Source organism: Lepus europaeus, chromosome 10 (genome assembly GCF_033115175.1).
Source record: "Lepus europaeus isolate LE1 chromosome 10, mLepTim1.pri, whole genome shotgun sequence".
NCBI classification, from domain to species: Eukaryota; Metazoa; Chordata; class Mammalia; order Lagomorpha; family Leporidae; genus Lepus; species Lepus europaeus.
The window spans coordinates 95,309,865-95,453,650 of record NC_084836.1 but is presented as its reverse complement, the minus strand read 5'-3'; the positions used below and the strand labels follow the sequence as shown (position 1 = coordinate 95,453,650).

Sequence of the window (143,786 nt, the reverse complement as noted above, 5' to 3'; positions counted from 1 at the left end):
TTATTTGAAAGAGATACACAGAGGAGAGGCAGAGAGAGAGAAGAGAGGTCTTCCATCCGCCAGTTCACTCCCCAATTGGCTGTTCACTCCCCAATTGGCCGCAATGGCCAGAACTGTGCTGATCTGAAGCCAGGAGCTTCTTCCAGGTCTCCCACGCAGGTGCAGGGGCCCAAGGACTTGGGCCATCTTCTACTGCTTTCCCAGGCCATAGCAGAGAGCTGGATCGGAAGTGGCACAGCCGGGACTCGAACCAGTGCCCATATGGGATGCTGGCTCTTCAGGCCAGGGCATTAACGCGCTGTGCCACAGCGCCGGCCCCTGAAGAACTTCTTGAAGGATGTCAAATAGTGATCGTTCCTTCACTGACTTGCTTTCCTTCTGACAGCGACACTGAACACAAACCCCACAGAATCCCAAACTGCACAAGACGATTTTCTAAACGGAAACAGGGGGTTCGCTTCTCTTGGGCCCCCTCCATGCCACTCTGGCTGGAGGTCTCTGACTCCAATACATCTTGCTTTAAAAAAAAAAAAAAAAAAAAAGGAAACAAAGTATGGTGGAGATTTATGGTATAAATCACAGCAGTGAGAAAGCCAAACGGGGGCACTTCCAGCCCCCGACAGGTGCGAGAGATTCATTAGACGCATTCATGCTTCATAAAAAGCCTTCCTGTTGGTTTCCTGGGCTGACGAGTGCTTTTCCTGAAAACACAGATGATTCAAGGTAAAGGAAGGGCGCTCTTGAAAAACAGCTCCTCGCTTCTCACCCGGGTACGAGGCAGCGCGGACGCAGACGGAAGCTGCCGCCGCGGTGTACAGGGGTCTCTGAGGTGGTTGCATGGAGAGACAGTTTAGCAGAGGTTGTAGGCTGCACAGACATCCAGGAGCTGCGATTTGCAAACACGCCAAGCGTACAACGCAGCAGCTGGAAGCTTCCCATCAGAGGCCTCCGACGCCAGCCTCCGGCTTAGCCCAGAGAAAGTCTGCCTGCTCCGGCAGTCTTCACTGCGTTCACTCGACGCTACCTGAAAAGTGAGCTTAGCTCGGGGTGACTGTGACGCTGAAATAAATAAATAAGTCTTTTAAAAATGTGTTCATGGAAAAATGGAGTTAAAATAAGTTTATTTTGGGCAAAATAAAATGAAAAGTGACGCTTAGCTTGGGGCCTGCTCTCTGTTCTGTCACGGTTGTCTCTGTTGCTCTCTGAGCTCCCAAGAGCCCACAGAAAATAGAATATTCCTTCATCGAAGGAATGTGACCACCTGGGCCAATTGTTTTGAGATAGGCTGAAGGAATGGCATCTTATTAAAAGACGTAGGAAAGCTAAAATCTTCAACTCAACTCAGAGAGCACTCTGCATTTGACTGTCTGTCTGTCTAGCGTAGCTTCCTAGAAGGCCTGAACCACTCTGAGCCACTCTATCCTGAGTGCCTGTTTCTATATCTCAGCAACATGTTAGAAATGAAGTCACAGCGTGCCTGGTACCCATGAAGTTCTGAGCCAGGGGCTGGAGTGTGAAGAAGACACAGGACCTGCCTTCCAGGAGGCTGAAGGAAAGAGAGGCAGGTGCATCGATGACTGCCCAAGGCTCTCAGCCCCAAGAGTGGGTAAACAGAAATTATAATTTTGTTTTTTGTAAAGATGTATTTATTTATTTGAAAGTCAGAGTTACACAGAGAGAGGAGAGGCAGAAAGAGAGGTCTTCCATCCGATGGTTCACCCCCCAATTGGCTGCAATGGCCGGAGCTGCGCTGATCCGAAGCCAGGAGCCAGGAGCTTCTTCTCGGTCTCCCATGTGGGTTCAGGGGCCCAAGGACTTGGGCCATCTTCTACTGCTTTCCCAGGCCATAGCAGAGAGCTGGATTGGAAGTGGAGCAGCCAGGTCTCAAACCGGTGCCCATGTGGGATGCTGGCATTTCAGGCCAGGGCGTTAACCCACTGTGCCACAGCGCCGGCCCCTAATTTGTTTATAATAATTAATCCTCCCCTCCTCCCCTTGATAACCAAAGAGCTCTGAGGGTCGAAGGACATGGAGGTTTTCTGGACCCACTTCCTGGTTCTGGAAGACTGGCAGAGGATCGCAGAGCAGCTTCAGGGATGGAAAGCCCTTCCCTCATGGTGCCAGAGCCCCCCTGCCCACCCTAAACACTTCAGAATCACTCATCAAAGCTGTTGTGCAGGGTGGAAGCAGAGAGCTCCTAGCTGGCAGTGTGTGTAACTCTTAACAAAGGCTCAGAGAAATCAGATATTCCAGATGGCAGCACTCAAAGCAGTGTGCCAGGGTGAGCGTGCAGTGTCAGGAGGAAGACCCTTTGTGGGTGCCCGCTGGGTGGAAAGCAGCGGATGTTGGAATTGGGGTTGAAGCAGAAAAGTACAGGGGATGCTAGAAATGATGTCAAATTGAGGCTTTGGGTTTGCATGGGCCCATATTAGCTTCTTGGGAAAGATATGCCAGGTGGTATCTGAAATTCAGGCTATCAAAATGCTGAGAGTCAGGGAGAAATTGAACTTGACCTCATCCACTAGGGCAGATGGGTAGGGGAAGAGCCAGGCAGTGTGTGAGCCAGCAGGCTGGGCCTTGCTGTCTAACTTCCTTGGAAAGGCAGAGCAATTGAAAGAAGAGAGGTCTCCTGTGCACTTGTTCACTCCCCAGATGGCCACAACAACTAGGTCTGGATCAGGCCAAAGCCAGGAGCCTGGAACTCCAGTCGAGTCTCCCTTGGAGACTGATCCAAGGGAGTCTTCTCTGGGAAGATGGTCCAAGGCCTAAGCATTTGAGCCATCTTGCATTCCCCTCCCAGGAACATTAGCAGGGAACTGGCAGTCCCGGCTGCTCCACTTCTGATCCAGTTCTCTACTATGGCCTGGGAAAGCAGCAGAAGATGTCCTGAGTCCTTGGCCCCCTGCACCCATGTAGGAGACCCAGAGGAAGCTCCTGGTTCCTGGCTTCATATTGGCCCAACTCTGGCTATTGTGGCCATTTAGGGAGTGAACCAGCAGATGGAAGACCCCCACCCCCCACCTCTGCCTCTGCCTCTGTAACTCTGCTTTTCAAATAAATAAATAAATAAATCCTTAAAAATATTACCATCATCTTTTCCCCCATTGGGTAGAGCTGTTCCGAGCCTCCTCTCTGGCTGGAGAAACTCCTCACCTTCACTCTTGGGTTGTGGAGTGTCCAGGTCTCACCCAGCCTGGGACATTCAGAGAAGGGTGCCTTGATCTTCTCGACAGTTTTGTCCCCTTCACAGGCTGGTGTAGGAGGGAAGCAGGCAGTCCTGTCACTGAGGCTGGAGACAGGGTGTTTGAGAGAAGTGGGAATTTGGCTCTCCCATATGAGGTCCAGCTACCCTCTGGAAGACAGCAAGGAGAAGGGTCTGAGCTCAGCCACTCCTAGGGCTGAGCCCAGGTCTTGAGAAGCAATGGAAGGTTCTTCCCTCTTTCTCAAGGTCCATTTGCCCCTCTCCCAATGTTTGGTGTCTCCCATGTGTTCCATTTGTCTATCACAAAAGCCCTAGGCGACAGATGTCTTCTCGGTGGCAAATTCTGCTTTGCACTGCGTGTCACTCTGTCTCGGGTGTGGGCTGGATGTGGTATTTGCCAGATTATCTGTTGAAAAACCCTGAGGCCAAGGATGATGTCACCTTGCTCTCAAGAGGGTTTCTCTTTAGAAGGTACCTTGGGGAACCAGCCCTCCAAGATCATGGGCGTCCAGTACAAGGCTCTTTACTAAACACTATAAAAATAAGTAAAGATTTCAACAATCATGTAACTGTATGTGTCTCCCAAGTGAATATCAATCTTGAATGCCCCCCAAAACTAAGAAATGTTAAGTTCTGCAGCTGATGTTGTGGCACAGTGGTTTAAGTTGCCTCCTGCAGCACTGGCATCCCATGTGGGTAATGGTTTGAGTCCCGGCTGCTCCACTTCCGATCCAGCTGCTGTGACCTGGGAAATCAGTGGAAGATGGCCCAAGGTCTTGGGCCCCTGCACCTACCTGGGAGACTCAGCAGAAGCTCCTGGTTCCTGGCTTCAGCCTGGCCCAGCCCCCACCTTTGCTGCCATTTTGGAAGTGAACCAGCAGATGGAAAAATCTCTCTCCCTCTCTCTCTGTAATTGTGCTTTTTAAATAAATAAATAAATCTTTTTTTAAAAAATTCCATTTACTGGAGACTATGAGAAACAATGACTTGATCAGCCCTTGTCCTGACTGTCGAGGAACAACTTACTATTTTATTCATTTTAGCATTTTTTTGTTCTACTTAATACCATTGGTTAAACTCTTTAATTAACACACAATTATTCTTAGTCATTTAAATTTAACTGAAAAATGATCTCTGTTAAATATAAGAGTGGAAATAAGAGAGGGAGGAGATGTACAGTTCGGCACATGCTCACTCAGACTTACCCCTAATGGTAGAGCTAGAAACGTGCCAGGGAATTCCAATTCAGTCCCATCAAGGTGGCATCTTACTAATCAAAGTGATTAGTTTAAGTTCATAATTGATCATGATGATAGGATTAAGTGTCAAAGGGATCACATAAACAAGACTAGTGTCTGCTAATAATAACTGATAGAATTAAAAAGGAGATCCAACATGGGAAGCAGGATACACAGCAGACTCATAGAATGGCAGATGTCCTAAACAGCACTCTGGCCTCAAAATCAGCCCTTAAGGCATTCGGATCTGGCTAAAAAGTCCATGAGAGTTTCTTAGGCATGGAAAGCCAAGACATTGTGGCCAAAAAAAAAATGACCTAAATGAAAGATCTCTGTGAGTGAGATCCCAGCAGAAAGAAGGGGCCATCAAAGAAGGAGGTACCTTTCTCTGAAGGGAGGAGAGAACTTCCACTTTGACTATGGCCTTGTCTAAATAAGATTGGAGATTGTGAACTCAAGAGGCTTCCATAGCCTTGGCAGCTCATGACAAGAGCCTTGGGTGATTACTGATGTCATAAGTAAGAGTGTCAATTATCAAATCAACAACAGGAGTCACTGTGCACTTACTCCTCATGTAGGATCTCTGTCCTTAATGTGTTGTACTATGTGAATTAACGGTAAAACTACTACTCAAATAGTACTCTATACTTTGTGCATCTGTGCGGGTGCAGTCTGTTGAAATCTTTACTTAGTATATACTAAGTAGATCTTTTGTATATAAAGATAATTGAAAATGAATCTTGATGAAGAATGGGATGGGAGAGAGAGTGGGAGATGGGTTGGTTGTGGGTGGGAGGGAGGTTATGGGGGGAAAGCCGCTATAATCCAAAAGTTGTACTTTAGAAATTTATATTTATTAAATAAAAGTTGAAAAAAATTCCATTTACAATGGCATCAAGAAGAACAATGTACTTGCAAATAAGAAACAAAAAAAAAAAAAAGAAAAAGAAACATTAAGTTCTTGTCAATATGGCTGGTATCACATCTCACTCACCAATTTGGGGTTGAAAGCAGCAGCGATCATTGTGTGTCATCCTTTTGGTAAGTCAGGAACGCAGAAGCTGGGTGGTTCGAATACGGGGTCTCTTGTGACACTGCAGTCAGCTGGAGACTCCACGTGCAAGGGTGGCCGTGGTGCTGGGTGCCAGCAGAGGCCCCAGCTCCCTCCCACGGGGTCTCCCCACACAGCGTTCCCCAAGGAGAAGTGAGCCACGTGGCCCAGATGGAAACGGCCTAGCCTGAGGCCTCATATTCTGCTGGCCATCCAGGACCTCCCTCAATCCCACGTGCGAGCGAGCTATTGAGGGTACCAACACCAGAAGCCAGGGGTCATTGTCGGCCATCCCGGATCCCGCTGCCCCAAGTGGAAATTGGGACTCACAGCCAGGTCTGTCTACCGGCAAGCCTGCGTGCAAGGGCACGCCAAAAAATTCTTGGGAATGGCATGAAAAGATTCATTTATTTTGGTCCAAAACTTTTTTAGAAATCCATGCATAGTTTTTTTTCATAATGTGCATTTTCCATGAACTTGAAGCTCTCTCATATGCGTGGATTTCGAAACCTTCACACCACAATAAACCTTTTAGTTCTGTTTGTCATGAACTTTTAGAAGTGCACTTGTACCTCACAGTCCTGCCCTCCCCAAGCAGCCTATTGGAATTCTGGGGTCCTTCTGAAACGGACATTAAAAACCTGCAGTCCGTCTGTAACAGCGCGGGGTGGTACATTGACCATAGGAGGCATGTGCTGAGGTAGAGATGCCCTGGGCACGCTAGGAGCTGGAGGGGAAGGTGGCACCAAGCCAGGGGCAGGCCCAGGGGGAGGGGCTCACTTAACCACCACTCACTATGCATTTAGTTTCCTGCTGTCGCTGGCATCAGCCATCGGAAAGTCTCTGGCGGACATCTGAGCACTTTTTAAAATTGTTTTTAAAATCTATTTATTTTCATTATTTTTCAAAAGGCAGAGAGACAGACACAGAAAGAGAGAATTTCCACCTGCTGGTTCACTCCAGGGCTGGGCCAGGTCTCCTATGTGGGCGGCAGAGGCCCAAACACTTTTGAGCCATTGTCTGCTTCCTCCTGGGGTGCACCTTCGCAGGAAGCTGGACAAGAAGGACGTGGGACAAGAACCAGGCTCGCCAATGTGAGCTGCAGGCATCCTGAGCAGCATCTTAACTGCTCTGCCAAATGCCCACCCCTGAACATTCTTTTATGCCATCAGCAACCTTCCTGCAAAACTTCCGTTTGATGGATTGACATTTTCCTGGGAGCGCTGTGCCTTGTCCTTGTCCCAGAAAATTCGCAACCCACTGCGTTGAACCTGAGCCTCCAGTAACCCCCAGTGCACGCCTGTCCCGCAGGGTTTGTAGCACAGAGTCTCGGCGGGCAACGCGGCAGTGCGCCTTCTTCCAGCCGATTCCACATTGATATTTAATAAATGTTTCTTTGGTAGCATCTCTGTGTTGATGATTTAGACTCTGAAATTCAAGTCCTGTGGCTTCCACGAAGCGTTGACTCACCAGGGGAAGCCATGTGACTATGGAGTTACATTCTAATGACGATGACCAGTGGGATCTCTTGTTTTCATGCGGTATAACTGGCAGCGGCTCGGAAGATAGCTTTCTAGCCGGGACCCAGCCGCAGCGACTGTCTCCTCCACTCTGCGGCAGGCTCTCCACCTTTGTTCCTCCTTCCCTCTGCACGACGTCACTTCTCCCTCGGTGGTTGTCGCCGCTGCTAATAAAGGAGACCCAGGACGCGCAGCTCTGGCAATGAACTCCCTTTTATGTGCTTGCATCTCTCTGCTATTCCCCGGTTGCTCCCTCAAAGCCCATCTCCCCTGCTCCAGTGCAGCGAAGTAGCTAGGTCGGCCCCCACCCCCGTCCACACAGCAGGAAGACGAAGCCCCGTGGATTTGAGAGCGTGTGTGGCTGCTGACACACTTGCCTCTCCACGCTTCTCCTGCCCCGTCCTGGGCCCAGGGAGCCTCGGGCTACCCTGTGCACGCTTGTCTTCCTCTACGGAGAACTCCGCCAGGTCAAGAAGCTGCCCACACCAAGGCTTAGCCTGAGAGGCCCATGAGCAATCTGTTCATTTTAAAAATAACTTCAGACAAATGTTTTCTTCTTAATTAAAAAATGGCTCAAACACAGAAAGGATGACAGGAAGCCATTGAAGAGCAAGCCAGATTTATCAGACATCTGGTCGACATGCTGCCATGGATGCTTGAATACTGTCTACCTCTCCCTTAGGAAATAAGATGCTACAGCCGCTGGTGTGCTGCCTCCTCACCCTTGCTGTCTCCCTCCCGAGACTGCCCCCAACCTGAGCGATGTGTCATTCCATTGCGTGTTGCTCTGCTGTTATACACAAGAATGACTCATCAATTACATGCTATGGTCCTGTGTTTTGTAAGAGTGCATGGGGGCCGGTGCTGTGGCGTAGCAGGCTAAACCTCTGCCTGCAGCGTCGGCATCCCATATGGATGCTGGTTCGTGTCCTGGCTGCTGCACTTCCGATCCAGCTCTCTGCTATGGCCTGGGACAGCAGTGGAGGATGGCCCAGGTGCTTGGGCCCCTGCACCCATGTGGGAGACCTAGAAGAAGCTTCTGACTCCTGGCTTTGAGTCAGCCCAACTCCAGCTGTTGAGACCATTTGGGGAGTGAACCAGCAGATGGAAGACCTTTCTCAGTGGCTATCCCTCTCTCTGTAACTCTGCCTCTCAAATAAATAAATAAATCTTTAAAAAAAAAAAGGGGGGGGGGTGTTTCATGAACAGCATCCTACTGTGTTCTCACCTCTCAGGAGTCCCTGGGTGTCTTTGCTTTCCCGGATCTCTCTCTTCTGGTTGTGCATGTGGCTGGGGGGGGGGGGGGGGGGGAGGTGGGCAGGACCTCAGCAGCAGCTCCTACTGCAGCAAGTGCTGGGGTCCATGTCTACAGTTCCCGACAAGAGGAAACAGAGTGGGCACCGAGGTCCCACTGTGGAGGAGGCTGCTGGCCACCGCCCAGGTGGGGCGTCCGGGCTGAGGACATCCCAGGGCAGCCTGGAGCTGACACGCAGTGTCTAGAGAGGGAGACCAGGCCCAGAGGAGAGAATGATTCTCTCACTGATACACCTCTAGAAACTGGTCAGGCCAGGACCAGCTCAGGGCTCAAGACACAGGAATCACCTTTGCACAAGTCACGTTGCCTTTTCCAGTTACTCTGCATCCAGCAAGCTGCAGACCACTGAGGCCTCTACTCAGAAATGCGAGCGAACGGTAAACACCCACACCCTGAGATCCCGGCAAGCTGCAGCGGATCTGGGAGGCCCCGTCCCCGGGAGACAGCAAGGATTCCAGAGTTTGCGGGGGAAGGGGAAGTCCAGGCTGAAGGGCAGGAGCCTCGGAATCTGTTTACCTGGAGCGCCCTCTAGTGGCCGAACGGATAACAACCATTCGAATTCACCATTTAGGAAGTGCCGAGTGGCCCTGGCCAAAGCGTTCTTTGATTCCTTGTCCCTCTTGGGGCTCGCTCTTCCCTCATTAATGCACCCCAGTGCCCGCTACGACAGGACGCATCACGCATTACTTTGAACTGCGTCCCTGAAGTGACTGACTCCCAGCCACTCCCGTTTCTGTGTGTCACTCTCAGTAACTAGAGCTGTGCGAACGCATCATCAGAATGCATTGCTGGGGGGAGGGGGGAAGGGGGGGGAGGGCGCCAAGGAATTTGCAATTCAGTGGGTGAGATGGGCACAAAAGCAACCTCGGAGTCAGAGTGGCCAAGACTGGACGGAGGGAGAACAAGAGGCTCGGGAGTGGGGGCGATTGGTGTCAGCCAGAGACCCCTCGTCCTGTGTCCCCTTCTCCAGGCTCGCTCTTCCTCTTTCTTTAATTCATCCCACACAGCCATCCCAATCCCGACTGCTCAGAGCGTCCACTTTCCAGAAGGGGTCCGGCAGCCGTCCTGGCCTCTTCCAACAGACCTCCCCCCCACCCCGTGCCCCCTCCTCAACCTGCTCGCTCTCCCCCTGCCGCTGCGCCTTGTGCGGCTGGGGTCCTAACACCTGCATTGACCTGTGTCCAACTCAGGGACCAGCAGGTGACTGGAAAACTGATGGCAGCATGACGGGACCCAAGGGACCGAGGGGGACGGGCTGGGTATTCTGCTTCAGAGTCAGAATTCACACGGGGGTGTGAGGAGCGCTGTCTGGGGCCACGGTGTGGGGTAAATGCTGGGAAACCGAGGCCATGCAGTTGCAATGGCAGTGGCCGTAGGATCTGAGCAGGCAGGGAGAAGCTGGGGACAGAGGCAGGGCGGCTTGGGACTGTGGAAAGGACAGCACTGGGCTGATTTGCTCTAGGTCGCGGGGCTGAAGTATATCTGTCTCCTATTTATTTATTTATTTATTTAGAGGCCTGAAGAAGGTTTTTCCTCTGGCACACAGGAGCCATTGAGGGTTAGGAAGCAGGAGAGTGGCATGACGAAAGCTCACCTTTCCTCCCCGCTGTGGACAGGGCCCGGTTCTGATGCCCTGGGTGCTGGCACCGCCCACCAGGCAGGAGTGGCCCCTCCCACGTTCAGCGCTGCCCCCCTGGCACAGATGGGGAAACCTGCCATGAGCCTCCCTCAGAGGGCGGGCACTAGGGTTCGGCTGGGCACTCCATGGAGGGAAGAGACCCTCCATGGGCCACGGTGGGTACCCCAGGACCCTGCACTCTGTCTGAGAGCCGTTCTGCCCGCCCCCTGCCCAGAGCAGCCTGGTGTCTGCAGGTTTCCGGGTGTGAAGGCAAAGACTCACGGAGTCTTCGCTCCACTAGGCTCCTAACAAACGCCATGTTAATCCTTACAGTAAACCTATGATGTAGGCATTGCAATGCCCATTTCACAGATGGGAAAGCTGATACTCACAAGAGTTAAACGACTTGCCCCAGAAAGCCCCTCTGATTCCAGGACCCAAACTCACAACCCCTGTGGCAGGGACTCTAAAGGGTCACCCACCCTGAGAGTACAGGTTCCCAGGGGATCCCCCTAGACTGAATCAGGCTGTGCAGGGGCGGGGCCTAGGAACTTGCCCCTCTCATATCTCCCCCATCACCCCCCCCCCGGGGGGGACTGGCTGCACAGCTGGGGGTGGATAGGATTTTCCCAAGATGGCCATATCCACATATGGGTGCTCGGCACCACAGAGTCTGCAGCACAAACTGGGAGAGCAAGGTGCAGGCGGCAGGAACTGTGGCTACAACCCCACGTGGGTCTCAGCGCGTGGCAGCCATGATTATACCAGGGCCCTGACCTTAAATCTCAGGCCAGAGCCCCAAGGGAGCAGCTCCTCCCATGGGTTCTGGTAGCCAGTGTAGGAAAGACTCACATGTGGGTGCTCCTGCCCAGCGGCCTGGTGAGGTTCCCCAAGGGGTGCGTGGTTTGTGCACCTGCCTCCTGGCATGTGCACGCACATGGAGCTTCGGGGAAGGAGGGTGGTGCCCGTCTGTGGCTCCACCCCCGCGTTCTTGATGATAAAACAGAGTCACCAGAGACCTGGGCACCCTGGGATGCTGTGGGAAATAAGCCCACGTGAGACCACTTACCCACCAGAGGATGGAGTCGGACATGAAGGGAGCGGGAAGCGAGGCTTTGCTTACCATCTCGCAAGGTGGGTGTCTGGTGGCAAGCACACACAAGACAGGTTCCAAGCAACCTTTTATTTGCTAGTGTCCCGGTCTCTTCCTCCAGTTCCTCACTGGCTGAGTCACAGTCCACCCTAAGCCAGGGCAGGTAATTGGGTGCCCACACCAGTTGCTGGGCGAACAGGTGGGAGAAAGGGATTGGCTGGGACTGCGGCAGAGGGCTTGTGGGGGAAGATGTGTTACAGGTGCTCGCTCAGAACTATACCAAGAACAGGAGCCTTGAGGTTACAGATTGCCTTATAGGCTACACAAATAGAGAGTGCAAAACGTGTCTTAGCAGGCTTAGTTGCTGAAGTTTTTCCCCGCTTTGTTTTCAACTACAGTGCGTGCAGCTGAAGGTCTACGCAGGACTGTGGCTGGTCACACTCTTTGAACAGAAGACGTAAAGCACCTTCTTGCAGAAGTGAACGCTGTTCTGCATGGGGACGTCCAGACTCCGCTTCCCGGCACTCAGGCGGCCGGACAAGTGATGCTCGGGCCACACCAGGGCTTGCCGCTTCTTCCTGCTCCAAAACGGCAGGTGAATGGGGGGCGGCAGGTCTGCGCCTAGGGGGAACCTCCATAGTCCTGGGTGCCCCAGGGAAGGGAGACATCCTGCCCCCTCACAGCAGGGCCCCCCAACACTGAGACTACCCAGGAGGGATGGCTGGACTCGACTCAGAGCCCCTGCACCCTGACACCCTTGCCCCCAGCCCGGGGCCCGGCATACGGGGCCTCTGTGCTACTCTGGACTTCTGGGAGCAGAAAAGGATGGGATTGGGTAAGGCTTATGCTGGCACTTCCCAGAGCTCCCCGGGGCTTCCTTGGGGGGACTGGCTGCTCACACCTTTGGGGTCTAAGACATTTTTGAGAGCTGGATAGGCGCTCTGCCTCCCAAACACACAACGGATGAAGGTTCAGGGACTTAGTGTTCTCTGTGAAGCTCTCGGTGCACCCACATCAGGAACTTCCGGAGACAGCTGTGACGGAAGACTGCACTGCCTCGCAAAGGAGGCTGGGTGGTCCCTGGTCCCAGAGGGAAGACTCTGAGGGTGAAGCCACCACCATGCAGTCAGTCTCCCCACTCTTCTGCCTCTGGCGTCCCCAGCTCTGCCCGTTGGGCAGGCAACTGGTGACTGGCTAACCGGTCATTCGGTTGGTCAGCTGGCCAGGCTGCTCAGCCAATCAGAACCACTGGCAGTTGGTCTCATGGAGACAGAATCAGTTAAACTGACAAAGCCCCCAGCAGACAGGGCAGGGTCTCCGTGAGTCAGGTCTGTCTGTAGGTCCAGGGTCAGCAGGACCCTCACTGATATGTTAAGATTGGTCAGTCGGGGGGCAGTTGGTGGTGGCAGGGAGTGAGCAATGGTCAGCAGGGTCAGGCTACCAGGGACAAAGTGTGAGCCTGCCCAGGGTCCTGGAGGTGGACAGACACGTTCGAGGCTGCTCGCGGGACGACAGAGGAACCTCCGTGGATAGGGACAGGCCCCATCACAGGCTGCACGGTAGGCTCCAGGCAGGATGGGCACTCCACAGCAGGCTGTGTCCGGGGCTGGGCCTCCTGAGTGTGACTTCCCCCTGTGGGGCAGACTGGGGCGGGACAGGGATGAGAAGAGGCAAGGAGAGGCGCTCTGGACACAGGGCACAGGGCCCAGGGCCCAGGGCCCAGGGCGGCTCCTGGGATCAGAGCTGTCAAGAGGGGAGGGGGCCATGAGGTGTAGCCCACCAAGGCTGATGGCAGGGATCGCGGTCTGAACCCTGACTTTGGGTTCCTTCTGGTGGTGCGGGTGATGGTGCCTCGGGGGCCCTCTCCCTGCTGTCCCCCAGGACGGGCCCTGGGCAGAGTGGGCTGCAGGGACGACAGCACACACAGGGCACATCAAGCTCTCCCTTAGCACAAGGCCACCCCGGGCAGGGGAGCCCACCTCTGCTGCCTCTGTTTCCTCACCTTAAACCCCAGGACTGGCCCCGCCCACCTGGGGCTCACAGGGACGCAGGGACAGCCCCTTTCTGAGCAGCCCAGTGACATCCTCCTGATGGGGCAGCTCCCGGGGGGAGTGGAAACGCCCCCTCCTCCTGAGTCAGGGTTTCCTGGACGTGCGCTGGACACCCAGAGAGCCCTGATGCTTCCTGACAGCCTGAGCCCCGTGGCCTCCGGAATCAGGGACCACTGATGTGCAGGCTACACCTGGGCGGCTTCTTGTCCCCCATCTGGGCTGTCAGGGAGACTCTTCTCTGTTTGGAAGAGACCAGAGACATGTAATAGGGAAAACTGAGTTCTGTTGTTCCTTTCGAGTGGAAGCAAACCTGACCCAATGGGTGTTTTTGGTGGGAAACTCCTCCCTTAGCGTCAGCGCCCTGGGATCAAGGAGAATGCTGGGTTAAGCATAGATGCCCGTGGATGGGGAAGGAAGAGAAGTGGCCACTCCAGCCTCGCTGTGCAAGCTCAGCCTGTTGGCAAGTTCCACCTACCTCACAGCCGTGCAATTGATCCATGGTTAAGATGGGACCTGGAGGATCTCGCCCTGCCCTGGAGACGGCTCCACGTGGAGGGCAAGGCCACGTGGCATTGGGAAATTGGCTCTGTTTGACACCAGTTTCCCAGTGCATCAGCTCGGGGACCTTGGGCACTTAGGTCACTTCTCTGTGTTCCCCTATCCCGGAAGTCTTTGAAACAGGGCCGATGGGCAAGCAGCACCTGCCGCCTGGGAAAAGATGGAGAATTTAGAATTGCTCATACATGGGCACGCCTGGTGTGCAGGGAGCTCCCAAAACTGAGGGCAGGTGACAGGAGGAACCCAAGCCAGCAACATCCACTTAGCATGGCGGATGCATGCCGGTCAGGGCTGACCTGGGAGCCATCCCTGGACATGGAGATGCTGGGCCCTGCCCTGTGGGCAGGGAGGTCCCACGTGACAGCATGGGACAGCTGGGAGCCCGGGGACAGACAGTCTTCCTGGCAGGACGCACCACAGGCACAGCGGGCACAGAACACGTGGGCCTGCAGAGGTGTTCCAATTACTATTGAACCAGGAGAGAAAAAATGAACTTACCCGGGAAAGAAGATGATTCCAAATAGAACATGGATAGACTCATCTTACACCAATCACATGCTAACTATTGTTTGTGGATGAAGGGCCACACCCGGGCAAGTGTGCCCTGACCCAGGGGTCCACCTGCAGCCCTGGTGCTGGCACCCGTGTCTGGGATCAGCCACTGCGGACAGGTCGGTGGGCTCTGCTGCGGGGTCCTCGGCTGCAGCTCAGCACCCCGGGGTAGATGCCCAGAAGGTCACGGCCGCTTCCTCTGGCGGTGAGGGCCACAATGCTGCAAGTTCCGCGTGCACAGAGACACACCAGGAAGTCCTGCACAGACGCTGGTCTCCCAGAAGGAACCCGGTGCTGGTTTGCTCCCCATCAATGCCCTCTCAGAGACCCGCAGGGGGCAGAGGAGCCAGCAGTGATGGGAGGGGCATGGGAGAGGGTGGGAAGAGCCCAAGAATCATCCCAGAGAAGACCAGGCCCCCAGGAGCGCACACAGGGACAGGAGAGACCCGGGAGAGGCAGCACAGGGACGCCCCTGTGGAAAGGGGACCCACACCCACTGCCGTCAGACACTGGGTGCGTCTTAGACCAGAGAGGCCGCCCAGCACCAAGCCTGGGGCTGGCCGAGCTGAGCCCCTGGCAGGGTCCCCTGCTCTTGTGCGTGCTTCCCGGCAGGTGACGCCCTGTTCCTCTTCTCCTGCAGCCATCGGCCACAGCCGCCCTGCTTTGCCCACGTGCTCAGCTGCCACCTCCTCCAGCCGGGCTGGCACCCTCTCCAACACCTCTCCACCCAGCAGGACTGGGACACAGCTCCAGATGTGCAACGGCCAAAGAGGGGCTGGGGCACGGGCAAAGCCACACGCAGCCCAGCGGCACCTGAGCTGAGAGTCAGCAGAGGTGACAGGATGGAGGACACCTCGCTCCATCAGGGCCTGGACAGCCTCCCCACGGATGAGCCTTTCTCCAGTGAAAACACCCGGCTTGGCAATCCCAGGTGGCCCAGGACAGGCAGCTTCCCTCCCAGCCCACTGGGGCTCGTCATGCAGTGCAGACACCAGGAATGATGTCCTTGACTTTCTGTTCCCAGGGGACCACAGTCACACACACACACACACACACACACAATAATACTTTTGTTAGCCTGTTGGTTGCCTTTTCCGTTCTATTTTTTTTTTTAGGTTTATTTATTTATTTGAAAGGCAGAATGACACGAGATTTTAACTCAGCTGGTCCACGCAACATATGGCCCCAAAGGCCAGGCTGGGTCAGGCCGAAGCCAGGAGCCGGGACTCCATCTGGATCTCCAGCATGGGTGTCAGGGACCTGACAGCCCGGGTCATGTTCTGCTGCCTTTCTGGGTATTAGCAGGGAGCTGGAAGGACACGGAGGGGCCGGGACTCTAACCAGCACTCATATGGGATGCTGGGATCACAGGCGGAGGCTTAACCTGCTGCACCACAGGGCTGTCCACCGTCACTGGAGTTTTTAAAAGAATCCTCATCTGTGTGTAAAATACAAGTCTAAGAAAAAAGTCCTTGTGCTCCTGCGACCACATGACCCCCGAGTCAAAGCCTGATCTGGGAGGGGACCCTGCCCTTGGGGCTGATTCTGTGCCCCTTCCCTGCCCCTGGCGCTCAGCGGTTCTGCAGCCATCGGGTGGCCAGACCCACAGAGGGACTGTCAGAGACACCCATCCAAGTGACTGGACCACAGGTGACTTTGCCTGGGACACTGGCAATGGCCTCGGAGCCTGCAGAGAGGAGGAGATGCAGTGCTGGCCATGGCACCTGCACACGCCTGCTGCCTGCCCTGCCCGTCCTTAGCCTCTCCTTGGAATTGAAAATGAGGCAGAGAAGACCAAGAAAATGGAAAAGGGGCCTGGACCCGGGCACCGGGAAGTCAGGGGGGCCTGCCCTCCTCCTGTGGATTCTCAGGTGTGGAGATGCTGGTAGGGCTCAGGGAGCCGGGGAGGGGTCTGCACAGCCCCTGTGGGCCACGCCCTCTTCCCAGGCTGCTTCTGTGTTCTTGTATGTCAGGTCAGTCTCTGCCCTGAGGGAGGCTTGGAATCCTCTCACCTGGAGCTGCCTCTCACACAGCACTGCCTCTCTCACCTGTGCTGCCTCCCATCTGTTCTGCCTCCCACCTGTTCTTCCTCCCACCTGTGCTGCCTCCCACCTGTGCTGCCTCCCACACAGCGCTGCCTCTCTGCACCTAAGCCACTTTTCTGCCTGGCCTCGGGGCCTGGCCACCAAGACTTCTGTGCTCTCTCGGGCACTGCCTGGCCGACAGCCGGCCCCTGCTCTGATTGGATCAGGGAGACCTTTGCACTCATCCCTCCCTTTGTGACTCACAATGGACCTCTCCCCGAGCTGCTGCACAAACATCTGGAATGGTCTCAGACTTTTCCTCCCTCTAATCTGCCTCTCTCCATCCGCCTGCCTGTTTTTCTCTACAGACAAGGAAATGCCCCACACTCCAGAGCTTACAAAAAAAAAAAAAAATGGAATTGGACTCCACGAGGGTGGTCATCTGAAGACCACTGAGGGGGGAGGAAGCCCTTGGACCCGGGGCTCGGCCACACAGCTGCCTCCCGGGGGCTCCCTGGTGTCCAAGGCTCCCCGTGAGCCGTGCCTGGAAGGCGCCCGAGCAGAGCTGTCAGAGCCACCACTTCCAAGGTGCTGCCCCGGGCTCCCGGCCTGAGGTTTCCATGGTGATGGTAACTAAGCAGGCGCCCCTGCGGCCTGTCTCCTCTCAACCCGTTCCGTGCTAGATGTCCAAATGCGACAGACAGAACCCAGGGCAAGTGGGGCCCGAAGGTGAGGGCTCTGGACTCTTAGAGAGGAGGCACAGGAGTCACACAGGGCCCGGGCCTCTGGGGCCTTGCCATCAGGGGTCCACCCCTGGGAGCTGGCTCAGTGCCTGGGAAAGGGGTGCAAGTCCACACTGGGGAACAGGAGTGCAGTGTGATCTGGAGAATGCTGGTGTTCATGCGGCCCCCGGGGGGAGATAGGGTGCTGGAAGCTTCTCTGTGAACAAGGCAGACACCCAGATGACCACGGGCTCTCCCCGGCACTGGGGGTGTTTGAGCAGAGGCCCAGCCCTGCTGCAGGAACGGTGCCCAGGGTACCTAAGCACCAGGAAGGTTTAGGATAAGGTGGGCTTTGTGAGTTGTTAAAAAACACCACTGTGCATTCTCGCAGGGCTCAGAGCGAGGGATTTTATTCTCTTCCTGTCTGTCCGCAGACAAAAGCGGTGTCAGTGATTTGCGGCTTTCATAATCTGCTGCTCTCTTGGTCTCTCACTGTTGACCCCTGATATTTCTCACCCAGTCATTCGTAATGTACTTCTGCTTCCTGCTTTTAGAAGTGACTGCTCACTAAGTTTTTGTTAACAGCTAATTGAAAAGATTTGCTCATAGTTTTCATAGGCCTTGTTTTGGAGTGGTTTTCTTTTCAAATGGGTGGATTTTAGCCACTTGATTTTATTTTTCCTTTTCCTGTGCTCTTTCTGGGTGCATCTTTGATTGGGTCGGGGGCTCAGCTTTTCTCGGTGACTGATCATTTGAGGGAGTTTAGTTTACCTGTATTAAGTTTTTGCGGGAGATGTGTCCCAGGCCCTTAATATACTTTATTGTATGTCAAGAATTTGGGTGTGGCTTTTTTTACCCATCTGAAAAGAAATGAGATGTACAGTACACATGCGACATTCTGCATATATATATTCGCTATAATGAATCCTAGTAAAACAAAGAGCAGTATGTCCACATCCCAGCACTGACTGTCCTTGAGGGCTTCTGTGTGTGTGTGTGTGCGTCCCCAAACATTCCCTCCGGCTTAGGATTACCGTTACCTGAACCTTGTGCTACTGGGCACCTGCTTTTCTTCATAGCTTTACCACATTTCGTGGTGCACGTCCACAATCCAGTAATCTTGCCTGTCCTTGAGCCACTGCGTCCTAGGATCCATAGCTGTCACTCAGCAGTGCTGCATAGAAAGCCATCTTAGGAGGAGGTGCCACAGTCTGTGTTTGTCGCCTGGCTGGATCCTGAGCCCAGGATCCAGGCTGTGTCCGAATCAGGTTCTGTGTCTCTGACCTGTGACTCCAGAGGCTTCTCAGAAGCACAAGAGAACAAGACCAAACGCGCAAGCACACGCTGGCCACCGTGTGGTGTCCACTAATCCCGGCAACCGACAGAAGCCATGTGACCAAGCCGAAGTCGTTGTCACCGAGCCGCCTCATGAGGATGCTCCACACTGGAATGCGTCGCTGTGGTCTACTTCAGTATTTGACTGCAAGGGCCGCTCCTAGCAAACACTTGAGCGGTTCCTAGATTTTGCTAAGGACAACAGTGCTGTTTTGAAGAATCCTGCAAATGTGTCCTTGGGAAAGAACTGCTGGAGATTGTGTAACTCGCATAGTTACAATTTTGAAGTCAAGTAGATGATCTGTGTCGGCTTTAAATATTCTAAGAAAAATAAAATATTCTGAATACTCTTTAAAAGGCCATTTTTTTCTAGATTTATTCATTTATTTGAAAGGCAGAGTTACCGGGAGAGGGGGAGAGACATCCGGGTCTCCCACTGGGGTGGCAGGGGCCCAAGCACTTGAGAACAAGACGAAACGTGCAAGCACATCTTGGCCACCTTGTGGTGTCTGCTATCCCCAGTGACCTGAGCAGGTCATGTGACCCAGCCAAAGTCACTGTCACAAAACTGCGCTGTGGGGCTGCTCTGTGTTGGAATGCATCAGCACGGGCTACTGTGACAGGCACAGTCACAGCTAATGTTCCGGGTGGCCTAGGGGACTGAGGGATGGAAGAGGCTTTTGATCCCCTCGTGTCCCTTCTGCCTCTGGAACCCCCCAGACCACTCAGTGCACACCACCCCCTCTCCTTGCCCAAGGCCTTTGAGAGCCCTCTCGAGTTAGTTCATCCGTTTGTTCCACGCAGATGGATAACTTTCATGTAAATGGGAGGGTGGGTGTCGTGGTGCGGCAGGTTAAGCCACATGGGAGCGCCTGAGTTCAAGTCCCACCTCCTCCTGCAGACCTAGCTTCCCGCCAATGCTCACCCTGGGAGGCAGTGGGTGATGGCCAAGAACTTGCCTCCCAGCCACCCACATGGGAGACCTGGATTGAATTTCTGGCTCCTGGATTTTGGCCCAGCCCTGGCTGTGGTGGGTTTTGGGGGGAATAACCAGCAAATGGACCACCTCTCAAATTCATAAAAATGAATTTTTAACAAATGGAAAACATCTTTCTTGCCCCTTACCCAGCGCCTGAACCCCGCATCCAGGAGGCTCAGGCCCCACTCACCCGGTCCCTTTGGGACATCCCCTCCAGCCAGGTCTCCTCGGGCTTTCTGTGTGTTCCTGGTGCCGGTGCTGGGGTGGTCCCTGGGGGCCTTTCTCAGCCACGGCTCCTGGCCCCGGTGCCTCTCGGCAGCCCCGCGGGGGACCCGGGCATCCAGGGCGGACGGCTCCCCGCGCCTTGCTCAGCCTCCCCCTGTCTTCCCGTCACACAGGAGTGTCCCCGCGCAGTTCCGTCAGCTGGGGAGGAGGGGCTCACCGGAAGGAGTGAAGGTGGGGTTCAGTGATGTCACGAAGATTCCATTGTGACCCCACCTCCCCAGCCGAGCGGACTTGAGGGAGACCTGAGCCCAGCCAAGAGAGACTGGCCCAACTCCGCTCCCACCACCATCGCCTTCCTTCTCATCTCTCTTGTGACCAGGACTCAGACCTCTCTTCTCGGCTTGGCCTCCTCCATCCTGCTCAACGCGGCCGCCCGCGGTTCCCGGGTTCCACTCGCCTACCATACTATCTGTGCTCGCCTTGGGGCGAGGGCAAGGGGGACCAGCTCAGACTGGGACCCCATGATCCCGGCCAGGCCCCCCGCGAAGGCTCAGCAGCCGCTCCTCTCCAGCTAGGGCCTCGTGCTGTCCACCTTCCTGCCTCCCCCATCTCGTCTGTCCTCCTCTTTTTGGATTTCTGTAAAACTTCTCCTGTCTTCCTTGATGGGTTCCTACATGTCCCTAGCTGCCTGGGATCACCAGTGTGACCCAAATAAAATCCCCAAGGCAGGCACTGTTGGTGAAGCCGAGTGCCTGAGAAACAGTGGTACCTCTGCTCCAGACCCAGCCACGTGCTGATGCGCACCCTGGGAGGCAGCAGGTGAGCGCTCAAGTGCTTGGGCCCCTGCCACTCCCGTGAGAGACCCCTATGGAGTTCTGGGCTCCTGGCTTGGTCCTGGCCGAGCCCTGGCTGTTGCAGGCATTTGGGGAACGAATCTCAAATACTTTTCCTCGCTCTCCTTCTACCACGGTGCTTTTAAAATAAAATAGACAAACATTTTCTTTAATAAAAAAAAAAAAAAAGACACAGAACGGATCCATACAGCAACTTCAACAGGATGCTTCACCTCCAGACGGAGGGACATCTGCACCAGCCAGCCAGAAAGTAGGAAAATAACTTGATCAGCCCTGGGCTTGCCAGCTCCGGCGTGGGTACAGAGAACGGCAGGAGGTGATGCAAGGCACCCCCTTGTGGTCAGTTACCCAGCTTGTCACATGTCACAAGGTAACACTCTCCCCTTCGTGGAGAGAAACCCGGCAGTGCAGAAGGGACCCGAGTCCCCACCAAACGACGAGGGAGTGGTCCGATATAGGCTGTCTCCTGGGCTCAAGTCCTCACCCTGATGCCGGACGAACACTGCCTATCTTCATCTTCAGCCAGATGTGGTTATTAAGGTAACACCAGGCTGCTTTCCAATTGAGGTGATCGTGGTGGGGATGGGGCTTCCCGGACCCCAGTGCAGGTGAGATCGTGACCTGTCGCAGTGAAAATGGATAGTCGCATAGCAGGGTTAACATTGAGGGAGGGGCTCAGGCGACACGTCACCGAGAGTAGACTCCAGAGCCCCATGATGGTTGTGCTCTGCAAATCCTTGCTGGGAGGTGGCACTAGGTTGGAGGAGAGACCTCAGAGCCGTGTGACCCTGTCCGCCGACACTGCTTACCCTGGGGATGCTCCCTCACCCCAGGTCCGGTACAGCCTTCAAGCATTGCACTGGCAGGGGCTGGGGCTGTGGGCTAAGCAGGCTAAGCCTCTGCTTCAGATGTCCACGTTCTGTATGAGTGCCTGACTTGAGGCCCAGCTACTCTGTGCTTCTGCGAATGTGCCAGGGACCAGAGGACGGTGGCTCGAGTTCTTGGGTCCCTGTCATCCACATGGGAGACCAGGATGGAGTTCCTGGCCTCTGGCTTCAGTCTGGCCCAGGCCCATCTTTTGTAGGCGTTGGGGGACTGGAACAGCACATGGAAGCACGCACTCTCTCTCAGTTGCCTCTATCTCTATCTCTCATTTTGCCATTATCTTGACAGTAAATAAATACATCTTTTTAAAAAAAGGTTTGGGGCTGGCATTGTGGCATAGTAGGTCAAACCATCGCCTGAGATACCTGCATCCCATGTGGGCACCAGTTCATGTCTTGGCTGCTCCACTTCTGATGCAGCTCCCTGCTAATGTGCCTAGGAAAAGCAGCAGAAGATGGCCCAAGTATTTGGGCCCCTGCTACCCATGTGGGAGACCTGGATGAAGCTCTTGGCTCCTGACTTCAGCCTGCCCCCCTGCCCCAGCCCCTGCCATTGAGACCATCTGGGGAGTGAACCAGCAGATGGAATATCTCTCTGTCTCTCCTCTCTATGTAACTCTGACTTTCAAAGTCAATAAATTAAAAAAAAAAAAGTACAAATTTTAAACAGACTTGCATCATTAGACCTCACACCAGGAAGTGGCACTAACACCCTAGACGGGGTTGGGGGTTCGTGGTCTGCAGCTGCCTGGGGAGCTTCACCTTCCATAGTGCTGCCCACACCGGGAATCCCCAAGAACTCCTTGCCAGAAGTACAGCTGGAAGCCTCCCCAGCAAAGCCGTTCTGTCCCCTGCGATACCTCTGAAATCATTCGCCAACCCAACATCTGGAAATCCTCCTGTGGGCGGACACTGAGGAGGAGAGACAAAGGTCAGCGTCTGTTCCTCCTCTTAGGGAGCTCACAGTTCCTGGGGTGACAGAGAGGGAAGCACCTGGCTCTGGCAGGAGACAGCATGTGGCAAAGCTGGGGCCGAGGGGTGAACACAGAGGCCATTTTAGAGAAGAGGGACCATTACTGTGAGCGCAGCCTTCCTGGGGAGGCTTGTCTGAGCTGAGCTGTGGAGGGAAGGTGAGCTTTCTAAAGGGTGGGAGAAGAGCACTCCAGAGAGGCCTTGTGTGACCGGTGCCTGTCTCCATGTCCCTCTGCCATGTGACCGGTGCCTGTCTCCGTGTCCCTCTGCCCTGTGACCGGCACCTGTCTCCGCGTCCCTCTGCCGTGTGACCAATGCCTGTCTCCGTGTCCCTCTGCCGTGTGACCGGTGCCTGTCTCCGTGTCCCTCTGCCCTGTGACCGGCGCCTGTCTCCGCGTCCCTCTGCCGTGTGACCGGCGCCTGTCTCCATGTCCCTCTGCCGTGTGACCGGCACCTGTCTCCGCGTCCCTCTGCCGTGTGACCAATGCCTGTCTCCGTGTCCCTCTGCCGTGTGACCGGCGCCTGTCTCCGCGTCCCTCTGCCGTGTGACCGGCGCCTGTCTCCGTGTTGCTCTTCCTCCCTGATCTTCTTCCTCCCTGCTGGGTCAGCACTGCAGCTTTCCAAATCGTGGTGCTCAAAATGCCTGCGTCTAAGAAGAGCTTCTTGGTGGATGCCGGTGCCTCTTCTGACTTGAACTCCCTTCTCTGCCCACTTCCACCACTCATGTAGTTCTTCCCACTTACCCAAGCCCCACACCCACGAGACGGCAGATAAGAAGTTGCATTTTTAGAAAGATTTTTATTTATTTTAAAGTCAGAGTTACAGGGAGAAAGAGGGATCTTTCCTTCACTGGTTCACTCCTCCAAATAGCCACCAATGGCCAGGGCTGGGCCAGGCTAAAGCCAGGAGCCAGCAGCTTCCTCTGGGTCTCTCACATGAGTGCAGGGGCCCAAGCATTTGGGCCATCTTCTGCTGCTTTCCCAGGCCATTATTAGGGAGTTGGATTGGAAGTGGAGCAGCCAGGACATGAACCGGCCTCCATATAGTTTGCTGACGTTGCAGGCTGGGTAGCTTAACCCACTACACCCCAGAAATTTCATTCTTGAATCCCCATTTGCTTGTGTATGATTCATGCTGTGGAGAGGTGTAGGCAGCCCACAGACAAATCATAGACAGGTCAAGGTCAATCTTGGCTTGTGGAATTCCTGGGATGAGAAAGTCACCAACTCCCATGTTGAAGGAGGATGCACTCTTAAAATGAATTATTATGACTGTGTTGCAGAAAGCCCGGTAAGTTGCTTGCCTGTATTGTTAACTTCTGTGTTGCCTTGAGCTGCAGCTGGTTATGTATAAATATCTCTGAGACGCTGCAATAAATGAGCCTCGATCAGACTTTTGTCTTGGCTCCATTCTCTGCGCCCTTGTCCCTCTTTTCATTCCCACGCCCCCTTCAGGTTTCGTTCAACGGGTGCGTCTGGCCAGCCCAGAGAGGCTCCATAGTCAACTGTTTGCCACAAAGTACCATTTGACTTGCCGGGTAAGATGGACCAAGTGACAGAGCAGCTTGTACTAGAACCTGGATTTCCTGAAGACTCTTCTTTTTCTCTGGTTTTATTTGGAACTAGCTGCCTGTGAGTGTGTCTATGGATTCCCAAATGTGATATATGTTACCTCCAAAATGCAAACAGGCCAAACAAGAGCTGTGCCTCTGTATTTGTGGCAAGCAGTGCAAGATTTAGGAACTTGTCGAGCCTTGGAGGAGATATCACTGTATGCCCCAGCTGCTGAACATTCAGATACTTTACTCAGGTAACAAGACGCTGGAATTTTTTTTTTTTTAAAGATTTTGCTTATTTAAGAGGTAGAGTTATAGACAGAGAGAGGGAGAAACAGAAGAGAATGGTCTTCCATCCACTGGTTCACTCCCCAAGTGGCCACAATGGCCGAAGCTATGCCGATCTGAAGCCAGGAGCCAGCAGCTTCTTCTGGGTCTCCCACATGGATGCAGGGGCACAACCATTTGGGCCATCTCCTACTGCTTTCCCATGTGCATTAGCAGGGAGTTGGATTGGAAGAGAAGCAGTCGGGACTCGATCCAGCAACCATATAGGATGCTGGTGCCACAGGAGGAGGCTTAGCCTACTATGCCATAGCTCGAGCCCCTAGACCCTGGATTTTTGTAGGGTGTATCTCCCACATTGTCTTATTAAGACATATCTAAGGTATCTAAAATGCTTGTTACTTCCTGCTTATCAAATCCAGTTAGTATAAGGTCATCAAAATACAGAAGAATGTTTTTTTTTTTTTTTTTTTTTTTTTTTTTTTTTTTTTTTTTTTACAGGCAGAGTGGACAGTGAGAGAGAGAGACAGAGAGAAAGGTCTTCCTTTGCCGTTGGTTCACCCTCCAATGGCCGCCGCGGTAGCGCACTGCGGCCGGCGCACCGCGCTGTTCCGATGGCAGGAGCCAGGTGCTTCTCCTGGTCTCCCATGGGGTGCAGAGCCCAAGCACTTGGGCCATCCTCCACTGCACTCCCTGGCCACAGCAGAGAGCTGGCCTGGAAGAGGGGCAACCGGGACAGGATCGGTGCCCCGACCGGGACTAGAACCCGGTGTGCCGGCGCCGCAAGGCGCAGGATTAGCCTGTTGAGCCACGGCGCCGGCCGAATGTTATGTTTTGTGCAATGCCAAGACAGTCTATAAACTTTATTTTGACAAAGAATAGAAGGGAGCTATCCCAAAACAATGCTATGAAAGTATACTGTTAGCACCGCCAGGTAGAAGCAAATTCTTCTGGTGGTCCTTGCAAATGGCTATGAAGAGAAAGGCGTTATCTGGTCAGTAGTTATATACCACATCCCAGGAGGGCCATGTTGATTTGCTCCAGTAAAGGTTTTATATCCAGCCTTGCTATTGCAATTAGAGTCCATACCTAAGTTAATGATGGAGCACAGCCACTTGGCAACATTCCTCTGTCGCACATGCTGAACTGGTAAGTGAAAGGGGGTCATGATAGGTGTTACTGCCCCTGCTTTCATCTTTGATTGTGACATCATTATAAATGGTTTCCTGAGAAATGTCATTTTGCTTCTGGTTTGCTGTTGATACAGAGGGGAAGTGGCACAGACTTGCACTTCCTCAAGCTTACACCAAAAAAGGGCAAAGCACGACTGAACTGATCAGAAGGGGCACAAAGCCACATTTAGATTCAGACAGTTCATTACGTCCATAGACTGCAAACAGCAGAATGGCCGAAGGGGTGATAGTTCCCTGTGGTCCTTGTCCCCCACTCCCTGCACACTTGATACTGAAATGGAAGGGGCAGGATGACTGTGACATAAGTTTGTCTGTGGTTGTGGCCATCCAGCAGAGGGAAGCAGATTTTATCTCCCGGTGGTGCAGAAGGAGGAAAGAGCTACTCTGCCCCTGGAAATGGAACATCACTGAGACCAGGATCCAAAGCTCACTCGCCTTTGGAGTCCAGGAGCTGTCCTACAAATGTTTGTTGACTTGCATGGATAGAGATAGAGCAGAACGGAAAAAACAGATGAAAACGGATGGGCTAGAACAGAACTAAATGTTCAAGAAGCAGAAGGGCCGTCTACATAGGGCTTGGGGAAGGCGTGGAGGGGGTGTGGCTTGGGATGTGTTCTTTGGGTGGTTTCCGAATAGAGAGGACGGAAGTGAACCAGATTTCCCTTAAGGGCTGTACACCCAGGCCACCAGTGTGGCTCTCTGTGCTACTTTGTCACTCCCTGTACCACTAGATATCAACCTGCCAACCCTCTCCAGGGGCCCTATAGTCACCGCCCTCCCTGGTGTCCCTCATGTGAATCCCCCACCTCCTCTTCCTAGAGGGGAGCCACTTTCAGTCTTGGGCCCCAGTTTCCCCCTCTGTGTTGAATTCATTTTTTTTTTTAAAGATTTATTCATTTATTTGAAAGTCAGAGTTACACAGAAAGAGGAGAAGCAGAGAGAGAGACAGAGAGAGACAGAGAGAGACAGAGAGAGAGAGAAAGAGAGGTCTTCCATCCAATGGTTCACTCCCCAATTTGCTGCAACGACCGGAACTGCACCAATCCAAAGCCAGGAGCTTCTTCCAGGACTTGCAAGATAGTATGTAATGAAGAAAAGAGGACTGAGAGGAACAGATCTCCAGCTGGCTAGAGAATAAGTGAGGGTACAAAAGGAAAGGCACTAAGAATGTTGAAGTACGACAAGGGTTTGTAATCACGGGAGCTCTCTCGCTCCATCACTTTGGAATAGAGTTTGATCTTGTAAATAAACCTAGCCAGGTCCCAGGGACATCCTCAGACTGCTGAAAACAGGATTCTTATACACAGGCTGAGATGATGTCAAAGTTGTATTTAATCCCTCAATAAGGAAGCAGAACAATGACACCATTTAAGGAGACTCAGAAATTGAGATTTACTTAATAAAAAATTAATAATACAAAATGTTCTTGTGGTACAGGGCAATTAGACCACCTTTGGGGGTTATTCTCTTTATCAAATACAAAAAGTTGTCACAATTTATCATTTTCTACAAATCCACTTCTCTGCTGAGTTAGAAGACTTTGTAGAGCTTAATTTTAGTCATTAAGTCGACAAAGTTATATCCTTGAGAGAGGTGATTCTCAGAAGGTTTAATGAAGGTGCTCTTTAAATGCCACTTAAAGACTTCATGGTGAACTTTTCGCTTTGTTTCCAAGTTTTGGATAATTTTTCTCTACATAACTTAATCTTGAGCAATTCTCACACAGCCGCTGCAGGTGACACATGCAAGTTTGTTCAAAGCAGCATTAGCAAAACTCCATTATCCATGGAAAGAAGTATGGGAAAATAAATTCCAGTCATTACAATGGAATACGATGCACGAATTCAAATGAACAAAACACATTTAGAAGGAATCATTTAACAGGTTACTTCGTGACATTGTGGTAGACTGAAGTACAACCCCCATTTGTGACCCACCTGTGTGGTTCCACATCCACACCTTTCTCAAATCCTCGTGGCAGGCAGAGGGGAAATCTCTACCTTGCAATTCCAAGCCACGGGGGTGCTGGTGGGCCTGGCACAAGCCAACGCTTAGAATACACTTGGTGGCTGGGCCTGCTCTCATGTGCTCCTTGCTTTTGCCTTGTGAAGAGACTACCTCAGGAGACCACTGGTCCTAGGAGAATGGGTACTACCTAGAGCAGGCTTGGATCCCAACCACCAACCAGGTGACCCAGGCTGACCCAACCAAATCAACTATAAGCACATGAATGAGGAGGAGCTGTTTCCTGTTCTATATTACTGAGCTTTGGAGAGAGTTAGAGGACGACACTGGCCAGTATCTGACTACAAAGTATATTTACAGGTACTAGGCTCAAGGACATGTAAAACTGATAAATGGATTTTTTTTTTTTTTGCCCACAAAATTTTCACAAAGCTATAAAGACAAGGCAGCAAGTGATAACATTATTTTTAGGATAGTAGCTACCCAAGGGGTAAGGGGAGGGATGTGAACACCAGGGGACACACAAAAGACCTCAAGTAAACTGTAGTGCTATCTTTCTGAAGCTACCAAGTACGTGCATGGGGATTTAACAGTACCCTCTGTACATTGTTATATACATCTCATTAAGAAATGTTTCATTGCACTTAATTACATAATAATTACATGTAATTACATAATAAGATACACAGTACTGGCACCTACCCATGTGAATCTCTTAAAAGAGAGATATTAACTGTAAAAGAAGAAAACAAAATTTATTAAAAATTCCTAAGTCCCCCTGCAGCAGGGCTGGGCCTCTGCTCAAACACCCCCAGTGCCGGGGAGAGCCCGTGGTCATCTGGGTGTCTGCCTTGTTCACAGAGAAGCTTCCAGCACCCTATCTCCCCCCGGGGGCCGCATGAACACCAGCATTCTCCAGATCACACTGCACTCCTGTTCCCCAGTGTGGACTTGCACCCCTTTCCCAGGCACTGAGCCAGCTCCCAGGGGTGGACCCCTGATGGCAAGGCCCCAGAGGCCCGGGCCCTGTGTGACTCCTGTGCCTCCTCTCTAAGAGTCCAGAGCCCTCACCTTCGGGCCCCACTTGCCCTGGGTTCTGTCTGTCGCATTTGGACATCTAGCACGGAACGGGTTGAGAGGAGACAGGCCGCAGGGGCGCCTGCTTAGTTACCATCACCATGGAAACCTCAGGCCGGGAGCCCGGGGCAGCACCTTGGAAGTGGTGGCTCTGACAGCTCTGCTCGGGCGCCTTCCAGGCACGGCTCACGGGGAGCCTTGGACACCAGGGAGCCCCCGGGAGGCAGCTGTGTGGCCGAGCCCCGGGTTCAAGGGCTTCCTCCCCCCTCAGTGGTCTTCAGATGACCACCCTCGTGGAGTCCAATTCCATTTTTTTTTTTTTTTTTGTAAGCTCTGGAGTGTGGGGCATTTCCTTGTCTGTAGAGAAAAACAGGCAGGCGGATGGAGAGAGGCAGATTAGAGGGAGGAAAAGTCTGAGACCATTCCAGATGTTTGTGCAGCAGCTCGGGGAGAGGTCCATTGTGAGTCACAAAGGGAGGGATGAGTGCAAAGGTCTCCCTGATCCAATCAGAGCAGGGGCCGGCTGTCGGCCAGGCAGTGCCCGAGAGAGCACAGAAGTCTTGGTGGCCAGGCCCCGAGGCCAGGCAGAAAAGTGGCTTAGGTGCAGAGAGGCAGCTCTGCAGAATGTATGTGAAGTCTTGCAACTATCGCTGGGTGACCAGGGTCTGGAGGAGTGACTACTTCAAGAGGATGAAAACCCACGGGGAAGAGGAGGTTGGCAGGACAGTGCCCCTGTGGAAAGCTGCGTAAGGCAGGACGATCAACAGGAAGAGGATGAGGTCCCCGGGTCGCTCTGTGGAGCTGTGCTGACGGTCACTCAGCGATTGAAGACACCAAGAAGGAAGGAATGGAAGTAAGTCATTGAGGCGCTCTGAGTCCAGGCCATGACCAGGGCAGGAAGGCTGTCTTCAGATGGCAGAGCCCGAGAGCGCTTCCGCTCGGGTGACCCCATGGGACCTAAAGAGTAGGAAGGCTTCCCCCTAAGTCTAGAAACGACAGGCAGGACCAAGTTGGACTGGGGTGGCCACGCTGCCTGAGGACTGGAGGTTCCCCAGGACTGGCAGTTTAAAGGGAGCCTCAAACGACACAAGTGTTTACTATTGGTTCAAAAAATCATTGGCAAGGGGACAACATCAAGGCAGTCAAGAATGAATGGAGTGAAGTTCAAAAACATCACTGCAAAAAATCCAAGAATGTGTGGGAATATTCTAGGACACTTTTTAGGAAGTAACCCAGCAAGAGACTTTTGGGAAACACTGGTCCGACTCATCCAAAGAAGCAGGGTCCTGAACAGGAGGACAGGCCGAGAGCAGCCGGGGCCGCCAGGGCAGGCGCGACCCTGGGAGGCAGCAACGGAGCCCAAAAAGACAACTGGAATTAAAGAGGACTGGCCTCAGAGGCACTGCCCAGCACAGGAAATATGACAAAGACCCAAGCCTGTGATACCATTTCCAGCATAGTCTGGTCCCCAAAACCTTCCAGAGAGTGAGCCTCAAACCCAAATTCAGTGGCTTGAACCACTCATTGGGAATGAAAATACCATGACTGCCCTCGTCCCGCTGTCACCACCATAAACATTTCCTTTGTAATGGGACAGGCTCAGCGCTGAACTTGGGTTCGGAGATGAGTCTTCATCTCCCCAAATCACATCTGTTCATTTTTGCTGCCTATATCGAAATCACAACCGAGAAACCACACCAATAACTTCAGCAAGCGGTTCCCACTTGGGCGATGGAACCGCCCGGTGTTTCCAATCGACTCTGGTTTGCAGAGTCCGGAGGAAGTTAAATTATGCCCATTTGTGTGGCTGTAGAAGCAAGCGCCTGACCTTGACTTCAGCTGACCCTCGTGAGGTGGCCAAGGACAGCCCAGGCTCTGAGTGGTGATGACGGCAGCTCTCACTCCCAGCCGGAGCACCTGCCCGGTTCTACAGCACAGGTTCTGTGGCACAGGGCTCCGTGGGCGCCCCCCAGCCCACCCATGGAGCAGGTGCCCCCACGCTCACCATCAAGCAGAGAGAACGAAGGCACAGAGACCTCCAGGATCCTGCCCGAGATCTCACAGCAGGCAGGCGGCCCGACTGGCTTGTGCACACAGGCACAGCGCTCCCCTCGCTGGGGACTCCTGGCTCCTGTGACTTCTTCTCAAAGCCCCTGCCTGTTCTCACCTTGGCTCACCTCCCCACTCAGGGAGGGAGGCTCCCAGGTGAGAGCGCTAAGGACTGCAGGGACCATGTCCACTCCCCGTTCTCCCAGGGTCAGGATGAGGGCAATAAGAGCAGGCTGCCGCAGTGGGGAGCAGCGCTGGGCAGAAGCTTCCGTAGAAATCTGGAGGGCGCCAGTTCCGTCCAGGCGTCTGCCATGTCCTGTCCTGCCCAGGTGAGAGGCAGTGCCGATAAAAGGGGAAGCTCCAAGTGAGGGGCAGTCCAGGGTGAGAGGCAGCTTGGGATGGGAATCAGCTCTGGATGAGAGGTAGCTCAAAGTGGGAGGCAGCTCCAGGTGAGAGGCAGCACAGGTGGGAGGCAGCTCCAGGCGAGAGGCAGCACAGGCGAGAGGCAGCACAGGTGGGAGGCAGCACAGGTGGGAGGAAGAACAGGTGGGAGGCAGAACAGATGGGAGGCAGCACAGGTGAGAGAGGCAGTGCTGTGTGAGAGGCAGCTCCAGGTGAGAGGATTCCAAGCCTCCCTCAGGGCAGAGACTGACCTGACATACAAGAACACAGAAGCAGCCTGGGAAGAGGGCGTGGCCCACAGGGGCTGTGCAGACCCCTCCCCGGCTCCCTGAGCCCTACCAGCATCTCCACACCTGAGAATCCACAGGAGGAGGGCAGGCCCCCCTGACTTCCCGGTGCCCGGGTCCAGGCCCCTTTTCCATTTTCTTGGTCTTCTCTGCCTCATTTTCAATTCCAAGGAGAGGCTAAGGACGGGCAGGGCAGGCAGCAGGCGTGTGCAGGTGCCATGGCCAGCACTGCATCTCCTCCTCTCTGCAGGCTCCGAGGCCATTGCCAGTGTCCCAGGCAAAGTCACCTGTGGTCCAGTCACTTGGATGGGTGTCTCTGACAGTCCCTCTGTGGGTCTGGCCACCCGATGGCTGCAGAACCGCTGAGCGCCAGGGGCAGGGAAGGGGCACAGAATCAGCCCCAAGGGCAGGGTCCCCTCCCAGATCAGGCTTTGACTCGGGGGTCATGTGGTCGCAGGAGCACAAGGACTTTTTTCTTAGACTTGTATTTTACACACAGATGAGGATTCTTTTAAAAACTCCAGTGACGGTGGACAGCCCTGTGGTGCAGCAGGTTAAGCCTCCGCCTGTGATCCCAGCATCCCATATGAGTGCTGGTTAGAGTCCCGGCCCCTCCGTGTCCTTCCAGCTCCCTGCTAATACCCAGAAAGGCAGCAGAACATGACCCGGGCTGTCAGGTCCCTGACACCCATGCTGGAGATCCAGATGGAGTCCCGGCTCCTGGCTTCGGCCTGACCCAGCCTGGCCTTTGGGGCCATATGTTGCGTGGACCAGCTGAGTTAAAATCTCGTGTCATTCTGCCTTTCAAATAAATAAATAAACCTAAAAAAAAAAATAGAACGGAAAAGGCAACCAACAGGCTAACAAAAGTATTATTGTGTGTGTGTGTGTGTGTGTGTGTGTGTGTGACTGTGGTCCCCTGGGAACAGAAAGTCAAGGACATCATTCCTGGTGTCTGCACTGCATGACGAGCCCCAGTGGGCTGGGAGGGAAGCTGCCTGTCCTGGGCCACCTGGGATTGCCAAGCCGGGTGTTTTCACTGGAGAAAGGCTCATCCGTGGGGAGGCTGTCCAGGCCGTGATGGAGCGAGGTGTCCTCCATCCTGTCACCTCTGCTGACTCTCAGCTCAGGTGCTGCTGGGCTGCGTGTGGCTTTGCCCGTGCCCCAGCCCCTCTTTGGCCGTTGCACATCTGGAGCTGTGTCCCAGTCCTGCTGGGTGGAGAGGTGTTGGAGAGGGTGCCAGCCCGGCTGGAGGAGGTGGCAGCTGAGCACGTGGGCAAAGCAGGGCGGCTGTGGCCGATGGCTGCGGGAGAAGAGGAACAGGGCGTCACCTGCTGGGAAGCACGCACAGGAGCAGGGGACCCTGCCAGAGGCTCAGCTCGGCCGGCCCCAGGCTTGGTGCTGGGCGGCCTCTCTGGTCTAAGACGCACCCAGTGTCTGACGGCAGTGGGTGTGGGTCCCCTTTCCACAGGGGCGTCCCTGTGCTGCCTCTCCCGGGTCTCTCCTGTCCCTGTGTGCGCTCCTGGGGGCCTGGTCTTCTCTGGGATGATTCTTGGGCTCTTCCCACCCTCTCCCGTGCCCCTCCCGTCACTGCTGGCTCCTCTGCCCCCTGCGGGTCTCTGAGAGGGCATTGATGGGGAGCACACCAGCACGGGGTCCCTTCTGGGAGACCAGCGTCTGTGCAGGACTTCCTGGTGTGTCTCTGTGCATGCGGAACTTGCAGCATTGTGGCCCTCACCGCCAGAGGAAGCGGCCGTGACCTTCTGGGCATCTACCCCGGGGTGCTGAGCTGCAGCCGAGGACCCCGCAGCAGAGCCCACCGACCTGTCCGCAGTGGCTGATCCCAGACACGGGTGCCAGCACCAGGGCTGCAGGTGGACCCCTGGGTCAGGGCACACTTGCCTGGGTGTGGCCCTTCATCCAAAAATAATAGTTAGCATGTGATTGGTGTAAGATGAGTCTATCCATGTTCTATTTGGAATCATCTTCTTTCCCGGGTAAGTTCATTTTTTCTCTCCTGGTTCAATAGTAATTGGAACACCTCTGCAGGCCCACATGTTCTGTGCCCGCTGTGCCTGTGGTGCGTCCTGCCAGGAAGACTGTCTGTCCCCGGGCTCCCAGCTGTCCCATGCTGTCACATGGGACCTCCCTGCCCACAGGGCAGGGCCCAGCATCTCCATGTCCAGGGATGGCTCCCAGGTCAGCCCTGACCGGCATGCATCCGCCATGCTAAGTGGATGTTGCTGGCTTGGGTTCCTCCTGTCACCTGCCCTCAGTTTTGGGAGCTCCCTGCACACCAGGCGTGCCCATGTACCAGCAATTCTAAATTCTCCATCTTTTCCCAGGCGGCAGGTGCTGCTTGCCCATCGGCCCTGTTTCAAAGACTTCCGGGATAGGGGAACACAGAGAAGTGATCTAAGTGCCCAAGGTCCCCGAGCTGATGCACTGGGAAACTGGTGTCAAACAGAGCCAATTTCCCAATGCCACATGGCCTTGCCCTCCGCGTGGAGCCGTCTCCAGGGCAGGGCGAGATCCTCCAGGTCCCATCTTAACCATGGATCAATTGCACGGCTGTGAGGTAGGTGGAACTTGCCAACAGGCTGAGCTTGCACAGCGAGGCTGGAGTGGCCACTTCTCTTCCTTCCCCATCCACGGGCATCTATGCTTAACCCAGCGTTCTCCTTGATCCCAGGGCACTGACGCTAAGGGAGGAGTTTCCCACCAAAAACACCCATTGGGTCAGGTTTGCTTCCACTCGAAAGGAACAACAGAACTCGGTTTTCCCTATTACATGTCTCTGGTCTCTTCCAAACAGAGATGAGTCTCCCTGACAGCCCAGATGGGGGACAAGAAGCCACCCAGGTGTAGCCTGCACATCAGTGGTCCCTGATTCCGGAGGCCACGGGGCTCAGGCTGTCAGGAAGCATCAGGGCCCTCTGGGCGTCCAGCGCACGTCCAGGAAACCCTGACTCAGGAGGAGGGGGCGTTTCCGCTCCCCCCGGGAGCTGCCCCATCAGGAGGATGTCACTGGGCTGCTCAGAAAGGGGCTGTCCCTGCGTCCCTGTGAGCCCCGGGTGGGCGGGGCCGGCCCTGGGGTTTAAGGTGAGGAAGCAGAGGCAGCAGAGGTGTGCTCCCCTGCCCGGGGTGGCCTTGTGCTAAGGGAGAGCTTGATGTGCCCCGTTTGTGCTGTCGTCCCTGCAGCCCACTCTGCCCAGGGCCTGTCCTGGGGGACAGCAGGGAGAGGGCCCCCGAGGCACCATCACCCGCACCACCGGAAGGAATCAGGCCCAACCAAAGTCAGGGTTCAGACCACGATCCCCACCATCAGCCTCGGTGGCGACACCCTTATGGTCCCCTCCCCTCCTGACAGCTCTGATCCCAGGAGCCGCTCTGCGCCCTGTGCCCTGTGTCCAGAGCGCCTCTCCCTGTCTCTTCTCATCCCTGTCCCACCCCAGTCTGCCCCACAGGGGGAAGTCACACTCAGGAGGCCCAGCCCCGGACACAGCCTGCTGTGGAGTGCCCATCCTGCCTGGAGCCTACCGTGCAGCCTGTGATGGGGCCTGTCCCTATCCACGGAGGTTCCTCTGTCGTCCCGCGAGCAGCCTCGAACGTGTCTGTCCACCTCCAGGACCCTGGGCAGGCTCACACTTTGTCCCTGGTAGCCTGACCCTGCTGACCATTGCTCACTCCCTGCCACCACCAACTGCCCCCCGACTGACCAATCTTAACATATCAGTGAGGGTCCTGCTGACCCTGGACCTACAGACAGACCTGACTCACGGAGACCCTGCCCTGTCTGCTGGGGGCTTTGTCAGTTTAACTGATTCTGTCTCCATGAGACCAACTGCCAGTGGTTCTGATTGGCTGAGCAGCCTGGCCAGCTGACCAACTGAATGACCGGTTAGCCAGTCACCAGTTGCCTGCCCAACGGACAGAGCTGGGGATGCCAGAGACAGAAGAGAGACTGACGGTAGACACTTGGAAGCTTTGTTGCACTTTTCTTCTTTTAAAAAATGTTTAGCAGTTTCATTGGGATTTAATTTACATACCTTACAATATACCCATTTAAAATGCATGCTTAGGGCTGGTGCAGTGGCACTCTGGGTAAGTGGCATCCCATACTGGAGCACCGGTTCAAGTCCCTGGTGCTCCGCTTCCAATCCAGCTCCCTCTGATGCACCTGGGAAAGCAGCAGAAGACGGTCCAAGTACCACAGCTGCTGCCACCCACGTGGAAGACCTGGATATAGTTCCTGGCTCTTGGCTCTAGTGTTATGGCCATTTAGAAAGTAAACCAGTGGATGGAAGATCTCTCTGTCCCCTCACTCTGACACTCTGCCTTTTAAATAAATAAATCTTTTTTTTAAAAGAATGCTCTTAATATACTCTTGCATCGTACAATCACCCCCACAATTTAATGTTAGACTCACCCCACCTCAGGAGGGATAGTCTTCTGTGACCATTTCAGCTCACTTAGTAGGCTTTCAAACTTTGTCCTTGCAGAATCAGGTATCATAACTCCCTACATGCTGAAAAAGATATCCCTGTGTGTGCATACCACTATTATTTGTCCATCAGTTGATGTACCATTGAGTGTGATTTTGGGGACAAGATGCGACTCTATTATTCACCTTTTGAGGAACAGCCAAACCATTTTTGTAAAGTGCTTGCACCAGCATGTAGGGTGGTTGTATTTGTGCCCATCTTCAGCAACACTTGGTGTTGTGTGTCCTTTTTTTCTGTTATATATATTTGTACTTTTTTATATTTTTAGAAATATAGTAGATATAAAGTGCTTCATTGTGCTGTTAATTTCCTTTTCCTAATGACTGATGATGCTGAGCATCTCATGGACTTATTGGCCACTTGTTGTATCATCTTCGGAGGAATGTTCATGCAAATCCTGTGCTCATTGTTTAGGGGGGTTATTTGTCTTTTTATGGAGTTGTAACAATATTTTATGTACTCTAGATACAAATCTCTCTTTTTTAAAATTTTTTGACAGGCAGAGTGGACAGTGAGAGAGAGAGACAGAGAGAAAGGTCTTTTCCAATCCAGCTCCCTGCTAATGCACCTGGGAAAGCAGTGGAAGGTGGCCCAAGCACTCAGGCCCCTGCACCCACATGGGAGACCCAGAAGAAATTTCAGGTTCCTGACTGAAGCCTGGCCCAGCCCTGGCCATTGCAGCCATTTTGGCTGGAGGAGCTCTCTCTGTCTCTGTCTCTTTCTCTGTATTTCTGCCTTTCAAACAAATCTTTAAAACAAAACAAAGTGACCAAGAGTTTAGAAAAGGACACACTAGCAATCTACCACTAGCTTTTGTTTGTTTTCTTCTCCTTCTCCTTCTTCTTTTTTACAGTTAAATTATTCAGGCAACACTGGCCCTAGAATCCTTCATTTTCTGGACCCCTTTCTTTTTTTCTTTCTTTCTTTCTTTTTTTTTTTTTTTACAGGCAGAGTGGATAGTGAGAGAGAGAGACAGAGAGAAAGGTCTTCCTTTTTGCCGTTGGTTCACCCTCCAATGGCCGCCGCAGCCGGTGCGCTGCGGCTGGCGCACCGTGCTGATCCGAAGGCAGGAGCCAGGTGCTTCTCCTGGTCTCCCCTGGGGTGCAGGGCCCAAGCACTTGGGCCATCCTCCACTGCACTCCCGGGCCACAGCAGAGAGCTGACCTGGAAGAGGGGCAACTGGGACAGAATCCGGCACCCCGACCGGGACTAGAACCTGGTGTGCTGGCGCCGCAGGTGGAGGATTAGCCTATTGAGCCGCAGTGCCGGCCAAGATACAAATCTCTTACCAGAAAAATAATTTACAAGTATTTCCCTATTCTGCAGGTAGTGCCTTTTGAAGCCATTTTTGAAATTTTTTAAAAATCGTTTTAAAGATTATTTTATTCGAAAGCCAGAGTTAGAGAGAGAGAAGGAGAGACAGAGATCTTCCATCCACTGGTTCACTCCCAAATGGCTGCTACAGCTGGGACTGGACTGGGTCAAAGCCAGGAGCCAGGAACCCCATCCAGTTTGCCCACATGGGTGGCAGGAACCCAAGCGCTTGGGCCATCTGCTGCTGCTTTCCCAGGCACATTAGCAGGGAGCTGGGTTGGAAGTGGAGCCCCCGGGACTTGAACCACTGCTCATATAGGATATTGGCATCACAAGCAGTTGCTGAACTCACCACGACACAACGCCAGCTCCTGAAGCCAACAGTTTTATTTTTTTTCTATTTCATTTTTTCTTGAAAATGTTTAAACTTTGATGAGGTCCAATTTATTTTTGCTTCATTCACTTTTACATTTAATGTCATATCTGGAAAGTCATTGTCATAAGGACGTGTGGTTATATTTTGTATTTTCTTCAAATTTAATTCCAGCATTTAAATATCTGCTTTATTTTGAGTTAATTTTTGTAAAATGGTGGATGTAGGGGACCTAACATTCTTTTGCATGCAGCTGTACGGTTGAGAACCATTGGCTGAAAAGATGATCACTTCCCCATTCAATTGTTTTGCCACCTTCCTCCCAAAGCAATTCGACGTAAACATGAGAGTTTACTTCTGTACTCCTGACTCGATTCCATTGATTGACACACTCATCCTAATGCCTGGAGCACACTACTTTGACCACTGCAGCTTTGATGTGTTTTCAAGTCAAAGAGCAAGCGTCCTCCACGGCTTTGTTCTCTCGCCCGAGATGGTTTTGGCTGTTCTGGGTCCCTTGACCTTCTTGGATAGGGGGATCAGCTTGCCAACTTTGTAATGAAACAGGCTGGAGCCTTGCTATAGGTACTGAGTGGCACCTGCAGCTCAATGTGGGGACCTGCACGTGTCAGGATTCCCCAGAGAAACAGAACTAGTGTGTATAGACAGAGAGTTAGGGTAGGGAATCGGTTCACCTGATTCTGGAGGCTGGGGAGTCCAACACCTGCAGTGTGGGGTGGCAGGTCTCGAGACCCAGGAAAGCTGACCTTCCTCTTCCGGTCCACACTCCGCTGGTAGAGACCCATAGGAGGCGGCAGGTGAGGTGTGAGGCTGCCTTCTGGGAAACGCCCCTGTGCTCAGGGAAGCTGGTTTCTGTTCTACTCAGGCCTTCACCCGCTTGGAAGAGGACCATCCACACCACGGGAAGAAATCTGCTCTACATGAGACACGAGGCTTGAAATGTGTATCTTGGGCCAGCGCTGTGGCTCAGCAAGTTAACACCCTAGCCTGAAGCGCTGGCATCCCATATGGGTGCCGGTTCTAGTCCTGGCTGCTCTTCTTACCATCCAGCTCTCTGCTGTGGCCTAGGAAAGCAGTACAAGATGGCCCAAGTCCTTGGACCCCTGCACCTGTGTGGGAGACCCGGAAGAAGCTCCTGGCTCCTGGCCTCGGATCGGCACAGCTCCAGCCATTGTGGCCATCTGGGGACTGAACCATAGGATGGAAGACCTCTCTCTCTCTCTCTCTCTCTCTGTGTGTGTGTGTGTGTGTGTAACTCTGACTTTTGAATAAATAAATAAATCTTTAAAAAGAAATGTGTATCTCCTCCTGAAACACTCACCCCAAGTAAGCATCACAGCAGCGTAGGTACCTTAGCATTGAGTCTTCTGACCCATGAACATGGGATAGCTTTCCACATAGAGTTTCTTTAACCAAGTGACATAACATTCCATTCTTTCATTTCAGCGTTGTTTTTTAACATTCAGAGTACAAGTCTTGCATTTAAGATTATTTCCACTACTTCATTCTCTGATGTTGTTAGCTTTCCTCATTCTTGTTTTATTCATTGCTACTACAAAGAAGTATGATTGACTTTTGTATGTGGATCTTGTATTCTGCAACCTAGCTTATCTGGTTTTCATAGTTTTTTTGTGAATTTCTTAGAATTTTCTAGATCTAAAATCATGTGATCTGTAAGTAGAAATCTTCCTTCTTCCTTTTCATTCTGGATGCCTTTTTTTTTTTTTTTCTTATGTAATTCCTGGCTAGAACTTCCAGAGTGTTGAATAGAGTGATGAGAGCAGACATCCTTTTGTTGTTCATTCTGTCTCTCACCATTGAGTGTGACGCTGGCTGTGGACTGTCCATAAATGTCCTTTAAAAGGTTAAGGTACTTCCTTTCTAGTTCTAACGTAATTGGTTACTTTTATTATAAAGGTCCGTTGGATTTCATGAAGTGCATTTTCTGTATCTACTGAATGATTGTGTGACCTTTGTATTTATCCTGGTGCTACAATGGACTATATTAATCGATTAGATTTATTTATTTATTTCAAAGTCAGAGTTACAGAGAGAGAGGAAGAGACAAAGAGGTCTTCCATCCATTGGTGCCCTCCCCAGATGGCTACAATGATCTGCATTGGGCCAGGCTGATGTCAGCCACCAGGAGCTTCTTCTGGGTTTCCCACGTGGGTGCAGGGACCCCAGGACTTGGGCCATCTCCTACTGCTGTCCAGGTCATAGCAGAGAGCTGGATTGGAAATGGAGCAGCTGGTACTCGAACCGGCGTCCACATGGGGTGCCGGCACTGCAGGTGGCGGCTTTACTCGCTGCAACACAGCGCCGGCCCCTGGAGTAGTTTTTAACATTTGTTCCACATGTCAACCAGCTTACAGCGGTTCCTTTTCACCGATAGAAAAACAAATTACAGTTCAGATACAAAAGCAAGAATACTAAAGCAAAAGTTTGTTGAAATATGCCTTCCACGCGTGATCTCATTAAGCTTTATTGCAGCCATCTTGTGAAGTGATTATTACCTTCTGCAGGTGGGGAAAGTAATGACAAGACCAGAACTCAGCAGTAGGACAGGTGCGCTCGCTTAGGGGCCGACTCCCACCACTCCCGCAGTACACCACGGCCCCACTAGGTGGTGCTCCTGCCTGCTGCTTTCCTGCTTTTCATGGGCCAGGGCGAAGGGCTCAGGTTCTCAACAGAGGGGGACTTCTGTTCATCAGGAATATTTTGCCACTAATACGACCATCACACGTTCATTCTGGCACCTCTGAGAACAGCCCTGGGCTTGGAATTCGTAACAGGAATCAGAGCTTTGCTTTCCAGGAAAAGGCTCCTAGGATTCATGATGCGCCCCCAGCCGGCCCCCCTTCAACTGTGGGACAAGGTTTACACCGGGAATGCCCTGCCTTGACCGACCCGCGCAGGGAGAGGTGACAGGTGAGCGCACGCAGCGGGCCTTCTCACGGAGGCTTCCAGCCACGTGGTTAGTTTGCAGTTGGCCAAGACTCAGGGGACATGGTGGGGGAAAAAAAAAAAAACTCTTCCCAGTTCCTGGCAGGTGGGTGTGGGGTGAGGCAGCACTAAAATGAAGAACGAAGAACAGCTGAGAAGTCAGGCGGGCTAAAGGCAGGGAGGGTAAATAAAGTCTGAGCTGCACACTGACCCATCCCCACACACAGCTCCCGGGCACTCCCACCCACACTGCACTCTCCCTGCCTGGCTCAGGCACCCACCAGGTGGGGGAGGAGAAGCCAGGTTCAGTTTGGGATAAACTAAGTAGGAAACCAGAGAACCCCACCACCTTCTTCTTCTTCTTCTTCCTTTTTTTTTTTTTTAACATGCCAAGTTCCATCAGCGAGTATGTGGCTGGTAGGTTGTCACTAAAAATAGCATGTCTGATTTTTGGACATGCGCACTTGGCATTATTTCTCTTACAAATTCAGGAAATGAAATCTCATACAACTTTGCTAAGTGATCCATCTAGAAAAAAAAAAAAAACTTGGCTAAGGCTATAAGGCCTTTTGTATTCTTCCAAGGGCACAGTAGAATGTCATCTGGGAGCTTGGGAGGGTGCACGGACAGGGAACTGTCACAGATCTCAGGCCAGCCCTGCACACCGGCTGAGGTTACTTAGTGGCCCGTCAGAAGGGCTCCTGGCGCTCTCAGCCATGTTCAACCGTATGGGCATGGAGTGGGACCTGGACAGGAGATGAAATAATCAGGGGGAGGTGATGAAGACTTCAGGGCAAGAGTATGACTCCAACCCCCAACCATGTGACCAGAGCTGGGGGAGGCGGGAAGTGGGAGTTGGAGAGGCGGTGGTGGCGTCGATGCCTTGATGGGAAGCGGCTAGATTTCTCTTGGGAGGTGGAGCTGATGCCAGACAGGCCAGGCTTGGGTTATGACCAGGGCAATGGGCACCACAAGAGACAGTACGATCATGGGCAGGAAACAGATAGGTGTAGGATATCACCAAGCACCGGAGGCTGGTGCAGAACGCGACAGTGAGGCGGTGAGTGAAACCTTCAGGGAATCCATCCCCAGGCTTTGGCACATGTCTGTAACAACAGAGGTGGTGGGAGAAGCAGGGAGAATGTTCCAGGAAAGCTGCCCCGAGCCGTGAGGTCGACGGACACGGGAGTGTTCAGGAAGTGCCGGAGTTAAACCAGTGCCCATATGGGATGCTGGCCGTGCAGCTGCAGCTTAACCTGCTGCACCATAGCGCCGGCCCCAGATTTATCTTTCATCTTATTAATTTGAAAGTCAGAGACACAGAGATCTCCCACCAGCTGGTTCACTCCCCAAATGCCCGCAACAGCCAGGCTAAAGTCAGGAACTGGGAACTGTGCAGGTGTCTACATGAGTGACAGGGACACAAATACTTGGGCTATCACCTGCTGCCTCGTAGGGTGTGTATCACTAGGGAGCTGGAATCGGGAACAGAGCTGGGTCTCAAAACCAGTTATTGGGAACCACTTTTTTTTTTTTAATGAGTTTTGCTTTGTTTTGTTTTTAGGATTTACTTATTATTTGAGAGATAGAGTTACAGACAGGGAGGGAGGGACAGAGAGAGAAGTCTTCCAACTGCTGGTTCATTCCCTGAATGGCCACAGTGATCAGAGCTGAGCTGATCTGAAGCCAGGAGCCAGGAGCTTCCTCCAGGTCTTCCATGTGGGTGCAGGGGCCAAAGGACTTGGGCCATCTTCCACTGCTTTCCCAGGCCATAGCAGAGAGCTGGATGGGAAGAGGAGCAGCCAGTACTTGAACTGGTTCCCATATGGATGCTAGTGCCTCAGGTGGAGGCTTAGCCCACTGCACCACAGTGCTTAAGAGCCACTTTTAAGTTATGTCCAGGATGAGGGGCAGCCATAGTATAGATTGTGTCAGAGGTGTGGGGGTTCCAGAGAGAAGCAGGATGTAGAACCAACCCTGGGTTAAATGGTAGCAGTCGAGTTTATTTCCATCTTCCTGACTAACCAAGGAACTACAAAAGGGAAGAAAGATTCATCTGATGCAATTTCTGTTTGTTTGGCTTGCAGTGCATGCCATTGGCTAAGCATTTGTGCCGAGGTCTGTGCTGAGGGTCTGGGCAGGAGCGTTGCCTGCTCACCAGTTACCCCAATTCAGGGAGAATGGCTTTCTTCACTGTGGTTCAGCTCCAAGGACTTTTACCCAACATTCATTGTAAACAATTCCAGGTTCTGTGGGAAGCTGTTGCAACAAGGCCAGAGCAACTGGAGAGCAAGGCAGGGCAAGCAGAAGGTAGAAAGTTCTAGATGTGCAGCTATACTCTCTATACTATGGGATGTACACACACCCTCCTGGCTTCTGGTTGGTTCCTTGTCTCCCCATCAGCTGGTCTGTTGTGTTTCCAGGGTATACACATTCATTGTAATGTTAGATAGAGCAAGATGTTATTAGGAATACATACCTGGGGGGGGGGGGGAGGAAGAAAAGACACCCTTTTTATGCCTATATTTCATGTCTTATTTTCTTTTTTAAAATGTATTTTATTTATTTACTTCTTTTTTTTTAATCTTTTTTCTTTTATTTGGAAGACAGGAAAGACTAAGATCTTCAACCTGCTGGTTCACTCCCCAAATGCCCGTAACAGCCATGGCTGGGCCAGGCCCAAGCCAGGAGCCAGAACTCTATCCAGGCCTCCCATGTGGGTGGCAGGGACCTAAGCCCTTGAGCCTTCACCTGTTGCCTGCCAGGGTGTGCTGTGCGTTAGCAAGAAGCTGGAGCGGAAGCTGAGGAGCCAGGACTCCACAGCGCTCTCTGCTGTGGGAACAGGCGCCCAAGCTGTGACAAACAGCCGCCCTTGTTCTAATGCGGCTGCTTTATGACCAGAGAGGCAGGAACAGGGAAGGCGGAACAGAATGTCCTTGGAGGAATCCAGTCTTTCTTTCTTTTTTTTTTTTTTTTTTTTTACAGGCAGAGTGGACAGTGAGAGAGAGAGAAAGGTCTTCCTTTTCCGTTGGTTCACCCTCCAATGGTTGCTGCGGCCAGCGCACCACGCTGATCTGAAGCCAGGAGCCAGGTGCTTCCCCTGGTCTCCCATGCGGGTGCAGGGCCCAAGGATTTGGGCCATCCTCCACTGCACTCCCGGGCCACAGCAGAGAGCTGACCTGGAAGAGGGGCAACCAGGACAGAATCCGGCGCCCCGACCGGGACTAGAACTCGGGGTGCCAGTGCCGCAGGCGGAGGATTAGCCTATTGAGCTGCGGCACCGGCCTAGGAATCCAGTCTTAACTCAGGCACTGCTTGGCCCAGAGGGGCCAGCTCAGCTGAGGCAGGTTCTGGAACGGGCACTTGGACATCTAACATCTGACAGGCAGAGAATAAATTCCCACCTGCCGTTAGCCATGCCCAAATCTTTCCCGGTCACTTTGGGGGCAGGTGAGAGTGAGGGCCAGGAGCAGCAGTGGGAGCGGGTGAGACTGGGGGCCAGGAGCAGCAGTGGGAACGTGAGAGGGAAAGAGAAGAGGCTTAGCGATGCCATGTGGTCCTGAGGGTGAGGCTCAGGGATGTGCAGGGGCCAGGCAGGACAGGGTGGAGAATGGAGAAGAGGAAGCAGGATGGGAGGAGGAAGGCTCAGGTTAGGGGGAAATGACTTGCTGTCCATGGACCACTGAAAGTCCCCTTGAGCAAGAGAGAGGCCTCACTGGTTTGTTTTCTTAGCATGAGGAAGTGGTTGTGAAACCATCTTGTTCTGAGATTGCCCAGGGTTTGTTTGCATAGCAAAATATCCACATGGGGCTGGCGCTGTGGCGTGGTAGGCTAAGCCTCCACCTGCGGTGCCGGCATCCCATATGGGCGTTGGCTCAACTCCTCTTCCGATCCAGCTCCTTGCTAATGGCCTGGGAAAGCAGTGGAGGATGGCCCAAAGTGCTTGGACCTCTGCACCCATGTGGGAGACCTGGCTCCTGATCGGCTCAGCTCTGGCTGTTGCAGCCATTTGGGGAATGAGCCAGCAGAAGAAAGACTTCTCTCTGTGACTCTCCCTCTCTCTCTATCTCTGCGTCTCAAATAAGTCTTAAAAAAAAAAAAGTCCACATCTTCAGATGTCATCAGACCTGTGCATTGGAGGGGGCTACGGCTTGTCCACTGCTGGGGGGACTCCAGGCCTGGCTTGGTGGGGAGGGGCAGGGAGAGGGCATGGGGCGTGGGGGCTGTGTCGCACTCCTGTGGTGACTCATTTCAGCAGTGGGTCATTGCTGAGACTCAAGGTGGGGACATGGCTGATGCCATCAGATCATCTAGAAAGCAACAGAAACCCACCTGGTAAGCTCCTTTCTCACCCCCTCCTACTGAGTCCCAAGAGCCCCCTCCTCCCTGCTTTGCAGGGAAGCCCAGAATTTGTGACACCTTTGGTGAGGTTGGCAGGGCTGGGGGTGGGGGCGGGGTCCAAGCAGGCTATTAGCACTTGCAGCCAACGCTCATTGAATCTCATTATAAGCGTTCAAGGTCACTTAGTCCAAAAGGCAGTTGATGAGAGTCACCCATCCCGTGACGAAGGATGGGGCTCTCACTACCCCCTGGGCAGCTCGGCTCTAACGTGTTCTGCACCATCAGGAGTGCGTTCCTTTTTATTGCTGAATAATTTCCACGGTGTAGCTGTATCACAGTTTGTTGAACCATTCAACCATTGACAAACATTTGTGTTATTTTTCAGTTTGGGGCCATTGCAGATAAAGCTGCTATGAACTGTCCTGTGCAGTTTTGTGTGGATGTAAGTTTTTGTTTCTCTGAGATAAACACCCAGGGGTGTGAGGGCTGGGTCATAGGCTGCATTAGTCAGGGTTCTCTAAAGATACAGAACCGACAGGCTATCTATGCAGGTATGTAAGGGGGATTTATTAGGGTCAATGGCTCCTGCAGTCATGGCAGCTGTCCCAAGACAGGTGATCTGCAGGTTGGAGACCCTGGGCTGCTGGTAGCAGGGCTCAGTTGAAGTTCAAGGGCCTCAGAACCAGGGAAGCCAAGGGGCTCACTTTCACTGTGAGGCTGCCTGAGCGCCAGCCAGGGGCCGCCGCCGTGGGACCTGGAGCCCAAGCGCAGACACTGATGTCCATGGCAGGAGACGAATGTGGCCCAGCTCTCACCTCCTGTGTCCATTCTGCCTGGACCCCCACTTGCTGGGTGGTGCCCACACACTGCGGCCAGGACTTCCCACCCAGCCCAGCCAGGCTCAAGACACACCCAAAAGATGCCAAGTGTTCGTTAACCCAGTTAGCGCTATAAAATCAGCCATCACACGTGGTGGTATTTAGCTTTTAAAAGCAACCATGTTATTTTTTATAAAGATTTATTTGAAAGGCAGAGAGAAAAAGAGAGACAAACGCACAGAATTTTCACTCCTAAAACTGCTGCAGTAGCCAGGTCTGGGCCAGCCTGGAGCAGGAGCTTCATCCGGATCTCCCACATGGTGGCAGGGTCCCCAGGACTTGAGCCATCGTCTGCTGCCTTCCCAGGCACAGAGCAGGGAGCTGAGTTGGAAGCAGAGCAGCCGGGACTTGAATGGCTGCTCCAGTACCGAATGCAGCGTCACAAGGGGCGGCTTACTCCTTGCCGCACAATGCCGGCCCCTTGGAATCCTCTCAGCTTCACCCTCTTCTTCCGGGACTCTGATGACATGGATGTTGAGGTTTCACTTCTGTCTCACATGCTCCTGAGGCTGTATTGCTCACTTTTCCTTCAGTCTACATTCTCTGTTCAGATTGGGTTATTTTTGTTCTGTCTTTAAGTTCTCCAGTTCTTGCCTGTGTTGTCTCCATTCTGCTGTTGAGTCAAATCATGGAGTACATTAATTGCAAACTTTTGTTCTGAAAAATTTTCAAATTTTGGTTCATTATCTATTAGCACTTGCTAATTATCTCTGTTTCTTTGCTGTTTCTTTTTTTTTTTTTTTGGACAGGCAGAGTGGACAGTAGAGGGAGACAGAGAGAAAGGTCTTCCTTTTTGCCGTTGGTTCACCCTCCAATGGCCGCCGCGGTAGGCGCGCTGCGGCCGGCGCACCGCGCTGTTCCAATGGCAGGAGCCAGGTGCTTCTCCTGGTCTCCCATGGGGTGCAGGGCCCAAGCACTTGGGCCATCCTCCACTGCACTCCCTGGCCACAGCAGAGAGCTGGCCTGGAAGAGGGGCAACCGGGACAGGATCGGTGCCCCGACCGGGACTAGAACCCGGTGTGCCGGCGCCGCAAGATGGAGGATTAGCCTACTGAGCCGCGGCGCCGGCTTGTTTCATTTGTTTTAAGCACGTCTGTAATTGTCAAAGCACATCTATGATGCTTTTTCTTTTTTAAGATTTATTTTATTTATTTGAAAGAGTTAGAGAGAGAGGTAGGGACAGAGAGAGGTTTTCCATCCACTGGTTCACTCCCCAGGCGGCTGCAATGGCTGGATCTGCACCAATCCAAAGCCAGGAACCAGGAGCTTCTTCGGGGTCTCCCACACGGATGCAGGGGCCCAAGGACTTGGGCCATCTTCCACTGCTATCCCAGGCCATAGCAGAGAGCTGGTATGATGCTGTTTTAAATCTATCTTTATTGAAGTCCAATTTTACTTATATACCAAGCCATGAAAATGAAAAAAATTCCACAATTTTGTTGAAAATAAAACATACTATATGCATAGGAAAGACTGGAAATATATACAGGTGGTGCCTAACTTATGACAGCTCAGCTGATGACTTTCCAACTTTAGGGTGATGTGAGAGTCAGTAGAAGCTGTGCTTTGAATGTTGGTCTTCTCCCGCCCTAAGGATGGATACTCGATGGACGTTCTCTTTTGATGTGGGCATCGGCAGTGAGCCACACCTCCCAGCCCAAGACTGATGACTTTGTCCACTATAATGTTCACCTCAGCATCAATTCAATGTGATTTCAGTGCTGTGCATTAATGGTAAGAACCCATAAGCATTCTATTTTCACTTTCAAAATAGTATCCAATAAATCACATGAGACATTCAACACTTTATGAAATGGCTTTGTGCTGGATGATTTTGCTCAACTATAAGTTAACGTTTGTGTTCAGCATATTTAAGGTAAGCTAGGTTAAGCTATGGTGCTCAATGGGTGAGGTGAATTAAATAATCTTTTTCTGAGAGGGAGAGGATGTGCTTACAGCCAGTGGGTCACTCACCAAACGTTCAGGAACTGGGAATTCAGTCCCTGTCTCCCATGTGGGCAGCGGGGACCCAACCACCCAAGCCATCACCTTCTGCCTCCCAGGTGCACGTTAGCAGGATGCTAGAATCAGGGAAGGAAGTGGCACCCAAACCCAGACCCTCAGATACGAGATGCAGACATCCCAAGCAGGGCCCTAACTGCTCTGCCAAATACTCTTCTCTTAAATGAATTTGTTTAAAAAAAATTTAGGGGTGGCACAGCGGGTTAAAGTCCTGGCCTGCAGCACCGGCGTCTCATATGGGCACTGGTTCATGTCCCAGCGGCTCCACTTCTGATTCAGCTCCCTGCTAATGGTGCCTGGGAAAGCAGTGGAAGATGGCCCAAGTGCTTGGGGCCCTGTACCTAAGAGGGGAGACCTGGAAGAAACTCCTGGCTCCTGGCTTTGAATCAGCTGAGCTCTGGCCATTGCAGCCATTTGGGGAGTAAACCAGCAGATGGAAGACTCTCTGTCTCTACCTCTCTCTGTAACTCTTGTTTATTTCAAATAAATAAAATAAATCTTAAAAAAAAATTTAGTCATTCAAAGAGGAGACAGAGAGAAAGAATGAACGAGAATCTCACATGCTGGTTAATCCCCAAATGGTCACAATGGCTGGCTGTGGGCCAGGCCAAAGCCAGGAGCCCAGGAGCTCCTTCCTGGTCTCCCACATGGGTGGCAGGGGCTCAGGTATTTGGGCCATCCTCTGCTGCTTTCCTAGGTGCATTAGCAGGGAGCGGGATTGGAAGTGGAGTAACTGGGACTTGAACCAGCATTCCAATGTGGGATTCTGGCATTGCAAGTGACAGCTTAGCTTGCTGAACCACAATGCTGACCCCAAAATGCATTTAAAAACTTTTTTTTTTAAAGGCAATGAGAGAGAAAGGGAGAGACACACAGAGAAAAATCTTCCATCTTCTAGTTCATCGCCCAAATGCCTACCACAGTCTGGGCTGGGCCCAGGAGCCAGCAATTCCTTCTGAATCTCTCAGGTGGGTGGCAGGGACTCAAGGACTTGCGCCATCAGCTGCTGCCTTCCAGATGCGTTAGCAGGAAGCTGGACTGGAAGGCAGAGCAGGACTTGATGCTAGTCACTCCTATATGGGAGGCAGGTGTCCCAAGCCCAGGCTTAACCTGCCGTGCCACAGTTAATTGCATTTGTGATTTATAGCACTGTCAACTTATGAGTTTATTGGGTTATAACCACCCTGTAAGTCAAGGAGCATCTGTCTATATGTAGTACGCCAAGTTATAATCATATATTTGGGTTTTTAACTTCCAAGGGCCAGTGCTTTACAGCCAGTCATGTCCTGCACCTGTTTCCCAGGAAACCTCTGGGCTGTCTGTGCCCAACAGAATCAATAAAGCCAGATGGGAGAAAAGCTGGTGTCCTGGAGAAGGGCCCAGATCTTCCAGTTACCGCCCTCAACAAATGAGTCTGGTAGGGAGGCGAGGCAACCCTCACCCCAACACACACACGCACACACACACACAGAGGCCCACCTCCCCTGCAGACACCTCCACACTCCACAGCTCCAGGTTTTGCTGCTCTGGGGCTCAGCCCTTGTGGACTTTCTTGTAAAATCTGGCTTATTTCCAAACAGGTCTGGTCTGTCCCTAACTCTATGGGACTGGGATATAGAAAACAAACCTTAAACTCACAAGCACTCTCAGTCAAGCAAATGTGTGTGTACGTGTTATGTATGCATGTGCCCACACACCTCTGAAACGGACCTGATTGGTGGTAGGCTCTACTCCTTATGTTCATTGTGTGACCCGTTACCTCCCACCCAACAGCTTCGCTGAAACCGAATTCACGTACAATCAGCAGCAATAGTGTGTGAGTCTTGACATACTGGTGTCCCACAAAGCCAGCCCGCTTAAGACAGAGCACACCCCTCAGTGCCCACAATGTCCTCCTGCCTCTGTGACCCCTTCCTCTGCAGCCTCTGACCTGCGTTCTGCACCTGTGGGTTATGTTCATGTCCCAGTCTGCAGAAATACAAGGTGTGAACTCCTGCTTTTGTCTTGCTTCTTAGACTCAGTAGAATTTATTGCTGTGTCCTACTGCCTGTGTGAGCCGTCACTGTTGTGTCCACTCGATGTCAGTGGACATCTAGGTTGTTTTCAGGGGGCTGTTAAATGTACGGGTGGAACACTCACATGGCATCTTTCTGTGGACAGAGGCTTTCGTTTCTTGCGGGCAACAGCTAGAAAGAAAATGGGCTGTCATATGGTAGGTGTCTATTTAACCCGTAAAGAAACTGTGAAAGCACTCCATACCCGGGATCAGAAGACAATCAAGTCTCTGTTCACTCTTGTTTACAGGTCATATGGGATTTTAATCCATTTCAGTCCAGAACAGCTCACTATTGGGGGGGGGGGGGGACTGCTACCGCCTCGTGTTTAATGACTTACAAGGGTAAACACTTGCTTATTGTCAACATAAACCCTACTCAAGATCTTTGTACTTCTTCTTTGCAAGTCATTTACCACTCTTTCAGAATATTAGTAACTCTTCTCTTGCCACAAACTTAATGCTTTTGAGCCAGTTCATTGTCTATGGGCATCGGCTGAGTGACATTATTCTAAAACTATCTCACTTGTTATAAAATGACTAAGTATTTGAATATCAGCACAATACTATGCTGCTGGCCACTTGTGAAGTCTATCTTCAAGAGACTATGGCCAGGGGAATTGATGTGGGCACTGATTTTGACTTTTATATCTGAAAAAATTAATCTGGAACCTTGCCTGGCCCACATTGTGGTGTGGCGGCATTTGGGGAGTGAAGCAGCAAATGGAAGAGTTCTCATTCTCTCTCTCATTCTCTCTCTCCTTTTCCCGTGCCACTCTGCCTTTCAAATAAATATTTTTTAAAAAAGGAGGTGAGATAACACAAAGGATGGGGTTTTGGATTTTGTACAATAAAAATAGAATTCAGCATATGGCTAGGGAAGGACATGGTGTATAATTGTAGAATACTGTTCTAAATTATTCAGGCCTACACTTTCCATTGTTGGAGCCCTCCATTGTGTGGCCACACAGTGTGGCTTACTTACAGGAGCCAGTGTGTCCCCCTCTCCCAAGATAGTTGGTCAGCTGTGGACTCCGTGACCTTTGTCTAACCTGTGTTGTAAGATCTCGGGACCTTCTCCCCCTTGCTCTCTATCTCTTTCTCTCCCCCACCACCTTTCCTTCTTAGTCTATTTTTCAGTCTCTTTGAATCTCTCAGTCTGTCTCTCTCAGTCTCATTTTTGAAAATGCTCTTTCAGAACGGGCACGGCTCAGACCCTGCTGTGGGTGGGGCCTGCTGTCTCTGTCGCGTCTGCTGTGAAGCACAGGATGCTCTATGTATTACAGAAAGTGACTTTATTTGCTTTCTAGAATTGTTTTTAACAGATGGTATAAGAGAGGTAATAAAGAGAAAAATCTATGCCTGTAAAGAATGCAAGAGTGAATTTTACCTACTATAGTAAGTCTGAAACGTATTTTCTGAGAACTAAATGTTCTAATGGGAAGATTATATATGGCTTTACTTTATTATGCTTTAATGAATTATAAAACAAGGAAATTCAGTTCAATCAGACTAGCTAGAAAGTTAAAGATACAAGTAACGCAGGCATGTCTCAGACATTGTGGGTGCTGCCCCACAATTACAGGAATAAATATTGCAACAGTCACCTTGTTTCCCAGTGGATACAAAAGCTGTTTATCACGTACTCTATTAAGTGAGCAATATAGTGTTATGCCTAAAAGCACTCAACATACAGAAAAAACTTTCTTGTTAAAAAAAAATGCTAAGCTTTACCTGAGCCTTCAGCAAGTCCTAATCCTTTTGCTAGCAGAGCGTCTCGCTGGGACGCTGACAGGGTCTGGCTGATCAGTGTGGTGGCCGTGCGGCTGTGGCAGTTACACTTCGCATCTTCAAGACAACGAGTCTTCCTTTCGCAGAAGGTCTCTGCCCTGCGATGCCATGTAATGCTGTTTCACCCACAGAATTTCTTCCAGAATTGGAGCCACTCCTCCCAAACCCTGCTGCTACTTTATCAACTAAATTCATCTGACACTCTAAATCCCTTGTTGCCATTTCAACGATGTTTGCAGCATCTTCATCAGGAGCAATTCTGCAAAATACTTTCTTGGCTTATACACAAGAAGCAACTTTTCTCATCCATTAAAATTTTACCACGAGGGCTGGTGGTGTGGTACAGCAAGTTAAGCTACCACCTGTGATGCCAGCATCCCTTATCAGAGTGCAGGTTCAAGTCCCTGCTCCGCTTCTGACAGCAGGAAAGACAATCCCACTGCCTATCTGCAGCAGAACTCTTGGGTGGCCAGGCAGAAACATTTCTTGCTCTGTCTCAACAGTGAGTACCTAAAATTCAGTAAAGCGCACTGCAACAGCTCTGCTATCATCCAGGCTTTGTTGTTCGTTTCCAGGGCACAGGGAGATTGGATTGAGTTTAACTCCTAAGGGCGGGGCCGGCACTATGGTGAATCGGATAAGGCTGCCACCTGCAGTGCTGGCATCCCAATCTAGCTCTCTGTTAGCGCCTGGGAAAGCAGTGGAAGATGGCCCAACTCCTTGGGCCCCTGCACCCATGTGGGAGACCCAGAAGCTCCTGGCTCAGATAGGCCCAGCTCTGGCCATTGCAGCCATCTGGGGAGTGAAAAGCGGAATAGAAGACTCTCTACCTCTGCCTCTGCCTTTCAAATAAATAAACCCTTAAAAAAAAATTCCTAAGGGCTTCAGAGTTTTCAGACTGGCAAATGAACACAGCTTCAACTGTCATCACCAGCTGCATTAGCCCTACCTAACAAGGAGTCAGCCAGTCCACAAAGCCAGGCAATGATTTCTCTGTAGCTACGGAAGTCCAGATGGAGTCTTCTTTCAATGTGAGGCTGTCTTGTCTACCTTGAAATCTGTTAGTGTAGTCACTTTCATCAGTTATCTTAGCTCAGTCTTCTACAACGTGCTGCTTCACCTTGCATTTCTGTTATGGACATGACTTCTTAAATCTCACCAATCTTCTTCTGCTAGCTTCAAAAGAAATCTGCATTTTCCACTCTTCTCTCTGCCTTCATACATTTAAAGAGTGTTATTAGACCTTTGCTCTGGTTTGAGTTTTGGCTTAAAGGAATGTTGTAATTGATTTGCTCTTCTATCCAAACAACTAAAACATTCTCTGTATCCGCACTAAGGCTATTTCCCTCTCATACCATTTGTGTGTTAACTGGAAAAGCACTTCTAACTTCCTCCACAACCTGCATCCACAGCCTGGCTGTTTGCTATAGAAGTCCTGGCTTTCAGCCTGTCTCAGTTTTCAGTATGCCTTCCTTACTAAGCTTAATCATTCTATTTTTTTATTTAAAGTGAGCAATGTCTCACTCTTCCTTTGATTTGAACATTTCAGAGGTCACTGTTTTCGCCTATTCCAATATGGCTGTCTCTTATGGACTAGGTAGACTGAGAGCCCGGGAAATCAGCGTCCAGTTGGTAGAGCAGTCAGAACACACACATTATCTCTTGTTGGCCACCTTACATGAGCATGTTTTGGAGCACCACAAAACAATTATAATCGTAACATCAGAAGTCACTGATTATCCCAACAGATATAATGAAAAAGTCTGAAATATTTCAAGGATTATCAAAATATGAGAGATGTAAGGTGAGCACATGCTATTGGAAAAATAGTACCAATAGATTTCCTCTATGCAGGGTTGCCACAAGCCTTCAACTTGTAAAAAATCTAACACCTAAAAACACCAATCAGGGGCTGGCACCATGGATCAGTAGGTTAATCCTCCGCCTGCGGCGCCAGCATCCCACATCGGCACCGGTTCTAGTCCCGGCTGCTCTTCTTCCCATCCAGCTCTCTGCTATGACCTGAGAAGGCCTGGGAAAGCAGTAAAAGATGGCCCAAGTCCTTGGGCCCCTGCTGGGCCCTTGCACCCACATGGGAGTCAGGAAGAAGCACCTGGCTCCTGGCTTCGGATCAGTGCAGCTCCAGCTGTTGTGGCCATTTGGGGAATGAACCAACAGAAGGAAGACCTCTCTGTCTCTCCCTCTGTAACTCTCTCAAATAAATAAATCTTAAAAAACAAAAAACAAAACAAAACAAACAAACAAAAAAACCCACCAATCAAGCACAACAAAATAAAGTGCTTCATATAGTGCCCAGCCCTGTTAGTGTAAAGCCACCAGTTCCAGGAAGTATAGATTCTTTTATTCTTAAAAGTTCTTCTCCTTCTATTAAGATTTATTTTTTATTTTTATTTTTAAATGATGAAGCTGTGATTCAGAACCACAGTTTTTTGTGTTTTTTTTTTTTTTTTTTTTTTTTTTTTAAAAACACAGGAGAGAGAGAGAGAGATCATCCATCCACTGGCTCACTCCCTAAATGGCAACAGCTAGAGCTGTGCTAGGCGGAAGCCAGGAGCCTGGAGCTACTTCTGGTCTCCCGTGTGGTACAGGGGCCCAAACACTTGGGCCATCTTTGGCTGCTTTCCCAAGCAAGTTAGCAGGGAGCTGGACTGGAAGTGGAGCAGCCAGGTCTCAAACTGGGGCCCATATGGGATGCCAGCATCACAGGTAGCAGCTTAACCGACTATGGCACAGCACCAGACCCTAAAATTGTATTTTTCAGAGGCCAGCATTATTATTCTATTGGACCAGAATTGTATTTTGTGTTGAGATGACCTCAAGAAGAAAAAGAACAAAATAAATCCAAATTAAGCAGAATTCTGAAAACTTAATGAATGATAGTAAAAACACTGTTCAATAATGCTAAAGCCTAGTTTAGTAAAGAGATATATGAGGGTACTTCAAAAAGCTCCTGTCAAATGGAATTAGAAGTAAGTTTAGGGGCCAGCGCTGCGGCTCAACAGGCTAATCCCCCGCCTGCAGCGCTGGCACCCCGGGTTCTAGTCCCGGTTGGGGCGCCGGATTCTGTCCTGGTTGCTCCTCTTCCAGGCCAGTTCTCTGCTGTGGCCCGGGAAGGTAGTGGAGGATGGCCCAAGTGCTTGGGCCCTGCACCCGCATGGGAGGCCAGGAGGAAGCACCTGGCTCCTGGCTTTGGATCAGGGCGGTGCGCCGGCCGTGGCAGCCACTGTGGGGTGAACCAACGGCAAAGGAAGACCTTTCTCTCTGCCTCTCTCTCTCACTGTCCACTCTGTAAAATATAAAGATAGCGAGTGTGTGCTAAGTTTTTTTGGTGCCAAAAATATGGGATCTTCAATAAGTTAATGAAAAAACTATGCATTGGATTTGTTTTTTTGCACCAAAATAAACTTAACTTTTAATTCCATCTCTCCATATATCTTTCAAAGTAACTTATGTATTTTTATGTATATATCATTATTAAACACAACACACAGCTTTATATTCAATACATTCAAATTTAGAAAAACTGGGTGATTTTCCATGAAAATTATAAACTTGCAAAAAAAAAAGAAAAGTAGAGAATATACACAGGATAGTAACTGAAGAAGCTGTAATGGGAAAAAAAAAAAAAAACAACCACCAAACTTGAAAGCTACTCAATTTACAAGGCTATCTCAAACAGTCTCCAAAACCAGCTGAAGAAAAGTCCAAGTCAATCTCATTTGCTAAGTGCGGACAATGAATCCTAAACAAGTTTGCAAATTAATGTTGAATGATCTTTCATGAACAGAGATTTTACATCAGTTATTGAAGAGTAGTTCAGCATTAAAAAAAGTATTAGCTTCATTCACTCTACTTAATTACAGATGAACAAAAAGTATCCCTTTGGTGATTTATTAGCAAACTAAGAATTTTCTTAACTTGATTAATGTGATCTACTACAAAACCTCAGCAGCCAACATTCTTATGTTCCCATGACAATCAGGAAAGAAAGATGCCTATAATTACTACTTGTCAATGAAATGAAACAAGATAGTCACTTAAAATTAGAAAAATGCATTTGCTGATACTATAATTCATTATCTATACAACCCCAGAGGCTTAAATAATAAATGTTTTAATTGAATTCAGCAAGGTACCTAGAGATAATATCAATAAACAAAAATTAACTTATTATTAAAGCAGAAAAGTACTTGAGAAAGTGAACTAGGAATTTCGTAAAAGCCTATTCATTTCCATTTAGAAAATGAAAACTCAGTTTATGAAAACAGGTAAAGCTGCCGTCTGCAGTGCCAGCATCCCATATGGGCGCCGGTTCGAGTCCCAGCTGCTCCTCTTCCACTCCAGCTCTCTGCTATGGCCTGGGAAAGCAGATGGCCCAGGTCCTTGTACCCCTGCACCTGCATGAGAAACTGGGAAGAAGCTCCTAGCTTCAGGTTGGCACAGCTCTGGCGGTTGCAGCCACCTGGGGAGTGAACCAGTAGATGGAAGACCTCTCTCTCTCTCTCTCTGCCATTCTGTAACTCTGCCTTTCAAATAAATAAACAAATGTTTTAAAAAAAAGTCAATTCGTCCCCACTGTTTTTAATATAGCAATCAGTCTGACACTGATCAAAATCCCACAAAGACTTTCCTGACAGTTGATAAGGTCATTTTCTAATGTTGAACAATGTGGAAGAATTTTTAAAAAGTAAAAGAATCAGCTGGGCAATGGCCCTATCCTGTATCATATTATAAAGGTATACGAATCCATGGATTCAGCAAGAGAAAAGTTTTGCAAGAGTCCTGGGTGCCACTTACTGAGGCAGAGAAAACTTCAGGGATGGGAGGAGGTTGGGGGAAGGAGGGAAGAGCGTGGGCGAGGTGCAGCAGTGTGGATGCCTGCTCGCCCTCTAGATGCACAGTCCAATCTGGACCTTCTGCAGTTCAGTTTTGCACATTTCAGTTCAGCCACCTGACCTACATTTCAATTTCTTGTGTAAGGAAACAAGTGGAGGTATGCTTGGCAGACTAACCACAGTATTCCTCATTACTGTACTACTTGTAGCTTCCTCTATTTTAGAACACTGCATACTTGCCTTAAACAGGCAGTGACCCAAACTGGTTGCACAGCCATCCTGCCATCACCCCTACTCCGTGAAGGCCCGAGAGCCCCACAGGGTTCTTGACCGTTGATCATGCCGTAATCTCTCCTCCTGACCTCCAGAACACATGGCACACACTTAACCGTGTACTCTTGCACCTTAAACACCTCATATCAAGTTCTCAAATTACAGAAGCCCACTAGGGTTACATTTGAATCAATTTCTAATCATGAATGCTAAGATAAAGCAGCATTTCGACAAAATGCATTATTTCTAATATGAATACTTTGCTTTCAACTCCAAAAGTACATAATCCAAGCCTAAAATGCAGAGGAGTAAGTCAATGTATCCAAATCTAAGTTTGCAGGACTCCATTATCAACCTAGAGTTCCAAACCAGCACTAAGGTGAGAGACAGAACTCAGTAATCATGGCCATGGAGATAAAGAGCCAAGGCAGAAGGGGCGACCTGGACTGACAGCACAGCAGCACCTTACTCACTGCCAGCCCGCCCGCCACCCGCTTTAGGTAAATTGCTCCAGGGAAGGGCAATTGGGTCTGAGGGGAGAAAGTACCTTTTTGCTCAAATCACTGCAATAACCATCACTATTATATTTCTCCTAATTCAGCATGGAGTAGAAAATTGGTTTACAGTAACCCATCAAATATATGATTCCAAGCAACTGGGGTGGAGTGAGAATTCCAGGTGTGAACATGCAAACTCACACACACACACATGCCCATGTGAGCACACTCCTGATAAATGGCCAAGCATGCCATACAGAACTGTATGTTAATCATGAAACAGTCTGAGTGAGGAAACTAGGATTGTTGCCACTGCCATTTATTTAGCTGGTTCATAATGAAGGAGAGAACACTAGAGTGGTGCTAAAAACACAAAGAAGTCCTTGCCCTTAAGGGGCTTACAATCTTATCAGGGAAATATAACAGATACATAAGAAATTGACTCTAAGAACGCTTATGCTAACAAATGCCACAAGACTTCAGAAGGCCGTGTAGCTTAGGAACACAAAGATTAGGAGTTGGGAAACCCAGATTCTAACACCAACCTGACAGATCAGCAAACCCTTGGGTTTATTAGCCTAGCTGCAAACTGCAGTAGTGAGACTTTGAGGCTATCTGCACTGTTTCTGTCATGACTGAGATCCAAAGCGGAGGCAAGTTTCAAAGAGGTGGCACCTGAGTGGGACATGGAAGGTAGGCAGAGAAGGCATTTCAGACAAGGAGAGCGGTGCTGAGGCAGGCAAAAGCGTGGGGCCCCCAGGGGAGAAGAGCTGGGTGCTACAGGGAATAATGGAATGAGGTAAGTGGGTGGCAGAAAGCCAGCCGTGGGTACCCTCAGGCACTGCTCGCCCAGGAGGGAGCTGTGTGCCTCCCGTCCATGTCCAGTCAGTTACAGTACATCATTCCAGAGAGGAGAAAATACAGAGGACAGTGGCAGCATGCTATCAAACACTTCACTCGATTTCTAGAAAGCAAAAAATAATTTAATATTACACTTCTACATCACAAAATTGACATTAATATATTGTCCCCATTGTCAAAATGTAAACTAATTCAAAGTTAACATTTTTAGTAAACAAAACTAAATCTCTCAATCCAAAAGGACATATGATACAAATTATATTTTCCCCCCTAATTCCAACATTGGTTTTCTACTGTGTTCCACATACTGTGGAAATAAAAATGGCTAAGGACAAGGGCCCTGCCCTTGCAAAGCACAAGCCTGGTAGGTGAGGCCCTCAACTGTGCTCACCTGGAATGAACCAAGAGGCATGGTGTGATGAAGGTGTGAGCAGGGCGGAGGTGTGAGCACAATGAGGCACAAGCAGGATGCTTGAGGACAGTTTCTTGTCTTCTGAAGGACTTTCAGTCTGGGCTTGGAGGAGAGAGGCAGATGGCTCCAGGAGAAATGAGTGTGGCAGGGAGAAAGTGACTATGGGGAGGAGACAGCTCCTAGGCAGCGGGCACATGGGCCCATGTAGTACAGTAGCCTCTCACAGGTAGAGTGGCTGGAGAAGAGGTTAAAGGGCAACAGCTAGGAACATGAGACCTGCATGTATTAAAACGCGGAGCGTCTGCTTGTGACGTTTTAGTCATCGCCTAGCACTGGCTTCTAAGGTTTGGAAGAGGTAGGTTTGAGAAGGAGTGGGAAGGCTCTATCTGTATCGTAAGCAGTTGCAATATGCTCTCCTCAGCAAATCAAACTGCTCAGAGACACAGCCCCTACCAGCTCCTTTCCTCACTCTCCTCTGTCCCCACCCTGGCTTATGAACAGCTTCCCCACTGCCCTAGAGTCTTCTTCAGAGATCTGGAACTGGAAAGGCACAGGGGAGGAGCAAAGAAATGGGACTAAAACTGCACACATATGGCTAATCAAGTTACCAGAAGGTATTGGTAACTGTATTGTACAAAAGTCTGCAGATGAAAAAACATTCTTTCCCAGGAGTTTTCTAAAAATTCCCAATTCCTAAACTATTTTCCATCAAATATCAGTGTTACAAATACAATACCATAGGATTTCAGATCTCATCTTCACATAATTAAAATCTTACCAAAATTGCATTGCTTAGCTTTAAAAAAAATCAAAAGATATATGTAAGTTCAAGTCTTAGGTTCTCAGCTACTGCCATACACGAATGTCCATACTTGAATAAACGGCCTGGGGAAGAACGTGCAGTGAGAGATGGAGGCAAAGAAGCTTTAGGGTAGACACTAAGTTCCAACTGCTCAGAATAATATAAAACCATCCTACAAAAAAAGTAACACCTTCTTGAAATTTCATTTTATAATGGAGAAAATAAATCTGTCATTTTATTTAACATTCATTTTTAAGTTACAGTTATGCCAACATAATCTACTTCTAATGAAATAAATCTTAGTATAATCCTAAAAACATGCATAAACGCTTGGTAAGATTTTCTATATTTCTAAATAAATTACATGCATGATATGCATTTCCAATAAAGAATACCAATATAAGATTCAGGACATTTATTTTTCTGCACGAAGATTTAACTACTGTATCACACACACACACACACACACTCACACATACCCAACAAACCCACAAAGCAATGGTGTGTAGTAGGTAGTGAGATACCCTTAAAATAAGCATGTTTAATATGCCCACAAACAGGCTTTTTTTTTTTTTAGGCAACAAAATATTTTCAGTCCTTGACATCTTCTTACACTCACCTAGCACCACAGATGCAAGGACTTATCAGTAAACGTGTACAATCCCATGCTTGAAACCTAAAGCATGCACTGAATTGAATATATACATTGTGATCTACTCTACTAGGTATGCACTACATACTTCTAATATTTTATACATTAAATTACCCTGCAGCCTTTTGAAATTTTAACATTTATGCAAAACAACTTCTGAAAGACTTAGGAAACAAATTCCAAGGTTCACCTCCAGGCTGGTTTGGTTAAGTGGAAAAATGGCAGCAGCCTCAAGGTTCATCCTGAATGAAAATGATATATGTGCATGTCAACCCATGTAAAAAACGCCTATATACACAGATGGCACAAAGAATTGTGCAGTTGGAATCACCAGTGCAAATGCATGCATTTGAGGTACTTATTCTTTTCCATGGTCAGGTATAATTATGCACAGTCATTTCCTCAAGTGCTAAAGATTTCAGACCTGATCAAATAAGCTGTTAAGAAGTATAAATATGAGATATTTATATAGTTAATTTCGAAGTGCTATGCTGTTAAGGACATTTATTGAACATTATATGTTTATATATTTAGTTCAAAATATTTACCAACCAATAAATTTTCTTATTGTAAAGAGAATGACTGGCAATTATACCTGGCCAAGTGATTAAATAGCATACTTGAAATTCTTGCAAGAACTGTAGTGAAAGAGTAAAATACTTCATTATTGCTTCATTGGACTAAGAAACCCAAAAGGCATAGATGCTCAGTGATGAAAAGTGAATACCCAAATGGTCTCCGCGACAGCAACTATGCATTCTCCATGTTGTCAATGCCATTGGCATCCACGTGGATATCAGGCTCCCCGCACAAAGACGAGGGGACAAAGCGGCTCACAGTGGGGCACAAACAGCTCTTCAGCTCTGGCAGTTCTTGCTTCAGGCGTTCCAACTGCTCCACTTGGAATATATTTGGCTGTTCAGGCATCCAATCATATATCCTATGATGAAACAAATGCAAAACACATAAAAAAAGGTGTAATTTCATGCTTCAGACCTACCTACCTGATTTACCCTTCCTGACAATTTGTTTTCAAAATGCCTAGAATATCCATATTGCAGAGTTTTTGTTTGAAAGATGAAAGCATCAGTTCTAAAGACTTCTCTTTTCAGGGTAGGCATGTAGCATAGCAGGTTTAAGATACTTCTCGGGACCCCCAAATTCCACACTGGAGTGCTGATTCCAGTGTTGGCTACTCTGCTTTTTGTTTTTTGTTTGACAGGCAGAGTTAGACAGTGAGAGAGAGAGAGACAGAGAGAAAGGTCTTCCTTCCACTGGTTCATCCCCCAAATGGAAGCTACGGCCAGCGCTGTGCCTATCCGAAGCCAGGAGCTTCTTCCTGGTCTCCCACGTGGGTGCAGGGCCCAAGCACTTGGGCCATCCACCACTGCCTTCCCGGGCCACAGCAGAGAGCTGGCCTGGAAGAGGAGCAACAAGGACTAGAACTTGGGATACCGGCACCGCAGGCGCAGGATTAGCCAAGTGAGCCGTGGCATTGGCCGGCTACTCTGCTTCTAATCCAGCTCCCTACTAATGCCCTTGGGGAGGTAGCGGATGATGACCCAAGTGAGTCCCTGTCACCCTTATGGAGACCAGGATGGAGTTCTAGGCTCTTAGCCTTGGCATGGCCCAGCTTCAGCAGTTGATGTCACTGGAAGAGTGAACCACTGGATGGAAGATCTCTCTTTTACCTTTCAAAAGAACAAATAAATATATATATATATATATATATATATATATATATATTTTGACAGGCAGAGTGGACAGTGAGAGAGAGAGAGACAGAGAGAAAGGTCTTCCTTTTCCATTGGTTTACCCCCCAATGGCCTCTGTGGCCGGCGCACCGCGCTGATCTGAAGCCAGGAGCCAGGTGCTTCTCCTGGTCTCCCATGCGGGTGCAGGGCCCAAGCACTTGGGCCATCCTCCACTGCACTCCCGGGCCACAGCAGAGAGCTGGCCTGGAAGAGGGGCAACCGTGACAGAATCCAGCGCCCCGACTGGGACTAGAACCCGGTGTGCTGGCGCCGCAAGGCAGAGGATTAGCCTGTTGAGCCACAGCACCGGCTAAATAAATAAATCTTTTTAAATTATTTATTTGAAAGTCAGAGTTACAAAGACAGAATCTTCCATCTAATGGTTCACTCCCCATATGGCCACATCAGCTGGGGCTAGGCCAGGCTGAAGCCAGGAACCAGGAGCTTCCTACAGCTCTCCCATGTGGCTGGTCTGCTAATTTCTCAGACCAATCAATGGCAGGGAGCTGGATGGGAAGTGGAGCAGCAGACACACAAACAGGCACCCATTTGGGATGTCAGCATTTAAGGTGGCACCTTTACCACTTTGCCACAATGCTAGCACCATAAATCAATCTTTTAAAAAATATTTTGTCCTGTCTAATGATGCATGGTATCTTCTGTATCTCTGATGCAAAAACGGATTAAAGCAAATGAGAAAATGAAATCTATAGCTTGCCAGAGATTCCTAAAGTACTTGCCTTCCACATTAATCAACCAGCAATGTCTTATTTCACAAGTGGAAAGATACTGACAAGTTTCTGAGTTCAAATTCACTAAAGAACAAGATGAGGACTGCTCATCAGTATGAAAATCAGCGTAAGCTTTGTAGTACAGGAAGATAAACTCAGGGTCAAGAGCCCAGAATGAGCACTGGCACTCCTACTGGCAAAGAAGGGCTTCTCACACTGCAATGTGAATTCCAGGCAACTACACAGCCTTTCACAAGAGAGCCTAATGACATCAAACTAGGGAAGAAGTTTTGGAACAAGATTCAAATATATATTGGTTCTATTAAAACAAAGGCTTTCTGTAAAAGAATAAAAAGTGACTTCTGGATCAAAGCCATTAGATGAACAGAGCATCTTAACTTCACTCTTTCCCCTACATCCTCTTAAAAGGGGGACTGGCCTTATGACATAGTGGGTTATGCCACTGCCTGCGATGCTGCTATGCCATATGGGTGCCAGTTTGAGTCTTAGATGTTTCACTTCTGATCCAGCTCCCTGCTGATGCTCCTGAGACAGCAGAGGAGATGGCTCAAGTGCTTGGGCCCCTGCACCCATGTGTGAGATCTGGATGAAGCTCCTGGCTGCTGGCTTCTGCCATTTGGAGAGTGAATGAGCAGATGAAAGATCTCTGTCTCTCCCTCTCTGTAACTCTGCCTTTCAAATAAATAAATATTTTTTAAAATAAAATGGATTTAAAAAAATAAAAACAATCTGTGAGTATGAAAAAACCCAAGAAACAAAGCAAAAGAGTTTTGGAAGCTGGGAAACATATGGATAAAGAACTAAAAAGGCCAAATCAGAAGTCAGTAATAACAAAAAGTCCAAGCTTAAAAATAGCACTGAATTCCTGAATGAAGAGACAGGGTTAAAATGGGGAGGCTGAGGTGAAGGCTTTGAGCCAACAATATTTCCCCTTTTATTTTCTGCTGCCAAATGGAGCCCACAGGTATATATGCAGATTCTTCTGTGAGGAATCTGACTAGCCAGGCAAGTTCTAATCTACTGACATCAGAGGTATCACCAAATAGGCCACCTGATTATCCAAAGTGAAGCCCAACTCAACTCCATTTACAAGAAGATGGCATGGTGCAAGCAGCTTGAGCAGCTGTGTGGGTGACTCATACGCCACAATGGAGTACCATTCTGGTCCCAGCTGCTCATCATTGGAAGCACCCAATCCAGTTTCCTGCTAATGTGCCTGGGAAGGCAGCAGATGATGGCCCAAGTTCATGGGTCCCTGCCACCCACATGGAGACCCCAATAAATGGAGTTCCTGGCCCCTAGCTTCAGCCTGGCCCACCACTGGCTGCTGCAGTTAGGGAGCGAGCCAGTAGATGGAAGAGTGAACTCATTCTCTTTCTCCTCTCTGTCACTCTACCTTTCAAATTCATTATCATTAAAAAAAAAAAAGGGCAACTGCTTCACATACTCTATTTCCAACAAGCTCTGTAGATTGAAATTCCTTATCGTGGTAGGCAAGGATTCCCAAACATTTGAGAGATTCTTTTAAATGAAAGATAGTGGCTGGCGCCGCGGCTCAATAGGCTAATCCTCCGCCTGCGGCGCCGGCACTCCAGGTTCTAGTCCGGGTCGGGTCGCTGGATTCTGTCCTGGTTGCTCCTCTTCCAAGCCAGCTCTCTGCTGTGGCCTGGGAGTGCAGTGGAGGATGGCCCAAGTGCTTGGGCCCTGCACCCCATGGGAGACCAGAAGCACCTGGCTCCTGGCTTCAGATCAGCGCGGCGCGCCGGCCACAGAGGCCATTGGGGGGTAAACCAATGGAAAAGGAAGACCTTTCTCTCTGTTTCTCTCTCTCTCTCACTGTCCACTCTGCCGTCAAAAAACAAACAAACAAAAAAAGATAGTAAAGAAAACTCCAAAAAGCTAATGACAACAAAAATGCTTAATGACTTCAGAGAAATACAAGAGATCTTCAAAGCATTCCTGGAAAATGGAATTAAAAGACATTTATTTGGGTGCAAAAAATTTTAAATCCATGCAGTTTTTTTCACAATATGCATTTTCAATGAACTTCTTAAATATCTTGAATTGTTTTGATCAAATTCAAATAGTGTTACACAGAAAAAAGCACAGATAAAAAAGATAGTCCTTGGGAATTAAAATCATAGTAACAAATGTGATAATACAAGAGAATGGATGGAAGACAAAGCTGAGGATATCTTCTGTGGTAGAGCTAACACTATAAACAGGAGAAAATAAGTAGAAGTCTGGTACAGGAGGTGGATATGCAAGTAAGAGGATTTCTATAAAGAAAATACATCCAGAAAAATGAAAGAGACAAGAACCATGGAAGTCAGTCAAAGGGGCTGGCATTGTGGCATAACTGGTTAAAACACAGCCTTCTATGCCGGAATCCCATACAGGCACCAGTTCATGTCCTGGTTGCTTCACTTCTGATCCAGCTCCCTGCTAATGTGCCTGGGAAAGCAGCGGAAGATGGTTTAAGTGCTTGAGCCCCTGCACTCATGTGGAAGATCTGGAAGAAGCTCCTGAACCTTAGGTTCAGTCTGGCCAAGCCTTAGCTGCTATGGCCGCTGGGGAGTCAATCAGTGGATAAAAGATCTCCTCTCTGTGTCTCTTTCTAACTCTGCCTCTCAAATAAATAAAATATTAAAAAAAATTTATAAAACATTCCCCATCTTTAAGGATATTTACTGACAGACTAAAAGAGCTATGGAGTCCCCAGCACAATGGCAAAACCAGACTCACAACTAGAATCATCTCCATGGAGCTCTAGAACACTAATGACAAAGACTCTCCTAGCTTCTGGAGGGGAACCAAGAAATTACATGCCAGAGAGCAGGGGTGAATGAGGCCTCACACTCATCAACATTAACACTGGAATTGCAAAGATGATGGAGAAATGCTTCAAATTATAAAGGAAAATGATTTTCCAAGGAGAATTCTATGCCCAGCCATGACATTCAAGACCTAAAAGACCTACAAATACTTTCTATCTTCCTTTCTCAAGATGTGTTCATAAAAATGACAATGAACCAAGAAAAAAAAAAGGTATGAGATACAGGAAATGTGATACAACATGGGGAATGCCAGGGAGCAGCTCTCGGGATGGTGGTTCTGTCAAGAGAGGCCAACCAAATAGTACTGGAAGGTTCCAGGTAGAAAGGAAGGTATATTAACGTTGTCATTCCACGGGGTGGATGTTTATCCTAGCAGTTGAAATACCCATCAAGATACCATCAGAGTACTGAGTCTAACTCCCAGTTCTGGCTTCTCACTCCAGCTTCCTGCTATGGCTCAGCTACCAGGGTTTTGGCCACTCACACTGGCACCATGGATTGTGTTCCCACTTCCCAACTTTGGCCCAGTTGAACCATGCTCATTGCAGGCATCTGGGGAGTGAACTAGCAGATGACAGTGCGTTCAGGTTCTCAACATCTTTCTAAAAGATTAATTTGAAAGGCAGAGATATCAACTAAATAATTTTTGAATTCTGAATTGTATAAAAATTAAAGGCTCTCACTCCAAGAGGATCACTGACATTCTTGCAGCCTTGCAATCTAAGGACAGTGTGCCCAGTGAGCCTATGCCCAAGTGTTACTTAAATACGATTTCTTACCCATGTACTGATGAAGACTGTGCACCACCTGACAGGTGGTCAGCCTACTCCTGAAATTGTGGCAGGCTACAAGCACAGAACCAGGAAACAGAACGGCCCACTCCACGTGACGGACCTAGTTCTGTTGTGCTTCCGATGCCTGACAGTGCTGAGCAGGAGACTGAGTGGGTCACAAAATCATTTCAGAAAGCTAGGATTAGCATATCAAGTAACACATGAACAGGAACTATCCAAGGGGCATTGTGTTTTTAACGTCGTTGAGGTACACATTAATAGATTTTTAAAATGCTTTAAGAGAATAACTTGATAATTATGTATGAGAGAGAAGACAGGAGAACAGGATTAGGGAGAGGCACGCAGGGACTTCAGAATGATAATGCTCTTACTTTAAACATGGTGTTTGTTCAGTTGTTACTGCTTTATTTGTTTTTATCTAGAAGGCAGAGAGATAGGGACACAGACATAGAAATCTTCCATCAGCTTGTTCATGTCCCCAAATGTCCTCAATAGCCATGGCTGGGCTAGCCAGGCCCAAGCCAGGAACTCAGAACTCAAATTGGGTCTCCCAGGTAGGTGACACTGACTCAAGCATTTGGGCCATTACCTACTGCCACTCTGGGTATCAATATGCAGGAAGCTGGAATGGGAAGCAGAACCAGGATGCAAACCCAGGCACTCTGATAAGCGATACTGGTATATCAAGAGATATCTTAAATGCTGAGCCAAACACCCACCCTTGGGCTACAATTTTAAAACCAGACTGATAAAACAGGAGAAAAAGCTTTATTACAAAAGTGGTGTTACTTTGTAGGACAAACAATACAACATGAACTAAATCCAAGGAATATATTTTTAAGGCAAGTTTGGTGAGAATTTTATCACTCACTCTTTCTATGATGCTGCTCAAATATTAGAAAGACCACTAATTCAACAAATTTCTCTGTACTAAAGTGACTCTCACCAATTAGTGACTATCATATTTACATCATAAACACCCAGAGAGCTGATTTTTAAAATTTTTATTATTTTTAAAGATTTGTTTATTTATTTGAAAGGCAGCATGAAGGAGAAGGAGAGAAAGAGAAAAAGAGAGGTATCTTCCATCCACTGGTTCACTCCCCAAATGCCCACAATAGCCAGGGTTGGGATGAAGCCAAGAGCCAGGAAATCCAAACGGTTTCTCATATGGGTAGTAGGAATCCAAGTATTCAGCCATTATCTATCTGCTGACCTCCAAGGTGCAACAGCAGGAAGTCGGATTGGAAGTGGAGGTGGGACTCCAGCCAGCACTCCAATATGGAATGTGGGTGACCAAGCAGTAGCTTAACCCACTCCACCATAATGTCCACCCTAAGCTGATTTAATATATACGTTCAAGAAACAGTTGAGTTCCTACTGTGTATTAGCTATTTGTCTAACTTCTGGAGATATATCAGTGAACAAACAAGCAAAAAGCCTTGTTCTCATGTAGCTTATGGGTAAGAGGAAAGCAGATGGGGGAAGAAGAGCCAGGGAGAAAAACAATGTATATGCAGGGTGTCAAATGGTGACAGCTGAGATGGAGTCAGGACGTGCATTGTGAATACAGGTTATTTAAAATAGGTTATTCAAGGGAGGCCTCCCTGGTGACAGACATTTCAATCTTCACATAAGTCTTTCTCTGTGAGAGAAAAGGTCAAAGAAGGAAAGAGGACTGAGAGGCAGTGGGGGGGGGGTGGGGTGGGGAAGGACAGGGACAAGGGCATACAGGGTCTTATAACATCTTTGGCTTTTCCTTTATGTGACACAGAAACCCGTGGAAGAGTTGTAAGGGAGCCACGATCCAAGAAAGGTTTTAAAAGGCTCCCTCTGCTGCTGCGCTGAGAAGAGACAGTGTGGGAGCAGGGGGGCAGTCATCACGGCACAGGTACTTCAGTGATCCACATGAGACAGGAGGTGGCTTAGCTGAGAGTGACAACAGTAAACACGGTGAGCAGACAGATTCAAGACACAGTTTGAAGAAAGCATAAAGGAGGTTTCATCTGACTGGATTTGGGGTATGATATAAAGGACAGAGTCATGGAAAACTCCAAGAATTTGGCCTCAGAAACTGGAAAGATGGAGTTATCAATTATAATGAATTCTGGAAAGCTACAGAAGCACCTGGATCTACAAGAAGACAAGGGAATTGGTCTGTTAGAGATACTTAATTTGGGTCTACATAAAGCAAGGGTGGGAAGTGTCTGGCCTGTGGACTACATCAGGCTACAAAATCGTATAGTTTGGCCCTGCCAAAGCAAACCACAGGCAGGACTCGAAATTTAGTAAATCTACAACAGCCTAGTTTTGATAATTTTGTATGGACTGCAAATGATGTTATAAATATCCAAATAGATCTTGGCAGAAAAAAAGCTTTCCCCATTTCAGATACAAAGGTATGAAATGCCACAGAACTGGACGGGCTCATGAACAGCTTTGGGGAAGACAGCCATCCTTCAAGGTGACTTAGTATACCTCAGTTAGGGACCAGTCATCTGATTTTATAAAAAGCTTCCCAGATGATTCTGGTGTATTTCAAAGTTTGAAAAAAAAAAAAACCACTGACAAAGGTCAAGATAAACCTCAGGCCAAACTAAAGAATTTTAACTGCAGTTAAAGTTTGATTTTATTTACAGTTTTCTAAGATGAATGCTATACTTTTCCTAACATTCCAAGGGAATTTTTTAGGAAAGATAGATACCTATCATAAATCAGACCATTGACTCCAAATTCCTTTAATTTCCTTCTGTTTTCTGGATCGTTGGTATCATCACCCCAGCAGAATATGACCAGTCCCTTAGCTCTCGCCTCCTGAATATAGGATGGGTTTCTGAGCAGGTCTTCAGTGTGTGCATTTATCCCCTAAGAGAAGAAAAATCAGTTGTTCATGAAAAAGCAATGTATAACTGCAAACCCTAAATGCTCATACTTTCTAGATCATTGCTATTTAGAGTGGAGCATGCATGAAAGAAAATGTTAGACACAGTTCTTATAATTTACCTTATTCTTCTCACTAAACATTTCAAAGACATATATTCAGAATAAACGAGTATTACTTACTATGTGTAATTTATAAACATACAGATATTGAATGTGTGATCAAAAAATTTACTCTATTAGATGCACTATCAAAACAAGGTTATCTGCACTCAATTCACAATAGCTAATATATGGAATCAACTCAGATGTCCATCAACTGAAGACTGAATAAAGAAATTATGGTATATGTACCCCATGGAATACTACATAGCAGTAAAAAAAAAAAAAAAAAAAAAAATCCTGTCATTTGGAACAAAATGGATACAACTGGAAATCATCATACTTAGTGAAATAAGCCAGTTCCCAAAAGACAAATAACATATGTTCTCCCTGATCTGTGGTAACTAATAGAGCACCTAAAAGGTAATCTATAGAAGTGATACTGACACTTTGATATGTGAGGATTTTGACAGCTTTCATCTTGACTATGAGGAACAGGTTTTTTTTTTTCCATACTATTTGTTGAACTCTTGGTATAGGGTAATCTTCTGAGTACAAAGTTAGTTGAAAATAGATCTTGTATAAAATAAGAATGGGAATAGGAGAAGGAAGAGGAGGAAGGTGGGAACGAAGGTGGCAGGGAGTGTAGGGTGGGAAGAATCATTATGTTCCTAAACTTGTATATATGAAACGCATCAAGTTTGTATACCTTAAATAAAAGGTTTCTACGTAAAAATAAAAATTAAAAAAAAAGGTTATCATTTTAGATGATTCAGAAAATCCACTCAGAAAACTAAACTAAAACTCAGTGTAGGCCTGCAAGATAACTCATTTCTCTTCAATTTAATTTCTTTTCATTCTGAAATCTAACATCCCCAATTTAAAGTACGTATTTGCTTATCACACATCACTCAAACCTTTAACCATTAGTTGTGTAAAGTAATATGAAACTTACTACTGCTCTAAAACATCAAATAATATAAAATTAAAAATAAAAATTCAGGCTGGCGCCGCGGCTCACTAGGCTAATCCTCTGCCTGCGGCGCCGGCACCCCGGGTTCTAGTCCCAGTTGAGGCACTGGATTCTGTCCCAGTCGCTCCTCTTCCAGTCTAGCTCTCTGCTGTGGCCCGGAAAGGCAGTGGAGGAGGGCCCAAGTTGGGCCCTGCACCCGCATGGGAGATCAGGAGGAAGCACCTGGCTCCTGGCTTCAGGTCGGCACGGTACACCAGCCGCAGCACGCCGGCCCTAGCGGCCATTTGGGGGGTGAACCAACAGAAAAGGAAGACCTTTCTCTCTGTCTCTCTCTCTCTCTCTCTGCCTAACTCTGCCTGTAAAAAATAAATAAAAAAATAAAATAAAAATAAAAATTCAAACTTACCAGAAGATTTTCAAACTGTGCAAAGCTCATTGCAATGGGAGTTGTCCGAGACCTGAGGTCCATTAGCTCAGGGTAAATATCGGATTTTCCTTGAGTCAAAAATAATATGGGATATTTGTTCTGTTTTTGTCGAACCCTAAAAAAGGTAATTTAAAAAATTACTTTTCAAAGCCAGCACTGTGGCTCAGCAGGTTAAGCTGCGACCTGCAGTGCCAGCACCCAATCTTTACAAAAACAAACAAAAAATTACTTTTCATTGGGGAGATCACTATAATATTACTTGTAAATTTCAGAAACTACTAAAAATGTAAAGAAAACAAAAAAGATATAATCCCATTATTCAGATAAAACATTAACATGTGCTTAGTCAAAAAAGAAATTTAAAATTTTTCTCATAAGAAATACAACAGAAATAGGCAGTCAGAAGGCCCTTGAGAGCTTACAGTCTGGGGAAGAAGACATGAGCTGCAGTACAGTGCAGCACAGGTTTGAGGCTCTAGGATCCAGCAGGCAGGGACTTGGCAGGAGTGGAAGGCACCCCAGCAAGCCAACATAAAGAGATAATGACAATAAATACAACTTGACTGAGAGGAAAAAATCAAGGCTGAAATATGGATAACTCTCCTACCTTAGGTATACCTCCATGTATACCTCAAGTCCTAGCTATACTATAGGAGCATAGGAGAAAAAACAAACATGACTCACATTGTGCAGATATCTGCATCAAATGAAGAAAACACTATTCTCCTCTTCCCAGAGTTTTCTAAAACAGTTTTTAAAATTATATCCAAAAACAGATTCATGTCAAAATATGTTGATAAGTTGCCATCCCACATTCCATCCTGTATGAAAGGGAAATGAAAGACATTACATGCTGCAGAAGCACAAGGTTGGGGAAAAAAATCTTATCCAACTCATTTTTCAATCTATAGAAACTGTTATATTTATGTGTATATTCAAAGTACACAACAATATGTTACAGGATAAATATGGTAACAAGGATACTAAATTGAGGCATCATCTCACAGTTCCCCTTTTTTGCTTCTGCGGCAGAAGTAGCTAAGGGGCGGTGTTGTGGCATAGTGGGTAAATGGCCTCCTGCAATGCCAGCATCACATATGTGCACTGGTTTGATTCCCAGCTGCTTCACTTCCAATCCAGCTCCCTGCTCATGCACCTAGGAAAAGCAGCAGAGGATGGCCCAAGTCCTTGGGCCCTGCACCCACATGAGCGACCTGGAGGAAGCTCCTGGCTCCTGCCTGGCTCACCCTTGGCTGTTGTAGCCATCTGGAGTGTGAACTAGCAGATTGAAGATCTCTCTCTCTCTCTCTTTCTCTGTCTCTTCTGCTAACTCTTTCAAATAAATCATTAAATCTTTAAACCAAAGATTGGCTAAAACCTATTCATTAGAATCTCGTAATAGAATACAATTTTAACACATATAGTCTTCATGTTGTACTTTAGATTTCTGGACCATTCATTCTACTTATCTATTTTTGTATCCTTTGACCTACATCTCCTCACCATGCAAAACCATTGCTTTGTCACATTCCACCTATAAGCAAGATCATTCAAAACCTTTCCTGCTATGTCTCATTTATTTGACTTAGCATAAAGTCCTCCAGGCTCATCTGTTGCAGCAAATGTCAAGATGTTCTTTTTTAGAACCAAATAAGGGGCTGGCGCTGTAGCGCAGCAGGTTAATGCCCTGGCCTGAAGTGCCAGTATCCCACATGGGCGCCGGTTAGAGACCTGGCTGTGCCACTTCCGATCCAGCTCTCTGCTATGGCCTGGGAAAGCAGTAGAAGGTGGCCCAAGTCTTTGGGCCCCTGCACCCATGTGGGAGACCTGGAAGAAGCTCCTGCCCCTGGCTTCAGATCGGCACAGCTCCGGCCACTGCGGCCAACTGGGGAGTGAACCACTGGATGGAAGGTATCTCTCTCTCTCTCTGCCTCTACTTTCTCTTTGTAACTCTTTCAAATAAATAAATAAATCTTAAAAAAAAATGACTAATTATTCCATTGTGTGTGTGTGTATCTCACAGTTGCTTTATCCCTTTCTCGCTGATGAATACTTTGGTTGTCCCCCTACCTCCTCTATTGTGAATACTGTTGCAATTATCTTTTACAAGGCAGTGATTTCACTTCCTTTTTCTACATGTTCAGAAGAGAGATGGCTATATTATATGATTGCCCTAGTTTTTTATTATTTATTATTAGGTTTATATTATTATTACAATTATTATAAATTGTTAGATTATATTTTTATTGGAAACTTCAATACTGTTTCCCAAAACATTTTTATCATTTAAACTCCCAACAACAGCGTACAAGAACTGCCTTTTCTACAAACGCTAACATTTACCTTTTGACTTTTTGATGATTGTCATACTAACAAATTTGAGTTGGTAGCTCATAGTTGTTTTGACCAATTATTATTTTGCAGATGAGGAAACCAAAGGCCTGGAAAGATTAAGTGACTTGCCAAGACCACACAGCTACTTAGTGATGGTACAGCAGGTGTAAAAACTAAATCTGAAGTCCGATATGACTTTAAAATATCTTTATGGGGGCCAGCACTGTAGCACAGAAGGTTAAACCTCTGCCTTTCCATCTCATATGGGCATCAGTTCAAGTCCAGGCTGCTTCACTTCCGATCCAGCTCCCTGTTAACGTGCCTGGCAAAGCAGCAATGGATGGCCAAAGTACTTGGGCCCCTGCACTCATCTGGGAGACCCGGAAGCAGCTCTTGGCTCCAGCCTGGCCCAGCCCCGATCACTGTGGCCATCTGGGGAGTGTGCAGATGGAAGATCTGTCTTTCTCCTTCTCTCTATTTCTGCCTTTCAAAGAAAAAAACCTTTATAAAGCCTTCATAAATGATAAGATACTTAACTGGCTGAGACCCTATTAATTATGAACTTACCAGCTACCAAAAAGCTCAAATACTCCTATTATTTATAAAAACATTATTCACTATGAATTACCAGTTAAAAATCTCATTATTTGAGTCTTAATCATATCAAGTATACCCAGACAATTAAAATAATGGAGTTATGATACAAAGAGCTTTATTTACATTCAAATATTAAATGTCTTAAATATTAATCATGAAAATAATTCTAGATGCTCAGAAAACCGAATCATATTTGAAATATCTCAGTTGGCAATGCCTTTACCATGTTAGCCAGAATCAGCTTGTCATAAATAGAATGATTTGAAGGCAGTTACATATTACTGTAACCAAAACAAACTCCAGGATATCAATCCGAATAACTGATCACAATACCTGATTTAACTACTTCCAAACTTCTGACCAAGCACCCCATCCATTTATACATATATCCTCCTCCAGGATATATTTAATATGTACTTTAGGGGCCACTACTGTGATGCAGCAGGTTAAGCTACTGCTTGCAACAGTGGCACCCATATCAGAGTGCCAGTTTGAGTCCCAGTTAACTCCACTTCTGATCCAGCTTCCTGCTAACGTGCCTGGGAAGACAGTGAAAGGATGGCACAAGCACTTGGGACACTGCCATCATGTTAAAAACCAGAATGGAGTTCCTGGCTCGACTTCAGCCTGGCCTATACCTTACTGTGGTAGCCAGAAGTGGAGTGAACCAGCAGATGGAAGATGGCCTGCTCTCTGTCACTCTGCCTTTCAAATAAACCAACAAACACACATATTTTTAAAGTTACTTTAATTGCTGTTTCCCCCAACGAGAACATATGTTCTACGAAAGCTGGGCCTTGTTTGTTTTGTTCACTGCTTAATCCAAGCACTCAGAACAAACTTAGCCAGCAGCTGCTTTTCAATAAATATTTGTTGAACAAGGAAAGATTAAATCCAAGAGTGATTTAAAACACAGCTGCAGAAATTTCTTTTCCTGGGAAACTACTATTACCCAATAGAAAACTACTCAGGAAATTGTTTAAAACATATGTTTACATAAGAAATAAGTAAAGAAAAAAACAGAATCTGTCCATTTTTTAAGTATTCCCAGAAACCATCTGTATTAATGTGTTCACAAGACACATGTACAAGAAATGTCTGCAATAAATTTCAAGTACTGACATATTAATGTAAGTGTGATAATGCTTTACTACTACAAAGGTCCAAAAAGCACTGTGCTTGCTGGAAGAAGCCACAACAAAATTTAAGTATTACTTATTCTATTAAAATAAAGACAGACAAGAATGAAGGAATTTTTTTAAATGTGAGTAGGGAAGAATGAAAAACATCTGTTGCATACAGAATTACTTACCCTTTGTTGACAGATCCATTTTATTTCTATGTTAAATCCTACATCTTCCGGCAAAGAATCTAAAACCTAAAGTTTTGTTTGTTGGTGGCCAATTGTTTTGTTTTTGGTGAAACAGTGGTAGAAAAAGAAGAAAAGTAAAAGAATTATTACAAAAAGGCAATCACTAAGAATATATTACTAGTAAGAATAAAATGCTTTGCGCTTTCAGCATAAACCACGATCTTCTCATACTCAAGCTGACAAACCCGGTTGATGCTTTTTTACATTAAGATCAAAAGGAACAGCAAATTCACTAGCCTCAGGCAACATCTATGATAAGCAATCAACACCCCACCATGAAAATCCTTAATCTAAAATCTTTTTCATCATTGTTACTGAACACTGAATGTCATGAATTTCAGGCATGGGTCATGTTTCCTGAATTGTCTTCAGGCAGTTCAATCTACTTTACTAAGATATGATTATGGTGCTGGCGCTGTGGCATAGTGCTGGTTCAAGTTCTGGCTGCTCCACTTCCAATCCAGCTCTCTGCTATGGCCTAGGAAAGCAGCAGAAGATGGCCCAAGTCATTGAGCCCCTGCAACCATGTGGGAGACCCGGAGGAAGCTCCTGGCTCCTGGCTTTGATTTGGTGCAATTCTGGCTATCGAGGCCAACTGGGGAGTGAACCAGCAGACAGAAGACCTCTCTCTCTTTCTCTGTCTCTGTCTTTGTCTCTTCTTCGCTCTCTGACTTTCAAATAATAAATAAATAAATCTTTAAATAATAATAAATAATATAAATATTTCTTTAAAAAAAGACATGATTACATGAAAAAAAAAAAAAAAAACCACCATGAGTTTTAGCTTGTTTTGAAAGTGATAATGCCAATAAGCCCTTGAAACAATGTTGTTCACAAGTTAAAGATTTTGCTGGGGTTCAGAAAGCAAAGGTTATAAAGAGCAAGGAGGGCCAGCGTTGTGGCGTAGCAGATTAAGCCTCCACCTATGATGCCGGCATCCCTTCTGGGAGCTGGTTCAAGACCTGGGTGCTCCACTTCTGATCCAGATCCCTGCTAATGTGTCTGAGAAAGCAGCAGAAGATGCTCTAAGTCCTTGAGCCCCCGCACCCACATGGGAGACCCACAAGAAGTTCCAGGCTCCTAGCTTCAGCCTGGCCCAGCCCTAGCTATTGTAGCTGTTTGGGGAGTGAACAAGCGGATGAAGATATCTCTCTCTCTTCCTCTCTATGTAACTCTTTCAAATAAATTATTTTAAAAAGGTGATATAGGACATCTATTTTACACAGCAAATGAAAGTATATTAACATAACTTAGAAGTGAGACCTGGACTCTACACTAACCAGCTATGGACAAAGTACAGTATGTAAGAGTTTATACTCGGCTGGTGCCGTGGCTCAATAGGCTAATCCTCTGCCTGCAGCACCGGCACACTGGGTTCGAGTCCCGGTCGGGGCGCCGGATTCTGTCCCGGTTGCCATTCTTCCAGGCCAGCTCTCTGCTGTGGCCTGGGAGTGCAGTGGAGGATGGCCCAAGTCCTTGGGCCCTGCACCACATGGGAGACCAGGAGAAGCACCTGCCTCCTGCCTTTGGATCAGTCTAGTGCGCCAGCCGCGGCGGCCATTGAAGGGTGAACCAACTGAAAAGGAAGACCTTTCTCTCTGTCTCTCTCTCTCTCTCTCTCTGTCCACTCTGCCTGTCAAAAAAAAAAAAAAAAGAGTTTATACTCAAAATTTATATGGGGCTCCTTGATTTTCTTCTCCTATACCTAAAAGCCTTATTTATTGAATGTAGCCGTAATACTTTTACCAGACTAATGCCAAATTTTAAAACGAGGATAACAGCATGATTTAGGATTGCAACTGTTAAACATCAGATGTGTGGCCGGCACCGCGGCTCACTAGGCTAATCCTCCGTCTTGCGGCGCCAGCACACTGGGTTCTAGTCCCGGTTGCCCCTCTTCCAGGCCAGTTCTCTGCTGTGGCCAGGGAGTGCAGTGGAGGATGGCCCAAATGCTTGGGCCCTGCACCCCATGGGAGACCAGGAGAAGCACCTGGCTCCTGGCTTCGGATCAGCGTGGTGCGCCGGCCGCAGTACGCTAGCCGCGGCAGCCATTGGAGAGTGAACCAACAGCAAAGGAAGACCTTTCTCTCTGTCTCTCTCTCTCACTATCCACTCTGCCTGTAAAAAAAAAAAAAATCAGATGTGTAAGAAGACTGTCTTTAAACTGCTAATGGTATATTTGGCATTTGTTTTTAAATTTCTCATTAATCAAATGACAGTAATGGCAAAGTGAGTTGGTTTTTATGTGTGTAACTACTTGGCTACATAAAAATTGTCAAATACTTCACATATAATTTAAAAAATATGATTCAAAAGTATGGGCATTATGAGCTTTCTGAAACCCAAATGAGTTTAGACTTTTGAAGCAGATGGAGTGATCTCACTTTGCTGGGCTTCATAAATATATAAGAACTATAGATGCCATGAGGGCTACATTAGGGGCTCTCTTGTGGCATCCTTTCAGCACAGTGAACAATCAGTACTTAATTTACTTTTAACCACTTGAGCTACCTTTAATGACTTAGATTCCCTGATGAATTCCTTCTCAGGTGAATACATACCTAAATATCTTAAGTTAGGCAATGGAGTCAGTGGGAGCAAAAGCAGAGAGTGAGGGCAGAAAGCCAAAGTCTCTGTCGTCTGCAGAGGCTCTTTCCTGGTGCTGCCAAAGCAGCTTTTGTAGGAACTTTTGCCAGGTTTTTACAGTTTTCATGCCTGCTTCTGCTTCTTGGTGAATTCTTGAAATTTCTATCTCATTTTAAGTAATGAGGGCACTTATTTTCTTTGCTTGGAGAATCTCATTTCTCTCCAAAAGCTATGGAACACTATTAAACATGGCAAAAATGCCATCATCTTCCATCCCCCTTCCTGTTTATACACAGAAATATGTGAATGTACTCTTCTTACCAAATTAACCCACTGAGATCGGAATTTTTTTTAAGCAGATGTTACTCCTTTAAAAAAAAAAAAGTAGCACAGTACAACCATGCAGGGGGATGTCTCTTCTGAAGATCAATGACAATAAAATTTATTTTAAAGTTGTCTGATATAGCCTTTTTAGTGCCTATTTAAGACATCAAAATAAATCATTCAGATGATAACAGAATTAATGAGAGTCTTGCCCTGGTTTCCTCAAGGAACTTACCATTTTAAGAGAAGGAAATGGCTGATTTTCAGAAAAGGAATTTTCTTCTTCAACCACAGATTCTGGAATTTCAAATGATAAAAACTCAATAAATAAAATGCTACTATATAACTAAGATCCTTAGTGGGTAGCTCAAGTAATTATGGGATTCTTTCACATAATGGTATTTTGAAGACTCTTATATTTGTTGCTTTTGATCATTAAAAATCTAGTTGTCTAAAGTATCTTTCATGTAGACTAGCTTGCAACAAACACTTAAAGACCATAGTCTGGGTTGTAAGAATATATTATTTCCATATAAAAATCATAACACATAAGATCTTCAAAATGTGCAAAATTGATGTCAGGAAAAGCCACAGAGGTGGGCTTTTGGTGTAGCAGTTGAGACACTATTCAGGACGTCCAAATCCCATGCCTGGGTTTGACTCCCAGACTGCTCCTGATTCCAACTTCCTGCTAATGTCTATCCTGGAAGGCAGCAGGTGACAGACTGCCACCTTCATGGGAGATAGCTCTTGACTTCAGCTTGGTTCAGTCCCACCCGATTTGCAGAGTTCACCTATATTTGGAGAGTGAATCAGTGAATGAGAGATCATTGTCTCTCTGCTTTTCAAATAAATTAAAAGTTTAAAAAATAAAAACCCATGAGCTTCCAAATTTTTCTGAACCAAAATAAACACATTTTAATTTCATTTTTTAAAAAAAGATTAATTATTTATTTAAAAGAGTTACAGAGAGAGAGAGGTCTTCCATCTGCTGGTTCACTCCCCAGATGGCCACAACAGCTGGAGCTGCGCCAATCCGAAGCCAAGAGCCAGGAGCTTCCTCCAGGTCCCCAATGTGGGTGGTGGGGCCCAAGAACTTGGGCCATCCTCTACTGCTTTCCCAGGCAACAGCAGAGAACTGGATCGGAAGTGGAATATCCAGGACTCGAACTGGTGCCCATATGGGATGCCAGCACTGCAGGTGGCAGCTTCATCCACTACACTACTCTTTTAAAAGTAGTCATAAGGGACTGGTGCTGCAGTGTAACAGGTAAGGATGCTTCCTGAAATGCCAACATCCCAAATGGGCACCAGTTCACATTCTGGCTGCTCCACTTGCTATCCAGCTCCCTGCTAATGTGCCTGGGAAAGCAGCAGCAGATGAACCAAGTCCTTGGGCCTCTGCCACCCAACTGGGAGACCTGGAAGAAGCTCCTGGCTTCAGACTGGCCCAGCTCTGGCTGCCACGGCCATCTGGAGAATGAACCAGCAGATGGAAGACTGTCTCTCTGTAACTCTACCTTTCAAATAAATAAAATTCTTAGGAAAAAAATTCTGATCATCAAGCTAAGAAAATAAAATGGTTACTATATACACATTTATTAACTAATAATATATGTAAGGTCTTCACATTTATAAAATCACATTCAGATGGTCCAGTGTTATATTCCTCAAAAATCTATTAAAATGGGTAAGGAAATATTCTATTAATACTAACTACGAAACAAAATGATACCTTTCCGATCCTTAGACTTCAGTGCAGTCACATGAGAGAGCTAGAAAACACAAAAAATGCAATCAGAAAAAAGTGTTTTAGTTTATGAGGAGTTGGTTAATAAAACTGGAAAAGCTACCAAGTTAGACTATAAAATATAGAATTATCAATTCCTAAAAATAAGTGCTAACCACCGTACATATTTAAAATGTACATACACATTACGATCAAATACTCAAAGAATGTTAAATTCGTAAGCTAAGCAACTAGGTATCTAAAGACAATGGGAAGAAAAATCATGTAAAATTACATAGTACAACCAAAACACAACTAGCACATAAAAGGATTACTGTAAAACAGGTGCAGTGATATAAAGGGCTACTGAACACCAGAAGGAGCCTAAGACTATGAAGCTGAAGAGCTAGTTCTTAGGCCTACAAGTATTTATGGCCTAGTTCCCTATGAAGTACCAAAAACCAGTGTAGTCCTTAGAGTTGTGAGAGAAGGCAGATTAGCACAAACCCACTCTCTCAAATTATAACAAAAAACTAAAGCACACTCTTAACTAAAGCATCATGCGTATATACTCATTCCTAGGTGCAAAGAGAATGCTACTATATATAGGCAAGTAAAAGTAGTCCTAAAGCTAAAGGATAACTTTTATTTTATTCTACTGTTACTACCTTTAACAACTGGAGTTGGTCAAATGTTAATTCCTTTACTGGAATTTCAAACAATTCAACTGGATCAGCTTCAAATTTCTAAAAAAAAAAAAAAAAAAAGAGAGAGAGAGAGAAAGAAATATGCCCCAAATTATTATTGAGTGTTTATACTAGACAGGCCTAATAACTTGTTAAACAATGATAATAACTATTAGGTAGCCACTGTGACACCATATAAGAAAGCCCTCCTTACTACCTCCCAGCTCTTTATTCCGGCTTTTACTTTTAAAGTAGGTGGGGGATGCCTGGAAGAGAAAACCTGCAGGAACGAAGTAGTGGCACTGAAGACACAATGAAAGACAGGGAGAAGCTGGTTGTCATTTCTCTTATTTCCTGTCGTGCTATTTAACGTACTGACAACAGCTACGCTGCCTGACTGGGTTTCACTCACACGCAAGTCTGTTCTATTAGGCTTTAATGCCGTATCAAATGATAAAGTGTCACACTGTTAAAAATACCTCTATCTTATATTTGTGAATTAAGGTACCACCAATAAATAGCAATCCAACAAATATACTAAAATCCATTAATTCAGTAGTGTACATTAGTGTGAAACTGTATTAAAGAAAGGTAGTGAGGTCAAGAAAAAAATACAAAAATTTATTTTTCACTTTATCACCATCTTAACTACTTGCAGTTTTTCTGATGAGTATGATTTTTTTTAAGAAAAATGCCAGCTTTTTTTTCTAAAAAAATTAAAACTCAGCCTAAAAATATATGTAATTCATTACTTCCCTTACCCAATTAATTCATTCAGGTTCTGCTTTAGTGCAAGACAGAGTCTAATAAAAACATGATCAATAATACTCTTCAATTAGAAATAATACTCTCACAGATTTTTACAAATTATAGGTAGATTCATTCATCTCATTCTTGGCTAGTAAGATCCTTTCTACTCCATTAATGTTCTCCCACAGCAAAAACAACCAGCTCCATTTCTGCCAAGTTATTCTACTCTTGTCAACTGAATAGATGCATCTTCTGCCCTGTTCCTAGTAGCATACCACACATCACAGTACACCACAGTAACCCAATCCCCTGGCACTCTGGTTAAAATCTGATAGCAGGTGGAGCCAGGTGCTAATTTTTTACTGTGGCTCTTCCTGCTTTGGCCAAATCCTATCAGTCTGTTAACAGAGAAAGTGTAAAACAGAAACAGATGGAAACCTAGGAAGCAAACATGATAATTCCTGGTCTCCTGCCCCAATTCAGTGACAGTGGCAGACAGAGAACCCACCTGGAATGTCTGTCCCTTGGTTAGCAACACAAAAGAGCACATTCAGCAATACAGAGACTACATTCTGGGAAACTGACATTCTTATATCGTTCTCAATGTAGTAACAGTTCGAGAAAGGAAAGTACTGGCATTAATTGCCAAAAAACTGAATTGGCTAACTCTATTTAACTAAAAATACAACAAAGTTCTAATTTTTAACCTGTTTACCCAACAGAAAAATAGTTTAAAATGAAGGAATTTCAACATACCTTCTTCATAGTCAAGCAACAAGTGAGATCATGATATACCACAGGCACAAAGTCCTTTGAAAGGTGTACATCAAATTCTACAAAGGCTGCACCCTGACAGAAATAAAGTATTTAAAAATATTATTTGGTGTACAATGTATCTGAAAGCATGAGGACATCAAAAACTTTTCATTATAAAAGTACAGGCTTGTACATAAAACTGCCCGCTGATTGAATTTCTTCTTTTTTTTCTTCTGTGAAAGCACAGCAACTTTTTCATGGCAAAAAATGGGCACAGATCCATTTGAAAACTCAGCTCCCCCACAGGTGTCAGTTCTGCTACTGCTAATAGCAGCACTGAAACCTGACAGGAGCTGGAGTACAGGGCTCCCTCGCCTTGCTGCCCTGGTTTCTTAGCTGGACAGGGAAACCCAAAGATGAGGCAATGGAGGAGTAAGCTGCAGAGCCTCAGAAATACACTCCCTGGGACATCTGAGTAATAAACTTAAGAGCCAGAAACTAGCAAAATGTCAGAAGTGGACTAACGAGGAAGCTAAAACTGCTGAACACAGAAAACAACTGGGCAACAAGATCGATGGGTGTGCCAGACTTCCTGATGGAAGTGGAAACAGATGAGGCAGATGGGAATTACAGTTAAGAACGTATTTAAAAAGTTGGATCCATCACTTTTTGGCCATTTGGCTAAGATCAAGTGTAAAAGTGAATCCATTCTGAATTAATTCAAATAAAGGCCAAAAACATAAAAAGACATATAAGTGTATACATTTACTGAAAGCAAGCCAGCTGGGATCAAAGGAAGCAGGGTCTGAGAATCTGTGTGTGGCCCACAGAAGAGCAACACAAGAATCGGTGGATGTATTTCTAAACGTACAGTGGGTTCAATCATAGCAGGAGCAACTCGTTTAGACTTACAGACTCCAGACAACCAGAGGCTCAAATTATGCCTATGAAGTTTACTTCCTTACTGATACCTATGATAGCAAAACCCACCATCCCTAAATAGTTATATTAAACATTTTAGCTTTCTAGTTTACATGTTTAATTTTATAAAAATCAACATTGTTTTGGAAGATAGTCTTAAGAGACAAAAGCTAATCCCAAAATTCATTTGTAGACTCAAAAAGTCAACAGATCAAAACACCTTCAAAGATGTTAACATTAAAATGTTAATAAACAATTAGTAAGATTTTAAATTGTGATCCTTGGGGCCAGTGCTGTGGTGTTGGTTCGAGTCCTGGCTGCTCCACTTCTAACCTAGCTCTCTGCTATGGCCTGGGAAAGCAGTAGAAGATGGCCCAAGTCTTTGGGCCCCTGCACCCACGTGGGAGACCTGGAAGAAGCTCCCGACTCCTGGCTTCGGATCAGCACAGCTCTGGCTATTGCGGCCAACTGGGGAGTGAACCAGCAGATGGAAGACCTGTCTCTCTGCCTCTCCTTCTCTAACTCTGACTTTCATATAAATAAATAAATCTTTAAAAAAATGTGATTCTTCCAAGTTTTAAGGATTTCACCAGAATACAGAAGAAGGCAACTTAATAAAATCCTCTTTCAAAAAGAATAGAGAACCTGAAAATTCCTTAACGGAGCCATCATATTTTTATAGCTAACAAAATGTTTCTATTAGTTAGCTATGGTGAAAAAAAAGTTAGCTATGGTGAACTAAAACTGCTCCCAAACTATGAAATCAATATATTCATAGATTAGTATCATCTTTCAACACAAAGACAAAACTATCTTCTATTAATATTTTTAGGCATTAAAATAATTGCTACAATCAATCTAACATGTTATGAATTATAAATTGTATTATTATTTTGTATGCCACAAAGAAGAGAGGAAATATTGCTAATTAAACCATGACTCAAAGCTAAGGTGTAGGGAAAAGTGCTTGGCCTACAAGTTAAGCCAGCAGTTGAGACACCAGCATCCCATATGGGAGTGCCTAGGTTCAAGTTCTGGCTTGGCTCCTGATTCTAGTTTCCTGCTAATGTGCACTTGGGAGCACAGACAATGATAGCTCCTCTGGCTGAGTCCCTGCCTCACACATGAGACTCAGCTGGTATAGGCATTTGGGGGAATGAACCAGCATATAGGAGCACAATCTCTCAAATAAATTTTTAAAAAAGAACTTAACATGTAAAACCAATTCCAATTTCAGAGAGGCTTTCTGGTCAGGTATAGAGAAACAGGTTAAAAAAAAAAAAATCCCAGGTGTATTTTTTGTCAAGTTTCAGCTGTTTAAAAAACGCTAGGGGCAGGGCCAACGCTGGGGCGATGCGGGTTAACGCCCTGGCCTGAAGTGCTGGCATCCCATATGGGAGCCAGTTCTAGTCCCAGCTGTTCCTCTTCTGATCCAGCTCTCTGCTATGGCCTGGGATAGCAGTAGAAGATGGCTCAAGGCCTTGGGCCCCTGCACCCGCGTGGGAGACCCTAAGAGGCTCCTGATCGGTGCAGCTCTGGCCATTGTGGCCAACTGGGGAGTGAACCACTGGATGGAAGACCTCTCTCTGTCTCTACCTATCTGTGTAACTCTGTCTTTCAAATAAATAAAACAAATCTTAAAAAAAAAAAAAAAAATGCTAGGGGCCAGCGCTATGGCATGGCGGGTAAAGCCACTGCCTACAGTGCCAGCATCCCATATGGTCCCATGAGTGCAGGCTGTTCCGCTTCTTTTTTTTTTTAAAGTCTTTTTTTATTGGCCGGCACCGCGGCTCAATAGGCTAATCCTCCGCTGGCGGCACCGGCACACTGGGCTCTAGTCCCGGTCGGGGCGCCGGGTTCTGTCCCGGTTGCCCCTCTTCCAGGCCAGCTCTCTGCTATGGCCCAGGAGTACAGTGGAGGATGGCCTGAGTTCTTGGGCCCTGCACCCACATGGGAGACCAGGAGAAGCACCTGGCTCCTGCCTTCGGATCAGCGCGGTGCGCCGGCTGCGGCGACCATTGGAGGGTGAACCAATGGCAAAAAGGAAGACCTTTCTCTCTGTCTCTCTCTCACTATTCACTCTGTCCAAAAAAAAAAAAAAAAAAAAGATTTTATTTATTTACTTGAAAGAGTTACAGAGAGAGGTAGAGAGAGAGAGAGAGAGAGAGAGAGGTCTTCCATCCACTGGTTCACTCCCCAGATAGCCGCAACAGCTGGAGCTATGCTGATCCGAAGCCAGGAGCCAGGAGCTTCTTCTGGGTCTCCTCCTTGGGAGACTGCGGCGACCACACCCCAGGTTCTAATCCTAGTCGGGACGCTGGATTCTGTCCTGGTTGCTCCTCTTCCAGTCCAGCTCTCTTTGCTGTGGCCCAGGAAGGCAGTGGAGGATGGCCCAAGTGCTTGGGCCCTGCACCCGCATGGGAGACCAGGAGGAAGCACCTGGCTCCTGGCTTCAGATTGGCGCAGCACGCCGGCCTTAGTGGCCATCTGGGGGGTGAACCAATGGAAGGAAGACCTTTCTCTCTGTCTCTCTAACTCTGCCTGGCCAAAAAAAAAAAAAAAAAAAAAAAAAGAGGTAGAGCAGCCAGGACTAGAACCGGCACCCATATGGGATGTCGGTGCTTCAGGCCAGGGCTTTAACCCACTGTGCCACAGCACCAGTCCCGGCTATTCTGTTTCTGATCCAGCTCTCTGCTGTGGCCAGGAAAGCAGCAGAAGATGGCCCAAGTCGTTGGGCCCCTGCATCCGCGTGGGAGACCCAGAGGAGGAGGCTCCTGGCTTCTGATTGGTGCAACTCTGGCAGTTGCAGCAGATGGGGAGTGAACCAGCGGATGGAAGGCCTCTCTCTCTCTGCCTCTTTCTCTCTCTCTGTAACTCTTTCAAATAAATAAATCTTAAAAAAAAAAAAAAAAAAACTAAAAGCTAAAAAACAAATAAATCCTTTATGATTAGATAAAATAAACAATAAGACATTAAGAAATTTAACATGATCAAATGGTAAATAAAGTAGGACCTGATTTTTTTTTAAAAAAGTGTTACATGAAATCACCATCAAACCCTACTAAAAGCATTATTTCCAATGTTATCTGAATAAGCACAGTATTCAAGTAGGGAAAGCCAATGCTTAACAGGAACTTTTCTTGCTTCAATAACTAAAAATGTGTTACATCAAAAAGGTTGCTTATGATTCTGTCTTCATTTCAATCTTCACTATGGATCTAAATACAAACACCAACAGAGATTTTATCTTCTCTTAGAAACATGTTTAAAAGAGGCATTCATTTTACAATTAATCCTTTTTAAGCTGTTAATGTAGATTTCAGGGAACCGCCCTGAGCTCATTTCCCTACCTCAACACTCCAAAGTTGTTTCAAGAAAGGTTACTTACGTGACTAGCAGCATTTCTTAAGGAAGCAATAGTATTTTCTTGAACTTTAGCCAACCTGAAATAGAAAAATACAGCTAACTACAGAAAAGAAAAAACGACAAACATAATAAAGAAGCCAACTGCATTTTTAACAGTGGAAATAGTGCTTATTTTCTATACGGAGGTTGATTTTGTGAATCTTCAAAATGTGACTATAACCATCACTTGGCTGGTAGGTGCATGTATTTCATAAATGCAGTGTCGACTATAGAATATTCAAGCTGAATACAGACATATCTTGCACCATACACATACTTCCCCTGTACTATGGGATTCTTTTAAAGTCAAGGTGACTTAAGGTGATCAATTAAGGAAAACAATCCTTTTCAATGGCAGGAAGAAACAGAGACATAGAAACTTGCTCCTTACAAGGAAGCCTCCAGGAGACTTAAACCTGGCAGACTGTGGTGGAGAAGACAGACATACTAATAGGGCAGAGATATCAAAAAAATATTAAGAATAAGGACAGGGGGCAGGTGCTGTGGCCCAGCAGATAAAGCCGCCGCCTGTAGTGCTGGCATTCCATATGGGCGGTGGCTCAAGTCCTGGCTGCTGCTCTTCCAATCAAGCTCTCTGCTATGGCCCAGGAAAGCAGTGGAAGACAGCCCAAGTGGATGGGCCCCTGCACCAGTAAGAGAGATTAGGGAGAAGCTCCTGGTTTTCGGATAGGCCCAACTCTGGTCGTTACAGCCATTTGGGGAGTGAACCAGCAGATGGGAGACCTCTCTCTTTGTTTCTGCTTCTGCCTCTCTGTAACTCTGCCGGAAGAAAGGAAGGAAGGAAGGAAGGAGAGGAGGGAGGGAGGGAGGGAGGGAGGGAGGGAGGAAGGAAGCAAGGAAGACAGACAGAAAGAAAGACAGAAAGACAGAAAGAAAGAAAGAACGAACGAACGAACAAGGACAGAAAGGAACAAAGCTTAATGTTCGGTAACATGGGGCCTGAAGGTACTTTTTTCCTTAAAATGTAATTTAATTTACAGACTTAAAAGATCATAATGATCACCATGGATCCCAAAACTATCACAGAATCACTTTAAAATAAAAGCATGTAGGAGTAAAAGTTACAGCAGAAAATCTGTGGCTATGAACTACATGAACACTGGTGATCACACCAATTTACAAAGCTGTAAGGAAAAGACAAGTGTACCAGGCTGTAATCTGTGTCTGCTGAAAAACAGCGCATCTTTCTGTTGAGGTCTAGGCTGAACATTTTACTTAAACTTTCTTAGAGTCATGGATGCTTGGAACACTAGGGATAATCTTGTTCAAACCCAACACTAACACACTGAAGTCACCAAAGCTTTCTGAAGTTTCCCTTCCTGGCCTTCTACTTTTAATGTCTCCCTCATCATCAACTCAGCACAACATTAACAAGACTGACCAGAGGGCTGGTGCTGTGGTGAAGTGGGTTAAAGCCACAGCTTGAGGTACCAACATCCCGTATGAGCACCTGTTCAAGTCCCTGCTGCTCCATTTCCAATCCAGCTCCCTACTAATGTGCCTGGGAAAGCATTGGAAGACGGCCCAAGTGCTGCACCCCCATGGAAACCCAGAAGAAGCTCCTAGCTCCTGACTGACCCAGCTAAGGTTGTTGCAAATAAATATACATATTAAAAAAAAAAAAAAAAAAAAAGACTGACCAGAATCTTTGGAGAAAGTTGGCCTCTATTTGAAATTATGTTTCATTCCCAGATTATTAATAACAGCATCATCTGACCTTTAGCGGTCAAAACCACAAAACCTTTACCAAACATGAGCTACCAAATGCTGATCCTCCTCAAACATTCAACGTACTGGGCAGTTGTTGTAGAGTTCCCTGCTCCTCGATGTCCAACATCCAACGGTATTCTTGGCTTCCAATACTTGGAAAATGATGATTTCATATCACAACTGTATCCTGGTATTGGCTTAATAATTATGAAGTCAACTTTCACAGAAGAAAAAAGAGAGAGGGACAAAGATTAAAAATGACTGGAAAGGCCATTATAAGCTCAATTACTTTTAATTGTACTTAAGGGGCCGACACTGTGGTATAGTGGGTAAAGGAACCGCCTCAGTGCTGGCATCACATATGGGCGCCGGTTTGAGACCTGGCTGCTCCACTTCCAATCCAGCTCTCTGCTACGGCCTGGGATAGCAGTAGAAGACGGCCCAAGTCCTTGGGCCCCTGCACCTGCATGGGAGACCCAGAAGTTCCTGGCTTTGGATTGGCGCAGCTCCGGCTGTGCGGCCAACTGGGGAGCGAACCAGGGGGTAGAAGACCTCTATCCGTGTCTCTCTCTCTTTCTCTCTGTGTGTAACTCTTTCAAAAAATAAGTAAATCTTTAAAAAAAAATGGTACTTAAGCCAGCTTCATCAACCTCTATCAATTAGAAAAAAATATATCGAGGGCCAGCGCTGTGGCTCACTTGGCTAATCTTCCGCCTGCAGCGTTGGCATCCCATATGGGTGCCGGTTCTAGTCCCGGTTGTTCCTCTTCCAGTCCAGCTCTCTGCTGTGGCCCGAGAGGGCAGTGGAGGATGGTCCAAGTGCTTGGGCCCCTGCACCCGCAAGGGAGACCAGGAAGAAGCACCTGGCTCCTGGCTTAGGATTGGTGTATCTCTGGCCATAGTGGCCATTTGGGGAGTGAACCAACAGAAGGAAGACCTTTCTATCTCTCTCTCTGTCTATAACTCTACCTGCTAAATAAATAAATAAATGAAAAAGAAAAAAATATATCAAACCAAAGTTGATTCAGGGGCTGTCGCTGTGGTGTAACGGGTTAAGCTGCCGCCTATAATGCCAGCATCCCATATGGGATGCTGGTTTGATTCCTGGTGGCTCCACTTCTGATACAGCTCATGTGAAGATGGCACAAGTGCTTAGGCTCCTGCCACCTCCATGGGATAAAATTCTAGGTTCTTAGCTTTGGCCTGGCCCAGCCCTGGCTGTTGAGGCCATTTGGGGAGTAAACCAGCTGATGGAAGATCTCTTTCTATCTGTCTCTCCCTCTCTAACTCTGCCTTTCAAATAAAATAAACCTTTTTTAAAAAATTGATTCAAAGTTAAGCTTCTAGACTATTTAACAATAATGTTTTTTAAATTGTTGTATTAACTAATAACCTAAAATTTTACTTTAATCTTACCATTCTGCAATACTCAATTTAAAAATTAAAATTCCAGCTGATGTGGTTTAGACAGCACCTTTCTTGGGGCCTCTAATAATGACTCTGTCTTTTGTTTTAGACCCCGTGAGTTTAAACTGCTTTTTAGATTAATTTTCTCCAGACTTAAAACAGTGAAATTCTAGGTGGCCAGGCACCTCAGATGGAAGCAGTCTCTGCAAGCTGGCACTGGCTCCCTCAAGAACCCAGCTCCAGCTGAGAAGCCACCTCCTGTTGGAACCCTGTCTTGACTCCTATCCCAACAACGCCCCTTTTCAGCATGAAGCAGTCAGAGCGATCATCGCCTAGCTCTCCTAACAGAAGGTAGAGTCCAATCTTCTTAGGGAACGGGGGGGCGGGGGGGGGGGGGCCGCGGGGGTGCTGTGAGGAGTCAGATGGGTTAATAGATTTTTTTTCTTCCAAAATTGTGCTTAACAAACCCACTACAACCGGACATTTTGGGTTTTCCCTTAGAGCCCTGCTCCATGCCACTCTGGCTGGAGGTCTCTGACTAATAAAACTCAAAAAAAAAAAAAAAAAAAACCAGCTGAACAACAGTTTATTTGAATGGGTCCTCCAACCTCTCCAAACTTACCTCTTACTTTGCCAATTGTTTTCCTGGAATTTCTGCTCATGATGGGAAGGGTGAGGATTCCAGCACTCTTCCCACTCTCAGCAATGGTGGATGATAAGAGGCATGCTGTTCCCACATGTCCAGGAAGAGCATCACCCTGAACTATATGTTCACTGAGATCTTCCTGAAAAAGGAAGGATCCAAAAAATGTGAATTTTTCAACTTTGTCAATTCCAAGATCAAAGAACTCTCTTTAAAGTCAACTCACAATTTATGAGGGAGGACTGATGAGAAAGAAATACAATCAAATTTATAATCAGGTAATTTTGATGGCTTTATAATAAATGATATATTTCTTTTAAAATATAAGATTTTAACATATTGATTAGTCATAATCCTGCTGGTCTTCTAATAATGCTTCTAATATTCTAACCTGAATTAGGAGAATCTAAATGCCTCCCTGAAATTTCTAAGCACTTTTACATTAGAAATCTAAGATGCATTTTTAAGGAATTTTAAGCATATATTGTAATTTTCCAATAATGTGTTTATATGGGTGGCACACAGGGATAGTTACTGTCTAGGAAACCAAATACTCACTTTAAGATTATACTGAGTATAAGATTATACTGAGTATATGAATAAAAATGTATTTTTGGGGCCGGTGATGTGGCATAGCAGGTAAAGCCACTGCCCGAAGTTCCAGCATCCCATACAGGTGCCGGTTTAAGTACTAGCTGCACTTCTAATCCAGCTCCCTGCTAATGTGCCTGAGAAAGCAGCAAAAGATAGCCCAAATGCTTGGGTCCCTGCAACCACATAGGAGACCTGGAAGAAGCTATTGGCTGCTGGCTTTGGATCAACACAGCTCTGGCCATTGTGGCCATTTAGGGAGTGAACCAGTAGATAGAAGATCTCTCTCAATCTCTTTTTAACTCTGCCTTTTAAATCTTTAAAAAAAAAAAAAAAAAAAGTATTTCCGAGGCCGGCTCTGTGGTGCAGCAGGTTAAAGCCCTGGCCTGAAGCGCCGGCATCCCATATGGGCGCTGGTTCCAGTCCCGGCTACTCCTCTTCCGATCCATCTCTCTGCTATGGCCTGGGAAAGCAGCAGAAGATGGCCCAAGTCCTGGGTCTCCGCGCCAGCATGGGAGACCCGGAGGAAGCTCCTGGCTCCTGATCGGCGCAGCTCCACCCATTGCAGCCATCTGGGGAGTGAACAAGCGGATGGAAGACCTCTCTGTCTCAACCTCTTTTTAAAACTCTTTCAAATAAATACAATAAATCTTAAAAAAAAAAAAAAAGATATTTCCAAAAATGCTAAGCCAAAGGGAAGCTAGGATGTTCAGGAGATTATTAAAAGGTAAAAATGCTAAGCCAAAGGGAAGCTAGGATGTTCAGGAGATTATTAAAAGGTAGGCAGGAATTGTTCACTTAAAACATCTTAAAGGGGGCCGATGCTGTGATGTAGCAGGCAAAGCCACATCCCACATGGGTGCCAGTTCGAGTCCTGGCTGCTCCAATTCCAATCCAGCTTTCTGCTATGGCTTGGGAAAGCAGAAGATGGCTCAAGTGCTTAGGCACCTGGACCTGTGTGGGCGACCTGGAAGAAGCTTCTGGCTCCTGGCTTTTGATTGGCCCAGCTCTGGCCATTGTAGCCATTTGGGGAGTGAACCAGCAGATGGAAGATATTTGTTTCTTTCTCTCTCTCTCTCACTCTCTCTGCTTCTCTGTAACTCTGCCTTTCGAATAAATAAATAAGTATCTAGGGGTGGGGGGAAGATGTGTGTACTCCCTGGTGGCCAGTGTTGTAGAGTAGTGGGGAAAGCTGCTGCCTGCAACATCATTATCCCATATGGGCACTGGTTCAAGATTCGGTTGCTCCACTTCTGATCCAGCTCCTTGCTGGGAAAGCAGCAGAAGATGGAACAAGTGCTTGGGTCCATGCACCAACGTGGGAGACTTGGAAGAAGCTTCGGGCTCCTGGCTTCAAATCACCCAGCCCTAGCCATTGTGGCCATTTGAGAAGTGAACTAGCAGATGGAAGATCTCTTTCTTTCTCTGCGTAACTCTGCCTTTCAAAAGAAAAGGTATATTCTCCTAGCCTCAAAAATTTAAACTTTATTATAGAGGAAACAGGAATGGAGACAGTAAGTGAGGCAGTGGCCAAGGAAATCAGTACTTGTTTAACTACTGCACTGGGCACATGTAGAAAGGATCTGAGACGGGTACAAAGTATTATTTGCAGGAAGTCTGAACAGCCCGTGAGCTACTAAGTTCTAGCATAAACAGCTCTGCAAAGTTGGCAGCACAGGTTCTGTACAGCCGAGCATAAATTTTACAACTCTTTTTATTACATACATATAATATCAAGTAAAGTTGCAAAGCAAGCCCACTGTCACAATGAATCTTCACAATCAAACGCCTTATAATAAAACACCCCCAATAAATGACAGACTTGTGTTACAAAGAGGACATAACCATGCTGCTTACATCACACTGCCTGGTATTCTATTTATCCTGGGAGACTCCCCTGCATACAGCTCATTTAGATTTAGATTTTTAATAAGCACAGACATCAAGACATCTAGTCTTAAATTAAAGCATCAATTCTACTGAAGTTCTCTTAATTATATTCTTAATAGTACTTCAGACCATCAACTGCAGGCTGTTTAAGTCAGCTAAAATGTGTACAGGAGCAAACATCTGAAGAGTTGTATGAATCACAGATTTATTCATATACATATTAATTAAAATCAAACCACATGTAAAATTAAACTCCTGCCTGCATTCACTCTTGATCCTTGCACTGAAATAACTCACCTCAAAAAAATCAAAGATTAGTTCTAGGTTATCTGGTTCCATTGTCTGGATGCTGTACTCTGTCCAACGGTCAGGCTGCAAGCCATATCCACACTCTGGCTGTGAATGCCTGCACTTGAACTCATTATCACTTATTAAAGATATCTCCAGAGTATTGGACATCTTATGAAGAACAGTGGGAGAAATCCTATCATCATCATCTTCCTCTGGGCCCTCCAGTGTCAGCTTTACCCTGTATGACAGGAAAAAATAATGAAATGCAAAAAGTGGCACAGGAGGAAAACTCATAAAAATGCAACATAAATGTTAAATTAAAAGGGAAGGGAAAGGCGGCGCTGTGGCATAGTGGGTAAAGCCACCGCCTGTAGCGCCGGTCATCCCATATGGGAGCCAGTTAGAGTCCTGGTTGCTCCACTTCCAATCCAGCTCTCTAATATGACCTAGGAAAGCAGTAGAAGATGGCCCAAGTCACTGGACCCCTGCACCCATGTGGGAAACCCAGAAGAACCTCCTGATGGCTGGCTTTGGATGGGCTCAGCTCCAGCCATTGCGGCCAATTGGGAAGTGAACCAGCAGGTGGAAGACCTCTCTCTTTCTGCCTCTCCTCTCTCTCTGTGTAACTCTGCCTTTCAGATTAATAAATCTTTACATATATATATAAAAAAAAGACTACTAGAGGGGCCAATGCTGTGGCGTAGTGGGTAAGGCCACCGCCTGCAGTGCCAGCATGCCATATGGGTGCCAGTTCCTTTACCAGCTACTCTGCTTCTGATCCAGCTCTCTGATACGGCCGGGGAAAGCAGTGGAAGATGGTTGAAGTGCTTGGGCCCCTGCACTCGTGTGGGAGACCTGGAAGAAGTTCCTGGCTCCTGCTTTTGGATTGGCTCAGCTCCGGCCATCGTGCCCATTTGGGGAGTGAACCAGCAGATGGAAGATCTCTGGCTCTGTCTCTACCTTTCCTTGCAACTGTTTCAAATGAATAAATCTTAAAGTTTTCTTCAAATAGTTATATAAATGCTTATAGTCTACCACAAAGAGACACTGACAGATGAGCATCTGGCACAAAGGTTAAGACACTACTTGGTATATCCACATCCTGCAGTGCAGTGCCTGGGTCTATTCCCAATTCCAGCTTCCTGCTAATGTGCAACTTGGGAGAGAACAAGTGATGGCTCCAGAAGGTGGGTTCTTGCCATCCATGTGGAAGACCCAGATTGAGTTCTGGGCTCCTGGCATTGGCTTGGTCCATTCCTGGCCATTGTGGGCTTTTGGGAAGTGAACCTTTGGATGGAAAATTCTCTCTCTCTCTATGCCTTTCAAGTAAAGAAGTGCATAGTTGCCTTTTTTTTTTTTTATTAAAAAAGATTTATTTATTTATTTGGAAGTCAGAGTTATACAGAGAGAGAAGGAGTGACAGAGAGAGGTCATCCATCCACTGGTTCACTCCCCAACTGGCCTCAATGGCCAGAGCTGTGTTGATCCGAAGCCAGGAGCCAGGAGCTTCTTCCAGGTCTCCCACACGGGTGCAGGGGCCCAAGGACTTGGGCCATCTTCTACTGCTATCCCAGGCCACAGAAGAGAGTTGGATTGAAAGTGGAGCAGCCGGATCTCAAACTGGCACCCATATGGGATGCTGGCAAGGCAGCTTTATCTGCTATGTCATAGCGCTGGCCCCCCCTTTATTTTTTTTTTAAGCAAGACATTTATATTGTTTTCCACCTACTGGTGGAGTCAATCAAAAAGAGAACAGTGTTGTTTAATACTCAGTGATGGGCCTGGCACCGTGGTGTAGCGGGTAAAGCTGCCGCCTGCAGTGCCGGCATCCCATATGGGTGCCGGTTTGAGTCCCAGCTGCTCCACTTCTGATCCAGCTCTCTGCTACGGCCTGGGATAGCAGTAGAAGATGGCCCAGGCTCATGGGCCCCTGTATCCCCGTGGGAGACCCGGAAGAAGCTCCTGACTCCTGGCTTCGGATTGGTGTAGCTCCATCCGTTGCAGCCATTTAGGGAGTGAACCAGTAGATGGAAGATCTTTCTCGCTGTCTCTCCCTCTCTGCCTCTGCCAATCTGCCTTTCAAATAAATAAATCTTGGCCGGCGCCGTGGCTCAACAGGCTAATCCTCCGCCTTGCGGCGCCGGCACACCGGGTTCTAGTCCCGGTCGGGGCACCGATCCTGTCCCAGTTGCCCCTCTTCCAGGCCAGCTCTCTGCTGTGGCCAGGGAGTGCAGTGGAGGATGGCCCAAGTGTTTGGGCTCTGCACCCCATGGGAGACCAGGAGAAGCACCTGGCTCCTGCCATTGGAACAGCGCGGTGCGCCGGCCGCAGCGCGCTACCGCGGCGGCCATTGGAGGGTGAACCAACGGCAAAAGGAAGACCTTTCTCTCTGTCTCTCTCTCTCACTGTCCACTCTGCCTGTCAAAAATAAAAAAAAATAAATAAAAAAAAACCAAACAAATAAATAAATCTTTAAAAAAAAGCTTGGTGACAATGAGATGCATGAATACTGTTTTATTTTAAATGCTTAAGTTAAATTTTTAAAGTGCTGACTGCTTGCAGATAAATTTATTTTTTATCTTAAGAAAGCTTAGTCTGGAAGGAAGACCTTTCTCTCTGTCTTTCTCTCTCACTGTCTATAACTCTACCTGTCAAATAATAAGAAAAAAAAAAAGAAAGCTTAGTCTATCACTATTATGAATTTGGAAGGAAAATGATAGTCAGAACAAACACCAATTTCTAGCTGTGCATAATTATTTCTAAAGAAATCAAATAATTTATAAAACGAAACTAAGTAGTTACAAGAAAAAATATCCCAATTTAAGCCTATGCACTCAACAATATATACAAACCCTGAAAGTGATTTTCATATAAACAAGAATGATGTAGAACTCAGTTTTCACGTGCATTCTAATCAGATGCCCCAACCATTGATTACCTATTTACTTTTTAACAGCAGCCAAGGGGGAAAAATCCTGCAGGTCAACCCACCAACTAGGTTTTATCTTCTACTGATGCCTTTATTTCAAGGTCTTTTTTTAAGTTACTACAGTGTTTCAGCATCAAAGCAGAAGGCGAGAAAAGCCAGGGCAAGGTACCTACACCCTAAATCCTCTACTCATAGCTGAAGGGCCACCACAAAGGATTAAAGTACCACTTAACCTTTTCCTTATCTATCACTGTGATCTCTTAAGTACTATAATATTTAACCACTCATGGCAAAATATTTATGCATTTACAAACTGTAATAGCATTATGAATTTTACTATGAAGATAATAAATGTTATATTATCAATCAATGTTAACAAAAATGGCCCTTTCAATCCAGGCCTGACATTTTGCCATAAAAGGCTGCATTACATATGAAAACACAGAACCCGCAGTCTCAAAATCACAAAAATTCTCAAGTGAAAGGGATGTCTGGGTCTTCAAGAAACTAGCTCAGTCCAAGTTATAATATTTCCCAGCAGGGGAGGAAGTCACTAATTAACCATCTAAACAAATCTTGACATCTCTATCTCTTAAATTGGTATAGACTTTTAAAAAATAATCTTGACCAGTGCTGTGGCATAGTGGTTAAAGCTGCCGCCTGCAGTGCCAGCATCACTTATGGGTGCCAGTTCCAGTCCTGGTTCTGCCACTTCCAATCCAGCTCTCTGCTATGGCCTGGGAAAGCAGTCGAAGGTGGCCCACCTGCGCCTGCGTGGGAGACCTGGAAGAAGCTCCTGGCTTCTGGTTCCGGATCGGCACAGCTCCTGCTGTTGTGGCCAACTGGGAAGTGAACCAGCAGATGGAAGACCTGTCTCTCTGCCTCTCCTTCTCTCTCTGTGTAACTCTGGCATTCAAATAAATACATAAATCTTTTAAAAAAAATAATGATCTGGAACAGTTATAATAACTGCTACCTTCCATCATACAAAATTTTTCATTTTTGAGTCACAGCAAAGTTTAGAACTCTGAAGGATATTTCCAACCATTTTTTTTTCTGTATATGCCATTCTCCTCTCCCTTAGCACACAACTTTGGCTATATCAATTTTAAGACAAACTTTTACTGCTATAGTAGAAAATGTTAAATGATAGAAAGTACAAAGATATATAAACTTAAAAATTATCTATATCAAAACATTTTTCTGGTTCTGAGTTTCAAGGTAACACTAACCTAGGTACATGCTGCAACAGCAATCTGAGCAGTTCACTAACACAAAACCCTGTGGTTACCAGAAGATATGACATAATCTGTTAAGCATCTACATTTGATGGCTAAAACCAAATGGGTGAGAAATCTACAGCAATAAGAAAAATAAATGGCAGAAGTAACAAAAATACATGTGCATACCTAAATCTAGATTTCTTCAACTTTTTCTTGGTAATTGAGACAGGAGGTTTTTCAGAATAATGCAAGCGTAATCTTATTTCAGTCTGACATGTCAGCCATCCAGAATCCAGAGTTTCAACACCATCTGGCAGAGTAAATATATGAAGAACAGTGATTATTAAACACTTTTTAAAAAAACAGCCCAGTAATTACAATACACACTAATGATTCCAGTTCTCATTCAAATTTTAATACACTGAAGTTATAACATTGGTCCTTCCCCCATAGCAAATACACAGTCTTAAAATTTGTCACTGAAAATTTTCATTTGAAAGGAAAAAAATGTTAAGCTATTCACAATTAGCTACGCTTTAAAAAGTAAATTAAAATATTCTTATCAGACTCTGTTTAAGTAACACGGATCTATTTCAGAATGAGCCTATGTTCCAAGATAGCTTCTAATCTAGTTAAGTGTTTCATTAGAGATTACTATTAAACTTCAGTGCTTCAGAGGAGATGCTCAGCTAAATTATTATGCCACACTAGTGGTGAGGTGTGAGATGCAGGAAGGTAGGAACAAAACTGCAAGTCAACTCTGCATTCTCATATCTATATATCCTGTGATAAAATATACTAATTTTGTGTTAGCACTCTTTAACTTGAAATTATCTAACACAGATAATAAGTTTCATCTATAGGGATTAAAGAAATTAAACGTCTCTCCATAGGTATAATTTAATAATTATCAAATTTTAAACACTGCTTGTAGAAATGGATGTAATGGCTTTTCATCCTGAAAGCTAACTAAAGCTGAATTCAGCAGAATAACAGCCACAACAAAGAAGGGAATTGCTGTGTATTAAACCCCAGCCCTGAAACAATCAACACTGATGCTGTTGAAGTAGTAGACTAATGTAATATAAACAATTCCAGACCATATTAAAGAAGTTAAATTCATAGCCAAATACTGCGAGAGCACACACTTGTCTAATGTGTACCAGCACATGAGGATGCATATAGGAAAACTACAATCAAAAACACTCCAGCCCTTTTCCTCCCTGTGCTTGACAGGAAAGGAAACTGGTTATTGGCAATTTATCTCTAGGTCAGAGTCAGCGTGTTCTGCCGACCCTTTTCTACCTTTTGACTCCCTAGGTACAATAAATTAGAATGCAATTTAGCAAGATAATCTTGGTAACAATATGACCATTCCAGTCATTAAAGAAAATCTGGCCGGTGCCAATGGCTAATCCTCTGCCTTGCGGTGCCGGCACACCAAGTTCTAGTCCTGGTCGGGGCACCGATTCTGTCCCGGTTGCCCCTCTACCAGGCCAGCTCTCTGCTGTGGCCAGGGAGTGCAGTGGAGGATGGCCCAAGTGCTCGGGCCCTGCACCCCATGGGAGACCGGGAGAAGCACCCAGCTCCTGCCATCGGATCAGCGCGGTGCGCCAGCCGCAGTGCGCCAGCCGCGGTGGCCGTTGGAGGGTGAACCAACGGCAAAGAAAGACCTTTCTCTCTGTCTCTCTCACTGTCCACTCTGCCTGTCAAAAATAAAAAAAAAAATTAAAAAAAAAGTTAAGTATACCACTTTTTATTTTTTTGGACAGGCAGAGTTAGACAGTGAGAGAGAGAGACAGAGAGAAAGGTCTCCCTTTTTCCATTGGTTCACCCCCAAATGGCCGCCACGGCCGGCGTGCTGTGCCAATCCGAAGCCAGGAGCCAGGTGCTTCTCCTGGTCTCACATGCGGGTGCAGGGCCCAAGCACCTGGGCCATCCTCCACTGCCCTCCCGCGCCACAGCAGAGAGCTGGACTGGAAGAGGAGCAACCAGGACAGAATCCAGCGCCCCAACTGGGACTAGAACCCTGGGTGCCAGCGCCGCAGGCAGAGGATTAGCCTATTGAGCTGCAGCGCCAGCCTAAGTATACCACTTTTAAGTTAACTGTATAAACTCATACCTGAAGTCATTAGTTAAAAATCAAAAAAGTAAAATTTTAAAACATAGCAATTATGTTTCTGGAATCTAGTCTCTATTTTCAAGATCATTCTATGCCCTATTTCTCTGTGCTATTTATTTCCAATGAAATGTGAAGTAGCATCTTAATCATATCAGTAAACATTTTCACAACTCAGTCTCACTTACTGTGAATTCCAAACTGTCCGTCATCAATAGTAATTTCATTTTCTAGAATTCAAGGAAAATAGAAAACCTAGTTAAAATTCATGAGGTACATAAAATGAACAATTCAGAAACTGCCCACCTTAGGACTGTTTAAAATATTTTACCTACAACTTAACAAGCATCCTAAAGTGAATAAGCATATTTATTGTAGCCCTCAATAAAGAATGCCCTTTTAAGGAGGCTTTGTCAACAAGATTGTTCTTACAGACTTTGGTGATTGTTCACGAAATTAAAAGGACGAGAAAGGAAATTCCTCAGCAAGGTGCTCCAGAGGCACTGGGACAGACTCCCACATCCACCCACGCAGGAGCCTTAACGAGTTGCTGGATAATGATAACTCCTTTTTGATGTTTCAAACCCAACATCTTGGCACAATTAAAATGCTTATTCTTATGTAGTGCATATTCTGAACTCATCTAAAATACAGTTCTCAATTCCAACTATTCGCTATAGCCAGCTAAAAGCTTCTCAAATAGCAAACTTACCTGTAAGTACAAAGCTGTGAGGAACTACCAAAAAAATAAGCACTAGTAGGCTTCTTTCTAACAAGATTGCAACTAAACCACAGCTGTAAAGCCCCACCCTCTGAGGATCACTAATTATCTTCCGTGCTTACATCCCTTCCCAGTTTATTTAAATGTAAGTCTGAAATGTTAAAATAAATGACGGTTCCTAATAAAGACTCTCACACAGAACACTTTTAACTTTAAGAGCTCTATTTCCCAAGCGTAAAAATAAATTTTTCCGTAAGAACAAAATCATTCTACATTTCACAATAATATATTTAATTGCAAGATACTTCAAAATGCAAAATTTTTTAAATGCTGAATCTCTAGTAAGTTCCAACCTCAGTATGGGACTAATGTACAATTCAAAATATTCTATCACAAAACTGTTAAATATACTACCAAAAATGTACTAAAACATACCAAAAAAATTCCAGAGAGGACGGGATGAGATGTTTGTTTAAAGATGTGTCCTCACTACAGTGTAAGTGGAACCTCCCACTGCTTTACCAGCCAGCTACCTTGCCATTTACCTCTAGACACTAGAAGACACGGTCCTCAGCACTAAATCAATTTACAGATGAGTACAAGCAGGTAATTTAATGCATGTGAAATGAACTTCAAATTCTATTTTCAATATGGAAAAGGAAATTCGAAAATATTGTATGAAGAGAAATGCCATTTTATAGACATAAGAAAACTGAACAGTGTTTTACAAAACTCTCTGGATTTTAATTCTAACACAGCCAGCAGGGAATTTAAATCAATTAGGAGGAACATGTCTACTATAACAAAGAAATCTGGATTCATGCAAGTTTATTCAAGTACATACTAGCTTAAAAAAAAAAAAAACAAGAAATAGAATAATTTATTCCATTACTCTCACTATTTTTACAAAGGTAAAAAATTAAGAGTCATTGTTGTAGATTAATTCTTTCCTCAAATGTCCTTTATGCCTGAGCATGTAATCAAATAAAGCCATGATGCTCAGTCAAGATGAATGTTATTTTTCAAGCCTCTAACTACTCCAAATAAAAATGATTAAAAATAAATGAACCAAACAAAAGGAAATAAAAACTAGGCAAGCATTTCTAATAAATTTTATAAATAAAGGCAATTAGGAACTATTTAGTTTTGAAAGTAAAATCCATGAAATGCTAAGTGAACTTTGTAGTACTGACAATTCATTGACTTTAAACTTTAGAATACAACCTTATGAAATCCCACTAAGCCATTGTCCAGCATATTAGTAACTTTATGCATATGCCTCAAACAGATGCAGTTAATGCCCATACCTAAAGGGGTTATTGATCGTGGTTGTAGATGAGTCTCCCACTTGTGAACTATGACTTGACATGGACCACCGATAGTCTGCAATTTAAAAGTTAAACGTCTGCAATAATTTCTTATACCTTATTTTCTACCCATGACTCCATTAGATGTTTGTGACCTACGTCTTATACTAAATATGAGACCAAGAGATTCATCTTGTTAGTTATCAATATTATATGCCAAAAATCAGGAATGTACCAGGTCACAAAACATGATGAAAATGCTGGAAGAAAAGGAGAGTGAGGCAGTAAGCAAAGAAAAATGAGATGAACTGGCATACACAACTGTCTTAAACCCATTCTTGTATCTACCTCCAATACTTAATTTTTCTGCAAAGAAATTTTAATTTTTAACTGCTATTGTGTCATTAAAGTCAACACTAAATAAATTTTGTTTGGTATGTCAGCAGTCAATGAAGTCTTACTAAATATTCTCTATTTTAAGTAAGACTCCAAGTGTTTAAAAAAAAAACCTAACCAGTCTACAATATGAATAGTAGAAACAAGCATATCAGGTTCAATTATCACAAATTACAAGGAAGTAAACAGTGAAGTTCTTTATTTAAGAATATAAGCAGAAAATAAGAACATCTAAGTTCTTACATCACAGCACTTCTAAAGAACACAAGAAACCCTAAAGAAAGGACACATGCACAGGTGAATTTGAAGGGCAAGTGTGATAATAGGGGAACTAACAGTCTCATCCCTTAGAATTTATAAATTCATACTGAAATAATTCCTAATACTGTCTTTTGCTATCAATTCCCTTACTAAAAAATAAATGTTGTGCATGTTATGGATAACACATAGAGCAATTTTAGACCAACAATGAACCACAAAAGGTTCTGAATGTACCTAAAAGACCAAAGTTTAAGTGTTCTAATTTTAATTCTTTAAAAAAATTAAATAATTAAAACTATATGACAAAGTAAAACACTAGAATACACATTTTGAAAGCAAATTTTCAAATAACCTTACACAATACTTTGATTTTTTTTCTTCTTTACATGTTCTTTGACCCTTTTTCTCGGCAGATTATACATTACTATATGTGCTACTGAAGCGAGCACATGTTATATATAAAAAAGCCCAAGACACACAAGCTTCTTTTTATATACATTCTTTAGATACCATTAAATACTCTTATATATATCTTACAGAATTTCAATGTTGATTGTATTTGATAATAAGCATGCCAAATGATAGCAAGTATCTAATAAATTTGGCACATTTTTTAATTTAAAGATTTATTTATTTCTTTGAAAGGCAAAGTCAGAGAGGTAGAGAGGCAGAGAGAGAGAGAAAGAGAGAGAGGAGAGAGAGAGAGAGGTCTTCCATCCCGTGGTTCACTCCCCAAATGGCCACAACCACCAGAGCTGGGCCAATCTGAAGCCAGGAGCCAGAAGCTTCTTCCAGGTCTCCCACATGGACGCAAGGGGCCCAAGGATTTGGCCACCTTCTACTGATTTCCCAGGCCATAGCAGAGAACTGGATCAGAAGTGGAGCAGCCAGGATTCAAACCGGCACCCATATGGGATGCCAGCACTGCAGGTGGTGGCCTTACCTACATGTCACTTAAAATAACCAGGCTAAAATTTTTGGTATATACAAACTTGTGAAGCTTAAAGGCTAAAAAGCATTAGTTATTCACTCAAATCATTAATGAAATACTCTTTTTCTTTAGCTGCATATCTTCTTGCTAGAGAAGTTCACTTATGGTAGATTATCAAAAGAATGTATTCTCTTATCCTAAAATGTGATACATTTAATTTCCATTACACTTTTTAAAAAGGAAATATATTTAATCCTACATCTGCTAGATGTTTTTTACTACAACTTTCTTCATGGCTATTAAAAAAAAAAAAAAAAACTAAACTTTCTAGCTGTCAAAAGATGCAAAGTGCACATTAAAAATAGGAACAGTGTTTCTTAGCATTATGCCTTTCCTCTACCTCTCCCATCCTCCTGCATGTCCTTTCCCTAAAACTCCCATCTCTAAAGATGGGGCAGACTTAAATTCATATAAAAATTAACAATCAAAGATGAGTTGAAAAGGGTGCCATCAACTTATTATATGTTGACAGCGATTGAAAACTGGGTGGAAAAAACGAGAGGGTGTAATTTGCTTTGTTAAATTTAATACAGGGGAACATTACAAAGTTTTGAGTGTTTTATCTATAATTAATTACGTAAGAATGGTCCTGTGGATTAAATACTTGATAGGGAATCTATTTTCATAGCAATTTTAATATCTCCACTCTCATTTCAATAACAAAGCTTTGACATAGCATAAAACAACCCAGACTTGAACTAACTGCAGAGATCTGAGGGGCAGTCTGAAGGGCCAGTTCTGCAGATGATTTACAGGTCTACCTGCATCCAGACTTCAAGTCCATGTTACTTGGTACATGAACTGCCATAATATTGGGTAACAAAAAAACTGTACTAACTCGTTCATCAAGATTTTTAAAAATTAACAGTTCCAATCTGCAGAAGGCATCAACAATTTTAAGGTTTTTGAGTAAAGTAGAAGGCGGATCTTTGGGGGGAAAAAGTAACAGTATCAATCTAAGATAATACTCCATTAACTGTACTTGTGGAACTATTTCAATTTTGCAGATACAAAAATCAGATGGCTACAGAAATGTTTCCAAACATATATATTAACAAAAACAATAAAAAAAATTTGTTTTAAGAGGAAGAACAAAAGCCTTACTGATTGCTTTCTTGAATAGTTGCTGACTTCACTCAGCTCTATGCAGCACTGAGAAAAACAAGATCATCCAACATGGAGACTGGAGTTTTATTTTTGTTATTTAACAAATCACCAAAAATTATCACTAGTCATGCAGTATCACCACTGGTAGATACGAAATTTTAAAACTGTTACTGATTGTTTTCTCTACACAATTTTCCAAGTATCTATACGTAAAAGGGGAATTGAGAAAATTTTACCTATGATGTCATACAGAGATCAAACCCACTGTCATTTAAAAATCTCTGTTTAGTAAGACAAGTAAGGATAATGGTTACCTAGGCATGAGTAAAGCAAAGTAAGCTAAGTGGAGAGGTATATCTGAGAGGACTCAAATCTCAAGCATCCAGAAGAATTTTACTACATTAAGAAATCACTACACAAAATGACATTATCTAGGCTATCCTGAAAATGAGCAATTATCTGCCTAACACCGACTATTTTATTAAAAAATTTAAACAAAAATCAAGGGAGATTAAGACCAAATAAGATAATGAATCTAATCATGACTGAATGTTAACATCAGAAACATAGCTATGTTACCAAAAAGCAAAGATATATTTTGATAAAAAATAAGGAAAAACAAAGGTAGAATTTAAAACTGGCTAACATTTCATTATAAAACACTCATAATTCTAACTATCTGCAAAAGATAGTAGATATGGATTTTAAAAATGCTTAAATTACATGTTAGTTCAAAACGAGTATTTGAAGAAGATGAAAAATTAATGTACTACCTATCTGTAGGCTCATCCAATGTTTTCACTCCAAAAATACTACCTTTGTTAGATTTAAATTAGTTTACCATAACACCTAGAGAATTATTTAAAAATTTAAACATGAATATTTTATTCTAATTGCATAAAGTGTAAGAGAAAATGTAGCTATGAAAAACTGAGGAAAAAATATTTTGAAACTTGTAACTTTTAAACTAAAAGTAATATGCCAGAAAAAGCAAAGTATGGAAGAGAAAACATGAATGATAAAATTTTATTTTTTCACAATAAAATTTTAGTAATGAAAGGGACTTAAGAAATCTACAGTTCAAACATTTCTTTTTATAGATGAAAAAGCTTAAGCCTAGAGGATCAGTGGTTTGTCCAAAACCATAAGCTTTTACTGGGTAGGTTACCTCCTAAAACTTTTGGCCCAGTAAAATTAACCTTATCTCCCATTTTAGCTTTTAATGTTCTCATCATTACTCTGCTTCCCTATCATTCTTTATGCTCATAAAATGTTTCCCTTTAGTTTACATCACTTCAGGATTTAAGATTCCTTGCACATTACTTCCATCATTTGATAACATACAATTGAGACAAAATTTCATAATTCTAATAAAAATGTTTTATTTAAAAAGTGCCACCAACTTTTAAAAGAAAATTGTCACTTTAAGCTAGCATATGGGAAAAAAAAACTATCCATATGCATGGAATTTTATGTAGCTATTTACTCTATTCCATGAAAAACATACTTACCATGGCAGCCCCTGCATCACACGGTACATGTGTACACGATACAGAGCACCTACTTAAAGAAACACACTCACCAACACATACTGTAAACTTTTGCAAGTATTACAAGGGGAAAACTTGTTTTTTACTGTTAAGTGGAGTTCTTGCCAATTTTTCCAAAGGGCATTTTGGAGTGATTTTGCTCTTTTTGGTTACATTTTCAATGAAAAGGAATATACAGGTTGGCTTGATTTAACATATGTTGACAACAGTCTTACTTTAGAAATCAATATGTCTTCTCACCTAAATTCTCCTTTCTAAGTAAAATTTGATTTCATATGCTGTAAGGCTAACAAAGCATGCTCAATAAACTTTCAATGTTTTGAGCGCTATGACCTACATTTCTATACATAATTATTCAATTTATACTGAAGAACTTTGCCATGCTGCATAACACCAACACAAATGATAGATGCCCTTTTCTTAAGTTGTTAAAGTAAGACAATTGTCAAGGTAAGCCAACACAATGATCGACCATAATGTAATTTAAGTTCAGTTACTGAATACTTATAAAATAAAATATTCTTAGAATGAGAACGTAATAGGTGCAAAAGACAGCTGACGTGGGTTTGTCAGTTTTCATTCGTTTTTTATAATGGTGGCTAAGAGAACAAAGTAACAGTGGCTGCTTGCACTTTTTTGAACTAGTGTTCAACAGCCCCCAAACGAAACCCATTTTTAAGAAAGTTCGAATTCAAGTGTCATTTCCTAACCCCCTGCCTAACCTTTTCCACATGCAGCCCAACTGTGCCCAAAAGTAAAAATCTGAAGGAAAAAAAATCCTTTCAGCAAATAACTATCTGCAGACTAAAAGGAAAAGAACCAACTGTTTTTCTTTACTAAATATGAAAACAATCCCCAAATAATAAATTGTTGTGAATAGGCAGGTTGAGAATAGATATTTCAAAGGCCTTCAGAAAAGATCCTGGCCTAGCAATATTACCTTTGAAAAAAGTCTAAGAGGTATCACGTCAATTTTCATAGAAGTTAAAACAATACAGCCATTAAGAAATGGCTACAGTGAAATAATTTTACAAAACAATTAAACACTTAAAGCTGGCTATGTACTCCTCTAAATATATTTACGCCACAAAAGGATTCAAAACAAAACAAAAAGGAAAATCTTTGCAATTGGTTACTAACTAGTTTACAAAAGTTACAGAAAATGCATACCTATAGAGAACATTTATCATTAAAACTGCTTTCATAAGAGTATTACAGAATATACTTACTATTATTAGGCTTTTAGAAATTCCACAGCAGAAATGTCTGCCTCTGAAGTGGTTACTTTCTTGCATGTTTGATACCAAATTTGTTACTAATCAAGAATTCTGTTCCTTATTTGACCCAGACTCATTTTGCTTTTTATGTTTTCAAATGTGAGTTGCTTTTGAAAGAAGTGTTAAAGACATTGGAAAACAGATAAAGAAAACATACCTTTGGTTCTAAAAAGCACCCTTTGAAGTAGCGATACTGAATTGATACTCCTCTACTGAGGGCGATGGTTGCTTTCCATAACATGCTGTGAGGACAGAACAATCAAAGCAACAGCATCAGTATCAAACTAAGATGCCTAAAGACTTCATAATTCATAGAGCCTCTAGAACAAGATATGAGGCCAATACCACTCCTTTACTCCTACAAAGGATTTTACTTCAGCTCTTTTGTGCAGCAGGCAAAATACACTGATAAATATTGCAGAGAGAGCCCCGTTTTCCAGGACTGGCTTTCCTGTGTGGGGAACAAATCAACAACCCAATAAGACACTCCAGAAGTTCTGGAGGAGGCCTCAGTGAGAAGAACTTCCTGAGCTGAGACCTAACCAACAAGAAGGAACCAGCCATGCAAAGAGCCAGGAATATTCCAAAAAGAAAAGCCACACCAGCAAAGGTGTAGGTCAGATTATCACAAGGCTACGAAGTGGCTTTGGGACTCAGGCCTTTGCATCCCAAGTGAAGGGTGACCATCCAGCAAGTTAACACCCAAGACGCAACTGTCCCTGGGTCTAAGGGTCCTGGTTCAGGCTCTGGCTATTCCCCTAACCCTGAAAACAGTGTATCTTGTTTCAATTCAATGTTCTGGCTTGGAATTATGCTAATCTTAACAGCAACTGAAGCTCTGACTCAACATTCTGCCATAAAGTGAACAAATTCACTACACTTCATGATTGTAACTGATTTTGAGCTTTAAATCACAGAACAATGGTATCTAAAATCTGGTCCCAGGATCCTTAATATCATCTGGGAACTTATTAGAAATGCAAATTCTCAGGCTGCACCCAGATCTACTGAAGACTTGGGCTGATTCCAGCAATCTGTACTTTACAAGCCAAGAATGAGAGCCACTGTCAGAGACCACCACCCAAACATGAATTCAGCCTGAGAGTAGCTCAGGGAACACAGGGCAGCTCCAAATGCTTCTATGAGACCGGATGCCACCTCTGCTCCCAGACTGGCTCCACTAAGGCATTATCCTCTCTGAGGCTCAATCCTGGCTATTAACAAAATACCCACAACCAGATGTCACCCATGCCCCTAGTTTCAACAATCTCTGATTCTACCCTGGGAGGTTCTGATTTTATAGGCCTGGCCATTTAGAGTTTGATAACAAACTTCACAGGGCACTTGGATGTAGATGGTTTGTGGAAGTCACTGCTATAAAATGAGTACAGTAACTGTGTGGTACATGTGCCCCTACTTTTCCCTGTTAACTCTCAGAATCTTTTTCAACACAGGGTACCAGATAGACTACCAACTCAGAGATGAAATCTGCCATCACTCCTATGAGAAAATGGCAAAAATTCCAGTACTACTGATCCACAGTCAGCCAAAGAAAATGAAACTAGCCATGATGTGCACAGGATTAATGGTTAAGCTTTGGGAAATGTGCTGGGATTCCTGTCTCATCCACTATTTCTAAAGCTCTAGGAACAGGCAACATAGGTGTGTATATGTTTTAAAAGCCCTTCTAAATGATTCTAATGTATATTCCTGTTTAAGAACCACAAATGGGTTGGTGCCATGGCTCAATAGGCTAATCCTCTGCCTGCGGCACCGGCACACGGGGTTCAAGTCCCGGTCGGGGTGCTGGATTCTGTCCCGGTTGCCCCTCTTCCAGGCCAGCTCTCTGCTGTGGCCCAGGAGTGCAGTGGAGGATGGCCCAAGTGCTTGGGCCCTGCACCCCATAGGAGACCAGGAGAAGCACCTGGCTGCTGCCTTCGGATATCAGTGCAGTGTGCCAGCTGCAGCGCGTGGGCCGCGGCGGCCATTGGAGGGTGAACCAACGGCAAAAGGAAGACCTTTCTCTCTGTTTCTCTCACTATCCACTCTTGCCTGTCCCCCGCCCCCCCCCCCCCCCAAAAAAAAAAACACAAAATGAAGAGATGGCAAAGGCAAAGCAATGAGTTTTTTCACCACTTCTCTAAGGAAACATAACAAAGTTAAGAATAAACCATGGGGGAGCCAGTGTGGCGTAGTGGGTAAAGCCACCGCCTACAGTGCCATCATCCCATATGGGCACCAGTTAGAATCCCGGCTGCTCCACTTCTGATCCAGCTCTCTGTTGTGGCCTGGGAAATCAGTGGAAGATGGCCCAAGTGCAAGCTTGGGCACCTGTACCCACATGAGAAACCCAGAGGAGGCTCCTGACTTCAGATTAAACCACCTCTGGGCATTGCGGCTATTTGGGGAATGAACCAGCAGATGGAAGACTTCCTTCTCTCTTTCTCTCTCTCTCTTTGCTTCTGCCCTTCAAATAAATAAATCTTAAAAAAAAAAAAAAAAAAAAAGACTACGCCATGGGGCCAGCACTGTGACAAAGTGGGTTAAGCTACTGCATGTGATGCTGGCATCACATGGGCGCCAGTTTTGAGTCCTGCCTGCTCCATTTCCAGCTGTTCTGGGCCTTTGAGGAATGACCCAGCTCTGCCTTTCAAATAAACTTTGAGAGTGGAAGTTGGGGGTGGAGGGTGGGAGGCAGACTGAAAATCACAGGCACAGAGGACTTACATGCTGAAATCCCCAAGAAAAACAAGAATCCTGTCTAAACGCAAAAGATTTCCCTGTGTCATCTATTTCTGTTCTCCCTGTGAAGCACTGTTTACCTGCTAGATATGAATCGATTTTACTTCAGTGTACATCAGTGAATAAATGGCTGGCCCCTTAAAGTGACGTAATCAAAGGGGCCAGCACTGTGGCATAGTAGGCTAAGCCTCCGCCTACAGTGCCAGCATCCCATTTGGGCGCTGGTTTGAGTCTTCCAATGTAGCTCTGTTTAATGGCCTAGGAAAGCAGTGGAAGATGGCTCAAGTGCTTGGGCCCTTGCACTCTCGTGGGAAACCTGGAAGAAGCTCCTGGCTCCTGGCTTCAGACCAGCCCAGCTCAGCTCCAGCCATTGCAGCCATTTGGGGAGTGAACCAGTGGATGGAAGACCTTTCTGTCTCTCTCTCTCTCTCTCTCTCTCTGTAACTCTACCTATCAAATAAATAAAGCAAACAAAAAAAAGGAAGTAGTCAAGTGCTATCTCATTCTATTCACACTACTTTGACCAGGTGGGGTTAAAATTGACTCAAGACAGGCAGAGTATGTTTTATTGACAAGTTCAAAAAGGCATGAGATTTCACTTAAGACATGAATGGCTGATCAGAAAAATCAAGGAAAAGCAGTCATTTGAGGGGAATGAACAACTTGTCACTCTGTAAAAGACTAGGAAAAATGCTATACTAATATCATTTTTCAGCAGAATTCTACCCATAAAAACAGGTGAGAAAATGTGTCATTCTACAAGCAAGAAGAAAGGTGTTCTAGTGCATTTTTGTTTTCCCTTACAAAACTCACATTATGGAGCTACTTTCCTTTCCTTTTGTTTCTCCTCTGTTTTGCCATTAGTGCTCTTCGAATTATCTGCTGTGAAGAATCAGTTTTTGTTTGCTTGTTTCTTTTCCCAATCTGTCTGGAGACCAATACCTCTGTGGTCCATGACCCCAGTTCAATGAAGTCAGTCCATGATGACACATATGGATGTCCTACAGGTATCAAATTGCTATAAACATTTCTAAATGTCTGCTTTCAGCATTGACTTTTTTTTTTTTTTTTTTTTTTTTGGACAGGCAGAGTGGACAGTAGAGGAAGACAGACAGAAAGGTCTTCCTTTTTGCCATTGGTTCACCCTCCAATGGCCGCCACGGTAGGCGCGCTGCGGCTGGCGCACCGCGCTGTTCCGATGGCAGGAGCCAGGGGCTTATCCTGGTCTCCCATGGGGTGCAGGGCCCAAGCACTTGGGCCATCCTCCACTGCACTCCCTGGCCACAGCAGAGAGCTGGCCTGGAAGAGGGGCAACCGGGATAGAATCCGGCGCCCCAACCGGGACTAGAACCCGGTGTGCCGGCGTCGCAAGGCAGAGGATTAGCCTGTTAAGCCATGGCGCCGGCCCTAAATGTCTGCTTTCAAATTTTGTATCTCTTACCTCACGGAACTAACCTAAACTCTACCACACATGATGAGGTCACCAAGGCCTAGAAACGGTTCTGCCCAAGGTCACAGTTGACTGAATTTGGCAGCCAGCACCCTGATCCCCTTTCCCCAAGCTCACTGAACCTAAGGTAAAGTTTAATGCTGGATTCAATACTGCTAGCAAATGCACTTCTTTATGTTACCTAAGATAAAACTTGAGTGTGTGCTCCTTCTCATCAACACCATATACTTCTTAACTAAATAATTGTATAGGTGAAAAGAACTAATTAGGTCTAGGGGTCGGCATTGTGGCATAACAGATAAAGCTGCCACCTGCAATGCCAGCATCCCATACAAGCACCGGTTGAGACATGGCTGCTTCACCTCCAGCTCAGCTTCCTGCTAATGTATCTGGGAAAGCAGCAGAGGAGGACCCAAGTCTTTGGGCTCCTGCACCCATGTGAGAGCTGGAAAAAGCTCTTGGCTTCAACCTGGCCCAGCACTGGCCATTGCAGCCATCTGGGGAATGAACCAGCAAATAGAAGAGAGCTCTCTCTCTCTTAACTCTGCCTTTCAAATAAATAAATCTTTTTCTCAAAAACTAGATAACAAAAAAACCCAAAAAATTAATTAGATCTCTTATCTAAAATATGAGCTGATAATCTAAAAGATAATGACTAAATTTTTTAAATAAGGCAATATAAGCCTGTTATTTATAAAAATGGTAGTAAATCCTAAAAGAACCAGTCAGTTTAAGCACATGTGATAACCTTAATCAAAATTAAAACTCAAAAAAGTCTCTCAGGAATCTCTGAGTTCTGTAATCTGAATGTCATGCTGCTCTGTAACCTGACGCTTCATGCTTACCTTTCACCGGTCTCATTCTCTGGAAGAAGAGTGACAGCATTTTGAGGATTCCAGTTTCCCAATGCATCACAGCTCCCACATATTGCAAAAACTTCTCCTGAAGAGCAAAACCATCAACCACAATGTCAGGTTTAAGCAGCGAAGTTTCAAATTTTAGAAAGCAGTTGCTCTAGTTCAACTGAATGCAGAATCTCCATTAGCAGAGCCAAAAGAGCCTCACTGGAACCTGCACTCGGCTGAGGGACCACACTAGCACCTCATCTGATTCACTCTTCCAGAACCAAAAATGCCAGAGAAAGGAGGGAGGCACGGGGATGAACTTCCCTTCATTTGTTCAACTACTTAGCAAACCAGTACCAAGTAATCAAAAATACAAAGTGATAAAATACCTTCTGATTTAAAGGGGGCAAACACCAAATGCACAAAAGTACAATGCATAAATATTAACCACTATTTTCCAGGAACTCAAACAGCAGCTATTAACAAGCTAAAGATCAAGAACATTATGAGGGGCTGGCACTGTGGCATAGCAGATAAAACTACGGCATCCCATATGGGCACCAACTCGAGTCCCAGCTACTCTACTTCCAATCCAGCTATCTGCTAATGCACCTCAGAAAGCAGGGGAAGACAGTTCCAGCCATTGTGGCCACTTGGGGAGTGAACCAGCTGATGGAAGATTTCTCTGTCTCTCCTTCTGTCTGTAACTCTATATCTCAAATAAATAAACAAATAAATCTTTTTAAAAAAATAAAGCCAACATACAGGGGCTGGCCCTGTGGTGTAGCAGGTAAAGCTGCCCCCTGCGACATCAGCATCCCTTATGGGCACTAGTTCGTTTCCTGGCTCTTCCACCTCTGATCCAGCTCTCTGTTAATGGCCTGGGAGAGCAGCGGAGGATGGCCCAGGTCCTTGGGCCTCTGAACCCAAGTGGGAGACCCGAAAGAAGCTCTTGGTTCCTGGCTATGGACTAGCCCAGCTCCGGCCATTTGTGGTGTGAGCTCTCTCTCTCTCTCTGCCTCTACCTCTCTGTAACTCTGCCTTTCAAATAAATAAATAAATCTTTTTTTTTTTTTTTTAAGTATTTTAAAAAACAAAAAAAGGCCGGTGCCGCGGCTCAATAGGCTAATCCTCCGCCTTGCGGTGCCGGCACACCGGGTTCTAGTCCTGGTCAGGGCTCCAGATTCTGTCCCGGTTGCCCCTCTTCCAGGCCAGCTCTCTGCTGTGGCCTGGGAGTGCAGTGGAGGATGGCCCAAGTGCTTGGGCCCTGCACCCCATGGGAGACCAGGAGAAGCACCTGGCTCCTGCCATCGGATCAGCGCAGTGCACCGGCTGCAGTGCGCCAGCCGCGGCGGCCATTGGAGGGTGAACCAACAGCAAAGGAAGACCTTTCGCTCTGTCTCTCTGTCCACTCTGCCTGTCAAAAAAAAAAAAAAAAAAAGCCACGCCAAACACTGAGGCAATTTCACAGGGGCCAAAACATAGGGAATGCGAAGTCAAGGAGCGGGATGGGCACAGATCTAGACAGAGAAAACAGAAGTTGAGAAGGCACCAAAAAAGAAGAATGGGGGAAGGAATACAGCAGATTTGAGGAACTGAGAGAAAGTGAACACAACCAGAGGATACTAATAGAGTGGTACATAGCCCAGGTGTGACACAGTTTTGACATGCTATCTTGAACTGAAATTATTTCACAATGCTTTAATACATTAATTAAAAAACACAGAAAGGCTAAAAAAAGGATTTCTAGTTAGGAAACAAAGTTATTCTACCCAAATATTTTACCCAACTGCTCATCTAGCACAATTTCCTTCATTTTCATGTTACTTAAAAAAAATTCAGAGCCCAACCATTTCTGTTCTATGCAAAATTAATTATATTCAGTTTGCTTAGAAAGCATGAGAATGATATTATTTGTGATTTTTTTTTTACTTTGGGTTTAGTATGCTCAGTATTTCTATTAAGCAAGACCTATAGATATTTTCATATAAAAACAAGCACACTCTATGAACTTATGCTTAAGATAATTTAGTTAAGCAAAATGCCCATTTAATTTTAAAAATTATTTCGAAGTAAAACTACAATACCTGGTAAAAGAGTTCCTCTTATTTCAAAGGTGACCTGAGAAGGTGTCATTCTGATGGATTTATTTTAGGATGTCTTGCTAGAAAGAAAAAGAAAAGTCATCATTTGGAGTATAAGGAAACATTAGTTGTAGATAGCAACATCATGAAACATGTTAAATCAAGACCTAACCTACATTTGAATTTTTTAAATACTTAATGTCTTTGCAGCTTTTATGCTGTTTTTAAAAAGAAAAACTGATGAGAGTGAAAGGAAAAAAGAAACAAAAAAGCAAAGAATAATGAAAAATGATTTTCAACTATGAGCAACTGACTGAATTACTATCTAGCAAGTTTGAAGGCTTTATGTTACAAACCTATTTAGTTAGGATATACACACCAGAAATACAACAAAACAAATAAATGCCAAAACTTTATTTTTAAGGAGTCAAGACTCTCTTGCCACATATTTGCTTCTGATAAGCAGCTGCTCCAAATTCAACCTATCTTTCCTGACCAGGCTCAGTTTATGGTGGAAAGAAAAACAACAACAAACCCCAACCAAATATAGATAGAAAAAAACTTAGGATTGCTACTTTAATAACAAGGTATAGAGTTTAGTAACATGAAAACAACCAAAGAATTTAAGAAACAAAACTGAAACAAGCTAGTTATGTTCACTAAGAAGTTTGAGAAATTTCTTGTAAGGTAACAGTGTAACTAATCACTTAAAAAAAAAAAAAAAACTTCCCCCATAAACAATGCTTCTCAGATTTTTTTTCTTTATTAATCATGAGGACCATCATTATGCAAATTTTACAGGCTCAAACCTAGCATCTATTACCAAGTCGTTTTATCTAACTGATCTTACACCTAATACCTTTGTTTCCAAAGTTGTCAACTTCATTCAAAACTTTTAAAGCCTCTAACCTATACTTGTATTTTGGCTTCTAAATCTCTTCACATTAATATAGTTTATGTCAATTAGAATCTTCTTCCTTATGTCTGTCACTTGGAATCACTTTTATTACTTATCCACACTTTCTATTTTTCTCCCATTTATTCTGTCTTCCTCAGCCAAGCAAATAATCTCTTTACCATCCCCTAACTTAAGTATCTGGGGGAAGACAGGAAATAGACCTTTAAAATATACACACGTAATTTCTCTTTAAAAAAAAAGCTGTGAGATTTAAATAAAGAACATTCACCTCACAAGGACACATCACATTCTTCATAACTTCTCCAACACTTTCAAAAGCCTTTGCTGCCAAATTCACTGATGTTCCTAAAAAGACTTCCAATCATGCCTTAATTCTGCATATGTTCATCAATTTACCATCTTAAATGTTATTTGCATTTGTATATGACTCCATAAAACAACCCTAAAGTACCTTTCATGGCTGTTTACTCTTCAGGTTCCCCTTTGCTTCCTTCCCCTCCCCCTGAGTCCACAGTAACTGCAGGGGTCATTTAATGAACAGTTAGCCACACTTCTCCGCATCAGTTGTGTATCAGCAGTTCTCACTGACCGCAATTCTGCCCGCCAGGGTATATTTGGTAATGTCAGCAGGCACTCCTGGTTGCCACAATTGGGGAGTGTTGTTCCTGGCATCTAGAAGGTGGGGCCAGGAGTGCTGCTGACACTGTACAATGCATGAACAGCCTTTCGACTAACTGTCCAGCTCCAAACATCAACAGGACTGAGGCTGAAAAACCTAATTCCAAATATTTACTAAGGTATCTGGGGGAGGAGGGGTACAAGAATGTTAGCTATAAACCATATATCATCCCATTCGTGTCACTTATAAAATGTAGTGCTGAATATTACATAGGTATAATGTTAAATATATAAATAAAATGAAAGCACCAGTCAATGTGGTGTTATGTTGTACTTGGAATAACAATTCCTTATTTGGCAACTCCACAATTTCAGCTGAAAAACCCAAGACTCTGCATTGCAGAAAACCTGTCCTTGATGAGAATGACTTCTAAGATCCCTTATTTTACCTTCTTATAAACACAATCTACTAAAAGTCATACATCAGTTCTAGCATTGTCTAAGAACATTCTAAATGTAAAAGTAGCTTAGACTGTCACCCCCTCGTAGGCCTACTGTCAACCAAGTATCTTAACAGTTTCTCTCAATATGACATTTGATATGAATCTGAGTGAAACCCTAAGAGTCTATTTCCTTTCCTAATAAATAAGATGGTTCATTGAAACGCTATGGCCTTACATTTAATTCTGCATATCTTTATCACATCAAATAAAGCTTGACTTTTAAATTACTGAATCAGGTTTAAGGGACAGCAAAAACTTCATCATCCAACAAAATGGCTGAAAAACCAGCCTTAATCTTAATCTGAATCACACTTTCACCCATGGTGCTTACTGCAGTTCTCAAACTAAGAATCATCTCATCTGCATGATTACATAGTTGGTACTCAACTATTTATTGATCAATTTTAAATTACTATTTTAAGCGATTTCAGGGAAATCAGATCTAATACATTTAAATTAACAGCTGGTACAAAATTATCTCCAGATTTCTAATGCATTAAGACAAACAGGAAACTTATATGAATTTAATAAATGAGAAATCAACTAATTATTAAAATTGAATCTTTCACTGTTTACAAAGTGGCTATCCTAGCTTAGCAATGAACAGCTGCAGTAACTGTACCATACAAAGCTATGCACACAGGCACAAACTGACCTCCCCCCCAAACAAATTGCCAGTCAATAAAGTACCATTGCTTTTGAGTCATCAAAACTCAAGCAATCAAATTCAATTTCTACCCCTCAAAATGCAATGCCATACCAAATAAAAGGCTGGGGAGCCGCTGCAATTGCAGCGGTCGGGATCATGGACAGAGGCCAGAACTGCGGTGCAGGACTGAAGCACCAGCTACCACAACAGCAGTGACAAGGTAAAAAACCTGTTCTGTTGTGGAACACAAAATGCACACACCCACCCACATTTCCTCTTCCAACAAGCAAAAATCAACCCAACGTTGAGGGAGCAGTCCTCCAGAAGACATACACAGCAAAAGGAAACTGGCCATCATACACAGTGAACTAACCGTATGTAGACAGGCAGCTGGACTAAGTCACCTACTGCCCTCATGTACACGCAGAAAGTACTGGGACAGGTTTTTGTTTTTGTTTTTAATATAACATCTATTTTGTATTTTTAGAGATTCTGAATGATTTTTAACACTATTTTAACACTTTTAAGACTCGAGCAGTTAGCAAAATGCAACTCCGTAATTAGCATCAAAAACATATTTCAGAGCTCATACTACCTGCAAGACAAATTTTACCCCGTTCTTTCTGACAAGCAAACTTTGCCAACCAATACGTGACCTTACTGACTTAGCAGTCAGAAGAACAAAAGGGGGATTCAAGGAAACCAAGGTGCAGGAAGCATTTAGTTGAGAGCTGAATTTCAGTCAGATATTTTTAGCCAAACTGTGTATTTCTGGCCAAAAAAAGAACATCTCAGTTTCCCCAAGGAAAAAGCTGTTTCCAGTTCTCCTTGCTCTTTCCTAGGCTCCAGCAGTTCTGCGGCTGCTAACTAGCCATGCTCAGGGAACACAGGAGTGCCGGCACTAACTTCCACTCCACTTGGAGGCTCGCTACGACCGGCCTCTGACCCTGTATACTTTAAGCCAGTATTTTAATCAAACGTATGCAGACATCATGAGTTCTACTAGGAAGGCATTTGAGAAGCTGATTTCACTAAGCCAAATTAATTCCTTGATCGACTTTCTAAACAACGTTTGACATTTTCCCAAACGTGTCCCATTTCACTTTATCCTGATACTATCTTCAAAGAGGGATTCCACGTATCTTTTCCATTTAAATTATACACGCACGATGACTTGATTTGCAAACTTCATAGCAAATCTCACTCCCTCTGCCACTGCGGAAATGTTCCTTTTGTGGTCCTCACTTCTGGGCCTCCGAGTGGCCTTTATCTCATTTTGGAGACTTAAATCTCCAGAAGACTGCTGTCCCCTGGTCCCTAAATCAGGTATGGACTGGGCGGTGGGCAGTTTCAGCTCCGTTGGCTTTGTGCTCTCCAGGGCACTAAGAATTAGGGTGAGGACAAAGACCCAAGGCTTGCACGCACTCATTCCTTAGTTATGTAAAGCTCAGCAGGGCGGCAAGCAGCAGCCCCGAGAAGTAGAGGACTGGGTTGCAGCTGGGTAGAAATGGGCAATGAGACAGACATCCGGCTCGGTTTCATCAGTTCCTCCAGGCTGGCTACATCAGCCTCAAACAGCTTCCAAAGGGGAGAGGCTTGCCTGCTCTCCTTGATTCCTGGACGGCGGAGCCCGGGCCGGGGTTGGGGGGTAGGAGGAGGGGATGCAAGGAAGCATCTGACAGACGGAGGCTCTTGCCTCCCAGAGTCAGCAAGGAGGCCCGGCGAGCCTTGCAAAAAGCAGAGCTCGGGCGAGGAGGGGGCCGCAGGGTTAAAGACCTCCCCTCCCGAGGGCACGCATGCCCGTTCCTGGAGCACGAATATTCCCGGCGGAGGAAGGCGCCTCGGCTGCTTGCAGGCACCGCGCGCCGCCGGCAACCCTGGACGTAGTGTCCACACAGCACAAGGCGCTCCGCCGGCCGCTCAGAGTTCTCCCCGCTGGCCATCATCCCGGGGCAATCCCGGCCAAGCGGCAGTCTGTCCCACGCTATGAATGACCGAGGGGCCGAGGGCTGAGGGGAGCCGGGGCCGGGATGTGGACCACGGGGAGCCCCGGCCGCCCTCGGCCGCCTCTTTGTTCCTGCACTCACGGCTCTGCACTGGCGGTGGTGCTGCGCGCCCCCAAACCCTGCACGACCCCAAACGCTCTCGTTTTCCGGATGAGAAGGGAAACCACCAGGCAGCTCAGCCAGAGTCGCGGCCGCAAACAATGCGCGCCGGACGACAAGTCTGACCTGTGCAGCCAACGAACGTCCAGGCCGCCGCTTCCCCTGCCCGGGCTGCGGGGACCCCGCCCGCCCCCTCGGTCCCCGCCGGGGCCGCCCTGACACCTCATCCTGCCACGTGAGCCGCCGCCGCGGCTCCGCACCCGGCGCCCGCCCGCCCGCCCGCCTCACCTGCCGGGTCCACGGCTCAGCGGGTGCCCGCCGCCGCCGCCGCCGCCGCCGCCGCCTCCTCGCCCGGGAGCGAGGGCTGCGGGCCGAGGTGCCGGGCGCCCGCCGTCCGCGCCTCGCCAGCGCTCCTCCAGGCGGCCCGCGGCGGCGCCGAGCGGTGGAAAGCGCCTCCGCTCAAACCGGTTTCAGCTGCTCCAGACCAAACTGCCAGGCCACCCCGCAGGGCGGGGCCGGAGGCCGGCGGGGCGGGGCCTGACGTCACGCCCGGCCGTGCCTTCGGCCAATCGGCGGTCGCGCGCTAGAGGCGGGCCCGCGCGTTCCTGGAAAGGGCCCGCGACGGCGGCCGACGTGGCCGGGCATCCCCGGGTTCCCCCGCGTCAGCCTAGTCCTCCGACCCGCGGGGCTGCAGGGTGGCGACGCAGACAGAAGCCATGTGGCCTGAGATTGGAGATGCGGCCCGTGGTTCCCCCCCAAAGCTCTTAGGGACAACTTAATGTGGAAGCGGAAGCTGCAATTCGGAATTGCATTTTTCCCCCGTTTGAAAGTGAGGTAAAGTAACAGGCCTGATGTTTGCTGGAAACTTTCGTGACCAGACACTCTCACTTGGATCATCAAATCATTGAAGCTAAAACGAGGGCTAGGGAATCTGAGGATGACTGGGAGTTTACACCGTCGCTAGGCAACGTACGATCTCCTGGCCTACAGCACCACCTGGGAGCTGTCAGGACCATCCGGCAACCCGAATCCAACCTGCGCTGAGCGCCCCCCACCCCGCCGCCCAGGATGCTCGTTTGCAAACCAGTCTGAAGCAACTTTCTGAAAGCAGAAGTTCTAATAATTTACTTCCTGAGACATGGACCCTCTTAAAAATTTTTTTTTAAAAAAATAGGCAGAGTTTATTTGATGTCCCCAACGCCTCCCCCAAAATGATCAGCTTTGGCCAGGTACTTAAAACTGTAACCTAACCAGCATGGGGTTAGCCTCTGGTTCACCTCTAAGGTAGTGGGGTGGCCGGATTTTATTTACATCAAGCGAAATGTAACAAGAGGTAGCTCCAGGTGCAAGTTGTCTGGAAGGCGCCTACTGAGAACTTCTAGTCTTATAAATGGGATTGTTCACCACCACACTTGATGTTTGAACTTGGATTACACCCCAGGGCATAGTTCTGACAATGTCATTCATCCAGTTAATAAATAGTAATGGCTGACACAGGTTGCAATTTTTTAAAAAAAAGATTTATTTAGGCCGGCGCTGTGGCTCAACAGGCTAATCCTCCACCTTGCGGCGCGGCACAGCGGGTTCTAGTCCTGGTCGGGGCGCCGGATTCAGTCCCGTTTGCCCCTCTTCCAGGCCAGCTCTCTGCTGTGGCCTGGGAGTGCAGTGGAGGATGGCCCAAGTGCTTGGGCCCTGCACCCACATGAGAGACCAGGAGAAGCACCTGGTTCCTGCCTTCGGATCAGCGCGGTGCGCCGGCCGCAGCAGCCATTGGAGGGTGAACCAATGGCAAAGGAAGACATTTCTCTCTCTCTCTCTCTCTCTCTCACTGTCCACTCTGCCTGTCAAAAAAAAAAAAAAGGATTTATTTATTTGAAGGAGTTACAGAAAGAGAGAAAAGGAGAGAGAGAGCTCTTCCATCCGCTTGTTCGCTCCCCAAGGGGCCACACTGCCAGAGCTGGGCCAGAGGGAAGCCAGGAGCCAGGAACTCCATCTGGGTCTCCCACGTGGGCTCAGGGGCCCAAACACCTGGGCCATATTCCACTGCTTTCCCAGGCCCTAATTAGCAGGGAGGTGGATGGGAAGTGGAGCAGCTGGGTCTCCAACAGGTGCCCATATGGGATGTTGGCATCGCAGGTGCGGCCCCCAGCAATGGTTTTTTGATGGAACTCATTTTAATCCCAAATTTTTAAAAGAATTATAGCTTCCTTCTGGTTACATGCTATTGTCTGCTGAAGTCTGCTGTGTATATTTCCAAACAGCTGGAGTTGATTTCATTCCTCTATTAGTCGTACTTCAGTGACGAATGGTTTATAATAGTCTACTTCCTTTAAATGTTTATAGTGGAGCCTGGTGCTGTGGCATAGTGGGTAAAGCCACTGCCTGCAATGCTGGCATCCCACGTGGACGCCAGTTAGAGTCTGCCTGCTCCAATTCTGATCCAGCTCTTTGCTATGGCCTAGGAAAGCAGTGGAGGATGGCCCAGGTCCTTAGACCCCTGCATGAGAGACTCAGAGGAAGCTCCTGGCTCCTGGCTTCCAATCAGCACATCTCCATTCGTTGCAGCCATCTGGGGAGTGAACCAGCGAGTGGAAGACCTTTCTCTCTCTCTCTCTCTCTCTCTCTCTCACCCCCCACCTCTCTCTAACTCTGCCTTTCAAATAATAAATAAATCTTTTTTTAAAAAAAAGCTGATAGTGCATCTTTATTTTCCTGTAATCACCACGTAGTCCAGCCATTATTTGCCTAATTTTTTTTAAATTATATTTTTATTCATCTGAAAGGCAGAAGCATAGAGAGAGGGAGAGACAGAGAGAAAAAGAAACCTTCCACCCACTGGCTCACTCCCTCTCACTGTAACTCTGCCTTTCAAATAAATAAATAAAATCTTTATAAAAAATGATAATGATATTGATGGGAAAAGCTCTATACTTAAGAGCCAGACTTGAAATTAATTCCTACCCTTCAATATGACACTTTGAATATAAATGTTTGATGAAAAATTGTATTATTGATGAATTTTGAGATTTTATTTCTAAAGAAGACTCTGTTGATACCATTTACATTTCTTCATTAATTTTCTAGGATGTACAGTAAAGCTTTTGCTAATCGTTCCGTTTACATTTTACTGAAATTATTTTTATTTTATACAATTGTATTGCATTCAATTTTTTCACACTTTACCACAAAGAATATTGGTTTGTGTTGGTATCAATTAATTTTTAAGTCAACTACCAACTATAGCTTTTATCATTGTGAGTCTTTTTTTAAGTCATTATTTTAATTTTGCAAGTCCGTATTTTATCATTTATCAATTCTTCTGTCATTTCAACAGTGTTTAGAAAAGGAGAATGGATTCAGGCTATTCAATTGAACTATAAAAATTAGGCAAACAGTAGCTTGACCTAATGGTGATTAACAGAAAATAAAGATCCACTATACACATTTAAAGGAAGTAATGATTCTTCCAACAGTGTTTAGATAATAGCACATTTTACCCCAGCAGTTTTATGTTTTACCAGCATTTTTCTACGCTGAGTCTTCTCCCAGAATCAATCATTATGACTTGGATGAGTGACTGATCACTTACACTTAGCTCTGTCCAATCTATGAAAATACTGTGGATATTCTCTTCAAGTACTCCACAATTGCCCTACTGTTGGAATCTTTCATCAGGCTCAAATGCTATCAATTTTGTGTGACCAGTGCAGCTCATTGGTGGCCCTGCCACTCAAAAGGCACTCCCATGGGATTCCATGAAGTCATAGGAAGCCATGCCCTTCATTCCTTTTGCTTCAGTCCATGGACAGCTTCCCAAATTACAGCATGCGCTATCTATGATTCATGCAGGTAAAAGATTATTAATGTTTGCTATTGATTGTTCACTCACATAAAGTAACCAAAGCAACTGCTGATTTCCAGCGCAATTTAGGTACCTCAAAGATGAGCCTTGAAACCGATTTCAAATTTGCTACTGCTTTTTTGCTTTGTTGCTTTGAGTTCTGGAATGCATTTTTGGATCAAATCGTCTGGAACAAGAAAGATTCCAACAGTAAGGTCAAAATGTCACCTTTGACCTATTTCTTCACCAGTGAAATGTGAAATTGAACACCATAGGGTGTTTCAGATGGAGTCTGAAAACGTACCCAGCACCTGGCACAGTGCCCGTTGCTGCTCTGAGTGTTGATCCTCTCTGAACCTCACTCCTGGGAAACAGTGTCATCAAATCGGAAGGTGATACAAAGAATCAAAAAATACCACCCTCGGTACTGGGACATGATGCTTTCTTAGAATTTCTCGTTTTACTTATCCAATGTGTTCTTTTAGTTATAAATTGTACTAGATATCATTTCTGTGCATGCATCAAAAGGAAGGTAAAAATTAAATAACTTGCTTAGGTATTCCTCAAAGTTCTTCACATTCACCATTCAGCCCTGAGTGACTGCAGCATTCTGGTTTCTCCAAACAGTGTCCTATCATACCATTAGTGATGCAGCAACGTTTGCAGTTCTAAGGTTTTTTTTAAAGTTAAGTTGTAAGTTCTTTGTTTTGTTTTAAAGATAATCTGGGGGGGGGGAGTCTCTAAGCTACCAATGCTATTTGGGTGAGTTTTGGTATCATCAGTGCTTTTGTCCCTAAGATAAAGTGTCAGGATTCCTGCTCTATCAAATGATTCCTTGGATGAAACACGCAGGGGTTGCAGCTATTGGTCATGCCACCAGGAGAAACAACCACATTCAAGATTTATTTATTTATTTGGGAGGTGGGGGTGGGGAGGGGAAGAGAGAGAGAGAGAGAGAGAGAACCCATGTGTGAGCTCCTATTTGCTGATTCGCTCCCCCAAATGCTCATAATGGCAGGGGATGGAGAGGAGGCAAAGCCATTGTCAAATCAATAACTCTTAATGCCAGGCCAGTGGCATCGTGATATAACGGGTTAAGCCACCACCACCTGTGACACTGGCATTCCATTTGGGCTCCAGTTCATGTCCCTGCTGTTCCACTTCAGATCCAGCTCCCTGCTAATGCTCTTGAGAAAGCAACAGAAGATGGCCCAAATGCTTGGGCCTCTGCACCCATGTGGGAGACCTGGAAGAAGCTCCCAGCTCCTGGCTTTGTCCTGGCCCAGCCCTGGCCATTGCAGCCACTTGGGGAATAAATCAGTGAATGGAAGATCTCTCTCTCTCTCTCTCTCTCTCTCTCTCTCTGTATCTCTCTCTCTCTCTCTGTATCTCTGCTTTTCAAATAAATAAATAAATCATTAAATCACTCATAATTCAAATAATAGACTTATAGCCAAAGTGAGGAGGCATTGTGTAAGGCAAATGGCCAAAATTCTTGCTGTAAAAGATCAAAGCTCATCTTGAAAATTTTAAGGAATTCAAAAGACCTAAGAATCCTACAATATTCAGAAGTCTTTTTGTCTTCAAAATAGTGTTGATTCTTCAGGATGCTAGGCTAAGCCAAACCAAAGTTCCTTTATGGACAGCTTCCTTTTTGTCTTTTTTCTTTTAAACTAGTGTTTATTTTCCTTCAACCTAATTTCCATTTCTGCTTCAGATACTGTGAAAAGCAGCGTAAGACCCCTCCATGTTGTTCCTACCCACTCAGTGGCCTGATCAGTGGGAGCTGTAGCCCAGTCTTCAGTGGGGACCTGCTGAGTAGGCACGGAGGGCACCTGCACACCCTCCTACCAGTCTGCAGCCTCGGATTGTGTAGCCGAAAACTCAGGAGCTGGGGCAGCACCTTCCCCCTGAAATTCTTCCTAGGTCACAGGTTTTGCAGCAGCGGCCTGCTGTTCTTTTTCAATGTCATCAGGATCTCTGTAGAAGCAGAGATGAGGCATAACTTCCCATGGGTGTTCACGGGAGATGGTACCTCCTGCACCAGCATCCACCACATCAGACCCACTGAGAAGGCTCCCCTCTTCTTGCATGGGACGGCAATGTCCACATAGCACAGAGGAGAGCCTGTGGGCAACTTCACATAAGACGTGTCTCTGAGAGGCTGGTGGTCAGCCCTGGGATCAGTAACCCCCAGAAGACATGGCTCCCAGAAGGCCACCTTGATCTGCTCCGTGAAGGTTCCAGGTGTGTCACGGGCAGCAATGGGAGTGGCTCCAGTGGCAGCAGCAAACTTCAGCACAGCCCTCTGGCCGGTGTTCCTGGAGGATGTGACACTAACATCAGCATGGGTTTTCTTTTTTTTGACAGGCAGAGTGGATAGTGAGAGAGAGAGACAGAGAGAAACATCTTCCTTTGCCATTGGTTCACCCTCCAATGGCTGCTGCAGCCGGCGCATCGCGCTGATCCGAAGCCAGGAGCCAGGTGCTTCTCCTGGTCTCCCATGTGGGTGCAGGGCCCAAGCACTTGGGCCATCCTCCACTGCCTTCCCAGGCCATAGCAGAGAGCTGGCCTGGAAGAGGGGCAACCGGGACAGAATCCGGCGCCCCAACCGGGACTAGAACCCGGTGTGCCGGCACCGCAAGGCGGAGGATTAGCCTGTTAAGCCACGGCGCTGGCCAGCATGGGTTTTCAACAGCAACAGTGGCACGAGCTGCCAACAGATGCTTCTCTCAGGTCCTCTGCAGATTGGTGATATCAATGGCATCACTTTTCCTTTTTAGATGTCCTGTTCCATTTGGAAGTCCAGGTTGGTGCCATCTAGGTGGGTTCCTGCTGCAAGGAATTTGAGGACACTCTCCTCCTTCATTTGCAGGACATCAAGGGTGCTGGGTGTTGTGACAGCTTCCCTTTAGGTTACGCTGGGAATCAAGCGCAAAGCCGTATGCATCCCTCACAGTGCAGGGCCGAAAGCTTTCTTTTCTTGTTTTAAAATACTTGGGGTGTGTGCTCTGTATTGTGTATGCTAAGGTCAGGTCACAAACTGTAATATGAACCTGTAGTTTCAGAAGGCTTCCCCTTTATTTGCTTCAAGTAAATCTTGACTTTTATGGCCTCCCTGAAATATGAGGGAGAGGAGGAGGAGGAAGAAGATGGAAGGAGATATGGATGGAGGAGGAGAAAGAAGATGATGAAGAGGAGGAGGAAGGGGGGGAGGAGGAGGAGGCGCTGAACACATAGCTCTTGTTCTGCTGAAACCCTGCAGGAAAGGCCCTGCAGTTCTTTTTTTCTTTTTTTTTTTTTTTTGACACATAGAGTTACACAATGAGAGAGAGAGACAGAGAGAAAGGTCTTCCTTCTATTGGTTCACCTCCCAAATGGCCGCTATGGCTGGTGCGCTGTGCTGATCTGAAGCCAGGAGCCAGGTGCTACCTCCTGGTCTCCCGTGTGGGTGCAGGGCCCAAGCACTCAGGCCATCCTCCACTGCCTTCCCGGGCCACAGCAGAGAGCTAGACTGGAAGAGGAGCAACCAGGACAGAACCAGCACCCCAAGATTTTTTTATTTATTTATTTGAGAGGTATAGTTACAGACAGAGAGAGGGAGAGACAAAGCTGAGAGAGGTCTTCTATCCGTTGGTACACTCCCCAGATGGCCGCATAGGTTGGAGCTGGGCCAATTCGAAGCCAAGACCAGGAGCTTCTTCCAGGTCTTCCACGTAGGTGCAGGAGCCCAAGCACTTGGGTCATCTTTCACTGCTTTCCCAGGCCAAAGCAGAAAGCTTGAACAGAAGAGCAGCTGGGGTTAGAACCAGCGCCCATATGGGATGCCGGCACTGCAGGCAGAGGCCTAACCTACTATACCATAGCACTGCTTCCCCCCACCTCCACAGTTCTTTTTAACTCACTGTTCCAGGGAGCACAACAGACTGTGCTTGGAAGAAACACATTTGCTCGCTCCCTGTCTAGCTGTGAATTTGCTCAATCTGGTTCTCTCATGTTTCTTGTAGCACTCATAAGAAACATCACTTGGGACTGGCATTGTGGTATCCAGCTCCCTGCTAATGACCTGGGAAAACAGCAAAGGGTGGCCCAAGTGCTTGGTTTCCTTCACCCACATGGGAGACCTGGAAGAAGCTCCTGGCTCCTGGCTTCATTCTGGCCCAGCCCTGGCTGTTGTGACGATTTGGAGGAGTGAACCAAGAGATGGAAGATCTCTCTGTGTCTTCCTCTCTCTCTCTCTAACTCTGCCTTTCAAATAAAAGATAGATTTATTTATTTATTTATTTATTTATTTATTTATTTATTTATTTGGTGGAGTTACAGAGAGGCAGAGAGAGGGAGACAGAGAGAGAGGTCTTCCATCTGCTGCTTCACTCCCCAGTTGGCTGCAACGACTGGAGCTGCACCCATTGGAAACCACAGCACAGAGCGGGATCAGAAGTGGAGCATCCAGGACTCGAAATGGCGCCCATATGCGATGCAGGCACTGTATCCACTATGCCACAGTGCAGGCCCCTCAAATAAATAAATCTTTAAAAAATAAAAGAGTACTTGCAGACACCGCAGGTTTCAAATACCCAGGCCATGGCTGGGTCCCCTTCTTAGTAGTACTTCCCCTCGAGAGAGAACATCATAGTACATGTGAGAGACAACGGCATTATTACTTGTGCTGTAATTTGTTTTTAAAGTCATTTTTATACATTGGTATATAACCTAGGCTTCCAAACTATTGTTCAAGTGCTTCATCACTGGAAAAGTATTTCATATTCTGGATATGCCCTTGGTAAATCATAGTAAGCCAGAATGAAACTCTGGCTAAAACCAACATTGTTAGCAATTAAAAGTATTTTGGGGTGGCATTGTGACGCAGTGGGCTGAGACTCCACCTGCAATGCCAGCATCCTAAATGAGTGCTAGTTTGAGTCCTGGCTGCTCCATTTCTCATCTAGCTCTCTGCTAATGCACCTGGGAAAGCAGCAGAGGATGGCCCAGGTGCTTGGGCCCCTGCCAGCCTCCTGGGATACTCGAATGGATTTCCTAGCTCCTGGCTCCTGGCTTTTGTCAGGCCCAACCTGGTCGTTGTGGCCATCTGGGGCATAAACCAGCGGATGGGAGATCTGTCTCTCAAACTTTCTCTGTATAACTCTGCTTTTCAAGTGAATACAAAATAATGTTTGTAAGAAGTATTTCAAGATTTCTTCTTTTTTTGGCATATTGGTATTTTCTAATTTTCTACCATGCATATTTATGGAATTCAGGATATCTGCATATGAGGCAAGGTGGTACCAACTTTACATGTATTATTCTATTAAATCCCCCCAGCCATCTTTGAGGTACTATTATTAACCCAATTTGCAGAAAAGGAAACAAAGGCTATGGAGGTCAAATAATTCACTAGTTCTGCTTGGCTGCCTGTTTATATACAAACTGCTAATTCTCCTGGGCTTGGAGTTTTATGACCTATAAAACTGAGATCATATCTGCTTCATCAAGTGTAAGATTTAAGAGAACGCCAACTGTGGAGGAGGTCTTGTGTAGAAACACGTGGCCCAGAGAAAACAACACTTTTTTTTTTTTAAGTTCTTTACAGATGTCAAACAAACTCCTGCCAACAGTGTGCAGGAGCTAGCTCAGATGTCAGTTGTGCACATCTCCTCCCAGCTTGGAGTCTTGGAATTGGCCATCCCTGTGGTCTGGCACCAGGACACAACACAAGGCAGGGCCTCTCCGCCCAGAGAGCCCATTGTTCCATATTTCCCAGCACTCCACATTTCTAGATTGAAAGGTTACACCGAGTGCTGGCTCGGGTCCTGGCTGCACTGCTTCTGATGCTGCTCCCTGCTAACATGCCTGGGAAAGCAGTGGAAGATGGCCCAGGTGTCTGGGCCCCTGTCACCCACATGGGAGACCTGCATGGAAGTCCTGGCTCCTGTCTTCTGCCTGGCACAGCCCTTGCTGTTGTGGGCACTTGAGGAGTAAACCATTGGATAGAAGCTTGGGAATGTGCGCTCTCTCTCTCTCTGTCACTCTGCCTTTCACATAAATAAAATAAAAATATTTTTAAAAGATTATGGATTTACTAGTTGGGCTCAAATTCAGGTTTTATTTAATTATTTATTTAAGTGCAATGATTCAGAACTTGGCTTTGCATGTCATGAGGCCTGTTTTTCTAGCTGGACCATGAAGGAATTTTAAGAATGAGAAAAAAAAAAAAAGCCCCAGAAAAAAGACTTTTCCCATTGCAGCTATTTCAATCAGATTAGGGAAACACAATACACTACATACAACATCTCTGAGTGTTGTTGTGTTTTTATTTTTTAATCTCTTTGCTGCCTGCTTCAGCCATAAAGTACCCAGATTAATAACTTTTCTGAATAGCCTATTTAGTAGTCCCTCATACTTATGCCCTGGAGTAGCTATTTCATTAACCACTTTTCTTTCCTATGGGACCATGTCTTCTAAGAGTATTTGGCGAGCCCAGCGCTGTGGCATAGCAGGTAAAACCACTTCCTGCAGTGCCAGCATCCCTTATGGGCGCCGGTTCAACTCCCAGCTGCTCTACTTCCGATCCAGATCTCTGCTATGGCCTGGGAAAGCAGTAGAAGATGGCCCAAGTCCTTGGGCCCCCACACCTATGTGGGAGACCAGAAGAAGCTCCTGGCTGCTGGCTTTGGATCGGTGCAGCTCCAGTCATTGTGGCCATGTAGGGAGTGAACCAGCGGATGGAAGACCTCTCTCTCTCTCTCTCTCTCTCTCTCTCTGTGTGTGTGTGTGTGTGCCTCTGCCTCTCTATAATCCTGCCTTTCAAATATATAAATAAATCTTTTAAAAAATGCAATAGTTGCACCTTTAAAAAAATAAAGAGTACTTGGCATAGATACGATATTTTGTCAAAATAAGGCCATATTGGTCAACTTGATCTCAGTGGCTGGATAGGCTTGCCTTTACCTCACAATAACATACCAGCGAGTCCCTTATTAACATTCAAAGAAATGGAGGAACTTTCTAGCAGTTCACTGTGCCTCCCTGAAATGCAAGCGTCTAGTCAATGGGCAACTGAAGGTTAAAGTCCTGCTTCCCCCTACTCATTCACTGGTCATTGTCCAACCGGTCCTAGCCTACCAGCTTTTTCACAGGAAGATCAGACTGCCCCACCCATACCCAGACTAGGAAGCAAAGCTGGGGTGTCCTCTGATTGGCCGCAGGGTTAGACACCTGATCAAAATGAAGCCAATCAGCTTTTCTCAGCAACTTCAGTTTGCATACTGTATTAGTTTCCCAGGACTCCTGTAACAAAGTGCCACAAACTCAGTGGTTCAAGACAAAAGAAATTCATTCTGTTGCAGCTCTGGAGTCCAGAAAGCCAAAATCAAGGTGTCCGCAGAGCCACACCCTGAGGGCTCTCATCTGCCCCATGCCTTTCTCTTACCTCCTGGTGTTGCCAGTGATCCTTGGCATTCCTTGACTTGTGTATGCCTCACTCTAATCTCTGTCTCTGTCATCACATAGCATTCTCCCTGGGCATCTGTCTTCATGTCGATTCCCTTCTGTGTGTATCTGTCTGTGAGTTTCTTTACCAGTCGTATTGGATTAGGGCTCATCCTAATAACCTCATTTTCACTTGGTTACATCTACAAAGACCCTATCTCCAAATAAGGTCACGTTCACAGGGATGGGGGTTAGGACTTGGACATATTTCTTTGCAGCACACAATACAGACCCAACAAATACCAAGAAGGAAGTGAAAACTAGATATTTGGGGCAGTGGTTTGTAAATAACCATGTCAAGTCCAAGATGGGTGGACAGAGGGAAAAATAGGTGAAGAGATGTGCAGAGGGAGACAGCAGGCCTCTCAATGGCCCTCCTCAGGCCTAGCACCTTACCGCTTCCACCTGCCACCTTCTTCCTTCCTGTGCAGCATTAGAGAGAGCACAAACCCAATGGAGAGAGCCACAGCCCTGTGACCTCCACCACCTCCTATAGCCCAGGCTCAACCTCCCTACAGGTGTATGCACCGGGTAGGCTAAGTTATTTGGTTTTGTGAGTTTGTGTTTATGTGAATTGAAGACTCCTGTTTTCCTGTCATCCATGACTACTTCAAAAAATTCTTGGAGGGGCCGGCGCTGTGGGTAGAAGGTTAAGCCTCCGCCTGTGGCACCAGCATCCCATAAAGGTGCTGGTTTGAGTCCCAGCTGCTCCACTTCCAATCTGGCTCCCTGCTAATGGCCTGGGAAAGCAGTGGAATGGCCCAAGTACTTGGGCACCTGCACCCATGTGAGAGACCCAAAGAAGCTCCTGGTCCCTGACTTCAGAACAGCTCAGCTCTAACCATTCTTGCCATTTGAGGAATAAACCAATGGATGGAAGATCTTTCTTTCTGTGTCTCTGTCTGAATCTTTGCCTCTCAAATAAATAAAAACAAATCCTTAAAAAAATTATTGGAAAATGGAACTAAATGATAAGTTTATTTCTACTGCAAAAGCATGGAAATCCACACGAAGGAAGACTCTTCAAAAACTACATGGAAAATGCCTACTTTAAAGAACTGCACAGGGCTTTCAAAACACACTTAACTTGGGGCCAACGCTGTAGCAGAGTGGGTAAAGCCACTACCTGCAGTGCCAGCGTCTTATATGGGCACTGGTTCGAGTCCCAGCTACTGCTCTTCCAATCCAGCTCCCTGCTAACGTACCTGGGAAAGCAGTAGAACAAGTCCTTGGGCCCTGCACCCAAGTGGGAGACCTGGAAAAAAATCCTGGCTCCTGGCTTCAGATCAGCTCAGCTCTGGCTGTTGGGATCATTTGGGGAATGAACCAGTGGAATGGAAGACCTCTTTCTGGCTCTACCTCTCTCTGTAACTCTGTCTTTCAAATAAATAAAATAATAATAATAATTATTATTTTTTTTTTGACAGGCAGAGTGGACAGTGAGAGAGAGAGAGAGAAAGGTCTTCCTTTTTGCCGTTGGTTCACCCTCCAATGGCCGCCGCGGTAGGCGCGCTGCGGCCGGCGCACTGTGCTGATCCAATGGCAGGAGCCAGGTGCTTATCCTGGTCTCCCATGGGGTGCAGAGCCCAAGCATTTGGGCCATCCTCCACTGCACTCCCTGGCCACAGCAGAGAGCTGGCCTGGAAGAGGGGCAACCGGGACAGGATCGGTGCCCCGACCAGGACTAGAACCCTGTGTGCCGGCGCCGCAAGGCGGAGGATTAGCCTATTGAGCCGCGGCGCCAGCTTGGATCTTGTTTTCAACAGCAAGACTCAGCAGTCTTGCCACAGTCATAAGGGCTGCATTGAGGCAGGTTTTGGGGTGCAGTGGGTTAAGTCGCAACTTGGACTCCTGCAATCCGTATTGGAGTGTCTGGTTCAAGTCCCAGGCACTGCACTTCCGCTAATGCTCACCCAGGTAGGCAGCACGTGATGGCCCAAGTGCTTGGGTCCCTGCCACTCATGTGGGAGATTCAGATAGAGTTCCTGGTTCCTGGCTCTGGCCTGGCCCAGTCACAGCTGTTGGGAGTATTTGGGGAGTGAACCAACAGATGGAAGATCTCTCTCTCTCTTTGTCTCTCTCTCTTCTCACTCTGCCTTTCAAATACATGAATATAAAAACCTTTTCAAATGGTCAGCACTGCTTAAGGAATACGTAATTTTGTAAGTCTTTGACATTGTTGTAGATCCCCCAAATCTGAGTCTACTGGCTTGCTGCGCAAGGACAATCACTGACGTGGGGCAGTGGTGGAAGAGAGTAGGAATTTATTTGCACAACGCAGAGCAATGAGTCAGGCATGCGTTGCTTGATTCCCGGTCTCCTTAGAGGGTTAAAGGGAAAGGATCCTGGAGAATGCAGCAGGGGTTGAGAGGTGCACATTCAGCTCCGGGCAGCTCTCCAGTAGGTCTCTGGTGCTCGAGACCCCCCATTGGTGACATTGGTGATATCATGTCTTTCTGGGGATTTCGATGGTGGCAAGGTGGTCTCTAGCAGCTACTGCAGATGGTAATTACTTTTTGCTCAAGGCCTGGGGCTCCTGGAAAGGCCTCAAGACAAGATCAAATGACAAGTTGTTATCTATAGAGGAGATAAATTACTTTACAGCTCCAGTAATCTGGGGCTGTGCAGGGCTGGCAGCACCACTCCCTTAATTTAGTGAATAAATTTTAGTGAGAAGGTGATTTGCAATCATACAGCCAAAAAGCTTTACACAAAGGGAGGGAGACTGAGAGACTGCGGGAGACCAGAGATGGTCGTTTCTGTCATTTACATCAAAGATGCTATAGATAGGGTCGGTCTTAGCATGTGTGATCTGTGTATCGCCTAATGCTCTTGAGCTGGACAATGTACTTTCAAGAGCTTACAATGATGGAACACTGACTAAATTTCAAAATGATGCCAGTCCAAGTCATCAAAAAATTACAGTAGCATCTAGCATCGTTGGGTTGCCCCTTACACAAAAGTCCCTGCAGATTATCTGGTGCTGCAATCCTGGGCTTAAATTATCTCCCTAAGAAGCCACACCCTGCAGTCGTGTAGTAACTTTTACGAAAGTACTCACCAAAGCAAACTGAATGTGGGAAAACATTTGCACAGTTGGTAAATATCAGACATCAAGCCTACGATCAACGTCTTTGGTTCCAGTTTCATTTACCTTTTCCCGTAACATGTTTGTAGACACCTTTGATAACTCACCCAATGTTTATGCCATTTCTACAGTTCGTAAGCAGAGAAAACAGTACCTAAAGTCCATGAGAGATGTTACAAAAGAGTGAGTTGGGCAAACTGTGTCCAAAATGGAAAAAAATTGGTGTAAATTGGGTGCATTAGTATCAAATGCAGAGATAAAGTCTACAGATTACCTACGCCAAGTGGAAATGAGGCTGAGCTAAATTGTACCATGTCACTTTAGATTACACAGACCTTTCTTTTGATTATATGGATCCAAATACAACTTGATCATTTGGGGAAAATGTCCTCCCAAATGTAGTCTTAGTTGCTAAAATGGTAGATATTTTGTAATAATAGTATCTACTATGATTTATAGTTATATATATGATTTATAATTACTTATAACAAGCTCCTCTCTGCAGTGTCTGAGTTTATGTTAATGAGGTGATTTTTGGAAAGTCCCTAGATAACCACAGGGTGGGTTCCAAAGGAAGTAGCCTGTTCTCAGAGGGTTGGAACTCATAGCCCCACCCTCCACCTACAGAGAAGGGAGAGGGAATGGAGGTTGATGCAACCATCGATGGCCAATGATTTATTAATCACGGCTCCATAACCAAGTTCCATGGGGCTTCCTCCTGGACTTTCTTCCTTTCTGGGTGAATACGAACACAGCCCCATGTCACGATGGTGGCACATCCCAGCTCCTGTGTTTGGGGCCCTTTCAGATCTTGCTGCATGGACCTCTTCTTGATCTGTTCATTTGCCATCCTTTATAACCAGCTAGTGAATGTGACTCCCTGAATTTTGTGGTTCTCTCTGGCAAATGAATAGAACCCAAGAAGGGGGTTCTGGAACCCTTGTTTTTATCTGCTTGTATGAGGAGATAGATAAACTAATAGGCCAGGTCCCCATGGGAATGAGAAAAGGGAAATCTCTTTTGTTGTTGTTGTTCAATATTTATTTATTTATTTGAAAGGTAGAGTTACAGAGAGGCAGAGGCTAGTCTTCACTGCTGGTTCACTCCCCAGATGGCTGCAATGGCTGGAGCTGAGCTGGTCCGAAGCCAGGAGCCAGGAGCTTCTTCTTCTGAGTGGAGCAGCTGGGACACAAACCAGCTCCCATATAGGACGCCGGCATTGCAGGCAGCAGTTTTACAGGCTATACCACAGTACCAACCCCAAGGGCAAAGTCTCTTTAAGAATGCACAAGGGGCTGGCACTGTGGCACTGTGGCTAAGCCCCAACCTGGGGTGCTGACATCCTGTTAGAAGGCTGGTTCGTTCCTGGCTGCTCATCTTCCGATCCAGCTCCCTGCACCCTTCTCCCCCAAAGCTACCTTTAGCAAGATAAAAGTGCCGATCCCACCCCTTCTGAGTTTCTAGCTTTATCATGAGAATAGAAAGTTACCTAACCTTCCATTCTGTTTTTTTGTTTTATCCTGAGTAGGCTAGACAGGATTACAAGTCTGGGCTTCTGATGGGTTTTGTCCACGCCCTTTGATTGTTCCCCAAATCCTGCTTCAAAGACTCCTCTCCTTCTTCAGATTTCCTTATTTACTTGAGAGGGAGAGACAGAGTTCTTCCATCCACTGGTTCACTTTCCAAATGGCTGTAATGGACAGAGCTGAGCTGATACAAAGCCAGGAGCCTGGAGCTTCTTCCAGGTCTCTCATGTGGGTTCAGGGGCCCTAGCTCTTGGGCCATCATCCACTGCATCAGCAGGGAGTTGGATTGGGAAGTGGAGCAGCTGGGACTAGAACCAGTACCCATATGGGATGCCAGTGCCATAGGGGGATGATTGCCTACTGCACCACAGCGCTGACCCCAGAAGGCTCCACTTCTACCAGTTTCTCAGGTCTGCCAGTCAGAGCTCCACTCCCAGCTGCTGCAGCAGGAAGTTTTTGACTTAAATAAATCTTGCTTTGCTCACTGCCTTGTCTGCGTGGAAATTCTTCTATGTGAAACAAGAACCACTTCATCGTCACCTTTCCCATAGCAGTTGGCCCGAAACACAGGTAAAAGAGTCTGGAGCTTGCAACTGGCGTGGGACGTAGAGGGCCTTCTTGTGGGACCAAGCTCCCTACCTGTGCGATCTCTGGGCAGACTGTCAGAACTGAATTGAACAAGAGGGTGTCCAGCTGCTGTCTGCTGCAGAACTGCTCGCTTGCTTAGTGTGTGGGGAGAAAACACACACACCTGGGGTCACGGTCACAGAAGTGTCCTATGTTGTGAGAGAATAGTAAAACAAAGTCTTCCCACAGATATTTGCATGTAGGCATGTTTGATTATGGTTTGGAATTTAAATACTTGAAATATAATATATTAAAAATGTTATTGGGGCTGGCACAGTGGCACAGTAGGCTAAGCCTCTGCCTACTGAATCTCATATGGGTGCCAGTTCATGTCCCAGCTGTTCCTCTTCCAATCCAGCTCTCTGCTATGGCCTGGGAAAGCAATAGAAGATGGCCCAGGTTCTTGGGTCTCTGCACCCACGTGGGAGACCTGGAAGAAGCTCCTGGCTCCTGGCTTTGGATCAGCGCAGCTCCAGGTGTTGTGGCCATTTAGGGAGTGAACGAGCAGATAGAAAACCTTTCACTCTGTCTCTCCCTCTCTGTGTCTCTACCTCTCAAATACATAAATACAATTTTGATTGAACATATAGGAAAATAATTACATCAAAAATTAATTTAAAACCCTAGATCATAACTTTTAAAATTAATGTTACTTGGGGCTGGCGCTGTGGCATAGGAGGTAAAGTCGCTGCCTGCAGTACTGGTGTCCCATGTGGGCTGCTCCATTTACAATCCAGCTCTCTGCTATGGCCTGGGAAAGCAGTAAAAGATGGCCCAAGTCCTTAGGCCCCTGCACCTGAATGGGAAGACCCAGAGGAAGCTCCTGGCTCCTGGCTTTGGATCAGCTCAGCTCCGGCCCTTGTGGCCATCTGGGGAGTGAACCAGTGGATGGAAGACCTCTCTCTCTCTCTCTCTCTCTCTCTCTCTCTCTCTCTGCCTCTCCCTCTCTCTGTGTGACTCTGACTTTCAAATAAGTAAATAAATCTTTTTTAAAAAATTAATGTTACTTAAGCATTCTTGCCTTCCAAAGGTATTTATCTGAATTGTGCTTATGGCTCTCAAAATGTACCCATTTTTATTTCATGATGTCATTTTATCAACAACAAAAGGGCTAAAACACAAAATATTTAAAAGCTACTAACAAAATACAAATGGAAGAAGCATATTGGTCCCCTTTTAAAGCATTCTTTGAGTTGACCAAAAAAGGTTTTCCAAGTTGAAATTTTCACAAAATATCTTACAAATTTATTTTCTTGGATAGAATGAGATTGTAGAATATGACTGCTTTGTTTTTCAAGATAAGTCATTTGAACTGATTTTTTGAAGGAATGTGGACAGTAATCTTGGGTCCCCCCCACTCCCTTTATAGGGAAATGAAAGCCAGTATTTCCTGCTCAGAAATCCTTGGGCTTCAGGGAACATGGTTGGGTATTTACATTCGATTGTCTCTGTTCTAAATCTGTTGAGAGTTGCAGGATCCTAAAATTAAAATCCCAGTTCCCATCTGCCTGTCCCACCCCCAGTCAACACTGTTGTCAGAGGAAATCTTAGACTCTATTAACATTGACTTTTCTCACTTTGTTTTGTGAAATTGCAGCTACTTACCAGCCTGGATGCGTTCAGGCCTGTTTTAATGGTTTGGGAGTGGTGGTTGTGGAGCATATAACTTTGATAGAACATCTAGACTGCTTCTACAGAAATGCTAGACAGGTCTCATGACTGGTTTTCCAATTAGAACAGCCCCAAAGCAGTGGGTGATGCAAGCCAAGAGAACAAACTCAGACCTCACTGACCTGCTTAATTAATGGCATTGCTTTCTAAAAATAAATCTCCTATTCCTGGGAGCAAACATTCAGGAGCAAACATTCACCTGGTAAACCCAAGGACACTCAGCTCCAAGCCCCTTCTCCAGTCTCTCAAACGGCATTTTGTTGACAGCCACAGGACTTGCCAAAGACTCATATTGAAAAATATTATATTGCTCTTCACTACCTCCCTGAACCATAAGAATTTCCACTATAAAATGGTACACCTGGAGCCAGTGCTATAGTGTATTGGGTAAAGCCACTGCCTGCAGTGCCTGCATCCCACATGGGCGCCTGTTCAAGTTCCAGTTGCTCCATTTCCTATCCAGTTTCCTGCTAATGTGCCTGGGAAGGTAATGGAAGATGATGCAAGTGCTTGAGCCCTGCACCCACATGGGGGACTCCAAAGAAGTTCCTGGCTCCTGGTTTTGGCCTGGCTCAGCCCTGGCCATTGTGGACATTTTAGGAGTGAACCAGTGGTTGGAAGATTTCTCTCTTTCTTACTCCTTGCCTCTCTGTAACTCTGCCTTTCAAATTAATTAATTTTAAAAAATTTACACTTAACATCCCAGTCTGAAGTATTTGCCATTGGAGGTCTTCATCAAAATCATGAACAATGAGACCAAGAGGCCCCATCAAAGGAATCAAAGATCAACGGTGGGAAGCCCACTTATTACCTGTGGTTTTGAAAACTTCCAGTACTCCGCTTCCTGATCAAGAAACATGTTAACAATGAAAGGACGTTGATGCTTCCTAAAAATTAAATACCTTGGGGAGTGGATTTTGGCTCAGCGGGTTAAGCCCCAACTTGGGATGCATGCATCCTCTGTTTCTGAGTGCATGGAGTCCTATCTCTGCTTCTGATCTGGATTCCAGTTGATGCAGTTGATGTGCACCCTGGAAAGCAGCAGATGATGGCACATGTACTTGGACATGACAGGAGTCACCCACATGGGAGATCCAGACAGAGTTCCTGGCTCCAGGTTTTAGCCTGACCCAACTCCAACTGTTGTGGGCGTTTGGGGAGTATGCCAGTGGATCCAGTGGATGGAAGATCTCTCTCTCTCTCTCTCTCTCTCTCTCTGCTAAAATAAAGCAAAAATAAGTATAAATAAGTGTAAATACCTAACAACACTATAAACTTTTATTAAAGACATGTTTGAAGCATTGGGCAGGGATGCTCAGAAGATAACCACTACCTCATTTGATGTCACTCTCTCATAACTGGGATAATTCAAGTACCTAAGCGATTGCAATAGGAGACACAAAATTGTGGATAAAACAAGCTGACCAGGGGCTGGTGTCATGGTGTATCAGGTTAAGCCACTGCCTACAATCCCATATAGGTGCTGGTTCAAATCCTAGCTGCTCTATTTCCAATCCAGCTCCCTGCTAATGCACCTGGGAAAGCAGTGGAAGGTGGCCCAAGCACTCAGGCCCCTGCACCCACATGGGAGACCCAGAAGAAATTTCAGGCTCCTGACTGAAGCCTGGCCCAGCCCTGGCCATTGCAGCCATTTTGGCTGGAGGAGCTCTCTCTGTCTCTGTCTCTGTATTTCTGCCTTTCAAACAAATCTTTAAAACAAAACAAAGTGACCAAGAGTTTAGAAAAGGATACACTAGCAATCTACCACTAGCTTTTGTTTGTTTTCTTCTCCTTCTCCTTCTTCTTCTTTTTTACAGTTAAATTATTCAGACAACACTGGCCCTAGAATCCTTCCTTTTCTGGACCTCTTCCTTCCTTCCTTCCTTCCTTCCTTCCTTCCTTCCTTCCTTCCTTCCTTCCTTCCTTCCTTCCTTCCTTCCTTCCTTTCTCTTACAGGCAGAGTGGATAGTGAGAGAGAGAGACAGAGAGAAAGGTCTTCCTTTCTGCCATTGGTTCACCCTCCAATGGCCGCCGTGGCCAGTGCATCGCACTGATCCGAAGCCAGGAGCCAGGTGCTTATCCTGGTCTCCCATGCGGGTGTAGGGTCCAAGCACTTGGGCCATCCTCCACTGCACTCCCGGGCCATAGCAGAGAGCTGGCCTGGAAGAGGGGCAACCGGGACAGAATCCAGCACCCCAACCGGGACTAGAACCTGGTGTGCCGGCGCCGCAAGGCGGAGGATTAGCCTGTTAAGCCACGGCGCCGGCCAACCTTTTTTTTCTTTTTAATGAAGCCCTTCAAAGCCTGTGTAAAATTAGTCTTGCATAAGCCCGACTGTTCATTCCTTCTGCTCCTGAACCTGAGAAACTGGGCTGGAGAAAATCAGACAGCCACACAAATGGCTCCATGACAAATGAATGACCACACGCCTTGACAAGGATTCCTCATCTTCCTCTTATAAGTTCCACTCTCAGTGTTGTCTTCTTCCATTTTCCATCACTACAACAAAATATCTGAGGCTGGGTAACTTATAAAAGAACTTATTTAGTTAGTTCATGGTTTTAGAGGCTGTACATCCAAAAAGCATGTCACTGGCTCTGGTGAGGCTCTCCTGGCCATATCACATGTTGGCCAAAGGTATCATGGTGGGATTGTGTAGAGAGGGAGCAATCACACAGAAGCCAGAACAAGGGGAGGCGCCAGACTTGATCTTCCTGTAACAACCCTCTTGTGAGAACTAACTGAGCCCCCATGAGAACTATTTTAATCTCCCAAGGACCTCCCAGCAGGCTCCATCTTTTAAAGGTCCCACTACCTCAAAACATCACCACAATGGGGACCAAGCTTCCAACACACAAGCCCTTGGGGCACACAGTCAACCATATGCAAACCATTAAAATTATTTTGATTAATTTTGCTGCAGAACAAACCACTCCAGAACAAATGACTTAAAACAAAAAACATAGGATCTCTCATTTCTTGGATGACTGGACTCAACTGGGATGTTCTGGCTCAGGGTTTTTCATGCAGTTGTAGTCAAATGGCAGCTGAGGTTGGAGGAGGCACAAAAGCTGAGTCAACCAGATGCCCAGGATGACTTCTTTGCTCACCAAGCTGAATAAAGCTGGGATGCTGGAACAGGTGAGGCCAGTGAGGCGTCTCTCCGTAAGCATCTCTCCTTATGGCTACTTGGGCTTCCTCACAGCATGGCATGGTTACTGGCTACCCCTAGGGTGGTTATTTTTAATTTACCACAATAATCTAGTTCAATAAAAGTTTTGTTGTTGCTGTCATTATTTTTAAGAGAAGGAATGAAAGAAGCTCTAAATACAGGCTAGGAAATGTCTGATCTGGAGTCAGGCTCACAGGACCTACTTTGCTATATGTTACCATCTTCTGCCCTTTCCTACATCTCAAAAATGCACATGTGCACAGGAAAAAATGTTTCCTTTCCTTCCTCCTTGCCTTCTTTCCTTCATGCCACTTTCCCTGATTTCTGAAATCTTATCAGTTACACATTTGAGTTTGAAACAAGTCTCTTTATAATACGTTTGTGAAGTTGTTCCCAGTAGTTCAGGAATGTATTCAGTATCTCCGCAAAACTTAGTGCCTTAAAACAATGTGCTTTGCATATCACAGTTCCTGGTGTTCAGAAGCACTTTAGCTGAGTGGTTCTGCCTTGGAGTCTCCCAGGGGCTCCTGTCAAGATGTTCGCTGGGGCTGCAGTTATCTGAAGACTTGCTGGGGCAGGAAGACCCTCTTCCAAGATGGTGCACTCACGTGGATGCTAGTTATAGGCAGCAAGGTTCAGGTCCTCCTTAAAAGGACCTCTCTTTAGATTGTGTCACTATTCTTGCAACAAGGTGGCTTCCTTCCTCCGGAGTAAACAACCCAAGAGATGATGAGCAGGAGGCCATCATGTGTTTTGAGATCCAGCTTCAGAAGTCATCCTCTCTCATATCTATAACAGCTTGTGGCCCATTGAGGTCAGCCATCTTCAGAGAACAGACTACACAGATGTGACGACAAGGAGGTAGGGATCATCACGACAGTGAGCTAGGCTAAGGAAAAGACAATGTTGAACAGAGAAAAGAGAAGACAAATATTGGAGCTGGGAACATTTGAAGGAAAAGCCAAGCCCTAACGTGGGTCCTGGAGCTGGGAATGGAGTGGAGGGTTTTGAGACCTGGTGGTCCCTGACACATCTTGCAAAAGATAAGAAGTGAAAACAGAAGTGAGAATGATGGAGCCATTTCTCTTTTTGCAAAGTTATTCCTGCACTGACAGCAGGAGACAATCTGCCCTCACACTTCCATAAGAGGTAATTTTCAGTTTCTTGGTTGAACTATAAGAAGAATATTTCTACTGAATTATTAATTGCTTTTATAAATATGGAAAGATATTTTCAGCTTCTAACACGAAATCAAGGTCTCCAAAATGATCTCTCATTCAACAAGGACACAGTCTTGCAGGAAGTTTACTTGTGTCAATGCAATTAGCAACAACTTCACAGAGCAATAATGTCCAAGTTTCACGCTGGGATGAATGGTGATTTTCTAGTTAGTGCTAATTGAAAATGGAGGCAAATCTAAATCTAAACAGGAAGGGAAAGCCAGACCATAATATGACAATACCTTAGAGCTTTGTTCTTTCACAGTGCATAGGAGGGCAAAAGTTTTCTTAAACTATTTTCATCTGAGCCAGGTTTCTTGGACGAATGCCTTCTCCATGCTGTCTCCACTTCCCTCTGGCCTGGTTCTTTCCCCCTGTCTCTTCACCACACCTGCTGTCTTCAGCTGTCTTCATGGTCACAAAGGACCTGCTGTCCAATGGACAACTCCCCCCACCCTCATTTATTTATTTGAGAGAGTGTAAGCAAATTCCTATTCACTCATTCACTCCCCAAATGCCCAAGAGCCAGGAAATCAATCCAGGTCTCCCACATGGATGGCAAGAACCCAATCACTTGGGTCATTGCTGCTGCCTCTCAGGGTCTGCATGAGTAGGAAGCTGGAGCCAGGAGCTGGAGCAGAGAACAAAACTCAGGTGCTCCAATGTGGATGCAGGCATCTCAACCAACAGGTTAACACCCACCTCACCCTCTTTCTGTTTATGTATTTTCTGAGGTCTAAGCAACACTGTCTCAGTTGATACCCACCACTCCTAGAAATAGCTCTCCTCCTGGTTTTTGCAACACCATTTTCTCCTTGTTTGCTACCTCTTTGGCCATCGATATAGGTTCTTGTACCATCCAACCTCCAAATTTTGGGCATGCTGGTCACTTTGTGTCTTCTCTTTCTGCATGATCCTATCCAACCCTATGGCTCCACTACCATCTAGACACCAACAGTTGTCCACATTGATGCTTCCAGCCCTGATCTTTCCATGGAACTTGAGAATGCTGTACCCGACAGCCTTCTTAATAATCCTCTTAGGATTTCACAGACATCACAAGGTGTCTCCTGGTGCCCTTATTTCCTCACCTTCTACTATGGTTTGGCTTCTTTGAAACTCATGGTGAAATTTAATTCTCATTCTTAGATATTAAGAGGTGGGACTAGGTGCGATGTCAAAGGTGATTAGGACTCTGTCCTCATGACTTGATTAATCCGTTTATGTGGATTAATGGGTAAATGAATTGCCTCAATGTGTTTTACAGGGACAGCTCTGTGGCATAGTGGGTAAAGCCGCTGCCTGCAGTGCCGGCATCCCATATGGGTGCCGGTTTGAGTCCCAGCTGTACCACTTCCAATCCAGCTCTCTGCTGTGGCTTGGGGAAACAGTAAAAGATGGCCCAGATCCTTGGGCCCCTGCACCTGCATGGGAGACCCGGAAGAAGCTCCTGGCTCCTGGCTTCTGATCGGCGCAGCTCTGGCTGCTGCAGTCATTTGGCTAGCTCTCTTGTATATTCCTTGTCTCTCATCATGTGATGTCCCGTGCCTCCCTGGGCTCTGCCAGCAAGAAGGCCATTACCAGATGTGACTCCCTGACCTTGGACCAGAGCTGTGAGCCAGAATAAAGCTCTTTTTTTTATAATTTACCAATCTTTGGTATTCTCTTATTAGCACAGAAAATGAACCGAAGCACGTCTCAAACCTGTTCCCCATGCCCTAAGCTTTACCTGTTTTGTAAATGGCACCACCTCTCATTGAACTACCACTGAGAGATGTCACTGTATCTGGATTCCTTCTTTAGCCCACTCTCTGCATCCAGCTCACCAGGAGTGCAGCTGGGTCTGTCTCCCAAGCTCACTTCAGACTTGTCCACCGCCATTACCACCCAATCTCCTTGCTCTCTCTGACTATTCTCTACACAGAGAACAGGTCTATTGTAAAAGATAAAACAAATCATGCTACAGTCCATGTTAACTTCCTTCAATGGATGCCTACTACACTGAGGATATATTTTTTATTTTTACAAACTTGCAATGCCCTATAAGCTGCTGCAAGACCAGGCTCCTTTGCTCCTGGCTCATTCCACACCACTCTCGGGCTGACAGCAGTCCTGGCCAGTCTCAGAGTCTGCTTCTGTGGTTCCTTCTTCCTAGAAACTCTACCCCTACTCTTCTCATGCTAGCTCTGTCTCTTCCGTTGGGTCTTGGCCTAATTCCTGTCCACTCCCAGCAGCGTCCCCGACCCTCCTCTCTGAAACAAGCCTCTGTAGTCCTCTTATGCTCTTAGCATTCTTTTCTTTCCATCATCAGTCATTCCCACAGTCATAATGTCAGCTCAATTTTTCCCCAAATGAGGAAATCAGCAGACTTTTAAGGAACTTTTGAGATTTGAGACAAATCAAAGGCAACGTCGGCCAAGGACTGCTTCTCTCCTAACCTGGAATCCTGCTGGATACGACCGACCAGCCATACTCCATCGCACCCTTATCCAGAAATTGACATGGCAAATCAGCATCTGAGACCAAAAACAAGGACGCTCTGAGACCCCCCCTCTCAGTGAAGAGCATCGAACACCCCAGTTCCTGTTTGCTGCGGTTTTGGCCCTCAGCGACACAGCTGCAGTCAACTGAGCTCGCAGGGACTGGAAGAATGTTCTCACGACCAATCTCATTTCCTGTGTTTTCTCATTAGGGTTTGTTGTTCTTTTTTCCCTCTTCTAAGACCCAAGTCCCATGAGACGGAATTATAAGGATAAAAGGTTTGGCTTCAGCTTAAATCCTTCTCTATGTGTGCATGAATGAAACTCCAGATCAGGTGCTAACATTCTCACATTCATAGAAACCTTCAAAATTTAGAAAAGAATACCCTTCAAAGTACAAATTCTCACTTTCCTTTCTAGGGCGAGACTTCGTGGTCCTATACGCTGAGCTGACAACAGATCTCTTAATTATGAGCTTGCAGTTGTCAATTACTTGGCTAAAACCTACTCAGGAATTTGGATTCTGTTCCAACACTTTAAACAGCGTCCAGTCTGTGTTGTTAATAAATCACTAAACGTTGAGCTCAAATCACCAGCAAGTGTTCAGCAGAATTTAACTCGCTGCTGCTTGCTGACGCTCAGAAAGCCATAAATCACCTTTGTCGCGTTATAGATCCTGAAGTTCTAGCACCCAAAGAGTTTGTATTTTAAGTGAATTCAAATCATCCCCAGGGAAGCAAAAA

General features: G+C 46.2%; 2 protein-coding genes and 1 pseudogene across 4 annotated transcripts; 1 reads left to right on the top strand and 2 right to left on the bottom strand.

Moving 5' to 3' along the window:
- Positions 1-59,471: 59,471 nt before the first annotated feature.
- GPCPD1 (glycerophosphocholine phosphodiesterase 1) lies at positions 59,472-118,285 on the bottom strand. Of its 3 annotated transcripts, XM_062203894.1 has the most exons (20): positions 118,219-118,285; positions 113,140-113,216; positions 111,053-111,149; positions 106,173-106,257; positions 100,434-100,509; positions 98,594-98,635; positions 96,473-96,596; positions 92,141-92,372; positions 89,342-89,504; positions 87,398-87,530; positions 85,566-85,620; positions 81,257-81,349; positions 79,733-79,810; positions 79,071-79,110; positions 77,571-77,632; positions 74,366-74,431; positions 70,807-70,943; positions 70,102-70,237; positions 68,445-68,605; positions 59,472-60,543 (listed from the first exon to the last, which is right to left on the bottom strand). In XM_062203894.1, exons 2-20 carry the CDS (start codon positions 113,186-113,188, stop codon positions 60,354-60,356), a joined length of 2,019 nt encoding a protein of 672 aa, XP_062059878.1. In that variant the 5' UTR covers positions 113,189-113,216; positions 118,219-118,285; the 3' UTR covers positions 59,472-60,353. The 3 variants fall into 3 exon arrangements, with proteins under 3 accessions (XP_062059878.1, XP_062059879.1, XP_062059880.1); XM_062203895.1 differs by lacking the exons at positions 100,434-100,509; positions 106,173-106,257; positions 113,140-113,216; positions 118,219-118,285 and having other exon boundaries at positions 111,053-111,124; XM_062203896.1 differs by lacking the exons at positions 100,434-100,509; positions 111,053-111,149; positions 113,140-113,216; positions 118,219-118,285 and having other exon boundaries at positions 106,173-106,213.
- LOC133768140 (proline-rich protein HaeIII subfamily 1-like) lies at positions 117,816-118,698 on the top strand. The gene is made up of 2 exons (XM_062202519.1): positions 117,816-118,049; positions 118,171-118,698. Exons 1-2 carry the CDS (start codon positions 117,816-117,818, stop codon positions 118,696-118,698), a joined length of 762 nt encoding a protein of 253 aa, XP_062058503.1.
- A 4,920-nt stretch (positions 118,699-123,618) lies between these two features.
- Positions 123,619-142,444, bottom strand: LOC133768139 (small ribosomal subunit protein uS2B-like; annotated as a pseudogene).
- Positions 142,445-143,786: the final 1,342 nt, after the last annotated feature.

Bases quoted from the DNA above. Each gene is read 5' to 3' on its own strand.
- LOC133768140 (XM_062202519.1), top strand. From the start codon at position 117,816: ATGACCGAGGGGCCGAGGGCTGAGGGGAGCCGGGGCCGGGATGTGGAC. The intron at 118,050-118,170 runs GTCTGACCTGTG...CTGCCACGTGAG, and splicing joins CAATGCGCGCCGGACGACAA to CCGCCGCCGCGGCTCCGCAC.
- GPCPD1 (XM_062203894.1), bottom strand. From the start codon at position 113,188: ATGACACCTTCTCAGGTCACCTTTGAAATAAGAGGAACTCTTTTACCA. The intron at 70,238-70,806 runs GTGAGTCATGTT...TACCTTTTTTAG, and splicing joins GATGCAGATATCTGCACAAT to GGTTCGACAAAAACAGAACA. The intron at 68,606-70,101 runs GTAAGTTTGAAT...TTCTTCTCTTAG, and splicing joins CACAGTTTGAAAATCTTCTG to GGGATAAATGCACACACTGA.